Consider the following 144,179-nt stretch of genomic DNA (forward strand, 5'->3'; position numbering starts at 1 on the left):
GCCCAGTTCCGGTTGAATCCCAAGGAATCCCCAGAAATCCACATGATTCCTGGATTTGGTGCATCCCTAGTCATTTATAAACACTGGTAACATTTGCACCTGTGCAGTAACCCATGGCAGCCAATCAGCTACTTCCTTTGAGTTAACTTTTAGTATGATGTAGACAGTGATATTCTGAGACAACTTGCAATTGGTTTTAATTTTTTTAAATGATTTTGTAGTGATGGGCAAATCTGTCCTGTTTCGCAAAAAAAAATGTGAAGCGCATAGAAGTCAATGGGTGTCAAAATTATTTTGACGCGCAGCAATTTTTTCCAAATGCATTAAAGTCAACAAGAGTCCGAATAATTTCAACACGCGTCAATTTTATGTGTGTGACAGCTTTGACTCATGACATCTTTTTTTTTTGCAGCGGATTTTTCACTGGTGAATTTTTGCTACACTTTCGAGAATTAATTAGTGGGTGGCGAAACGCTGATTTTCGCCTCGAATCCATGCCTGGTGAATTTATTTGCCCATCATTTATTTGTATTTTTTTTTCTTCAGCAGCTCAAAATGTCTGGGCCCCGCCCATCACCACAGGCCCCTCTCTAGAAAACCTGCACCACATTAAAAAAGCCACACAAACATGGGTGCTAAAAAAAACCCCTACAAGTTAAAAAAAAAAACAATTGGTGGTCAGGGGCCCCTGATATATTTAGAAAAAAACTTCAATGGTGGCCAGCCCCCCCCACAAGTTAAAAAACCCATTGGTGGCCAGGGTCCAGCTACAAGGTAAAAGAAAAGGACATTGGTGGCCAGCCCCCCTTTACAAACTAAAAAAAAAAACATTGGTGGCAAGAGGCCCCATAGAATATTAAAAAAAAAAACATTGTTGGCCAGGGGACTATAGAGAAATAGGGGTTTAATAAAAAAAAAAAAATAGATGTTCATTGTCTTCAGCGATGGCAGCTTCTTTGGGTTTTCTTCGGCTGGTGATCCTGGGGCTGCTTCCACCTGAGGCACCACCCGATGCCGCCCCCCTCTCTTTCGTTCCATGCTTAAAACATCAGGGTCGGAGCAGGTCAAAACAGGGCCACATCACTAGTGCAAGAGCTTTATAGTAGTGATGGGCGAATTTGCGCCAGCATCTCGTTTTTTATGCCGGCGTCCGTTTTTTGGCATTTTTGGCGAATTTCAGGGTTAAAACTAGGGATGCACCGAATCCTTCGCAAAAGATTTGTCCGAATATCGAACCGAATTTGAACCCTAATTTGCATATGCAAATTAGGGGCGATAAGGGGAAAAATGTTTTTACTCCCTTGTTTTGTGACAAAAAGTCATATGGAAATCAGAATCCTGCTGAAAAAGGCTGAATCCTGGCCGAATCCCGACTTTGGAATCCAGGATTCGGTGCATCCCTAGTTAAAACCCAGAAATTGGGCTCTTAAATTTACCAGAGGCAGCTTTTTGCAACCCCTTGTAACTGGCAACTTGCTGTTGCCTGAGGCAAGGTTCTCACCTTAACCCTATTGACCCATATGTAGGGATGAGAATTCCACCACTCCTTTTATCATCATACATGCAAAACAAAATACACAAATTATAGTGAGCTTGAATACTGATATATCTGCCCCTAAAAGGGCATGTAAAGTGTAAAATAGAATAAGGCTAGAAATGCTGTATTTTGTATACTAAATATAAACATGAACTTACTGCACCACAAGCCTAATCAAACAAATAATTTATGCTTTCAAAGTTGGCTACAGGGGGTCACCATCTTGTAATTTTGTTAAACATCTTTTGCAAGACTAAGACTGTGCACATGCTCAGTGTGGTCTGGGCTGCTTAGGGATCATCATAAACAAAGCTGCTTGAGTTCTGCATGGCTGGGAAGTAAGGCGGGGGCTCCCCCTGCTGTTCATAAGTATGATTGTTTCCCTGCTCAGCAGTTAGGGACCATCTGACAATTCCTATCCACAGCAGTAAATGAAGGGAGAATTTCGCTGCATACAGTCAGGTTTCTTATAAAAACGGTACATATTTTTTAATTAAAGTATATTGGAGATAGGTTTCTTTTTCATTAAAGAAAGTAAAAATGGGATTTTATTTTTTTGCCTTTACATGCCCTTTAAAGGGGATGTTTACAGATTTTAACAGTCTTGGAACATAAATCAATCTTAACATTTTAGCAATATTTACAATTTGGTTTCATTTCCAGGTAGATATATTGAAAATCATTCATTTTTTTTTACTAAACTATACTGCAAATATTTTTAAAATGACAAGATCTAATTCCCCAAAACTATTAATAAAAAAAGTTCAACATTCCCTTTAATACTGTTGATGCACGATGGGGCCCATTTACTTAGCTCGAGTGAAGGAATAGAATAAAAAAAACGTCGAATTTCGAATGTTTTTTTGGCTACTTCAACCATCGAATTGACTACTTCAACCTTCGACTACGACTTCTACTTCGAATCAAACGAATCAAACGAATCAAACTAAAAATTTTTCGAATATTCGACCATTCGATAGTCGAAGTACTGTCTCTTTAAAAAAACTTCGACCCCCTTCTTCGCCTCCTAAAACCTACCGAGGTGCAATGTTAGCCTATGGAGAAGGTCCCCATAGGCTTTCTAATGTTTTTTTGGTCGAAGAAAAATCGTTCGATCGATGGATTAAAATCCTTCGAACCGAACGATTGCTTTAAATCCTTCGATTTCGATATTCAAAGTCGAAGGATTTACATTCGGCAGTCGAATATCGAGGGTTAATTAAGTGTCGATATTCAACCATATGTAAATCTGCCCCTATGTGTCTGTTTTTACTTTGGCAGAAAAAGGCTTGGTTTGAGAAAATCGCTGCAGCTTATGTGTTTCACTCCTTTAAAGGAGAACTACAGCTTAAATAAGAAGTTGACTATAAATGTTATACAATATGTTTTGTCCTTCTGTACCAGCCCAAGGCAACCACAGCCCTTTAGCAGTAAAGATCTGTGTCTCCAAAGATGCCCCAGTAGCTCCCCATCTTCTTTTCTGCTGATTCACTGCACATGCTCTGTGCTGCTGTCACTTACTGAGCTTAGGGACCCACTCACAATATACAGTACACATAGAATAGAAATGTCACAATATAAGGCTGATTAGTAACTAATACAGATAATTACTACATGGCAGCACAGAAACCAGTGCAATCAGCATCAGAATTTAATAATCAGCCTTGTAGTTACAGACAAACCTCATTTTCTGCTGGATAATTAGTGACGACCCCTAAGCTTAGCTTCTCAACAGCTGCTCAGAGCCCACTGAGCATGTGCGTGTCGCAGACACTCCTAACAAAATTCAAGGTGGGAAACTCATGTGACAACTTTAAAAGTCTGGATCATTACAACTATAGTAATGCTGGACCTTTAGGTTGGTTCAATAAGTTCAATATATAAATCTGGCATTTCTAGTCATATTCATTATTAGAGTTTTGTTCTCCTTTAAAAAAACATTCAATTCAGCCACTACCTGGTGTGTAGAATTTTTAAAAAATAATAATTTCACTTTACTAAACTTTTCTGAAACTGTGACAGATAAAAAAAAAATCCACAATGTTTTTCTGGGAGTAGAGGCAATATATCTGTATTCAGTAACTTTAAAGAAAAAAAAAAAAACATACTCCCTGCTTGATCAGGTAGAAAAAGTATCAGTAGAAAGTAAAAGTAGTGACCCTGTTAGTAATACCAGGCCTGATCTGTCTAGTGCCATAAGCAGGTTGTTCATCTCCAGTGTTTTTTTTATTCTGCTGTGTCATTTACTAGAGCCAGATTGAAATGGCCCATAAAAGCGAAAAATCACTAGGTGATCTTCCAGTTGGATTGCTATGGCTTTCCCAATAATATTTCCAGGAAATGAAAGTTGGAAGCCGATCTGTAGATACAATCAAACGTAATGACTTTTTGAAAAGGGCCTGACAAGTGCTCACTGTAATGGCTCTTGAAAATCCTCATTTAGAGGAAGAAATTTTTGAAACTGTGATTGCAATGAGCATACAACCAACAATAGGACCTGTTTACTAATACTGCAATGGCACGTGTGTTATTTAGCCCCTATGTTTGTCAATCAACCAGTTGTAAAGTAGGGATACTATTCCAGTATACAACTGTATATTTATAGACGAAACACAGAAAAAAATCACCAGGGCATCAGTCTAACACTTAGGGGCAGATTTATCAAGGGTCGAATATCGAAGTGATAAATATTTCGAAATTCGACCCTCGAATTGAAATACTTCGACTTTGAATATCGAAGTCGAAGTATTTTTCACCGTTTGGCCATCAAACGATCGAACAATTTTAGCGTACGATCAAACGATTTTACTTCGATGTGTGAAGACTTAGAAAAATGACCTAGAAGGTCCCCATAGGCTAACATAGCACTTCGGCAGGTTTCATTTGGCGAAGTATTGAAGTCGAAGTTTTTTTAAAGAGCCAGTACTTCGATTATCGGATGGTTGAATATTCAAATGATTTTTACTTCGAATCGAAGTCGTAGTATCCTATTCGATGGTCAAAGTATCTAAAAAATGACTTTGAATATGGAATTTTTTTACATCCCTCGAATTCACTTCGACCCTTGATAAATCTGCCCCATTCTGTGGCATTGACCAGCTGCTAGAAATCTGTCCTTTTTCTTGTATTTTTTGTACAAATATTGACTTTCATCATTTATAGCAACTGGTCAACTCCAGATTGTGGGCTAGACCAAGCGCTGGCAATTTTTTTTTGTGTTTTGTGTACAAATTGTAGCCAAATTTTGCCTATAGCTGCCATTCAAAGTCAAAGTAAACTTTATTGTCAGCAGTATACGAATACAGTACATAGTGAGACAAGACGACGTGGCTCCAGCTAGTACATACTTAGAATACACAATAAATATGTAAACATTTGGAATGGCAGAAATTGGATATATACATGTGTAAACCTTTGGCATTGTGCAAATAAATCTTCTTATTCTGCATAATATTTGTTATCATATTGATTTTTATGGCTTATTGTGAAAACCAAATAAAATATTTCAAATAATTTAACAGTTCACAAAGTTACGTTCACAGTTCAGGTGTGTCTGGGATGTAGTGGGAGGATAGGCAGTGAGTTGACGAGTCGCTTGTGGAAAAAAGCTTTCGCGCAGCCTGGTTGTTGCAAAAAGCTGCGAAAGCGCCTGCCAGATGGGAGCAGCGTGAACAGTCCGTGTGAGGGGTGTGTGGAGTCCAGTGCAATGCAGGAGGCCTTTCTTACACAGCGCTTGTAGAAGATGTCCTGCAGTGATGGAAGAGCCGCTCCAATGATGTTGACAGCTGCTCCGCTATAGCAGCGCTGGCACTACTGTACCAGTGGGCTCTGAGCAGCTGTTGAGAAGCTAAGCTTAGGGCTCGTCACTAATTATCCAGCAGAAAATGAGCTTCCCCTGTAATATAAGCTGATGCTACAGGTTTGCTGATTATTAAATTCTGATGCTAATTGCACTGGTTTCTGTGCTGCCATGTAGTAATTATCTGTATTAATTACTAATCAGCCTTATATGGTTACATTTCTATTCTATGTGTACTGTATATTGTGAGTGGGTCCCTAAGCTCAGTAAGTGACAGCAGCACAGAGCATGTGCAGTGAATCAGAATATTGTGCAATTGGAATGCCCCTATAGAACACTGTGTGGGTGGGAGGCGCCCCTGGTAATAGAGACTTATCTTATAAGCTCTGCTGGGACAGGGTGTAAAAGTGTAAAAATGTAGAGCATTCCCCAATAGAAAAAACACAACAAATTGTCCTTATATTTAATAACCTGCTAAATAATGAATACAAATAAAAACAAGCTGTATCTGTTTAATAAACGTTGTAGAAGCATAATAAACGAGACCTTTTCATTCTCCCATAATTAAGCTGCTCTGCGACTGTGACTGATTAATATGGGAATGTAAGTGCTATGGCCCCAGCCAGCTGCACAGCATAGAACTCTGACAAGAAACAAGGGAATAACAATTGCTATGCTGGCCTGGTGCCCAACATCTAAATATCAACTGCGAACACATATTAACCTCATGGGAAATAGTGCCTTTAACATCTAATCTGTGCTCTTTAATTAATAAGAAATTGTATTGTTACACAATCCGTAATAATCACCCATAGTTGCTTGGAAATAAATGTTTATGTTAATAGAGCAATAACAGTGGCAAGGTGCAGGCCTGCTACCGAGAAGCTAAACTATTGGATTTCACTGTTTTCACCTGTGCGGTGTATATTAATATACTGTATTTAACATATTCCATTTATTTTATTCCTATTTCAATGCAAAAGTAAATGTTAAATGTATAATGTTAAAAGTATAAAACATATAAAAGTAAATTTATAGTCACAATTTGGCCTAGATACATTAAAGGGGAAAACGAGAAAATGAAACAAAAAAACAATAGCTCAGTGGCCGTTAAAGAAGAAAGAGATGTCCTAAATTCAAGGATCCTGCAAAGGGGTTTATTAGATTATAATGTCCCTTTAACATATGTCTGCTGTCTGCAGTTAAAGGGATACTGTCATGGGAAAAAAAATGTTTTCAAAACGCATCAGTTAATAGTGCTGCTCCAGCAGAATTCTGCACTGAAATCCATTTCTCAAAAGAGCAAACAGATTTTTTTTATATTCAATTTTGAAATCTGACATGGGGCTAGACATATTGTCAATTTCCCAGCAGCCCCAAGTCATGTAACACAAGATAACAGCTGCCTGGTAGATCTAAGAACAACACTCAATAATAAAAACCCATGTCCCACTGAGACACGTCCAGTTACATTGAGAAGGAAAAACTGTAGCCTGCCAGAAAGCATTTCTCTCTTAAGTGCAGGCACAAGTCACATGACATGGGGCAGCTGGGAAATTGACAAAATTTCAAGCCCCATGTCAGATTTCAAAATTGAATATAAAAAAAATCTGTTTGCTCTTTTGAGAAATGGATTGGTGAGTTTTGAAAAAAAAAACACGTTTTCCGATGACAGTATCCCTTTAACAAAAAGTCAGATAATGCATCTGTGGCCAAGCGCAACAGTGAACCCTCAGTAAGCAAACAGTCACTAGAGGGCACTGTGTCCTCTCCATATACAGGTGACATTGAATACACTTATGTCAGCCCTGATGTGCAATGGAAAGACAGAGAGCTCAATAGCACTCTCTGCACTAGCGAAGCCGAATTTATGTTGTTTAACACTGCCAACACTGATGCTGGAATTCTGGGGAAAAACCATAGCGATTTGGATCCAAGAATGCATTTGCATTCACCAATAAGCTCTAAGATCTAATGAGTCAGACCTGCCAGGCTGTGGGACTATGCAGGTACCTTCTGGTATTTACAATATACAGTCAACCCCTGTGCAAAAAGCCTTACCACTTTTATTACATTACCCCCACTGATCATAAAATGGGGTAGTTAACCTTTCACTTAAATTGAATATGTTATAGAATGTACTCTTCTAACACCTATTCAGCTGGTCTTCATTTTTTGTTTTTCATTGTTTTCAATTATTCTTCTGCCTCTTTCCAGCTGTCACATGGGGGTCATCGACCCCAGCAGCCAAACTCCCCCACCAAAAAAAAGTATTGCTCTGTGAGGATTCAATTTTATTGTTAATGTTGCTTTTTATTACTGTATTCCTATTCAGACCCTCTCCTGTTCATCTTCCAGTCTCTGTAACCTAGCAACTAGAATTGCCACCTCTAGGGCTGGAAAACGGGCGGATGATGTTGGGGGTGGGACTGTTGATGTCAGGGGTAGGACTGATGATGTGGCGATCAGCGATTGGCTGATCACCATGTCATTATTTTCTATGTCCTGTCCGGATTTCCTAATTTGGTGGCAACCCTATGAACAGGAGGGCCCGACAACGGTTCTGCTTCCTCTAAGAAAATCCCTCCCCCCATCCACTCTCTTACCTTTTACGATGCGAGTGGACTGGGCGGGTGGGTGCTGCAAGCGAGTGCCAGGACGGAACTGCAGTACGCCAGGCATATGAAGTCTTTTTGAGGTGGTGCCTGGCATGCAGGGCCGCCATTAGAAATCACGGGGCCCAGTACAACAAAATGTTGTGGGGCCCCCTGGGCCCGCCTACCCTGGCCCCCAAGCCCCACCCCAGGTCCCGCCCACTCCACACTGCAGTTAAAAGACCACATAGACCTCAGTGCTGAAAAAGGTAACCCCCCCACATACACGTAATAAAAAGCTATTGATGGTCAGCCCCCCTTATAAGTTAAAAAAAAACTGTGGTGCCAGGGCCCCCCATAATTTTTTTTAAAAAAAATTGGTGGTCAGGGCCCCCCTACAAGTTAAAAAAAAGTAATTGGTGACCATGGCCCCCCTATAAGTTAAAAAAAAACACAGGGCCCCCATAAAAGTTTTTTTTAAAAAGAAACACAGGGCCCCCATAAAAGTTTTTTTTAAAAAAAACATTGGTGATCAGGGCCCCCCCTGCAAGTAAAAAAAAAAAATTGGCCAGATCCCCCCCATATTTAAAAAAAAATTGCTTGCCAGGGTTTAGTGTCTAAGGGCAGGGTTGGCCATGCTTCACTTACTTGATTAGCCGGGCCCCCTGGTTTCAACGTGCTGCACAGCAGCCCTGTGCATGGAAGATTTTCTCCTATTAAGATTTCCTGTCCCCCTCGTGGTCCTTTAAAATTAAAGCTGTACAGGGATTGGATAAGGGGGATCCAATCCCAATGCAGATTTACCGGGACTTATTCTTAAAGGACCAATGAGGTTACAGCAAATCTTAATAGGAGAAAATCTTCTGTGCACGCTGAAAGCACAGGGGCCCAGCTAATCAAGTAAGTGAAGCATGGCCGGGCCCCCGCCTTAGACATAAAATCCTGCGGGCCCAGGACAACTGTCCCCCCCTGTGACCCCCTGATGGCGGCCCTGCTGGCACGATTTTGGTATGCCATTAACTGTTTAAGAAATAACAAAAGTATTTTTAAACCAAAAAATATAAAAAATTAAAGCCAACAGCAAATTGTCTCAGGACAGAACTGTGTAAACCATACTAAAAGTTAATTTAAAGCTGAACTACCCTGAAAATTAGTGATGTGCGGGCTGGCCGGATACCTGCAGGCAGGTTCGGGTCAACCTCGCACTCCTCTTCGCAGGTGACGGGCAGGTGCGGGTTGAGCTCTTCTCCTGCTCTCCCCGCTCTCCACCTTCAAATGCCGGCTTCCGACTTCCGGCTTCATAGCCGCTCGCCTGCTCGCCCCGCCACTTTTTATAAAAGGAACCCGAAAGCTGGGTGCGCGTGGGCAGAGGGAGGGTGGGTTAAGGTCGGGTGCAGGTCGGGAAAAACCCGACCCGCACAGCACTACTGAAAATGTTCCTGATTTGCTCTTATTTAATAACATGATCATGGGGTGGGATTTCTGGTAGTGGGTGGGACAAGAACCCTGTCATGGCAGCTTGCAGAGGCTCTTTATCCATTGCATTTATTTAAAACAAAAGGGGAAAAAGAGAGCTCAGGAATCTACCTTGCAGTGTGCAATACACAAATAGTATTTAAAGTGAATGTCACCCTAAAGAATAATGTTTTGCCTAATAAAAGAAAACATAACTCTAAGCAACTTTGCAGTATATGTTCTTTACACATTTCTATGGTGTTTATTATTTGTATGTGTCTTGCTATTGAAAACCGTGTCTGTCTCTTTCTATTCTCTGCATAGATGGCTCAGACTGTTGATACCATGTAAGACAAGGCAGCTGATTAACAGACCTGACTTTGCTGCTGGGGAACTAAGACTTTTGCAACATTGTTTAAAAAGTAACAACCAAGAGGTAAACCAGTGCTGCTTTCAATAGCAATTGTTTTTACAAATAAGGCATTTTTTAGGGTTGACTTTAAGGAAAAAAACATCACAAGGGCAACAGTATGAGGTTGTCCAGTTATTTACACTGCCTCTTATGTTATAGTTATGTTTTTGCCGAGGTATGAATATATTATTTTCGAAAACAAGACCTGGAGGGGCCGGACAGTGAGAATGAGAGAAGGATGGCAGTGAGCAGTTCATGGAGAGGCTGCTGGAATACTTGAGAAGTCACTTGTAAGGGAAGAGTTTACTTGTTTGTCTCATGTTTCCTCACCAGCTTCCATTCCAAGAACTTGTGCAGGTAAAATTAGCAGGCAAACATGATCAGCGTAAATAGATTTTCCACGGATCTTCATTGTCCAAAATCGCTCTCTTCGTGGCAGAATGGCAGCTGACGGTGACCATCTGGGGGGCTTGTAGGCATCTTTCAGCAATGGATGTAACTTCTGCTGCAGCAAATCTATCCGGGAACTTCTTACGGGGAGTCAAGCTGGGCCGGTCGGGAGACGATCCTTCGGAAGATCGCAGGCTGACAGTTGCAGGAATCTCCCTGGGTCTGGATTCGAACTGGTCGTGGGTAAATACTTCATTTTTCTCTTAATCAACTCAAGGTATTGGTTTGTTAGCCCAAGAATCATTACTTAGTTAAAGTAGAATAATAATACTCACACTATGGGGCAAATTCACTAAGATTCGTAGTTGCGCCAGGCGTAACTTCGCCGCACTTTGCCACACTTCGCCAGGCGTAGTTTCGCCAGCGCTCCGCAAATTCACTAAAATCCGAAGTTGCGCTCAGGGGTAGCGTAAGGTTGCGAAGTTGCGCTAGCGTTGATTCGCTAAGCGAAGCGAAGTTACGTTAGCGATGGTTAATTTGCATACGGCGCCAAATTCAAATTTCAATGGAGGAATACGTACAATCAGTACAAATGCCTGGGAAACCTTCAAAACATCAAATAATTTTTTTTTTTTGCCCTACACATGTGCCCACTATATAGTTAAGTTGCCATGAGTTAGGAAATGTAGGGGGGAAGGAGGGGAGCCCCAAAAATTTTTTCGATCTTTTTCAGCCTATCACCGATAATATAGAAAAAACGCCAGCGTTTTTTGGGACTTAGAAAAAATTTGAACTTTTTTTGAAGAAATCCCTATCTACTCTATTGCGCTTCGCCTGGTCTGAGGTGGCGAAGGAAGTCTAGCGTAAAAGATAGCGTTCAGAACAATGTGCGTGTTAGTGAATTTGCGTGGTTACGTCCATTGCGAAAATTTGCCAGGCGTAAGGGTGCGAAGTAACACTAGCGAATTTACGCCAGCGTTCGTTAGTGAATTTGCGAAGTAACGAAAATGACCAACGATAGCGAATTGACGCTAGCGTTAGGCGCTTCGGCGCTTAGTGAATTTGCCCCTATATGTTTCTGTTTCCTAGATGTTTCCCCTATTATGCAGTCATTAACAACAGTTTCTGAAACCTGGGACTAAACCATTAACCTAATGTAACTGTCACCTGTACAGTGTTCCAAGCTGCCAGCAAGTGGCACTCACAGCTGTACATCTCCTCACAGCACAATATTATTCCTGACCTTGTTTCACATTATAGAATTCCTTATAACGCATACCTCCCAACTGCCCCTTTTTTGAAAGGGACAGTCCCTCTTTTGACAGCTCAACCCGCAGTCCCTCATTTGTACTGGAAAGTCCCTCTTTTCTCTGCACTGATCAGCCAGAAAAAGAAACAAAGTTTTTAACTTAATTGGCTTTTAGCAGAGAGCCCAGAACAGCTAACAGGTGCAAATAAGATACTTTGTAACAATTTTGAGACACAAAAAACAGTTTAGATAAGGAGAAATATTTTCAAACTTTCATAACCTGCCAAATTTTGCAATATGAACATGGTAATTAGGGGGTGTGGCCACAGAAAGGGGTGTGGTCAAAAAAGTTTGCTGCACTACATGCGGAAAAAACATTTTTGTCCCTCTTTTTACTTTCAAAATGTTGGGAGGTATGATAACGTGAATCCGAAGAGGCGGTTAATGCCCCTCGTGCAGCTTAAAGGGATCTCCACTCCGAAACGGCTTTTTGCATAAAGAGATTTTCCATGAACATTTATTAACATTTATTATTTATTAAACCATAGTTCCAATGTTGTTTGTAAACATAATTGCTTAGAGCTGTATTTGTTTATTTTCTATCCACTGCTGGTTCCTGGAACAATGTAGCAAAAGTCAACTGGGTGGAGGAGAACTGATTCTGATTCAATATTTTAAGAGTCAGAACAGAAAAGCGTTTACCAGAGGGAGAGTTTACTCTATTCTTACCCTATGTAAATATGCCCTTAAATAATCCTACATACAGTAAGTGAATACAGAGCGGTAAGATTTCCCTGGCAAACTGTGTGGAGCTCTATGATACTATAAATATGTTCCATGGAGACAGAGAAACGCAGGGATCGAGAGATCAATTTCTTCTTCTTTACTACCTTGTTTACAATGACACACATCAACACGGTGCATTATAAAATCCTATTTATTGACAACATCATTTAACACAGCAGCGAGCTTCTTTATTCTGAGTGTTCAGAAATGCAGGTTCAGAATACAGATGGGAAGTGGGAATATTTTGACTTTCAGCTTGTAGCGTGCAACAGATTTGTTTTTTTTTTTGGCTATATTTATTCAAAATACACACATATAAGGCCACAACAATTATTGATATGGCAGTACTCACTGAAGGGCAGACAGTAAGGGGGTTATTTATCAAAATCCTTAAAATTTTTAAATAAAAAAAAGTCAGACCAAACTAGAATACACGATTTACCCTTATTTATCAATAAAAAAAACCAGATCAACAAAAACAGTGACTTTTTCGGATTGGCACACGAAAACAGCGACTTTTTTGGATTGTCGCGCCAAAAATCCAAATTTTATTTGATTTGATGCCCGAAAAGTGTGAAATTCTCGGATCAATTATCATGCGAAACTCAGCACAGACATCAATATCTTCTGACTTTTTGCAGCCTCGGGGTATATTAAATCTTGAAAAAGGTTTTTTTTCCCACTGAAAATTCTGATTTTATAGTCAAATAAAAAAAACTTGAACTTTTCAAGTTTTTAGTATTCGGACCCCCTTAATGTATCCTATCAGTCATCTCTAACACATTATACCATGCACCCCAAGTACATACTGTGAGAGGCAGTGCTTACGCCCCAAGTACATTTGTGCACTGATATAGTAGCATGATAATTAAGGTTGAAAAAAAGACACATCTATCATTTTTATACCTTTTCTATAAATTAAACTTGCCTGACTGCCTTCCTAACCAACTGATCTAAAGCATCCAGTGAAACGTAGTGGATAGTTTCATAACAGGCATATTCTATATAGCGAGAGGCAGTACCCTCCAGCATAGCGAGTAATGGTACACCAGGCACATTATATAATGGATGGACAAAAAATTAGGGATAGATGAATTCAGGGTAAATGAGTTGCCAGTTTAATTTAAAATGCCCTCCTGAACACTGGGTTAATATAAATGCTGTACAAATTGTATTTATCATGCCACCAGAAAGCAATGTAGGATAAAGGCAATGCTAATACCGTCTGTATGAACTAATAACTTCAGTAAAATCATCATGTTAATTGTAGTGCATTGCAGCGTATTTATAGCTTCTAATATGTATTCAAACCAATGTTTAATCCACATGGGGTGTGTTTTAGTAAAAAAAACCCAGCAGGGTTTGCCATGGCATGAGAAGGGTTAATGTTGGTATGGTGGGAGAAGTTAGAAAGCAGCAAACACATAGGTGCTGGAAAATTTGTCTAAATAATGGTTGTGTTTAGGGAGAGAAAGCAGAGGAAATAGTGGTTTTATGAAAAAGATTTTCAAAGCATTTGCCTTCTTCAGGTCTGAAACTGGCATTATGTATGGCACTAAAAGTGGAGTGGGGTGGAGGGCTGATTACCTCTGTGTCAGCAGCAGAAATGTATTAAATCTAACAGAAATTACAGATCTCTGTGATTCTCCTCTCCATGATGCTGCTTTTGCCCTCAAAGTCTAAAGCTCCCCATAGACACGATGATTCTTCTTGCCGAACGACCCATTTTAGGGAAGTCCAACCAATCCTTGTGGGATTTGAACGATCGTACATCTTACGATTTTTCGGCCGACATCTGTCAGGAAATTGATCGGCCAGGTCAAAAAATCTTTGTCGGCCCCAGTGCAATCTATCTATGTTTGCAGGGCCAAGCAGGCAGCTCCCCTTTGTTTTCCTGGCAAATTGGTCTTTTTAGTTGATGGTAAATTCGTACGATCGTTCCGAGAAAATCGTGGTCTCATGATGAGGATCTGATCTTTTAAAAATCTCAACATCTATGGCCAGCTTTAGTCCCAGTGCAGGAATTGGATTGGTTGGAGGGAGGTTCAAAGCTAACTTTCAAGCCAATCAAATGGCTCAGAATTATTCCCGGGAATTTTACCAATTCAATTATTTTTTCTAAGAGGGGCAGCAGATTTTGAAAGTGCTGTTTTTGTCAGTGTATATCAATCTTAGGTGAATCAGATCTTTTCTTGCTGCTGGACAGCTTGTCTCTGGATCCAATGCCCCATGCAAAACACTATTTTCCCACGTCCATCTGTTCCACAAGGGGGTAGCTTGTTGCATTCGATTAATATTGATTCTGGAGTCTGATGTTTGTGAATGGAAGAATAGAAAATCATCCCTTAATTAAAGTCTGTGGGCAGTGTCTGGGCAGTGAGACATGGAAACAGCGTGCGTCCTTAAACGAGTCACATTTTCTGTTGCCAGGGACAAGCTGATAAAAATCAATGGGACTGAGCCAGCGAGAGTTCAGTATTATTGGAAATATGATCATCATCATCATTTATTTATATAGCGCTGTCAAGATACGCAGTGCTTTAGATCTTAAATGAAGTCCTCAACAGGCTTATAATACTCAGGAAAATCATAAAACAAAAAGATTGTTCTGTTGCGTTGGCATACATGGGAACATGACTACAAAATAATTAGTGATGGGCGAATTTCTCCTGTTTCGCGGAAAAATTCACGAATTTCCAGCGAAATTCGCAAAACTGCAAAAAATTCGCGAAACGCTGTCGCTAGAAAAAATTTGCGAGACGCTGTCGACAATTCTGACGCCCATTACAGTAAATGGGCGCTTAGAATTTTCACTGCAATTTTGCAAATTTATTCGCCAGTGGCGAAACGCGGAGATTCGACGGGAATTTGCTCCTGCCGAATAAATTCGCACTTCACTAAAAATAATCTTTTGAACTCCTGTCCCCGTGTATGCCAACGCAATAGAATAATCTTTTTGTTTTATGGTTTTTTATTATACGAAATAAAAATGGGAGCAATGGGTACACACAAAAAAACCTCACAATAAATAAACCCAAGGGAGAAATACAAATTAAATACAATTTACTGCAGTAACAAAAGAACGGAGGTTCATCGGAGCACTGAAGACTCTTAGAAACACTAAGGGGCAGATTTATTAAGGTTCGAATGGTAAAATTTAATTCACATTTGTAAATTTTTTTTTGTGCAAAACTCGCAAATTAGAATTTTAAATCACCAACTCGAATTTAAATTTGAATGTGAGTTTTATCACACCTCGACCCAGGAAACAGTTCTAATTCGAATATTTGCCACCTAAAACCTGCTGAGCTCGTGTATAAGTCAATGGCAGAGGACCGTTGAACCATTTTGCAAAATGTTAATTGCTTTCCTGATATTCGAGGTTTTTCTCGGAAGAAAACTCGATTCAATTTTGATTAAATCTTTCAGGCTTTCGATTGAATATTAGACATTCGAGTTTTTTCGAGTTCTGAGTACATTCAAATTTGTTAGATAGGATTGCCACCTGTCCGGATTTCTCCTTTTTGGAAGGGCTGCCCAGGTGAAAAGTTCCTGCCCAGATTTCCAAATTAGAAAATCCATATAGGACATTGAAGTGAATGACATGGCAATCAGCCTATCGCTGATCACCACACCATCAGCCATTCCCTGACATCACCGCCCCGCATCTCCATGTCACCCGCCCCCAATGTCACTGGCCCACCCCCTACATCACCACCCTGCCCATTTCCGTCCAAATAAAAAAGGTGGCAACACTGTTGATAGAGTTAAAAAAAAAATCACATCACTTCAAAATTCGACCTTTGATAAATCTGGCCCTAATACTAAAATAGGTCTCCTCTAATTTGCATAGGGACAGCCATGGGCAATGCAATGTTTATACACAGACCTTACACTGAAAGCTGAAGAACATAAAAATGTTGGGTTCTAGAGGTTCATCAACCCAGAACTATTTAATAAATGACATTAGACTTTGAACAAGCAAAACCTGGCACAAATAAAACTAGACTGCACCTATAATAAAGTAGAGGAAACTTGTAACCCATGCAAAGGAGGATTATAAGAAAGAGACCAGCAGCCGGGATGGTCCATTCATGAAGCTTTAGTAACCCCTTTAGTTCATTGGAAGAACTGGTGCTGTGAATGACTAGTAGGCGAGGAAGTAGAAATTAAATTTAGTAGAAAGTGACAAACCTAGGAACCACAGCCGAGCTAAAACTACAGACCACAGACATTAGTTGTAAATTATGACTGATCTTTCCAGCTCCACCACAATCTAATTGACTACAGTTTTTCCCCTTTACCTTACTATCTGCCCGACAGATATGGCAACAGTTAGCAAAAGAAAGAATTAAGCTGGCCATAGACGCAAAGATCCGATTGTACGAATCATTGTGCGATCGGACTTTCCCATCTCCCGATCTGCCACTAACCATTCAGATCAAATAAAGTAGTAAAAGAACAGATGAGCCGATGTTCTGCCCCTGACAGCAATCGTATGATAGACAAAGCTAGTGACAGTCTCCCACTGAAAATCGTACAATCGGAAATACATGCAGAGATATTATCAGCAGCCGACAGAAATCTTTTAACCTGTCCGATTGACCAAATGACCGATCTCTGCCGGAAGAAAAAAGTCGGGACTCTCCACACACGGTCCGAAAAACGCACGAATCCTCGATTTGTACAATCAGATCTTTGCGTCTATGGCCATCTTTATGCAACGTTTGTTAGTCTCACCCCTTTGCGGGGTATTCAAGTGAAGGATTATCTCATTGACTTAATTTACAAGTCAGCTTTTTAAACACTTGTTTTACAGGAAAGTCAGTAGAAAAGTAGGGTCCGCTGGCATTACCGGCTAAGGAAGGTGTAACGGTCATGTGCCAGATTATGGAGTGCTTTTATGGCAAATTTTATTTCTTTTTATACTAAAGTAGTATTGCCTGAATTACGGCTCTACTTTGAAGCAATAGAGATGTCGCGAACTGTTCGCCGGCGAACTTGTTCGCGCGAACATCGGGTGTTCGCGCTCGCCGGAAGTTCGCGAACGTCGCGCGACGTTCGCCATTTTGGGTTCGCCATTGTTGGCGCTTTTTTTTGCCCTCTCACCCCAGACCAGCAGGTACATGGCAGCCAATCAGGAAGCTCTCCCCTGGACCACTCCCCTTCCCTATAAAAACCGAAGCCCTGCAGCGTTTTTTCACTCTGCCTGTGTGTGCTGAAGAGATAGTGTAGGGAGAGAGCTGCTGCCTGTTAGTGATTTCAGGGACAGTTGAAAGTTTGCTGGCTAGTAATCGTTTTGATACTGCTCTGTTATTGGAGGGACAGAAGTCTGCAGGGGTTTGAGGGACATTTTAGCTTAGGTAGCTTTGCTGGCTAGTAATCTACCTTCTACTGCAGTGCTCTGTATGTAGCTGCAGTGGGCAGCTGTCCTGCTTCTGATCTCATCTGCTGACTGCTGCAATAACAGTAGTCCTTGTAAGGACTGCTTTTATTTATTTTTTTGTTGTTTTACTACTACTACTACTACTACTACTATAAGAGCCCAGTGCTATTAGTCTAGCAGTGTTGGGGAGTGGGACTGGTGTGCTAATCTGCTGCTCCTAGTAGTTCAGCAGCACCAACTTTAATTTTTTTTTTTAATATTCATTTTTTTTTTATTTTACTTTTTTTTATTTTACTACCGCTGTAGTAGTGTATAAGTTGACCTTTTAGGCATTATTTGCCCTGTAGGCATTATTTGCACACTGTTTTCTTCAACCCGCCATCGAGCTGTGTGACCTTGTTCCCATTCTGTCTAAATATCCATAATATTACCGTCTCCAGAAAAAACACCGGAGTCACTTTTTTCAAGCAGCATTCATATATTTTACGTAATCCGTATCCACCGCTGTAGTAGTGTATACGTTGGCCTTGTAGGCATTATTTGCACACTGTTTTCTTCAACCCGCCATCGAGCTGTGTGACCTTGTTCCCATTCTGTCTAAATATCCATAATATTACCGTCTCCAGAAAAAAACACCGGAGTCACTTTTTTCAAGCAGCCATAATATATTTTACGTAATCCGTATCCACCGCTGTAGTAGTGTATACGTTGGCCTTGTAGGCATTATTTGCACACTGTTTTCTTCAACCCGCCATCGAGCTGTGTGACCTTGTTCCCATTCTGTCTAAATATCCATAATATTACCGTCTCCAGAAAAAACACCGGAGTCACTTTTTTCAAGCAGCCATAATATATTTTACGTAATCCGTATCCACCGCTGTAGTAGTGTATACGTTGGCCTTGTAGGCATTATTTGCACACTGTTTTCTTCAACCCGCCATCGAGCTGTGTGACCTTGTTCCCATTCTGTCTAAATATCCATAATATTACCGTCTCCAGAAAAAACACCGGAGTCACTTTTTTCAAGCAGCATTCATATATTTTACGTAATCCGTATCCACCGCTGTAGTAGTGTATACGTTGGCCTTGTAGGCATTATTTGCACACTGTTTTCTTCAACCCGCCATCGAGCTGTGTGACCTTGTTCCCATTCTGTCTAAATATCCATAATATTACCGTCTCCAGAAAAAACACCGGAGTCACTTTTTTCAAGCAGCATTCATATATTTTACGTAATCCGTATCCACCGCTGTAGTAGTGTATACGTTGGCCTTGTAGGCATTATTTGCACACTGTTTTCTTCAACCCGCCATCGAGCTGTGTGACCTTGTTCCCATTCTGTCTAAATATCCATAATATTACCGTCTCCAGAAAAAACACCGGAGTCACTTTTTTCAAGCAGCATTCATATATTTTACGTAATCCGTATCCACCGCTGTAGTAGTGTATACGTTGGCCTTGTAGGCATTATTTGCACACTGTTTTCTTCAACCCGCCATCGAGCTGTGTGACCTTGTTCCCATTCTGTCTAAATATCCATAATATTACCGTCTCCAGAAAAAACACCGGAGTCACTTTTTTCAAGCAGCATTCATATATTTTACGTAATCCGTATCCACCGCTGTAGTAGTGTATACGTTGGCCTTGTAGGCATTATTTGCACACTGTTTTCTTCAACCCGCCATCGAGCTGTGTGACCTTGTTCCCATTCTGTCTAAATATCCATAATATTACCGTCTCCAGAAAAAACACCGGAGTCACTTTTTTCAAGCAGCATTCATATATTTTACGTAATCCGTATCCACCGCTGTAGTAGTGTATACGTTGGCCTTGTAGGCATTATTTGCACACTGTTTTCTTCAACCCGCCATCGAGCTGTGTGACCTTGTTCCCATTCTGTCTAAATATCCATAATATTACCGTCTCCAGAAAAAACACCGGAGTCACTTTTTTCAAGCAGCATTCATATATTTTACGTAATCCGTATCCACCGCTGTAGTAGTGTATACGTTGACCTTGTAGGCATTATTTGCACACTGTTTTCTTCAACCCGCCATCGAGCTGTGTGACCTTGTTCACATTTTGTCTAAATATTGATAATATTATCGTCTCTAGAAAAACCACTTGAGTTACTTTTTTTCAAGCAGCATTCATATATTTTACGTAATCCGTATCCACCGCTGTAGTAGTGTATACGTTGACCTTGTAGGCATTATTTGCACACTGTTTTCTTCAACCCGCCATCGAGCTGTGTGACCTTGTTCACATTTTGTCTAAATATTGATAATATTATCGTCTCTAGAAAAACCACTTGAGTTACTTTTTTTCAAGCAGCATTCATATATTTTACGTAATCCGTATCCACCGCTGTAGTAGTGTATACGTTGACTTTGTAGGCATTATTTGCACAGTGTTTTCTTCAACCCGCCATCTAGCTGTGTGTATTATCGTTTCCAGAAAAACCAACTGAGTTTTTGTTGTTGTTGTTGTTTTTTTAAAAATAATGCCAGGCAAAGGCAGGCCGCCACGCAGAGGCCGTGCTAGGGCCGTGCTGCTATGCAATCCTGTGGCCCTAGCAAATTGCCCAGTTTTAAAAAGCCAATGACCCTGAACTCCCAAAATGCTGAAGAGGTAGTTGACTGGCTTACACAGCACACCCCATCCTCTACCGTTTCTAACTTTACCACAACATCCTCCTCATCCTCCACTGCTATGGCCACCCCACGTAACACTTCCTCCACCACCGGTGCCCCTTCTTCACTGGGGTCAGAGGAGTTATTTTCCAATGAGTTTCTTGAACTGAGTAATGCGCAACCATTATTGCCAGAAGAAGATGAAGGAGATGAGGACCTTACACCAGATTTAATTCTGGCAGAGAACACGATAGAGATGGACATAATGAGTGATGAGGAGGAGGTCCCCGCTGCTGCTTCCTTCTGTGATGTGTCAGAAGAAATTGATGCATCTGAGGAGAATGATGATGAGGAGATTGATGTTTTGTGGGTGCCTAGTAGAAGAGAGCAAGAGGAGGGTAGTTCAGATGGAGAGACGGAGAGTCAGAGAGGCAGTAGGAGAATAAGACTTAGAAGAAGCAGGGAGGACAGCCCGCAGGGATCAGTAGGGCAACAACATGTATCGGCACCTGTGTTCAGCCGGCCAACGCACCCGCCATTGCCGCCAATACCGCCAACTCCGCCAACTTCTACTGTTACCGCCAGATCGCACACTTCCAAAAAGTCAGCAGTGTGGGATTTTTTTAATGTGTGTGCCTCTGACAAAAGCATTGTAATTTGCAATGAGTGCAGTCAGAAACTGAGCCTTGGTAAGCCCAACAGCCACATAGGTACAACTTCTATGCGAAGGCACATGAGCGGCAAGCACAAAGCACTTTGGGAGCAACACCTCAAAGGCAACAGGCAAACTAAAAGCCACACTCCTTCTGGTCCAGCATCTTACTGCTCTACCTCTGCTCTCCTTGACCCGTCTGAACCACCCTCCACTCCGCCTTCCACCTTGACCACCTGTTCCCATTCCCAGTCATCTGCCACCAGCCAAGTTTCTGTGAAGGCCATGTTTGAGCGTAAGAAGCCAATGTCTGACTGTCACCCCCTTGCCCGGCGTCTGACAGCTGGCTTGTCTGCACTCTTAGCCCGCCAGCTTTTACCATACCAGCTGGTGGACTCTGAGGCCTTCCGCAAATTTGTAGCAATTGGGACACCGCAGTGGAAGGTACCCAGCCGCAATTTTTTTTCTAAAAAGGGAATACCACACCTGTACCAACATGTGCAGAGCCAAGTTACCGCATCTCTGTCACTTAGTGTTGGGCCAAAGGTCCATATGACTACTGACGCATGGTCCTCCAAGCATGGTCAGGGCAGGTATGTCACCTACACTGCCCACTGGGTGAACTTGGTAATGGCTGGGAAGCAGGGAATGGGTAGCTCAACAACAACAGTGGAGTTGGTGTCACCGCCACGGATTGCACGCGGTTCTGCCACCACCTCTACTCCTCCATCGCTCTCTACCTCGTCTTCTTCTTCTTCTTACTCTGCTGCTGGGTCCTCCTTCTCCTCCTCCACACCTGTGCACCCCCAGCTCCCCCTAGGCTATTCGACGTGCCAGGTACGCCGTTGTCACGCTGTCTTGGGGATGACGTGCCTGGAAAGCAAAAACCATACCGGATCTGTACTCCTGTCATCTCTGCAGTCACAGGCCGATCGGTGGCTGACCCCACACCAACTGCAGATCGGAAAAGTGGTGTGTGACAATGGAAGCAATCTGTTGGCAGCGTTGAGACTAGGCAATTTAACACATGTGCCCTGCATGGCACATGTGTTAAATTTAATAGTCCAACGTTTTGTCTCCAAGTACCCAGGATTCCAGGACGTTCTCACCCAGTCCAGAAAGGTGTCGGCCCATTTCAGACGTTCCTACACAGCCATGGCACGCCTTGCTGACATTCAGCAGCGCTACAACATGCCAGTCAGGCGTTTGATTTCTGACAGCCAGACTCGCTGGAATTCAACGCTCCTTATGTTGGAACGTCTGCTGCAACAACAAAGGGCCGTCAACGAGTACCTTTTTGAACTGGGTGGTAGGACTGGATCTGCACAGCTGGGGATTTTTTTCCCCCGTTACTGGGTGCTTATGCGCGATGCCTGCAGGCTCATGCGACCTTTTGAAGAGGTGACAAATATGGTCAGTCGCACCGAAGGCACCATCAGCGACCTAATACCCTTCGCTTTCTTCCTGGAGCGTGCCGTGCGACGAGTGACAGATGAGGCTGTAGACCAGCGTGACGAGGAGCTGGAAGCGCACGATTTCTGGTCGGAATCACCAGAACGAACCCAGGCACCTGCTGCAACGCAGGGAGAGGTGCCAGAAGTGGAGTCAGAGGAGGAAGGTGGCTTTGTGGAGGAGGAGGAGGAGGACCAACAGGAGCAGGCTTCCCAGGGGGCTAGTGGTGACCTTTTGGGGACCCCTGGTCTTGTACGTGGCTGGGGGGAGGAGACCGTGGATGATGCAGTCCTTGATAATGAGGAAGCGGAGATGGATAGCTCTGCATCCAACCTTGTGAGAATGGGGTCTTTCATGCTGTCATGCCTGTTGAAGGACCCCCGTATCAAGAGGCTTAAGGAGAAGGACCTGTACTGGGTCGCAACGCTACTAGACCCTCGGTACAAGCATAAAGTGTCAGAAATGTTACCAACATACCACAAGTCCGAAAAGATGCGGCATTTACAAACCAGCCTGCAAAACATGTTGTACAATGCTTTTAAGGGTGATGTCACTTCAGGAACTCATCAACATTCCAGGGGCAGAGGTGCCAGTAATCCTGCCACGAGCACACCTGCAAGGACAAAGCCCTTTGGCCAGTCTGTAACGTCAGACATGCAAATGTTTTTCTGTCCAAGGCAGCGCCACAACCCTTCTGGATCCACCCTCAAAGAACGCCTCGACCGGCAGGTAGCGGACTACCTGGCATTAACTGCAGATATCGACACTCTGAGGAGCGATGAACCCCTGGACTACTGGGTGCGCAGGCTTGATCTGTGGCCAGAGCTGTCACAATTTGCCATGAACCTCTTGTCTTGCCCAGCCTCAAGTGTGCTCTCAGAAAGGACCTTCAGTGCAGCAGGAGGGATTGTAACTGAGAAGAGAACTCGCCTAGGTCACAAAAGTGTCGATTACCTGACCTTTATTAAAATGAATGAGGGGTGGATCTCGGAGGGTTACTGCACGCCGGAAGACTTGTTCTGACTTCTATGCAGCTGTCCTTCTCTTCAAGCCTCATGACTCCACACACAGCTGTCCTTTAGCGTCCTCCTCCTCCCTCCGCCACCGTTACAAACTAGGGTGCAAACCCTACTGGTTTAATTTTTTCTGGCCTCTGTGCTTCAGTGGCTGCAACCAAAAAAATGCATATTTTCTGCATTTATATGGCATAATTTTTCTGGCCTCTGTGCTTCAGTGGCTGCAACCAAAAAAATTTATATTTTCAGCATTTATATGGCATAATTTTTCTGTCAACTGTGCTTCAGTGGCTGCGACCAAAAAAATGCATATTTTCTGCATTTATATGGCATAATTTTTCTGGCCTCTGTGCTTCAGTGGCTGCAACCAAAAAAATTTATATTTTCAGCATTTATATGGCATAATTTTTCTGGCAACTGTGCTTCAGTGGCTGCGACCAAAAAAATGACTATTTTCAGCATTTATATGGCATATTTTTTCTGGCCTCTGTGCTTCAGTGGCTGTGGCCAAAAAAACTGGGCAAACAATGCCTACAAGGTCAACGACGTTGACCTTGTAGGCATTGTTTGCCCAGTTTTTTTGGCCACAGCCACTGAAGCACAGAGGCCAGAAAAAATATGCCATATAAATGCTGAAAATAGTCATTTTTTGCCATACGTTGACTCAACGTATATGGCAAAAAATGACTATTTTCAGCATTTACGTGACATATTTTTTCTGGCAACTGTGCTTCAGTGGCTGCAACCAAAAAAACTGGGCAAACAATGTCTACAAGGTCAACGTATGGCGAAAAATTACTATTTTCAGCATTTATATGGCATATTTTTTCTGGCAACTGTGCTTCAGTGGCTGCGTCCAAAAAAACTGGGCAAACAATGTCTACAAGGTCAACGTATGGCGAAAAATGACTATTTTCAGCATTTATATGGCATATTTTTTCTGGCAACTGTGCTTCAGTGGCTGCGTCCAAAAAAACTGGGCAAACAATGCCTACAAGGTCAACGTATGGCAGTTGTTTAAAGAGAACAGTAGATTACTAGCCAGCAAAGCTACCTAAGCTAAAATGTCCCTCAAATCCCTGCAGACTTCTGTCCCTCCAATACAGAGCAGTATCAAGCAGATTACTAGCCAGCAAACTTACTATCATCTGTCCCTGAAATCACTAACAGCTCTCCCCCTACACTATCTCTTCCAAGCACACACAGGCAGATTTTTCAGATACATTTTTGCCCTTGATCCCCCTCTGGCATGCCACTGTCCAGGTCGTTGCACCCTTTAAACAACTTTAAAATCATTTTTCTGGCCAGAAATGTCTTTTCTAGATGTTAAAGTTCGCCTTCCCATTGAAGTCTATGGGGTTCGCGAACCGTTCGCGAACCGCTCGCATTTTTGCGCAAGTTCGCGAATATGTTCGCGAACTTTTTTTCCGACGTTCGCTACATCCCTATGAAGCAATACTGACCTCATGTGGTCACACACACACACATGAAATAAATATTAAATAAACCCAATAGGCTGGTTCTGCTTCCCATAAGGATTAATTATATCTTTGCAATAATAAAAAAATACTTTGAATTTAAACCACTCTGAGAAAAAGGAAATAATTTTTAAACATATAGGGATGCACTAAATCCAGTATTTTAGGATTTGGCCAAATCCTTTAAGAAAAATGTAAATCAGGGAAAGGGGGGAAGAGAACCACATGCTGCAAAAATGTTTTGACTTCCTTTTTTGTGTGAAAAGTCACTTGATTTTTGGATAAATTTTTGGTCCTGCCAGGTACTTGGATTCAGCCAAATCCTGCTGAAAAAGAACGAATCCTGAACCAAATTCTGGATTTGGTGCATCCCTAGTGTGTGTATATACACTTGTGGCGTAAGTAGAGTGCACCGTGCCCCCTGGCAAAAAAATCTTCAGAGGGACCCAGCGCACTCTGATCACCATCTTCCCACCCACTTCCCAACCTGACTCCGACCACTACACCAACTCCCTGCCCAGACTCCACCCCGTGCCTTCCTTGTTCCTTGTTTTGCTGAAAAAAGACGAATCCTGAACCAAATCCTGGATTTGGTGCATCCCAATTGAGTGTGTGTGTGTGTGTATGTATATATATATATATGGGGGACCTGATGTCCATCAGCCAACGAAATACAGATGCACACCTGGTCCCTCTTCAATGTACACGGTGCATGGGGCATAGGAGGACGGCACCTCCAACAAGTGATACGAAATGAAGTACTCAAGCACACGTAATCTGCTCAAGGGTTATTACCCGTGTTTAATGTCAAGCCAAAAAGGTTACAACGTTTCGGGGGCGTACCCTTGATGAAGAGAGAAAATGTGGGGAACTTGGGGAATGTGGGGAGAGCAGTGACATCTAGGAAGTGCTGAATGGAAAGTGAAAGTAATTACATAATGTACACCATTTCTAGGTACTGCTTTAGTTTAACTTTCCTTGTCCTTTAAGAGAGCCCTTTCCTCAGGCAAAATCCAAACAAAGGAGAGCGTAACTGCTCTGAATTACTTAGGTTTCAGCCTTCCACAGTGCTGGCAACGTCTCAAGCAATGAACCAGGCCCTGGATATCATATGCCTAATGTTCTGTATGGACCGGGGAGTAAGGTATTATATTTCTGCAACTATGTACTGTGCTACTCCTCTCACCCAGCGACGAGGTAAATTGACTCCACTTGAGCAGTAATGGAGATCAGAGTTACAGGACATATTTGAGCACCATGTGGGTTTCATTGGCATGTTAAACCTGTTGCCACATTTTCTGTTATCAGCGGCTTGCCTGTACATGAAGAGCAATAAGATCCTTTTCTTCAGAAACAAAGAGTTGGACTGATCATTCATATCACCGTGGGTGAGTAATTATAAGGCTGCCACCCTTAGAGGTACAACTGGGTCCTACCTTGACTCATAACAAGGTTACAGTTGTCACAACATATAGGTGTATCAGTCATTAAGCTATAGGGGCAAATTCCCTAACCGGTGAAAATTCACACAGTGGCGTCTTCACAGCCATCGCAATGCTAATTCACTAAAGTGTGAAGTTGCTTCCAGGGTGCCAAACGCTGGCGAATTTTTGCTAGTGTTACTTCGGCAATCAAAGCGAAAATGCGATGGCGTTGCCTAATTTGCATACGGCGGGAAATGATAAAGTTGCATGGACGTATATGTTGCAGCAAATACATTACATTACACAAGTCCAGGGAAGCTTAATAAATAAAATAGAGTTGTTATATTGCCCTACACATGAGCCCAGTGTATAGTTTATGTTCCATATGGAGGGGGGGAACCCGGCTACCCAAAAAAAATGTTACAGACCTTGGCAGGTTATCAATCAGAAAAAAGGAAAAGACGCCAGCGTTTTTTGGGACTTAGAAAAATTTTGCAATAAAAATTGAGGAAGTCCTATGCACTCCATTGCACTTCGCATGGTCTGAGCTGGCGAAGGCAAGTCTGGCGAATGAGATAACGTTCAGTAAAATCCGCATCTTAGTGAATTTGCGGAGTTACATCTGTTCTCCATGGTGAAAATTCGCCTGGTGTTAGAGTGCAAAGCAACAATAGCGTCTATCTCCTTCTCTAGCAAAGTGACGCCTGCGCCCAAATCGGCAAAGTCCTTGCGGGCGGTAACGCTACCAAATTGACGTTATCGTTAGCCACTTAGGGAATCTGCCCCAAAGTTCCAAGACTATCTAGTAAATCTCAGCCTAATAGACCTTCAAGCTGGGCTATCACCCACTGTAACCTAAATCCCTCCAATCTGTGTCTGTATGTTACCCTCCCATTTAGACTGTAAGCTCTACAGGGCAAGAACCTCCATCCTTTTGTCTCCTTGACAATAAGCACTTAATATGTATTGTAACTACTTTTATTTATGTGTATTGTATTTCTATGTGTACTTATTATTGTGATGACTCCCTGTTTCTTATTCTAATTTATTGTTCTGCTGTACAGTGCTTTGCCCTTAAGGAGTGCTATACAAATAAAAATATACATACAGTACCTGCATACATACATCAGGCAAATCTAGAACAGCTAATAGGCTTACTTAACTTTTAGGCTGAAGTCGGGCGACTTCGGAAAACGAATCGCCGCGTGTGATTAGCGCAGGCGATTTTTCATTTTAGCCAGGCGCAGAGCGAGGGGAGGCATTCGGGGAAGATTGGTCGTGGAAAGTCGCGGCGATTAGTCGCCAGGCGACTAAATCTCCCCAAATCGCCCAGTGTGTCCCAGCCCTTATTATTACAGAGATAAAATAGTTTAAAAAAATTTGGATTATTTAGATAAAATAGAGTCTATGGCAGACGCCCACTCTGTAATTTGGAGCTTTCTGGATAATGGATTTCTGCATAACAGATCCCATACCTGTATGTATGCATATTATTATTTATATAGCGCTACCTGAGAGCAAAGCACTGTACAGCAGAACAATAAATTAGTAGAACAAAGGTGGGGTCCTTACAATAATAAACAGGCTCCCAAATACCAACAAACACAGCCCTTTTCACATTATTGGAATGGCAACATCACCAGTAAAGAAGAACTAGGCGCACCAGCATTTTATGGCAAAACAAAAACTGTGGTACTGTGTCCGCCCATAGCAAAAATAACAAATAAAAAAAAATCAAATACAAAAAGTGATACCTATATTAAAGGACCAGTAACATAATTTTTTAAAAAAAAAAATTCATTAGTGTAGAACGAAAAAAAAAACACAAAGACATATTAAAGGTTTAAATCTCTAAGCCTTTATTAAGAAATAACTTACCGCAATACGGCTTGCGCTCCTCTTCAGTAAAGACGATCCGGAGATCCATCGTGCGGCGCCTTTTCTGAAGAGGAGCGCAAGCGGAGTTTCGGTAAGCTATTTCTTAATAAAGACGTATCGATTTAAAAGTTGAATTTGTCTTTGTGTTTTTTTTTTTTTGTTCCATACTAACGAATTTTTTAATAAAAAAAATTGATGTTGCTGATCCTTTAACAAGCTTAAAAGCTTTTGCCAGGCAAAATCCAAACCAAAGCTTGCTGTAAATAGTCCAGGGGTCTGGATTCAGTCAGGTCACATAGTGGGATATGAAACCTGACCCTAAATTAAGGTCCTGTCTTAATGTGTTAGGGTTATGGCACACCAGACGCCTAAACGCCATCAATAACTCTCTGCTTCTGCGACTAATCTTCTATAAAAGCTTTTCCAAAGCCAATAATGTGAACCACTGGTGGAAAACCCCACCAGTGTCGCTTCAGTCTTCCAAAATCTCTTGAAGTTTCTGGAGATTATTTAAGCACGACTGTAGGCGACAAATCTCCCGAAAGTGCGTCTCCATTGGAAATAATCGCTGGAGGTAACACCAGCATATCGTAAAATTGGCAGATGTTTCCTCCCGAGGCAACTTCAGATGACGGAAGAATGAAGTTGGACTCTGTATGGAGCATGGGTTGCAGCTATCTGGCTATTTATCTAATCATGTTCAGTTGTAGACAGGGTCGGACTGGGCCGGCGGGACACCGGGAAAAAACCCGGTGGGCCCACGGCTCTTGTGGGCCCCCCTGGTCTAGATCCGCGATTTGGAGCCTTCTTGATGCCGCAACCTCCCTTTGTCGGGTGGCCACGGCTAAAACACTACATGCACGCGCACACCCTCGGTGTCCCCCAGTCCGACCCTGGTTGTAGATTGTAGGTAACTACAATAGGTACCTTGTAGTGATGTGCGGGTCAGGTTTTTCCTGACCCGTACCTGACCCTAACCCGCCCTGCTCCAGCCCGCACCCGCCCGCACCCGCACTTCCGGGTTCCTTTTATAGACCCGAGCTGCCCCGCCGATGACATCACAATGATGTCACAAAAGGGGCGGGGCAAGCAGACGTGAGAATATAAAACCGGAACCCGGAAGTCGGAAGGTAGGTGGGGAGAGCAGGAGAAGAGCTCAATCCGCACGCCAACCGCGAGGAGCAGTGCGAGGTCGACCTGAACCCGCGGGTATCCGGTCGGCCCGCACATCACTAGTACCCTGCTGTTTTCTGTCTTTTCTTTGTATTCCATGAGAGTGTCTCTGGGTGCCTGAGTTACTCTGTGGATTTAATCATCAATAACCTGCAGATGGGATCCCTGATTAATAAAAGTGTTTATTTCTGTCATCAAGGTTTGAGCAAATCTGGTTGTATCTCAGATGCTTGAGGTATTGTTGTTTTCAGCATTTTATGGCCCCACCATTTCACATTTCATGACATTTTGTGGCCCTTAGCATTTCATGGCAGCTGCAGCATGTCACCAGTGCAGAGATAGGCTGGCTCAGGAACCTGTTTAGACAGAAACATATGGTAAACAGATGCTAATGATACCGTAATCACATAGCAGTGCGTTTCTAAGGATTGGCAGAAAGCTTTCTGTGAAAGCTGGATTACTTGTCTGAAAGTATTCCCTATGATAAGTGCTGTATTTACACTCCCATGTCTGGAACAGATTTGCCCCCTGCAGGGAAAGATCTCAATTGTTTTTATGATATAAAAGTCATATGTGTGCCTTGTGACCATAATATGATTAAATTCTGTACATATTCTTTTTATGCCCAGGCAGCCTTATTTATGCGCAGAAATACATGGCAGTTGCTAAACCGCTTTATTTTCTGGTGAGGAAATATTTAATCCCATCCACTGAATAAAATGAATCACGGCCCTGTAGTGGCCTAACTCTGCTTATATTACGTATTCTGTTTTCTTTACAAAGAAATAACATATGAACAAAGCATCCTGTTATCCCCATTCACCGGACCTGGGGTTTTCCAGATAAGGGATCCTTCCAGTTACAGGGCCCCACAGCAAATTCATTTTAGGACCCCACAATTTCCAGGGGTTGATCTATTTTACCAATATACATTGAAGTTGCTATACCTCCTGGACCCTCCCTGGGTCTGCTTACTTTATAGTTTCATTCCTGGATTCTTCTGTAATTTAAATCTCCATACCTTAAGGGGCACATTTACTTAGCTCGAGTGAAGTGAAAAATACTTCGAATTTCGAACGTTTTTTTGGCTACTTCGACCATCGAATTGGCTACTTCGACCTTCGACTACGGCTTCGAATCGAATGATTCGAACTAAAAATCGTTTGAATATTCGACCATTCGATAGTCGAAGTACTGTCTCTTTAAAAAAAACTTCGACCCCCTACTTCACCGAGTAAAAACTACCGAAGTGGGGAAGGTCCCCATAGGCTTCCTAACAAATTTTCTGATCGATCGTTCGATCGATGGATTAAAATCATTGGAATCGTTGATTCTAAGGATTTAATCGACTTTTCCTTCGATCGAACGAATTGCGGTAAATCCTTCGACTTCAATATTCGAAGTCGAAGGATTTAACTTCGACAGTCGAATATCGAGGGTTAATTAACCCTCGATATTCGACCCTAAGTAAATGTGCCCCTAAGTCTACGAAAAAATTATTTAAACATGGGGAGGCACATTTATTAAAGGTCGAATTTCGAATTTTTAATCTCTATTAAATTCGACTTTACTCGAAATTCGACTGAGGGGTTATTTATAAAAAAAATCGAATATCTAAAACTTGGACTAATTTTACAGACTCGACAACTCAAATCGAATTCGAATCAAATTTGACTAAACTCGATTCTAGTTTTTTCTTAAAGGGCCAGAGTATGATAAATCTCAAAATTTGAATTTCAAATTAAAACTAAAATCGAGTTTGGATAATTCATAATTCGAATATGAGAGTTTTGACCATAAAAAAAATTCAGTTCAATTCGACCCTTAATAAACCCAATAGGATTGTTTTGCCTCCAATACTGATTAATTATAGCCAAGTTAGGATCAGTTACAAGTTGCTGTTTTAATATTACAGAAGCACACGAAAACTAGATTTATTTGTTTAAAATGGAGTCTATAGGAGATGGTATTCCTGTAATTTGAAGCTTTCAGGATAATGAAACCCATGCCTGTACTACTTATTCTCCATTGGTGTAACCCATTGCACAAGCAAAACTTGGGTTGTTATGTTTTGTTGAACTAGAGCTCCATATTGATCCTAGGGCAGCTCTTGCACCATAACAATGAGAATACACAGACCCCTGGGGTGGGTTTTCATGACCCCTTAATGACATTCCTACTTGGCATTTAGCCAGTATGGGAAGTTTGTGATGCAGAAGCCACAGTATTATAAAAGCAGAGGATGAAATATACACAAATCCTGCTTCTGAATCTTAAACCAGGGCACAATAATAATCTCTGTAAATGCAAAATCCCCAAAGCTTCGTCAAAATCGCCTCATTCTTAATTTTGTTCTTAGGGGATTTAAATGGCATGATACTAAACCTCTGTAAAAAAAAAAGATATATGTGAATCTCTTCGATCATTATTTCTGATCTTCTGAAATAAGAAAACAAGTATTGATTGCCTTCATACAAGAACATAGCGATCATCAACTTGAAAGCAGTCGGCCTCCAACTATAACATGAGACAATAGAGGCAATTGCACATATAACATCTCACATCTCATCTTGTCTTTAGTTGTTTATAAAATATTCCCTGTAAGGAACAAGAGATTCCCCAGCTAAGCCAGCATTAGGGACTCTCCAGTTAATATTTGCTACAGCCTATTGCATTTGTCAATATTATGGAGACATTCTCACCGACTTCCATTGTTCAAAGATGTCAATCTCTATAGAACTGCTTGTGATCATTGATAGGGATGCAATGAATCCCCTATTTTGGATTCGGCCCAACCCCTGAATCCTTCCCGAAAGATTCGCCCGAATACCGAACCAAATCCGAATCCTAATTTGCAAATTAGGGGTGGGAAGGGGAAAACATTTTTTACTTCCTTGTTTTGTGACAAAAAGTCACGTGATTTCCCTCCAGCCCCTAATTAGCATATGCAAATTCAGATTCGGTTCGGCCGAGCAGAAGTATTCGGCCGAATCCGAATCCTGCTGAAAAAGGCAGAATCCTGGCCGAATCCCGAACCGAATCCTGGATTCGGTGCATCCCTAATCATTAATGTATTGAATTCTACTCTACACAATCTCTGGCTTCCACTACAAACAGGAGGGAATGAAATGTTATGGTTCGACCTGGAGCTATAGTTAAAAGTACATGTTGTGAGTAAACTGCTTGTGTGTATGTGTGTGATTACACTCATTTCTTTACCAAGTGACAGATTTATTAAGGGTCTAATTTAAAATTTAAAGTAAAAATGTTTTAATTTCGAGCTATTTTTGTGTACTTTGATTCGATTTGAATTTGAAAAAAATTTGAATATCGAAATTCATCATGTACTGTCTCTTTAAAACATCGCCTTCGATCACTCGGCCGATAAAACCTGCCGAATTGCTGTTTTAGCCTATGGGGGACCTCCTAGAACCGTTTGGAGTCAATTGGTGGATTTTGAAAAAATCAAAGTTTTCTTTTGAAAATACTTTGAATCGAATTCGATCGAATAAAGCCTATTCACCTGCAGAAAATAGCTTTGATTTTTTAAATAAATTTTGGTTGGTCTTTTTTTTTTTTAAAAAAAAACACCCATTACTTCGAAATTCGACCCTTGACATATCTGCCTCTTAGTGTCACAACAATTCTGTGTCACAACAATGCTGTGTCACAATACACCAGAGCTCAGTGACTTCCTAAATAATTCTGCAGTGAGTTTCCATCTTCGGTAAAATGACCTTACAGCAGGTAAGGAATCCCTCATCCAGAAATCCATCGTGCTCCAAATGCTCCAAATGATCTCCCATAAGGTCCATGTTAAGGAAATAATTATCATTCTGAAAAAATAATTTCCTTTCTTTCCTCTGTAATAATAAAACAGTGCCTTTTGCTTTATGGTAGTTATTTGTATAAATCCACATTGGCTGTAAAACAATCCTATTGGGTTTAATGGTTTTTGTTTAAATTATTTTTAGCAGACTTAAAGGGCAAGTCAACCCCCCAAAAATTTGCCTAATAAAAGAAAACATAGTATTAAGCAACTTTCCAATATACATTTATTAGAAATATTTAGTGCTTTTAAAGTTATTTTTGCCATTTGCTTAATACCTGGTTGTTACTTTTTAAACAATGTTGCAACCAGCAGCAAAGTCAGGTCTGTTAATCAGTTGCCTTGTCTGACATTGTATCAACAGTCTGAGCCACCAGGACAGAGAATAAAAAGGTACAGACACTGCTTTCAATAGAAAGACATATAAAAATAACATAACAACCATAAAAATTGTAATGAATGTATATTGCAAAGTTGCTTAGAATTATGTTTTCATTTATTAGGCAGACAGTTATTTTTCTTGGGTTGATATTCCCTTTAAATTATGGTGACCCAAAATATTGAAAGATCCCTAGAAAGAACCCCAGGTTCCGAGAATTCTGGATAACAAATACTATACCTGTACAGTTGCTTAGCATAGTGTCTGATCGTGTAACTGGGCACTCAGTTGTTTGTTTTATCTCCTGATCTGACCCAAATATTTGGCTGTATTTTCTCCCTGTACATGAGTACGTGATTAGTAATGGGCGAATAAATTTACTAGGTGCGAATTCGCAACGAATTTCCTCGTTTCCCCGCTGGCAAATAAATTCGCAAAACTGCAGCAAAAATTTGCCGGCAAAAAGTTTAGGCGTGCGTCAGAATAATCTCGTACATAAACATTGTCGCGCATCAAAATTATTCTGACGCCCATCGACTTTAATACATTTGGCCAAAATAGGCGCATATAACAATTGCCGCGGGAGTCCAAATTGACGCGTGTCAAAATGATTTTGACGCCCATTGACTTCAATGTGTTTCTCCAATTTCTTCGCCGTTTTGTAAATTTCATGGGAAATTCTTGAATTTTTTGATGAAACGGGACAAATTCACCCATCACTATACGTCATCCATCCTGCATACCTAACAGACGTATTCCATAATGCATCTATACTGCACCTCCAAACCATATGCCTACATTTTACAACAAGTCACTGGGGGTCATTTATCAACACTGGGCAAATTTGCCCATGGGCAGTAACCCATGGCAACCAATCAAATTTCTGCATTCATTGTTCTACTTGCAGGTGGCTTCAAAAAGCTAGTTACTGATTGGTTGCTATAGGTAACTGCCCATGGGCAAATTTGCCCAGTGTTGATAAATGAGCCCCAGTCACTGTGTCCCACAAAAGCCAGTGATTACGTAAGAACAATAGCAAATGGCATGTGATCTAAATATGGGACACACATGCAGAAGCAAAAAATACATACAGTATATTGATAGGAATTGCTGTTGGTACTTCAAGAAAGGAGTTAAATAAAAGTCCATTTAGTTCAGACTTTGGGGCAAATCTACTAACACAGGTGCTAAACTGCTACATTGCAGTTACTCATAGTAATCCGTCAGGTCTTTGCTTTAATTTTCTAAACTGAAATAACTAATTGCTGCAATTTTGCAACTATAGGTATGGGATCTGATATCCTGAAACCTATTATCCAGATAGCTCAGAATTACAAGATGGTCATCTCCTATACACTCCATTTTATCCAAATAGTCCAAATTATTAGAAATGATTTCCCTTTTCTCTGTAATAAAACAGTACATTGTACTTGATCCCAACTAAGATATAATTAATCCTAATTGGAATAGAACCAGCCTATTGAGTTTATTTAATGTTTACATGATTTTCTAGTAGACTTAAGGTATGAAGATCCAAATTACAGAAAGATCCATTATCCGGAAAGCCCCAAGTCCTGGGTGTTCTGGATCACATGTCCCATGCCTGTACTGTTTTATTACAAAAGAAAGGGAAATCATTTTTAAAAATTTGAATTGTTTGATGAAAATGGAGCCTACGGGAGATGACCGTCCCCTAATTGGGAACTTTCTAAATAAGGGGTTTTCAAATAATGGATCCCATACCTGTACTGTTTTATTATGACATAGAAAACAATAATCATTTTAAAAATATGAATTATTTGATTAAAATGGAGTTTGCGGAAGATGGACTTCTGGATAATAGTGAACGTATACCCAAAAAACTATTTTTGCATAATGAAGCACAACATTATTCTAAGAAACTTTTCAATATTTATTTTTCGATGGTTATTTGAAACACAACCACAGTATAAAGCAGCATTTGCTCCAGAAGCAAAGGGTTAAGTGAATGAGCCCCAGTGCTGATGCCAAACCTGTGTATTTAGCCAGTAATAAACACTAGGGACTCGCATTCCGCACACAGTAAGTCAAGATAACTTGAAAACAGAAAACAGAGTTCTTTCTTTATAGCATTTGTAAGGAAATTCCAGTTAATGGCTGGCAGAATGCAGAATTCCCACAGCTACTTCTTAGTATAAGTCATTTGTTACACGGGGCCAGGGGTCAACCAATCACTGGGAGGGTTAGGTTCATGCAGTAGAGAGGAAGACTTCTGATTGGACGTTGAGGGCCAACTCCTCTTTTCAAGAACAATATCCTAAGGATAAACAGAGGGTTTTTCTAGGAAACTTGCTGTGCTTTTTGTTTTGTTTTTTTTTTTTTTACAGTTTTGAATGGGGTTTGTACAGAATCTATTTTCAGGACTGTAAATGATAAAGCTCAACTCATGTGACTGTGCAAAGTACAATATTATCTTTGAAAAGTGAAGTGTATTTTTTGCATAGTAGATATGCCAGGCAGTTCAGTATGAGAAAAGCAAATAATGTGGCTCTTGTGTATATACAGCCATGGCGATTTACAGTGAATTCATTGGGGCAAATTCACTAAAGGGCGAAGTTGCCAGAAATCCAATCCGTAGGGACATCGCCAATTTACTAACAGGCATTCGCTAGCGAAAGAGCACATCGCTATCGAAGTTTTGCGCCCTATCGACAGGCTAATTTTAGATCATTCGAACGATTGTTACTATTGTTACGCTAATTCACTAAATTGCAAATTTTCCATTACGTTACCCATTTCACTAGAGTCGGTTAAGATGAATCTACATCCTCCTCAATCTTATGTCAGTGACATCATATCCTGTATGCTGAAAAGTCATAAGAAACGTTAAAACTCTGACCTTTTTTAATATTTAATACAAGTGGGATTATGTGTAAAAGTTATAAATGTTAAATATATATAGTATATAAATTTTAATTTCTTTTTAACCATTTTGAGTTTATGCCACATTTTTTTTAGGGTGGGCTCGTGTCTAGGGCATTAGAGGATCTCTTTTGTCTTTATTTTGCTTCCTTGGACATTTGTAATAATAAGTGGCCACTTCAAGCATTTGCATCTCTAGCAGACCTGCTAGCAGAACACAGATTATCTGATTGGTTAGCAGTTTTAATGTAACTGACATCTGTTACCCCCCCCATTCGCTTCTAATAATGGGCAGGTTTAGCCCTACAGCCAACTGTGATGAATTTGCTGTTTTAAGTGCAAGCCTTTCACTCCACAGACTCTTCTGGAAAATAACTGCAAGAGAGCAAAAACCTATTTAACCTTTCTGCCTTTGTTTCCACTGTGAAATATGTGATGTTCATTTTAAAGGCAAACCATAATGAGAAAAAAAAAAGTTTAAACAAAATGGGACTTGGGAGTTTTGCCATTTTAAAGGCACAGAACTGTATTTTATACTGAAAAATATATTTAATCGTTTAAGTACAGGGTTGCCTTTCACCCACCATCACTGCTCTCTGCCTCTCGCACTAGATATTTAATCCTGCATAAGGTGCAAAATACAAATGTAAAAAGTATTAATGGGAAAAAAATTATGAACGGTAAGCTAAAAAATAAAAATACCCCTAAAACCTCTAAAAATTTGAGTCTTTTTATTCTAATTTGAGAATTTTTGTATTACAGTTTTTTGTGTGATTTTTTTTTTTAGAAATTCATTAAAAAAATTGAAATTCAATTGTTAGTAGATAGGCCCCATAGGGACCCAATTTTCTCTAAGATCCTAAAAACCATGAAAGTTATTAAAAGATCTGAATATAACAAAGTACGAATGTAAGAAAGCGCAGAAAAAGATACGCATATCTCTAAAACCTCTAAAAATTGGGGTATGTCAGATAATAGTGAGAAAATTTTTTGAAAAACTCTAAAAGTCTGAATGGATAAAAAAGGAGTCCAATTGGACCAGAGCAGCTACTATTCACCACAATGGGATCTAGTCTACGAAGATTTTAACTCATCCAGGTCATGATATACAGTACAGTATCTAGTAGAATTAATTCAAAGGCAACTGGATATTTACCCCCATATGTAATACAGTACACTAAGTTAGCCCAGTAGCCGTTACCAATAGCAACCAATAAGATGTTAGCATTAAAACAGATGACCAGTAAATTCTACCTGCTGATTGGTTGCTATGGGTTACTGCTCCTGGGCAAACTTTGTGTCTCATATTACATAACCCCATTAGAGTTTTTCTTGAAAATGTTTCACCACTCATCCAAGTGGCTTCTTCAGTTCAACTGAAATTCCTCTGGCACTTAAACCCTTGAGGGTAGTTAAGTCATCTATATATCCAACCACAGTGGTTCCATTAAACTTCAGTAAGGTGTTGGCTGAAACTCACAGATGTGTGAAATTGTGATCCAGTCACAATGGTACCATGGTTTTCATTGAGGCAGCTGTTAATCTTTCAATGTACATGACTACCCACTGGGGTAAAGATGCCAAAACAGCATTGTATGGTGATGAAAACAGTGTTGCAGGCCCCCTCCTCTGTTCAGGGATGTTTTTTTTTATCACTTTGGCATAAATGGCCTCTTTCACACCTCTTACAAACCATCTGTCCTCTCTATCCAAAAAGGGCACATTGTTTTCCTTAAAGTAATGTTCAATGGAACCTGTCAAGATCGACTTCACGGGAAGTGCGCACCACGTGCACCATAGAGGAACCGGCAATGGAGACAGAAAGAAGCAGGCATCGGTCATCCTGCTGGCCACTAGATCACCAGGGTAAGCGATCCTTACAGAACCATTGTGATTGTATATCGGTGACTTTTATACCCTCAAGGGTTTAAATGCCGGGGAAGTCCCCAACACACAGTTGAACTGGAGAAGCCACTCGGATGAGCGAGATTTATCATACCTCGACCATGGAAACAGTCCTAATTCGAATATTCATTTACAAGTCAATGGCAGAGGTCCGTTGAGCCATTTGGAGATGTTAATTGCCTTCCTGACATTCATTTTTTTTGGGAGAAAAACTTGATTCGTACAAATCAAATACGAATCAAATACAATTTTAATTTTTGGGTCGGAACCATTCGATCGAATATTAGACATTCAATTTTTTTCTTAAATAACCTCCCGGTGGAATTGTGAGTATATTTGAATTAAAAAAATTCACATGAATTCAAAAATTCGACCTTTGATAAATGGGCCTCAAAATGTCCAGTTGCCTTTGAATTAATTATACCAGATACTGTTTACTCAGATACGTTTTGAGTTTTTTACACTTAATACATCTTTAATTTGTAGAGTTTTAGAGACATTTTGAATTTTTTTAGAGAAAAAATATGATTGGTGGAAAAAAAGGAAATCAAAAAGTTAGCCCCGTATTGTGAAATCTGGAGTCTTGGAGTGGAAATATAGAGAAACTACATTCAACAGAAGTTAAATTTACAAAATGAAATTATAGATATGTGTGTGGGGCTATTTGTAACTTTCTGAGTCTGTGGTTTAAGTAGTTGAAAATCATTGCCGTTCAGTTCAGTGATTGCCTACAGCTATTACAAGAACCCAGTAAAACCATACTTTTTTTTCCGACAAATGCTATTTTTACTTGTCATATTAGAATCCTACAGCAACACAAAAACCTTTGCACCGTGTTTAATGCAAAGTGTGGGCCATTATTTTTGCTTCCTGATAAACTGATATTAAATGCAAGAGCTAGAATTACGTTGGCTCCAAGCATGTTCCTAAAATAATTGGTATCAGTGGTTTAGACCTTGTTTTCTTGGTTAATTAACGTCAAATGTCTCAGTAATGAAGGGACTGGCAGCTTCCCAAGATGAGCATGTGAGTTTAAAGTCACCACTGACAGCGTCAGAGGGAGTTGCCTGTTGAACAGTAACATTTCAGTTGCACAACCCAGAGGTACACTGAAAGGGACCTTATTCTGAACACTTATGGCTTTGAAAATAATATCATGTTTCTTGTCGAGTAAAAAAATACACACTCCTATTTCTGTGAGATTTGACCATTTGAAAAAGTCAAAGAGCAGGGATATAACTTTATTCAGCCAGACCGAGTGCAAAAAAAAATATTTCCGAGTTTGAGTGCCGCACCGAAAACTGCAGCATATGGTAATGGACAGGGGGGCTCCCCTCTTCCTTGTTTGTATGTCTGCTGTATGATCGTTATTTCACTACCACAAAGGCATTGGGTCATATTGAGATTTTTCTGCTGTAAGGCAGGCAATATTTTGCATTTCGTCATATTATTATTAATATACTGCACACTGTCAGACTGGTGTGTCTGGAGCCCACCGGTGATGCCACTTCAGGACCCTCCCCATCCTAGTCATGAACTCGTCCACTGCATATTGCATACCTTTTATCTCCTTGAACCCCAGATCGGTGATGGGGGTGAGAGCTGAAAGTTCCTGCCCTGCATCAGGCCTGGGTCAACAGGGCTCCTGGGTTTTTCCTAATGTTCTGCTGGCCTAGTCTGACCTTGAATCTTCATGTATACGGCACCAATATACAGGTACAGGATCTGTTATCTGGAAACCCTTATCCAGAAAGCTCTGGATTACAGAAAGGCCATCTCCCATAGACTCCCTTTTATCCAAATAATCCAAATTTTTAAAAAATGATTTCCTTTTTTCCCCCTTTGTAATAATAAAACAGTGCCTTGTACTTGATCCAAACTAAGATATAAAGAATCTTTATTGGAGGGAAAACCAACCTTTTGGGTTTATTTAATGTTTACATGATTTTCTAGTAGACTTTAGGTATGAAGTACCAAATAACAGAAAGATCTGTTATCTGGAAAACCCCAGGTCCAGAGCATTCTGAATAACAGGTCCCATACCTGTAGTACAGTCCTTATAAAGAAAAATTCTAATCAGTCCATGCAGAGTGTACAGTCTATGTTCGATAAGGGCTCTTACACAGATGTTCCTTCTGTGTTCTTCTAAAAATGCGTGCTAAATACATCAAAAAGCATATATTGGGTTTGTGGTTTTTTTTAATGCCACTTAGTGTATTTTTGTGAGATATTTAAAAAAAAAAAAGAAGATCATATCCATTCTTTCACCAGTATGTTTCTAATCATTTGGAAGAAATCCAAGCACTGAGAGTGGAACCCCCATGAAAACATGGAAATGACAAACACACAGTGGCGTGTTGAACAGAAGACTCATGATATTCTGTTCTACTCTGTATAGATGCCTTTAAAGGATAGGTGATTTGATAATGAGAACTTTCAACCTTACAAGACTGAGAACCTATAATTAGGGATGAAAACTGGATGTTTCATACGTTTGAAAAGGAAGCTTCTTAATGGGGCTTCAGCTGCCCAAGAAGACTGCCTTGGAGCTTATACCCCTTGCGTGGCTAAAAGCAACCCTCGGTGGAGCAAAAGGATCAATCCAGTCAAGATATTAATATACTAATTATCATTTTATCTAATAATAATATAAACAATTATTATGATTTAATATTGTATTTTATAATGTTTGAAAATCTCTGCACTAGATCTTCTCACACATATCGCTAGATTTACACTAAAATGTATTCACATAGGTTCTACACTAGGTTCCTAAGGTCAGGAAAACCTCGCTGCTCTTTTGTGGAACAAGGGATGCACCAAACCTAATTTTAGCAGGATTTGGCCCATTGTGGCATGTGCTTCTTGCGCGCATTGGGTTTTTCCACCTGTGAGCCTGGAAGGATTCAGATTCGGTTTGGTATTTGCCCAAATCCATACCCCTGGATTTGGCGAAATCCTGAAAATCTGGGTTCAGTGCATTTCTACATGAAACCAACTCCCCTGCTCTATCTTTCTATACTAGGTGGTTATTCAGTAGAACCAACTGCATCTTGAGGGCTTGAAGATCCTCACAGATAACTACATGCACTCAGAACTATACAAATCAGAAAGTTGCAGTGTCGGACTGGGTCCCAGTCCTCATGGGCCCCCACCGGCCCAGACCTGCTACCCTGGCTTCGACTGGCGAATAAAGTAATGCAGTGTGGTACCGGTGCGGTACATTCGCACAAGCGTGCAGTGCACCATGATCGCTCATGCACGCAGCTATATGGGCAGTCGGGCAGGGAATTGGAGGTTGAGAGGGGGCCCCGGGGACTGCCAGAAGGGCCCTTCATTTGCAGCCCCGGTGGGACCCCAAGGCTCCAGTTTGACCCTGGAAAGTAACATATACAATGGAACAAATGTAGAAAAAAGACGCACACTTACAACTTGGTGTGATGTACAAAGTGGCCACCTGCCCAGTGTGAGTGTACTACATCACTGATGAAGGGGCAGGTGGCCCCTGAAAGGTTTGATTTTGTAGTCTGCACAAATAAATACTTGTAGGTACTTCTTTGTACACCACATCAAGTTGTAAGTGTGCATTTTTTGTCTACATTTGTTCCGGATAACGTTCATGCCTTAGTGAGTCACGTGCCTTAAAGAAATTTTTCACGGACCAAAAATTCCAGGAAGTGTTTCATCTAAATTGTGATTGTATTGAATCCTTGTATTTTGTACATATACAATGGAAGCAATTATACATTGCAAAACTTTATTCACCATGTAATTCACTACTCCCTTTTATTTTGTTTTGCAAAATTTCAGTTACATAAGCTGCTCTGACTGGGTAAGGGCAGGTGGCAAGAATCAGCAGTCAATTTAGCACTGAATTCATTTCCTTAATTACAGTATAAATGCTGTGTTGCTTGGCAAAACCAGATTAACATGAAGTGATTTATGATTCACCCAGTCACAGTGTGTCACTGGGTCACGTTAATTACCAACAACTGCAAATGATAATTAGCAGTTTTACTCTTTTAGATTGCTCTATATTGTCCAGGAAACATTCACTGATCATTGTTTATTGTTGGACTGTATCTAGCGTTATCTCTTTGTGATGGAATAACCACATGTACTCAGGGAAAACTGTCAGTCGATGAAAAGATGTGGGCACTAGTAGATGACTATACAGGATGAAGTCAGCTGGACAGCCTTGTTCCTAAATTTGCATTAAATGTAATTTCCTCAAAATACAGTCATTGTGTCACATGGTAAAAGAAGTAGCTTCACGTGTGAAAACCTACCTGCTAACTGGTAAAACATGAGTCTCACCTGGAGCCTTACTGTATGTGTTGTATGTGTCATGTATTTTATTAAGGTATATAAAATATAATACAGTACCTCTAGGAAGGAAGTGACATTTCTGCCAAATTACCTTGGGCTAGGAAGCCTTTCAATAGGCGCCGCCTTAAAGTGTATTGTCAAGTCAGATTAAAGTGCAGTATATGAGATTAGCCCCAGAAGTGAGGGATTGAGGTCACACTCTTGGTGATGCCTATTTTGAAATGCCCCATTGTCAAACAGAATTGTCATTAGAGAATTAGATCACAGTTTCTTAAAGGAGAAGGAAAGGTTAAAACTAAGTAAGCCTTATCAGAAAGGTCCATCTAAATATACCAGTAAACCCCCAAAGTAGTGCTGCTCTGAGTCCCCTGTCAAAAGAAACACTGCATTTCTTACCTTCTATTGTGTACTCATGGGCTTCTGTATCAGACTTCCTGCCTTCAACTTATACCTCATTGCCCTGGGCAAGAGCATGCTCAGTTTGCTCCTCTTCCCCCACCCCCTCCCTTCTCTTCTGTAATCTGAGCCCAGAGCAGGGAGAGACTCAGGCAGGAAGTGATGTCACACCACGTTAATACTGCAGCTCCTATCCTAAACAAACAGAGAGTTTCTAGAGCTTTTTACTCAGGTATGGAAAAGCATTCTACAGAATAAATATAGCATTCTATCTTGCACTATTGTGGCTAATCTATTGGCAATAAAATGCCTCCGTAGCTTTCCTTCTCCTTTAAAGGGATACTCTCAAAACGTTAATAGTGCTGCTCCAGTTCTGCACTGAAACCCGTTTCTCAAAAGAGCAAACATATTTTTTTTATATTTAATTTTGAAATATGACATAGGGCTAGACATATTGTCAGTTTCCCATCTGCCCCCAGTCATGTGACTTGTGCTCTGATAGACTTCAGTCACTCTTTACTGCTGTATTGTAAGTTGGAGTGATATCACCCCTTCCTTCCCCCCAGCAGCCTAACAACAGAACAATGGGAAGGTAACCAGATATCAGCTCCCTTACACAAGATAACAGCTGCCTGGTAGATCTAAGAACAACACTCAATAGTTAAATCCAGGTCCCACTGAGACACATTCAATTACATTGAGTAGGAGAAACTACAACTTGTCAGAAAAGCAGTTTCATCCTAAAGTGCTGGCTCTTTCTGAAAGCACATGACCAGGCAAAATTACATGAGCTGGCTGCCTACACACCCAATAGTACAACTAAAAAAATACTCTTGTTGGTTCAGGAATGAAAATGTTATATTGTAGAGTGAATTATTTACAGTAAAATACCATACAAATCATGACAGACTCCTTTAAATTTTTTCATCCACTGACCTAAATTAGATTGTCAAAACAGCTCTGTCACCCAAAAATTGTTTTAGAACCAGTTAGGTGCTTTGCTTTATAAAAGGGGGACTATTGAAAATTAACATTTTAAATCATGGATATAAGAAACTTTTTAAATATAATCAATAAAAGGAGACATATAAGATCGGTGAAATCCCACCTAATATTGTAGGCGAAATTGAATAATATATGGTGCTGGTTTTACTTTTGGTTTTAATATAATCTTTAAAAATGGTCCCTTTATTGGAGCTCCCTATAAATCTGCTATGGACCTTGCCCATATTTCAAATGAAGGGAGGTTGTTTCCTAATGGTCCCTGCCAGTAGCACAGTTGGAGGGGAAGAGCCAATCAAAGCGCTGCAGTCACACAAGAAAAGACACAATTCAGCCCCCTATCAGGTCCACCTTGTTTCTTATCCTACAGTGAAACAGATTGAGTGTCCTTGACTACCCTGCACAGCTAGAGAATTCAGCGGGCACGGAATAGTAGAGTTTTTGCTGAACTTTTCAATAAATCAACCAGAAACACTATATTGTTAAGCACATTCCTTCTATATTTAAGTATATAAAGCACTTACAGATCTTGTTTTTACACAATATGTCTCATATAAAGATGATAACCTGTTAATGAACTAGTTATTATTATTATTCTTCAGTGATCTGTCTCTCTGCATGCAGAAGTTGGAGTCGGTTTTTGATTGATATTTAGGTCAAATACATTGTTATGTGTTCCCTGTAATGTATTACAGCTGTCTGTAAAGACTCAGATTGCTAATATTTTTTATTTCACAGAAACAGTACAGAATCTGTAATTGAATATATTTCTAAAGTTTGTTCCATGAAATGAAGTATGTCTTATATTTTTATTTTCCCCTTTGATTTCTTCTATTGCAGGGAGAAATGAACCTTATAAAAGGGAAATTGGAGATCCTTAACAGCACAGTGATCCAATTTTGTTAAGAATCAGCTCAAAGGACTATCCACATGGAGGGGTTAGGCGGTATAATGAAACTAAATCCTTCTTTGTTATTCGAATGATGATTCTGTGAGCAGTTAATGTTCTTCTAAATAGTGGACATTAACTTTTATTTGGCTTGCCTGCTGGTGTTATAGCAGGGTCACTAGAGGTTTCTGGGATTTGTAGTTCTACATAAGGTAGTAGGCTGTAGGTTGAACTATCCTAGACCTCAGCAGTCAGATGTCCTCTCTTTTATCTGACCACTGCTACTATTGAACTGCTTTCATCAACTGAGGAACAGGCCCTGTGAAAATGATTAGTGTGCACCACACATAACTGGAAAGTACCACTCGGCTACATGACAATGAACCCCCTGTGTATGTGACTATGCTGGCAGCTCGACTATAGCAGACTCCCAGGTTCTGCATACAGGTCCTGCAGCCATGGGATGAACAGGGGAATGTTCCAATGAGCCAGATGGGGGACCTTCTCTGGGCAAGGAAGGCTGGCAGCATGGGCAGAGTGAAGCAAATTCTACACTCCTTGAAGTACAGCATCTTTGTGCCAGACTCACAGGTTAATAAAAAAACGGTTTGTAGCATATTATTATTGCACATTTCTATTTTGCTGTTTACAGTTACAAATTGCCTATATTGAGGAGCAGATGGGTACCCTGAAATATATTAATCATCCTCCTGGATTTGCTGAGGTCAACAAATCAGAGTTTTGTTGGTTTACTGTCATGATTGGTTGTTCATTATTATAGTTGGCACTATCCAATTCAATCTGATTTGCTTTCATTCAAGGGGTGGTTCACGTTTAAGTTAACTTTTAGGATATTATAGAATGGTCAATTCAATAAACTTTTCAATTGGCCTTAATTATTTATTATCCTTTTTTGAATTATTTGCCTATTACTTCTGAAAAAAAAAAAAAATGCTCTGTAAAGCTACAAATTATTTGTTATTGCTACTTTTTGTTACTCATATTTCTATTCAGGCCTCTCCTATTCATATTCCAGTCTCTAATTCAAATCAATGCATGGTTGCTAGGGTAAGTTGGACCCTAGCAACCAGAAATTGCAAACGGAAGACCTGTTGAATAAAAAGCTAAGTAAACCACAAATAAAAATCAGTTGGTCTCAGAATATCACTCTCTACATTATATTAAAGCTTAACGCAAAGGCCAGCAACCCCTTTAACTCACTATTAAGAGTAAAAGAACTGTGCATTGTACCCATTTTATCCAAATAATCAAAATGTTTAAAAATGATTTCCTTTGTCTCTGTAATAATAAAACAGTAGCTTGTACTTGATACCAACTAAGATATAATTAATCCTTATTGGAAGCAAAACCAGCCTATTGGGTTTATTTAATGTTTACATGATTTTCTAGTAGACTAGTACATACAATTGGGAACTTGACTAAGCACAACTTTTCACCATCTTGGCTGAATGGTGTTGCTGGAGCTGTGGTTTTAGGCCATTTTGAGACGTTGGAGGCCCTAACTGGGATGCAAGACAAAAAACCTATTGCTCTGTGTGGCTACAAATGTAATATTATTGTTACCTTTTATTACCTATATTTCTGTTGATACCCTCTCCTAGGGTTGTCACCTATCCAGTTTTCACCCAGACAGCCTGTTTTTTGGAAGTTAAGGGAATGGCAATCAGCCAACAATTATGATTGTCACATAATAACCTCACCCCCAGGCCTGAATTTGTGGTGAGGTCACAAAGGCTCGGGCCTTGGGCGGCAAAATTTTAGGGCACACCGCTCCCCAGTGCTCCAGCGCATGCACTTGCAAGGGAGGGGTGCTAAGGCAAATGCTAGGAACATGCAGCCTAGGGGCAAATTTAAAGGTAAACTAGCCTTTTAATATATACATTTCTATGAAAAATGACAGGCTTCAGTCCTATATATGATATTTTTCTGTATATAATTATGAGGATGCAATGGTCACTTTGCTGTGTTTTGGTGTCCCTGTTAAACAATGTCAAAATGGAGAAATATTTGCTCCCCACCAAGAGTAAATAAAGGTTCAGCCCTGAGATCACCTTGGTAAGAGATCACTATATACTACTCCTCTTCTCCATTGTGAATATGCTCGTTTGACCTGGGGCTTTTAACAGATCTCATTGCATTGTCAGTGCATTTAAAGGTCTCCATGTGGATGTTTCCTAAAGATAACGCTGATCTAATGAGAATGCAAGTTCATTGTCAGGTCTCCTGGTTTCTTACATTACTCCATGATGTCTGATGTACTAGTGACAAAATAATTCTCACGTTGCACTTGCCAACTGCCTGGCATTATAGGAATGATATGACTGGGCTGGGTGCCACGGGCCCCCTTTTCTGCACAGGTCCCAAGGGCATTCTCAGAAACTCTTCTGGGTTAGGGCAAAGTGATAAATTATAAACTGTTTATACAAGATGTTTTTCTAAAAATAAGCCTGTATAGAATAACTAGGGGTACAGGTAGGGTTGCCACCCGGCCGGTATTTTACAATGTAAATGCAATGTAGCTGCCGGTAAATTTGTAATACGATTAGAAGGAGCCCTCGGCCTGCCCCCAATCCCCTGGAACTTACCTTTTCTTTTACTTCTTCTAGTGTCCGTGGCGCAGCCCCGCCCCTTTTGACATCATGGCCCACCCCTTTTGACGTCAAGGCCCGACCCTTTGTGTCCCCGCCCCCCAGCAGCCAGTAAAACATTTTAAAAAAGATGGCAACTCTAGGTACAGGTAATGCCAAATTTGTTGGAAATCAGTTTACTGGCAAAGCCCAGAGTATCACTAACATCAGTGTCGGACTGGGACACCAGGGGCCCACCAACAACCCTTAGGCCAGGGGCCCACCCAAAAACCTTTAGACCAGGGGCCCACTCTAAGTGTTAATTTCTTCCTCTGCTCACTCAACCTCTATTCTCCTATTCTATTTTCTTTACATACTATAACCTATTATTCTATCTATTTAGCCTCTTTATAATCATAGAAATAGGGAATGGCCATGAAATAGGCCAAATGTTTAGAAGCAGGAGGGCCCCCTGACACCTGGGCCCACCGGGAGTTTTCCTGGTATCCCATGGGCCAGTCCGGCACTGACTAACATACAGTAATTATGCAACTAGTAGTTCTGTTTAAGTAGAGAGTGAATAAGCTGAGAATGGGCTGCACTATATGTAACACAACAGTACGTAAACATTTAAGCAGAAGCAGTCACTTATGTGTCTATCCAGCTGGGACTTATAAAGGCCAACAAGCCCACTATATGGATTATATGAGAGAAGTTATATAGAAGGCTGGCCAGACATTATTATATTACAAATATATCAGATGGTTTACAAATGTATACAGAGCCGGGCCAACCCGGCCAGGCACCCTAGGCAACCTGGCCGGCCATGGCGCCAGCTGATATCGCATTCGATTGCGCATGCGTGAAACTGCACGCAAGTGCGCATGCGCGTAGGGTACGCATGTGCAGAAGCGCATTTACTCACAGTAATTTCAGCAGCAGCTGGGGAGAGACTGAAACTGTGCTCGTGCGCACATGCACAGAGGCGCATTTACACTCATAAATTACAGCAGCGGCCGTGGGAGAGATGGGACCGGACATGGGATAGGCGACAGAGCAGGTACGTGCCTGGCGCCCCCCCAGCTTTGCGCCCTAGACACGTGCCTACTCTGCCTACCCCTAGTTCCGGCCCTGAATGTATTTGCTGACAGGTGTATTGGGATAGTTTAGAAGCAGGATGGGCAAACAGGAAGTCGGAGGAGCCAGAACAAACCCCCCATATGTAATATTAGTTTGCCCAGGAGCAGAAACCCATAGCAGCCAATACAATGTTTGCATCTGAACAAGTAACCAGTAAATTCTACCTGATGATTGGTTGCTATGGGTTACTGCACCTGGGCAAAGTGAGTGCCTTTTATTACATAACCCTATTTACGGGAAGTAAGCTACCACAGAATCAGAGCTGTTAACATACACGGCTGAGGTGCAGGGGATAATGCAGAATATCATTCACTACATCATACTAAAAATTTACTCAAAGGTGAACAACCCCATTAAGCTTCCACGTCTTTGTTTTGGCGGGAAACTGGGGAATACTGGATACCATGACAGCAGTGGCACTACTCATTGGTATATGACTGTCATCTGGTAGTAATAAGGACTAGTAGACATGCTTGTTATGTGACTGTCTCTGGATTCATGTAGTTCTGCTTCTTGGTAACTTAGTGGAGAGATGTCTCATAAGCTACAGGCTTGTCGTGTCACTCAGCCTCTGTGGGAGTGTCGTCTGAGACATAAACAAAGATGAGCATGGCAGCCAGCCACTTCCCTCCAGTAATCCTATTATACAAGTCTGACGGATCAGGTAATCAGGAGAACTGGTGTGACCTGGTATACGTTCATTCGTCTTATGTCAACTCCTAATGGCCTTATGTAAGTCAGGTAACTTCCTGCCCCAAAGACATAAACAAGTCATTTTGTACAGACAAAGGTCTCTAGTGAGCAAATCTAGAGATAAACATCTAATGACTTGATTATCAGTCATGGAACTCAATTTCTTTCAGTTCCAGATGAACACAGACCAATGAGCTGACATTTCATTCAAAAGAGGGCCAAAGATGGCAGCCATTATTGCCCAATGTATGATGTGCTTGGATTGTACACGTTCTGCAGTGGAAATTTCCACAAATGTACTAGAAAAAAACCCAGGAGTTAGAAAGACAAATGGTTAAAAGACCAATAATCAGTGGCGCTGCGACAATGAGACGAGTTGAGAAACTGGCCTCAGGCGGTGGCATCCCACTAGTTACCGGGGGAGGCAAAATGCGCTCCTGAGAGATTCATCGCATATGCAAATTAGGGGTGGGGAGGGAAATCCCATGATTTCCTTTACAAGGACGTAAACATTTTCCCCTTCCCACCCCTCATTTGCATATGCAAATTAGGGTTTGGATTAAGTTGAATCTTTCGTGAAGGATTTGGGGGTTAGGCCGAATCCAAAATAGTGGATTTGGCACATCCACAGTTTTTAAACAGCTGATCAGTAAATGCTACCTGCTGATTGGTTGCTTAACAGACAAGTAGCAAACTTTAAAGAAACAGTAACACCAACAAATTAAAGTGTTTTAAAGTAATTAAAATATAATGCAATGTTGCTCTGCACTGGTAAAACTGGTGTTTGCTTCAGAAACTCTACTACAGTTTATATAAATAAGCTGCTGTGTAAACAATGGGGGCAGCCATTCGAGGCACATGTTACATTACGGTTGCCATCTTTTAGCCTGGTGAAGACCGGACAGGGCAGGGTTTCCAGATTGGCTGGTTTCCAGCCAAATTGGGCTATTAATTTAAAGTCCAGGCCAGTTTTGAATACAAGCTAGCCAAGGTACAGTTTTGGGCTACTTTTTGGGCCTTTGGCTGGTTTTAACTTTGGAAACCAGCCAAAGTTTTTTCTTGCCCTAATGTGCCAAGCCTGCGTCTCCCAATGCATGTTGGGTAATGCAGTTTTTGTTTAATAATTTGCAGACTGCCAAGTTTTATGTAAGACTAAAATATCCAGCATGCAATAGGACTGACTTGTGTAGAAGCTGGGAATTACTAGATTTTGGGCGGTCACTTTCCTCTATTTCAGACAAATTTGGGGGAAAAATCTGCTGTCTAGAGGTTGAATTGTTTTACCAATATTTATTGAAATTTTATATGCATTCGGGCCTCGTGTGGCCCCTATACTTCCTGAGCCCCCCTCTGTAGTTACCCCCCTGGTGACTGGTGAATCTTTCCCACTTTGCTTTATAGAAAAATTTGCAAATCAGTGAAAATTGAAAATGCTTATTTTCACATATATTTATTTATTTTTTAGACTTTGTTTTTTTCACTGCACATGTGTTATTTTGGCCTACTTTTGAAGTGCCTCTTGGCTAGTTTTGGGTTGGTTTTGAAGATTAGACCTGGCAACCCTGGGGCAGGGGGCAGGCAGTGACATTGGGGGCGGGGCTATGACACTGCAATCGCCATGTGAATCACAGGGTGTCCTGCCCGGTTTTCCTAATTTGGGAAACAGGGCAGGCAGTTTTGACGCAGGCAGCCCTTCAAAATACCGGGCTGTCTGGGTCAAAACCAGACAGGTGGCAACCCTGCGTTACATAATAGATAACAGATGCACTCTACAAAATACCATTGTATTCCATTACAAAGCTCATCTGTCATCTAATAACCTGTGACTTTTCTCCTTTTTCAGCTAGAATGGCTGCCCCCATGGCTACACAGCAGCTTGTTTATATAAACTATAGTATTACTTATCTGTTATCTACTGTGTATCCTGTGCTTGAATGGCTGCCCCCATGGCTACACAGCAGCTTGTTTATATAAACTATAGTAGTACTTATCTGTTGTCTACTGTGTATCCTGTGCTTGAATGGCTGCCCCATGGCTACACAGCAGCTTGTTTATATAAACTATAGTAGTACTTATCTGTTATCTACTGTGTATCCTGTGCTTGAATGGCTGCCCCCATGGCTACACAGCAGCTTGTTTATATAAACTATAGTAGTACTTATCTGTTATCTACTGTGTATCCTGTGCTTGAATGGCTGCCCCCATGGCTACACAGCAGCTTGTTTATATAAACTATAGTAGTACTTATCTGTTATCTACTGTATATCCTGTGCTTGAATGGTTGCCCCCATGGCTACACAGCAGCTTACCAGTATTGTGCTCTATTTCTGTAGCACATTCCCCCCAATCCTACCAGTATTGTGCACTATTTATTACCAGAAGAATCACACTCACATCACACACTCAAGAATCACACCAGCTCCACCAGTGTAATCTAGCGTTGGGCTGAGAAAATGCAGCACGCTGATTGGCTAGCCTGATCACCTCAGCCTCCTCCCTAAGACTAAATCACTAATAAGCATGGGTGCAGAAGGGACAGGCTCATTTACTTCCTTACGCAAAAAGGGGCACTGCCGGGGGAAGGCGGTTACTATGTGCGAGTGAGGCTGCTGGGTGGTAGGGGCCGCTACTAATTCAAAGCTGGGGATACAGGAGGACTGACGGAACGCTCCCGCTCAGAAGGGGGTGTGCATAGATATGAGGAGCTGCTGATGTGTCCGCTGCTGTATGTCACTGTGTGTGTCACTCCCCCTCTCCGCACCGCCACTTTGGACTGTTCCTTCAGCTGTCTCACCAACACTCTAGGGATCCGCTGCTGTCGCCGCTTAGGAACCCGTGCGGTCTCTTCTCTCCACCAACACTGAGTAAGGAAGGGTCTCACTGGGTGTGCAGGGATGTTATTTATTTACACACATATACTGTCCCTTGCCTGCATTCCCTTCATTCAGTTTGTCTTCATTCCCTGGCTAATGTATCAATGGCTTTTCATGTGATATTAGTACCAAACCACATCCTCTTTCAGGGCCATCCGAATATCTTCACAACTGTCAGCCGAATGTATTTGTGTCGGTTTAGCAGAGGGCTCCCCAGCTGTTAGGGGATTCTGGGATTTGTAGTTCAACGACAAGCCCATTGTCTGTCAATGGATAGCATGTGGGTTTGGCAGATCTATATCTCTCCATGTCATCTACTTCTCATCTATTATCTCTATATCATCTGTTTTTAGTTTAGAGGTGTTTGTGGCCCCCCTGGGAGATTAGCTGATGGAGAATGCTGGGAATTGTAGTGTGGTAGCATAATACCTAAAAATATGTATGGCATATTCATGTTTATGTGTGTGTGCTGTATCTTTATGGCAATAAGTTCACTTTCTTGGCAGGAACAAGCATATTATTTAAATGCAGTCAGGACAAACAGAACTAGGAGTAGTAGTACATACTAACCCTCTAGCTATTGGATTTGTGTCATGTATACGGGAACAGTCAGATGCTGTTGGAGGATTCTGGGGGTTGTAGGCCCTGAACTAGATTGCCTATATGGATGTTTTGCTATCTGTTCATTTTCCAGTTTTAATATTAGGCATCAAAAAACCATGTTTGTCACTAAGTAGACCCCACTGATGCTTATGGAAATTATCTGACTTGTAGGTGTGTGGGTGGAAGAATAGTGCCTAGACTACACTGCAGGTAGGTAGGAGGCTGGCCAATGCACTTTAATTATGTAGGTGGCTGGCCGGTGCTAAGTTTGGACTCTAGTTATGTAGGTGGCGTCAGGTCCGGACTGGGTATTAAAAAAGGCCCTGCCATTTCTGGTACACAGAGGCCCAATCAGCCCACACAGATGCCCAAACTGCCCCCACCAGCCCACTAAATACTGACTTTCTATAATACCTTATAGCAGCCCCTCTGGCATTTGCCAGAACCCACAGATTGCCAGTCCGGGCCAGGTGGCTGGCCAGTGCTAAGTATGCACTCTAGTTATGTAGGTGGCTGGTTGGTGCTAAGTATGCACTCTAGTTATGTATGTGGCTGGCCAGTGCTAAGTATGCACTCTAGTTATGTATGTGGCTGGCCAGTGATAGGGCTGCACTGCTTATACTACACTGTAGGTGGGTAGATTGTTGGGCAGTTCTAACACAGTACTGTTGGTAGGTAGTTGACTAGGCATTGCTAAATCTTATCTGTAGATAGATAATTGGCGGGCCAATGCTAAGGCTGTACTGTTGAAGGGTAGATGGCTGAGCAGCACTAAGCTTGGTGGTTAGGTAGGTGGCTGTGGAATGCTAAATTTGCATTGTTGGTAGGTAGATAGTTGGCCAGTGTTATGTATGCACTATAGGAAGGTTGGTGGCTGTCCAATGCTAAGTGTGCAGGTAGGTGGCTTCCCTGTAGGTAGGTAGGTGGCTGGTGTGCCCTGTAGAAAGGTAGGTGGCTGGCCAGTGCTTAGTATACACTGTGGATAGGTAGGTGGCTACTCAATGGTAAGTGTGCACTGTAGGTAGGTATGTGGCTGGCCAGTGCTGTACTGTAGATAGGTAGGTGGCCAGCCGATGCTAAGGCCGCACTGTAGATAAGTGGGTGGGTAGGTTGGCGACTGACAAATGCTAAGTATACATTTTAGGTGGGTAGGTGACTGGGCAGTGCATGGTGGGAAAGCAGCACAAAGACTCTGTGATTGCAGTGGAACCGTTTCCCAAACCACTTGCCCTTTAAATGTCTATGGTGACACAGTGAGAGGGAACTTGCGGCTGTGTTACTATTTCCTCCAGACGAGGAGGAGGAGCTGCAGCTTCTTAATTACACTCAAGTGTTTTCTTTTAAATGCAGGATACGTGCTGTGAGGGCAATTGCGTCGGATGCCTGAATGGGGAAGGTGAAGGACAGAGAGGCGTTTGCCTTATTACACACAGGCAGTGACTCTGGTTCAGTAGCAGCCAGGAATAGAGGGGAATAGAGGTGAGAGGAGCAGAACTAGCCCCTCAAACAAAACTCCCTGCCTAACTCCCTGCCTCCTTATCCATTTACTGCATCTGCAACACAAATTCCCTAGGGACCCTCTGTATCAGCCCCTGTTTATGGAGGTTTCATTTGTCTACTGGGGAGAGAAATTCATAATAATCCCAGATCCATTTATAGTAAGTGCAGTGATACCTTGTATTTAGTGCCGCCTTGCAAGGCTGGTGGTTTCAAGGGACCCTGGCTAAAGGGGAAGTAAACTCAAATTTATATTTTTGCCTAAGGCTATTGAACCTGGAGGCGTGGGCTAGTCCATGCATGCAGGTGTGATTTGACTGAGCCGCTCATGTAATAGTCCAGGTCTACCTACAGAAGTGTGGGTTCATGCAGTTGGGGATCATTATAGGTGGAATGAAGGTTTATGTGACAGCAATGTGCCCCCTGCCTACTCGCTTGGGTCTGACTTAGGTTATACAATGTATCAGCAGCCATCTGTCGGTGTTTTTATGTTTCATGACTATCCCTAAATAGAAACTGGTGAGCAGATTACCCGGCTGCACAGATTTATCATTTAGACAGATGATGCCAAACTCATAAACCTCTGTGTCACTTTGGAGGGGGGGGGGTCATATACATTGAATATATTATGATATAATATGTAATAACTGCAACTGTCACTTAGGATGTGTTTCCAAACGCATTATTTTAGTTCTGTTGTTTTCAGTTTGTTCACCATTAACAAATACTTTTTTTTAATTGCTTTCCATCTTTTATTTTTTACAGTTTTCCCAAGATTGAAGTTTAATGTTTGTGTCTTTAGTGTCTCAGTCTGGCAGCTCAGTGATCCAGAAAGAGATTCTGAACTGTTACAATTTGCTCCATTTAGTTGATACAATTAGTTGATATATTTCTCAGTAGCATCTGTGGGAATATTAGCAACTATTGTATCAATTCTAACATGCAACTTTTTTTTGGTTTTCCGGAATGGTGCCTGCTCGTTATTCAAGGTGTTTGCATGTAGCTCCCCTTTGCTGAGGGTTTTGAGCATGAGCACCTGGACCCATTATGGAAAGCAGTAAACTTGTCCTTATATCTAAAATCCTTATATCTAAAATGTCCATGCTTTTTATGGTTTTCAATTGTATCCGCCACCTTTAATTAAATTCAGGGATTTTGCTCAGCGTGGACAAAGATAACAAATGTATCAACTCAATGTATCAATTTAAAATACTGTATATACTCGAGTATAAGCCGAGTTTTTCAGCATCCAAAATGTGCTGAAAAAGTCTACCTCGGCTTATACTCGAGTCAGCGGGCAGTAGCTGAGATTGCAGTCACTTTTAATCATTCCTATACCAACAGTTCGCTTGGGGAGAGACTGCAATATCACACAGCGCCCTCTGTTGGTTGTATGAAAGAATAACAGTGACTGCAATATCACACAGCACCCTCTGTTGGTTATATGACGGATTAACAGTGATGGCAATATCACACAGCGCCCTCTGTTGGTTATACGAAAGATTAACAGTGACTGCAATATCACACAGTGCCATCTGTTGGTTATATGAAAGAATAACAGTGATGGCAATATCACACAGCACCCTCTGCACATGGTAGTGGGACAGTGGGACAACGCACACAGTAATCCGTTTGGCAATTCTCTGTCACCATCAACTTTGCAAAGAAGTCTGGTTGATCGCTGTGGGGGTCGCTTTGGCGGAATGTGAGCTGCTGGGAGACAGGGCTGTAGTTGTGTCTAGGCTTATACTAGAGTCAATAAGTTTATACTCAGGTCGGCTTATACTTGAGTATATACGGTACTTCAAGTCGGCGACCCCCCCTCCTTGCCAGAGCTGCTTTAGAAAGTGAAAAATTAAACTTTACACTTCAATATTAGCAAAAAAAATCGCAAATAGAAAATAGAATGTATTTGGTCTTTATTTCTGGTGAACAATCTGAAACAAACTGAACTGAAAAAAAACTGTTTGAAGATGAACATTCCCTTTAACTGCACAAATGTAACCTTAGGGGAGCCCAAAGAGGATTAGTTTGGGGAGAATGCCCAGTTACTCTCCTATATATCCCTGAAAGCCCAGCCTTAGGGCAATGGCAACAGTCAAAAGGTGGAAATTGCCTTCTTGGATTCTATGCAGCTCATTATGCTGGGTGTCTAGGGTCGGAGATAAAACATGCAGACCATAGATCTAAGAACAGCACTCAATAGTAAAATCCAGGTCCCACTGCGACACATTCAGTTACATTGAGTAGAAGAAACAACAGCCTGCCAAAAAGCAGTTCCATTCTAAAGTGCTGGCTCTTTCTGAAAGCACATGCCCAGGCAAAATGACCTGAGATGGCTGTCTATACACCAATATTATAAATAAAAAAAAAAAATACTCTTGCTGGTGCAGGGATAGAATTTTATATTGTAGAGTGAATTATTTGCAGTGTAAACAGTGTAATTTAGAAATAAAAACTACACCATAAAAATCGTGACAAAATCCCTTTAAATATTGCCATCCCCTAGGCCATCCTATATGTTTGGAAGCAATATTATGGTAGGCCGCTAGGCGCCAGTGCTACTGAAAAGGTTAGCCCAAGTGCCAGGAGCTGGATGTATTGCACTTTGTTTTAGGCCTGCAAATTCCTGTACCTTTGCCAGAATAATCTCAGCTTCAGTAGCCTGGAACTCATCCAAGGGCAATAAATCTACGTAAGGAGCAGTGAGACTCTTTACATGTACAGTATGTTATGCTCACGCCAACCATGGCACAAAGCAATGTGTGTATTCCAGCCATTTAAACCTTTTAAATCAACGTCACTTTTTTTGTGATGGTTTCTTCTTTACGTGCGGCCTCAGGAACCCAGCTTAAAGGGCTGCAGAGGGTTGCTGTTTAGAAGAAACTTCTAGGAGAACATTAAACAGGTCTATAAAGAGGACCATATGGGAGTTGTGATGTGTGTGTGGTTTTATCCAGCTTAAAGGAGACATATACGATCATTGGCAATAATATATTAATATATGGTGCTGGTTTTACTGTTGGCTTTAATAAGATATGCTGTTTATAAGAAACTTCTAGGAGAACATTAAACAGGTCTATAAAGAGGACCATATGGGAGTCGTGATGTGTGTGTGGTTTTATCCAGCTTAAAGGAGACATATAGGATCATTGAAAAAGCCTTTATTTTGTTGGCAATAATGTATAATATATGTTGCTGGTTTTACTTTTGGCTGTAAATTAATATTGTCTTCAAAAATGGCCCCTTTATTGGAGCTCCCCATAATTGTTCTCTGTTCACTGTCCATGTTTCAAATGAGGGGTGGGCATGTCCTAATGGTCCCTGCCAGAAGCACAGTAGGAGGGGACAGCCAATCACAGCCCTGCAGTCATACAAGCAAAGACAGGCTTCAGTTCCCTATTAGGTCAGCTTAGCTGCTGATTGGTTTCTATCCTAGTGTAGTAAGCTGAGTGCCTCTGCCCCCCCCCGCACAGCCAGAGAATTCAGGGAGCAGGAAGTGGAAGAGCAGGGAGGTATTAGGGTTTTTGCAGAAATATTCAATAAATCTGCCTGACCCATGACTTTTGTAAGCATAATTCCTCTATATTTAAAAGAGTATAATGCACTGGTGCATTCTAGTTTTTCACACAAAAATGTCTCCTTTAATAGAATCTAAAATAGAATATATGCTGAAGGTACCCCAAGACCAAAGGAGCAAAGTTTACAAAGGTTACATGCCTGTGGCTCTTACCTGGTGTTTAATTACAGTGTAATATTGGCAAGCTAAAATTACTCATCAGTATGCTGATGTTATATGAATGTACGATTGATAAAAATAATAAAAACAAAAGCTCTGGTGATTCTCATTGGCTACTTCTCTTCCATCTGTAATGAAGTCTGGCATGCCTAGTATTTTGGAGAACAAAAGTTGGCCATACACAGGGCGTTCATAACTGCCGACTTCATTAAAGGGGTTGCTCAAATTAATTTTGATGTAGAGAGTGATATTCCGAGACAATTTGCAATTGGTTTTCATTTTCTATTATTTGTGTTTTTTATTAGAGTTATTAACTTTTTATTCAGCAGCTCTTCAGTTTGTAATTTTGGCAGCTATTTGTTTGCTAGGTTCCAAATCATCCTAGCAACCATGCATTGATTTGTTTAAGAGACTGCACTATGAACAGGAGAGGCCTGAATAGAAAGAGGAGTATTATAAAGTAGCAATAACAATAAGGGATGCATCAAATCTACTATTTAAGGATTTGGTAGAATCCTGAATCCTTTATTAAAAGATTCGGCCGAATACCGAATCAAATCTGAACAGTGGGCACAATGAGCGGTTAAACATTTTTTTGACTTCCTTGTTTGTGTGATGAAAAGCCACATGGTTTTTTGGACTCGGTTTGGCCAGGCACTTGGATTCAGACAAATTTGAATCCTGCTGAAAAAGGCAGAATCCTGTACCGAATTCTGGATTCGATGCATCCTGAATAACAATTCATTTGTATTTCGTATTTGTCAGAAGAAGAAAATAAATAATTCAAAAACTATAAAATAGAAATAATTGAAGTCCAATAGAAAAGTTGCTTAGAATTAGCCATTCTATAACATACTAAAAGTTAACTTTAAGGTAAACCACCCCTTTAAGCTTTGGACCAACAAGCGGATCTCAGCCTGTATGGCCATGAAATGCCATTGGGTGGTTTGATTCTTAGGCTTGTGTTGCGGTGCTGCCATATCAGTTCTGTACAGTTCTGCCCATGTGTACTCTAGTGATAGCCAACCTTATGGGGAGCAAACGACACACTGCCAGACTTGTTCCCAGTTTGCTTGGATGTTCCCTCTTTCTGTTTTTCTCTCTCATACCTCTTCTAACTTGCCTTCTAATTCTCTTATTCTTTCATGTACCCTTGCTGGACCCACTAGGTAATTTGGCCTGTGAATATTTGTTTAACTTAAACACATACAATGCATATTTTTACCTTTGACTTCATTTCATTCTCAGTGCTCAGGCCCCAAGGACCCCACCCCTCGGCATACCTCCTAAATCATCCTCTGATCTTTTGCCCTCACTGCTGCTGACATCACACTTTATCCTGTACTTCAGGACTTCTGCCTGCTTGTCATGGTCTGCTTGCACCAATCGGATATTAGTATTTATGACATACTTTCAAACAGGGAATTAGTAAATGCTACTTTTTGATTGGTTGCTTTGGTTTACTAGGTCAGGTGCAACATTTATTTTTTACAGTACATTGCAGAAATTGTCAAGATCTCAAACTGGTGTTTTTTGTTCATAGTAGTTATTGGCTCTTTGGACTCTTGTTACATCCCTGATGTTTAAAGGGGAAGGAAACCTAGTTGGCGCAAAAACTCTCCCCCCCCTCCCGTGTGTTGCCCACCCTCCCTCCTCCCCCCTGGCCTACCCGTCCCGCTGGGCAAATGCCCCTTACTTGTTACTTAACCTTCTGCGCAGGTCCAGTCCAGGGAGTTCACAGACGACATCTTCTTCCACGCGATCTTCTTCCTGCTTTGACCGGCTCATGCTCAGTAGGAGCATTTCGCCAGTACGATCTACTGCGCATGCGCCAAAAGTCACGAAGAAAACTTTGTGACTTTTGGCGCGTGCGCAGTAGATCTGTATCGGTGAAATGCTCCTACTGCGCATGCGCCAAAACGCCATTCAAAGCAGGAAGAAGATCGCGTGGAAGAAGATGGGACGGGTAGGCCAGGGGGGAGGAGGGAGGGTGGGCAACACACGGGAGGGGGGGAGGGTTTTTGCGCCAACTAGGTTTCCTTTCCGCTTTAAAGGAAAACTTTACCCCCCAAATGAATATTTAAGCAACGGTTAGTTTATATCATATTAAGGGGCATATTAAATGGGGATGCACCGAATCCACTATTTTGAATTTGGCTGAACCCCCGAATCCTTCGTGAAAGATTAGGCCTAATACCGAACCAAATCCGGGGAGGGATGGGCAAAACATTTTTTACTTCCTTGTTTTGTGACAAAAAGTCACGCAATATCCCTTCCCGCCACTAATTTGCATATGCAAATAAGCATTTGGTTCGGCCGGGCAGAAGGATTCTGCCGAATCTGAATCCTGTTGAAAAAGGCCGAATCCTGGCAGAATCCCGATTGAATTCTTGATTCGGTGCATCCCTAATATTAAATATATATGCCAGTTTGGTAAGAATTTTTAAGTAAATATTGCCCTTTTACATCTCCTGCCTTGCCTTGTGTGCTGCCTCAGAGATCACCTGACCAGAAATACTAAACTCTAACTGTAAAAGTGTGGAAGCAACAGACCGAACTCTGTCTGTTAATTGGCTAATGTGACCTAACATTTATGGTTTGTTTGGTTAGTTTGCGTGCACCGTGAATCCTACGATCCCAGGGGGCTGTCCTTATTTTTTTAAAATGGCAATTTTCTATTTATGATTACCCAATGGCACATACAACTAAAAAAGTATATTATTATGAATTTGTTTATTTACATAGAGCAGGGTTTTACTTTATGAGCTGTTTTATGCAATATCTTTTTATAGAGACCTACATTGTTTGGGGGGTACAGTTTTCCTTTAACCGTGGACAGTGTTTTGATGTTCCCACTAAAATCTATTTTCCCCATGTTTTCTTGTAAATATAATGCTATTTATTTGTGACACATTCATTTAGGGAATAATGGACCCCCAGTTGCAAAACTGGAATATGAATAGGTGAGGTTGTAAATAAAAAAGCAAGCAATAAAAAGGAACACTAACAATAAAATTGCAGCCTCACAGAGCTATAGTTTTTTGGCTGCTGGGGTCAGTGACCCCCTTTTGAAAGCTGCAAAGAGGCAAAAGAAAGCAAGTAATACAAAAACTATAAAAAATGAAGACAGATAAAATAGTTGCTTAGAATAAGCCATTCTATAACATACTAAAAGTGAACTTGAAGGTAAACTACCCCCTTAATATTTGACTTTTGTGCAAGGAGATGCAGTAGGGCGTTTCACAGCAAATGCATGGCTATAGATGCTGAGCACAGGTTACCACTTACCTGCACCAGGCAATCAGCTGACTTTCCAGGGATGTGGTGATGGATCACTAATTCAACTGATTCAACAGAAGCAGTGGAAAGTACGGCCCGAGTACGCAGGCATTTGCTTTTCCATGATGTTCTTAAAAGCCTTCGAGCAGCCTCTGTAAAGTGGCCACTGGAATGAGTTTATGGACCGACTTGTGCTCTCACTTATTGTGCTGGCTCTGTTTTATATATATATATATATATATATATATATATATATATATATATATATATATATATATATATATATATATATATATATATATATATATGTGTTAATTGGATCGTTCCAAGGCAACGGACTGCAACTCGTTTGGCCCAATGCCTCGGTTCATATGATTGTAATTAGCTTGAAAGGGAATTTGTAGGAAAATCTTTGCCAAAATGTAATTTATAATTATTTTGCAACCAAAATCTTTGCTGATAGGCTGATTGTACAGGTATGGGATCCATTATCTGGAAACCCATTTTCCAGACAGTTCTGAATTATGGAAAGGCTGTCTCCCATTTTATCAAAATATTCCAAATTATTATTTTTCTGTGTTGTATTAAAAACAGTACCTTGTGCTTGATCCAAACGAAGATATAATCAATCCTTATTAGGAATGCACCAAATCCGCTATTTGGGATTCGGCGAATCCCCGAATCCTTCGTGAAAGATTCGGCCGAATACCGAACCGAATCTGAACCCTAATTTGCGTATGCAAATTAGGGGTAGGAAAGTTAAAAAGTGGAAAAAATCCTTCTTTTGTGACTAAATGTCACGTTATTTCCCTACCTGCCCCTAATTGACAGATGCATATTACTATTCGGATTTGGTTCGACCTGACACAAGGATTCTGCCGATCCGAATCCTGCTGAAAAAGGCCAAATCCTGGAGTCGGTGTATCCCTAATCCTTATTGAAAGCAAAACCAGCCTATTGGGTTTATTTCATGTTTAAATAATTTTCTAGTAGACTTAAGGTATGAAGATCCAAATCGCAGATAGATCTGTTATCAGGAAAAGGAAAACCTCAGGTCCTGTGCATTCTGGATAACTGGTCCCATACCTGTACAAAATGTTTAAATGTGGACTAATTTAAGTGACCTTGGAAGGTATCGATCTTTCCACCTGTCTGTGTTTTTGTAGTCTTTGGTTCTTGATGCATTTTGAGCAAGGGCCAGTAAAGTGGTGCACGTTCTTTATAGCAAGGTAGAGGAAGATCGCTGAAAAACATTTGGTCAATATGTGAAACCAGAACCTGGTTGACTACCAGTCCACGTGTTCCAGCTCAGCCCTTACCACCAGGGAACCTGAGAGCCAGATGTAATGTGCCCTGACATGGAGATGCCAACTCCTCTAGGTCACCATTGTGGGGCAGAACCAGGCTTGCCATGAGGTACAGAGGAGAAAGGAGATTTTGGAAGCCTTGTTGAGACCGTCAGGGGGGCAGAGGGACTTAATACAAAAGGGGTTCTGCTTAGATAGCAGTCAGACTCATCTCTTTAGGGTTGGGGCACACAGGGAGATTAGTCGGCCAGAATTTTTAAAAAGGAAGTCGCTGCGATAATTCGATCATCTTTGTGCAGGAAAAATTTCACGCGACTTTTGATTCCAAGTGGTTTATATCCCATAGTGCTTTGCGCTACGTTCTCCTCCCATGCAAAAGCCGGGAGTCGACTCGTCGTTCATTCCCTCGGCGTGTTGTCTCCACGTCATTTCGCCAGAGCAAGAATTTATATACTATTGCGGCTACTAATCTGTGTGTGTAGGAGATTTCAGTACTTCTCTATGTACATGCTATTTCTGACAAATCGCTCCAAAAAGAGTTTCTGTGTGTTTTGGAGCTACAGGCGATCTCAAATCGCGCTATGTGCATAATAGCTGGCGATTTGCATGTAGCTGCATGCAAAGACAAAAGAAGACTTGTCGCCAGAACACGCTTTTAAAAATCGCGGGCGACTAATCTCCCCATGTGCCCCTACCCTTAAATGCATATCTTTTTACATTTTGTGGTGACTACGGGAATTTCAGGACTTTATTGTGTGCAGTGGTTTAATAACAAATATATGTACGTATGTGAAATAACTGGACCCAGAGGACATTTGTAGGCCTCTTATGCATTCTGACACTTTCCCAATAATCAATAGACGAGAAACGTGTTTATTTTTAGAAGCTGCTGCTCATACAAACCTGCCACCTCTACTGGCTGGACAGAACCTCGTGTCAGCCTTTTATATATCTTCTTGGTCAATATTGACGTCTCTTGAGGGGTGCAGATCTTCATGCAAGGCCCTCATCTCCCAGAGGAAGGCAGTTGCTTCAAAAATGATTTCAATAGTGAATGGAGTTTTAAAAAGGATCCAGACATCTTGAAATATAATCTCCCCCTCCCCCACTTCATAGTTAATGGGTTATGAAATAAAATGTTTCAGGAAAGATACACTGGCACACAAGGTAAATTGCAGTGCAGGGTGACCCCTTGCTGTTTATTTGTGCGGATGTGCAAAGTTTTGGGGCGAGCCCCTTTCTCAAGCATACAAAAGTGACCATGTGCATACAATATAAAATAGAAACAATTAAGATAATTAACATACAAAATAGAGAGTGACACCCTCCAACCTTCCCATCCACTGAGTGATCCAATCCCACCATGATATGGTAATCTTTAAAAGTTAAAAACCAATCACAAGCTTAAAGTCCAATAGTTTTTTCGAACACGTTTTTTTCCCAATACATTCAGGCCTATATGCGCTATGTCGATGACATGTTTTTCTTGTGGACTGGGTCTAGAGAAGCCTTGGAGGAGTTCCTCTTATATTTGAATAGCATTCATTCAACCATTAAATTCACAATGGAGATGAATGCTACTGAAATACACTTTTTGGATGTAAGGGTTATGCATATTGATGGTAAATTTGTAACCACGGTTTACACTAAACCAACTGATCGGAACAACCTGTTGAAATCCACATCCTACCATCCACCAGGGCTCATTAAAGGTTTGCCCAAAAGTAAATTTTTGAGGGTTAAACGCATTACATCCAGTGATGAGCTTTATGAAGCCGAGTCCAGTAAAATGTTAAGTAAATTTGTGGAAAAAGGTTACAAAAGGGTTAATCTGGAAGCATATAGAGAAGAGGTTAAAAAGATGCCCAGAAAACAGTTACTTTCTAAAAAAAGCATATCTCCCAGTAAATCAACGAGATTGCCATATATCTCGATGTATGATAGCAATGCCAAGATATATCGGAAGATAATTTTAAAGTATTGGGGCATTGCAATTTACCTTGTGTGCCAGTGTATCTTTCCTGGAAGTATTCGTTTGGGGATTGCCGTACCCTTTACTCTGTGCACCGGGTTATCTTCTAACAGAAGTGAGGAGTGTGCTCCGCTTCATCCTTGTTCCAGTTATGAAAAAAAAAGGACATGCATAACAGATTTTTGAAAATCTGGACACCATGGTTAATATATTGATATGGGAACGATAACCCTATTGTGCTCCTTAGTATTTAATGTATACTGTAACCATTCTAGATAGCTCCCATAGCAGACTATAGACAGGTCTGTCTCATAAAGTTATTGTTTCATTTGTTTAAAACGTTTGTTAAATGTGTATTTAGTAGACTTAGATGGTTGTCATAACGTTAAAAAATAACAACGTGACACTTGATATAGATTTATTAGACGGTGTACAGAAATGTGAAGACGGAGAAGTAAATTATAATTGACTTGAGCTGCTATGTCATACATATTATTCCGATTTGTATCCTCCTTCTGATGACGACCATTATGTATCTTTAAAATGCAAATAAAAATATTGAAATATAAAACAACCAAAGGCATCTCGCTTCCACTGCAGGAGAGCTGCAGCCTTGGAGTTGGCCATTCTTCACATTCACTAAGATCGGAGTTGAAGAGCAACAGAGAGGCATGTGCCTGGAATCCCCCTTATATAACAGCAGTGCTTGTCCATCTCCTGTCAATACCTCTCTGATATTTGAAGCTACAGAGCTATGGCCATGACGTACAAAGTGTAATATAAGGTGTAGAACTAATTATTATAGAGCGCTACCAATATACATGGAGGGTGTTAGAAAGAAACACTAATTTTGCACAGCATGCTGCCTTTAGGGCCCTTACACAGGCGTTTTCTTAAATGCACGCTGAGCATGAAAAAACCCATATATTGTGTTTGATGTTTTTTTTCCCCGTTCCAAACTCAACCCTCTGTTCTATTGATAGCTGAACGCTCGTCAAGCGCAAGAAAACGAGGCATCTAAACAAATGCACTGAAATACAAGTGCAGTAAAACACAACTCAGAACGCTTATGAGTACAGCCAGGCAGAATATAATGAAATCAATTGGCGAATGGGTTTATTTGCTCTCAAACCTGTGTTTAAACTCAGGAAAAACACAGAAAAAAATGCATGTGCGTAAGACTTAAAGGTACAGTAACACCAGAAAATGTAAGTGTCTTAAAGTAACGAAAATATAATGTACTGTTGTGCTGCACTGGTAAAACTAGCTTCAGAAACACAACTATAGTTTATATAACCAAACTGGTGTAGCCATGGGGGCATCCATTCAAAGCTGAAAAAGGAGAAAATACAGATAACAGATAAGCTCTGTAGTATACAATGGGATTCTTCAGAACTTATCTGTTATCTACTGTGTATCCTGTGCTTGAATAGCTGTCATCATGGCTACACAGCAGCTTGTTTATATAAACTATAGTAGTACTTATCTGTTACCTACTGTGTATCTTGTGCTTGAATGGCTGCCCCCATGACTACACAGCAGCTTGTTTATTTAAACTATAGTAGTCTTTGTGAACAAACACACCGTTTTGTACCAGTTCAGAGCAACAGTACATTGTATTGTCATTCCTTTAAAACACTTTAACTTTTTGGTGTTACTGTTCCTTTAAGAGTGTATGCTTAATATTGGGTATGGAGAATGGTAATATTGTAAACTACTGCAAAACACAGAATTAAAAAGAAAATACATTTTGTAAATTTTATGTTCTGTCACATCCCTCCCTTTCCCATTCCCACGGTGGCAACCATTAAGGCTACGAGTCAAGCAGTCTCACCGAGTTATATAAATATTGTCTCATCGTATGGTGTTGTTTATGCTGCTCATCTCCTTGCAAATACATTATCAGTCTCTACTAAGGGGTCAGACCCTTTAAACTGCCTTTGCCATTTTTTTTTATTTGTGACTTGCTGAATAAGGGCCTTTATAAACCCCCCCACACTCACATGCTCTGAAGTCAAACCAGATAAACAAGTGGTCCAATTCATAGCCTGCGGTAAACAAGCTGATTGTGTGCGGCGTGGGAATAACACGAGTGGGGGCCAATGTGACGCACGCTGTACCACGTGGGGTCTGGCAGCTGAAATACTGCGTTACACTTACGGCTGTTTTATAGAGCATGAAGCAATAGAGGTGAATGTTGGGGATCCTGTGTCTTAAGCTCAGGGTCCCAAAATGTTGCTAGACTACAGCATGCTGTAATTGTAACATTTAACTATACAATGAAGCATGATGGGATATGTAGTCCTGCTTAATTTGAAGGGATGTTGGCAATGTAAGGAAATACATCATTAGAGAGGGACAACTATGGGAATGTGAGATCCCTGTGTATAATCGCTGCTTTATCTTTCAGGCACAAACCATGAACTACGTGGGGCAGTTAGCCGGCCAAGTATTTGTCACTGTGAAAGAACTGTACAGAGGACTTAACCCTGCCACGCTGTCTGGATGTATAGATGTGATCGTCGTACGCCAACCCAATGGCAACCTGCAGTGCTCCCCCTTCCACGTGCGCTTTGGGAAAATGGGGGTCCTGCGGTCTGGGGAGAAAGTGGTAAGGAACGAAATTACAAGGCAATTTTGTTTTGCACCTAAGGGTATATAACACTCGCCTTCTGTTAGCAGGAGCAAAAACCCATGCTAGTGTGCATGCTCCAAAGCTCCATACATAGTGATAATGTAGTGCATCAGTTGCAGCTTTTAGAGTGACTTAGGTGCAAGGTGCAGCTTAAAGCATTCTAAAGTGCAAGAGAGCCCTGTGTTTTAGGCATGCCACGATTGGCATGCCAAATATTGTGAAGAGTGAAGTTAGAGATCACCACGATCTCCACGATCTCTTACTTCACTCTTTGATAAATATACCCCAACGAATGCAAAGGGTGTTAAGTGAACATGTCAATTCCCATAATACTCTACATTATACTAAGTTAATAAAAAGTTGAACAACTCCTTTAAAGGGCATGTAAAGTTTAAAATAGAATAAGGCTAGAAATGCTGTATTTTGTATACTAAATATAAACATGAACTTACTGCACCACAAGCCTAATCAAACAAATAATTTATGCTTTCAAAGTTGGCTACATGGGGTCACCATCTTGTAACTTTGTTAAACATCTTTGCAAGACTAAGACTGTGCATCATAAACAAAGCTGCTTGAGTTCTGCATGGCTGGGAAGTAAGGCGGGGGCTCCCCCTGCTGTTCATAAGTATGATTGTTTCCCTGCTCAGCAGTTAGGGACCGTCTGACAATTCCTATCCACAGCAGTAAATGAAGGGAGAATTTCACTGCATACAGTCAGGTTTCTTATAAAATCGGTACACATTTTTTAATTTAAGTATATTGGAGATAGGTTTCTTTTTCATTAAAGAAAGTAAAAAAAAAAAAGATAGTAAAAATTGGTTTTTATTTTTTTGCCTTTACATGCCCTTTAAGTGAAAAATGGGTACACGTTTTTGCAGTAATATGGCAGCTTAGCGCATCTAGTGGAACCGGCTTTGGTAGGTGCAATGACACTTTGCTTTGTTGGAGAAGGAAGACAATGGCGGACTTTTGTACTTGACCCCATTAATGAATCTTTGTGTTCTTTCTCCAGGTGGATATTGAAATAAATGGGGAAGCTGTGGATTTACACATGAAACTGGGAGACAACGGGGAAGCGTTTTTTGTTACAGAACAAGAGGAAAATGAGGTAATGAGATGTCTCAAAGAAGCTTTTTTTACCATCTCTATAGGCAAAAAGGATTTAACTCTTAGTTAATTGGCCTATCAAGTAATTTACTCAATGTTTAATGTCAACATAATTAGATGAATGTGTTTATATATATATATATATATATATATATATATATATATATATATATATATATATATATATATATATATATATATATAATTTTTTTTTTATTAGTTGGCAAAGGGAATATATTTATCTTGCATCTATCCAATCAGAGTGTTGTACAACAAACACTACACAAACCGCTCAGGACTGAGTAATTATTGTCATGTAGTTACAGCTCAAAATATCAGAAATCTTCCCAAACGTTTGGAGGTCATTAGATGTTCCCAGTAACTTATAAATTCACCATTGTGACGTTCCCAAATACATTTTTCACCCCCTTGACAAATGTTTGTCAGAGTAATTGGTTAACACAATAAAAGTAGGGAAGATATACTATATAAATATATAATATTATAATATAAAATACTATATCACATGCTTAAATTACACCTTTATCCATTGTTATATTGCCAGCCTTTAAAGGAGAACTAAACCATAAAAATGAATATGGCTAAAGATGCCATATTTTATATAGTGAACTTATTGCACGAGGCTAAAGTTTCAGCTTGTCAATAGCAGCAATGATCCAGGACTTTAAACTTGTCACAGGGGGTCACCATCTTGGAAAGTGTCTGTGACACTCACATGCTCAGTGGGCTCTGAGCAGCTGTTGAGAAGCTAAGCTTAGGGGTCGTCACTAATTATCCAGCAGAAAATGAGCTTCCCCTGTAATATAAGCTGATGCTACAGGGCTGATTATTTAAATTCTGATGCTAATTGCACTGGTTTCTGTGCTGCCATGTAGTAATTATCTGTATTAATTACTAATCAGCCTTATATTGTGACATTTCTATTCTATGTGTACTGTATATTGTGAGTGGGTCCCTAAGCTCAGTAAGTGACAGCAGCACAGAGCATGTGCAGTGAATCAGCAGAAAAGAAGATGGGGAGCTACTGGGGCATCTTTGGAGACACAGATCTTTACTGCTAAAGGGCTGTGGTTGCCTTGGGCTGGTACAGAAGCACAAAACACAACATTTCTAGCTACTTCTTTAGTTAGGCTTTAGTTCTCCTTTAAGGTGGCAATCCATGCTACACAATCTTGATCATGAACATTGGCGGACCACATCAGTAAAGTGTGGGTTCCATAGGCACTCATCCTTGTTCATGTCAATGGCATTTGCTGTTCTATATCCCCAGATAAACCTCCCCCACTCTCTTAGTTGGCTTAGTGACTGTGTTTGAACTTTGGGGCAGAGTTTGATGGGTATTGAATGAGGATGTGCCACTAACAAGAGCCAGGAGATGGCTCAGATGGACATCTATAGAAGTCAGAAAAATTTTACGAAATACAGAATTTTAGGGAGCACAGGAGCTTAAATCATCCAGGTGGGTACAGTCTCCCACCGACAAACTGCCCAATGCACTGACTGGTATCATAAACATAGGGGAACGGTCTAGGATTAGATGACATAGCTCAAGACAAAGCCTTGCTTTAAAGTGTTAATCACCTTTTAAATGCTGCCCCCCCATTTTGTATTATTTTATCTCAATGATGCCCAATCTACAGTGATGGATTCTGGAACTAGTAGCTCAACATCTAGACCAAACTGAGAAGGTTGTCCATTTCTTCTTTAATCAGTTTGCTTTTGTTTGTTAGGAGGACATCCCATCTCACCTGGCCACCTCACCCATCTTGCTTGAAGGAGCTGCGCTGATGGAGTCTCAACTGAGGAGGAACTCTAAAGACTGGCCAAGGTCTATGGACTCTTCCGGCCCCTCGCAACCCTCTAGCAACATGCACTTGGCCTCTTCAGGAGCAGAGAACCCTACCAACGTGTCTGTGAAGAAGAGAAGGAAAAGGAGGAGAAAGTCAAAGGTGGATAATCTGAAGAGAGAGGACAACTGTGATACCACTGAAGATGAAGATATGTTTACCATAGACATGAGTTCTGATGAGGAATGTGAGCCAGTGGAAATGTCCAAGTGCGTATATAAATCCTGTATGATTCTCTCTCCGTTATATTCATAGAGCATATTGATATTAAATTCTAATGTAGAATAGTTCAAATTAGTACCAACGACATTCTGGGAACGATGCTCTGCAAATAATGCATTCCAGCTGCCTCAAGCCATTTCAAAATTAAAGGAGGTCCGTCTTATTGACATGCCAAGTTGGTGGCCCTCATGCTACTGACAAGTACAGCTCATAGAATGGCAGCAACTGGAGGGTCAGGAGTGGGGCGTTTCTATGCTAATGCCTTTTTAACATTGGCAGGATCTGCAGAACATTTCACTATATTAGCTTGCCGTTTGTTGCAGCCATGTCATTTTACGCCATAAAGCCCACTCACTAATAAACCCCAAGGCTGCTTTATTCCAAGTACCTACAAATTGCGCTCATGTAGACCCAAATATGTCTGTTTCAACGCTCTGATATTCAATATTCTATCTGTCTGTCTGGTAAAAACAGCGCTCTTCCTTTCTTCTTTGTTACTCCTTTTAGATTGATCAAAATTAACATCCCTGTAGTATCATAGTGACATCTAGTAGTGAGACCTGGTATTGCAAAGTAAAGGGCACACAACAAATACAAGTATGGGACCTGTTATCCAGAATTCTCGGGACCTGGGGATTTCTGCATAATGGATCTTTCTGTAGTTTGGATCTTCAGAAAATCATGTAAACATGAAATAAATCCAATAGGCTGGTTTTGCTTCCAGTAAGGATGAATTATATCTTAGTTGGGATCAAAAAAAGGATATCATTTTTAAAAATTTGGATTATTTGGATAAAATGGGAAATGGGAGACGCCCATTTCGTAATTCAGAGCTTTCTGGATAACGGGTCCCATACCTGTGCTCAAATAGTAGTTTCTGCTGGCGTACATAGGTTTTTTTCAACTATTTTCAATTTCTGGATTGTACAGAAAATTAGGAATGTTAGAACAAAAAGATTTTAAGTTATCCAGTAACTAAAATAAGGATGAGTAACTAATATTATTTCTTTTCTCTCAAACGTCCCTGTAACTAATCTGACTGTCATGAGGGGACCAACCAATCAATAGCTTCTCTAATGTGTTCATTGATGCCACTGAATGGAGGAAGAGTGGAAGGCAGGGGCTCTTAAAAAAAAGATGGTTCACCTTTAAGTTAACTTATAGTATTTTATAGAATGGCTAATTCTAAGCAGCTTTTCTATTGGATTTCATGTTTTATTTTTTTTTTACAGTTTTTGAATAATTTTCCCTCTTCTTCTGACTCTTTCCAGCTTTCAAATGACCCCATCTAAATCAAATATGACCTAAATATATAGGGCATGCTCTGCCACCCTATTACTCTTTATAGAACAACACTCCTTTTATGGACATTAAATGCATCCTCCTCTGTACATTAGATGCATTCTGCATGGCTACCCACAAACAGTACAGTCTGCATCATGCCCCTAAATGAATGCCATACTGAATGTGTTCAGTAACATCAATGAGAAACATTGTATTGTTTATAGGTCTATGGCTCCAAGCAGCTACAGTGACATGAACCCAGCTCAGGGCAGCCCATTTGGCAAAGCAGAAGCACATCCTCACTCAGATAGCGAGTGGTCACATTTGCAAAGGTAAGTGGCAAATACTGGCCTACACAAACTGGCGTATATAGAGCACAATGCAATAACTTTAGTCGGGATTGGCCCACTAGCAGACAGGCTAAACAGTGTTTGGGCAAATTGCTGGCTTTTAAGGGAGAGTGGGAGGTGAAGTGCTCACTACCCTGCATTGACTCTGCCTGGCAGCTTCTATTGATCCTGGCGCAGCTGCTATTTCCAGGAGAGTGATGCTACAATAGGCACTGAGCAACTGGGTTATTTTGCCAACAACGGTGTCTGAACAATTACTTAGATGACGTCACAATCTAGATTGTGGGAATAATACAAAGGCAATATAAACAGTTGTGTGTGTGTGTGTGTGTATATAAATGGTGTGCAGGTTCAGTACAAGATGGGGCATTCATACTGAACCCTATGGTGTGATGGGAAGTCAGTAGAAACATCCATGTGGTGCTTGTGTGTGTGTATAGTGGAATGCCAATGTGATAATCTCATATGCACATACGTAATCTTCCAAATCAGAACCTGTATGCGCACTGCTGCTGCTTTATCACATGAGTTATTTGCGTGTCTCTGTAGATGCCTGGTTTGCGCGCCTAATCCTGTGCATCTGTTCTTTTTTTTGTTGTTTTGTAAATGTTGATACAATACCTGTGGTTTTGTATGAGGTAAAGTCAATTCTATCTAAATGTACCTGATGCATGGGAAAATCCATACGAGTAGAATGGCAGGCATACATTGGCAGAAAGTAACTGCCTTCTTAGGCAAAGCTATGACTTGTTTATGACAAATTTATGACCATTCCCCTTTAAAGGTGAAAAGCGTTTGAGACTATACAATATTAAGGTAGAACAAGTGGAGCAAGGCCATATAGTACATCAAGTTGAACAACATGATATGTGATGGTAGATCAAGTGCAACAGGGAGGTGGAGCAGGATGATAGACAAAAGAAGAGAAAGTATAGCGGCAGTATGGACAACGGTCATGCAAGTGGAATGCAGAATGATAGAGGATGATAGAACAAGTGGAGGAGGACCAGTGTTGGACTGGCCCACCAGGATACCAGGAAAACTCCCAGTGGGCCAAGGTGTCACTGGGCCTTCCTACTTCTAAACATTTGGCCTATTTAATGGTCATTCCCTATTTCTATGAGTACAAAGAGGATAAATAAATGGATTAATAGATTATAATATTTAAAGAGAAGAGAATAGGATAATAGAGGTTGAGTGAGGAGAGGAAGAATAATATTACTGAGAGTGGGCCCCTGGTCTTTGGGTGGGCCCCTGGTATCCCAGTCCGAGGCTGTGTGGGGGCCCCTAAGATAACAGTCCCTGTGGGCCCAGGACCCCCAGTCCGACACTGAGGAGGACTATAGATGATGGTATAACAAGTGGAAGAGGATGATACATGATGGTAGAACAAGTAGAGGAGGATCATACATGACATTAGAGATAATGGTAGAAAAAGTTGATCGGAGTGAAACGTGTAGACAAAACTTTTTGTAAGGCACATTTGTGAATTTTATGCAGTTGCAGTGCTTTCAACTCCTTGCATGCTAGATTGGATGAAAGTGTTCAATAGGTCACAGAGAACTTACATCCACTGACTTGACTTAAGGTGGCCATAGACACACAGATAATATTGTACAAAACTAATTTTCGTACGATATTCGGTGCGTGTATGGTGGGAAAAGAGCCGACTGATAATGGCAGAAGACTTGAATATCGGTCTACTTGTTGATCGGGCTGGAAGGAAAATTTTGATCAGGTGCCTTTGAAGGGACCCAAACATCGTCCATTGTTAGTGCTGAATCGTCCGATACAGGTAGAATTCTATTGTTTCTACCTGTATATCTGATGATCTTCTATGGCCACCTTTAGTCACATGGAGTATTCTAATTGTTGTTGTAAGAGTGGAAACCTGCCAGTTCGATTATAATACTGACCATACATAGCCTGAAATTAGCTACCAGCTTTCCCACTCCAGAACAAGTCTATATCTGCTGAGCAAGGCTACTTATCATACTGACAAGGGTAATTGGCTTGGTCCTCTGCCATATAGGTCCTTGTTCTGATCCAATCATTGATCCAGTTCAGCACCTCACCAAACAAGTGGATTTTTTGTGTATACCCAGCTTCACTGGGGCTGCATGGCCGGTCAATAGATCAAGGGTCTTTAAGCGCTCACTCCTGATCTGATATCCAAGCAGAACAATTGCAGTTGCTTATAAAGTGTAAATGTGTGCAAGGTAGTAGTGCACAACTGGGAGGTCAATCAGAAGAGGACGTGTGGACCCAGTTGTGCTCTGATGTTGTTACTCTACCAGAAGGGCAATCAGAAGGAAAAAATTGAATTCCCCATTGCATATGACACTCTGTCTCAATTATGTGACCCTCTTTATTCTTGTTTCTACATTTGCATCATGTTTAGTAACTCAAAAGAGCACAAAGGGTCGTCTGCTCTTCTACATGGTCCACCAGGAGGAGGTCTGTCTAGCTCCTGTCCCCCGCAGCCTTGTATCCTGCATGATTCTGACAGGTAGCCGACTATCGACTTTCCCAATCTGAGATTGAACTAATCCACTGGTAACCCATGGCATGTCTCTTCCAAACCTAATTAAAATAATGATCGCTTCTTTCTGGCTAAGGATGCTGGGAGTTGTACCTTACAATAGCTGGCAGGCCTTGATGTTGACTCAATGTCATTATTATATTGCTATTGTGTGATTTTATCTTGACAAAGTGCTTGATTATAACCCATTTATAAACCATAAAAAAAACAAATAAATAATAGATTGTAAGGTCTTTGGGACAGGGACCACGCTCCTTTTTATTTTTTAAAACAACTAATATCATGAATTTGAAACAACAGTGCCACCTGCTGTTCATTTCAGCCAGCACTGAGACAAGGGGGCCATCATTTATGGCAGCAAGTGCAGTGAGAAAAGTTTCCATTTTTAAAAATTTAATTTTTTTGCCATTTACCACAATGCAGTATTTTCCCCCCATAATTTCAGTGTCATTGCAGTCACCATGGAAAGATGCACCCAAAGCAGTTAAACCCAGTGCACCCTATTGTGACACTAATACACTGCAGCCATTGGTACAGGACGATGGAGCTACCATCTTTGTAGGTGGCAGTTGCTCCTGGGTTCCCGTGCATCAATAGGTGCAACTGCACTCAGTCTGGAACAGGAGACATGAAGGACTGAGTGCAACTATACAGTAACGCATGGCACTTTCATTGGGTAATATAAACATAACCCCCATGGCCACTGGACACAGCAGAGTGGCAGGAGGAGAGTGGAAATTCGCCAACACCCATTAAAGTCTAAAGTCATTTTTTTTTATTACTCAAATCTATGAGCGTAATTACTGTGGCGAAACAAGGTGAAAAAATTCACATTGAAAGGCATTATAAATTGGTGGGACCACAAATAAAAAATGTAAAATGCAGGAAAACTTAAAATCAGGGGACTTAAAATCGAGGTTTCACTAGTATATCGGAACATTGCTTAGCACTACACTTTCTTTTAGTAGGCACAGTTGTACTGTTTGGGTTTACATCCCCTTTAAAGGGTTGTTCACCATCAACTTTAGTATGATGTAGAGAGTGAGGCTTAAAATTAGCCATTCTATAATACTTATAGTTAACATAAAGATGAACCACTCTTTTTTTAAGCAAAACCGTGTGACTACAGCACTGTACTGTCACCTTATAACATCATTTACATCCAATAGAATGGTTTTCCTACTGTGGTCGCAAACACAGGGTTACGGAGACAGACCGTTGCCACTTGGGTGCTATTTAGTTGGGCCAGGCTGATAAAACATAATTTCTTTTGATGCATAGTCTCGCTGCACCATTCAGTCCAGAGTGAAGTTCCGCAGGGTCATCATCCTGGGTTCTCATCTCTTGCAGATTTAATGCAGAAGCATTTATGGCATGTTTCTGTGTATATAGGGCCATCTAGTGTTGGATATGTGAAGAACAGCTGTACGTTTCTGAAGCTGGAAACATATTTGCACGTTACTTACATTTTTGTGTAATGTGTGTCATTGCCTTTCTTTATAAGGAGAGATGAACTGTAACCCTGCCATTTGTCATTTGCCCTGCGTCACCCTTATTCTGCCCTACCTGTATGCATTGCTGCTTGGCCAATATTTATGTGCCTGCCCTGTGTCCCAACCTAGAACTGAAAATGACACAGGTACAAAGGCCTTTAACTCAGGGGTCCCCAACCACCAGGCTGCGGCACAGTACCGGTCCGTGGACAGTGTTGAACTGGGCTGCCGAGCCTAGGGGACAATCAACTGGGCATGCCGAATTGGACGCCGGCGCGCCTAATTGTATGCCGGCGCACCAGAATTGGACGCCAACCCCTCCCGACCCCTGCCCCCGGTCCTTGCAAAAAAATTTGGCTCTACACCGGTCCCGGGCCAAGAAAGGTTGGGGACTGCTGCTTTAACTGATAGCAATTTGCTTCAGTTGTCTGACAAGTAGGGATGCACCAAATCCAGGATTCGGTTCGGGATTTGGCCAGGATTCTGCCTTTTTCAGCACGATTCGGCTGAATCCTTCTGCCCGCCGAACTGGAACCGAATCCTAATTTGCATATGGAAATTAGGGGTGAGGAGGGAAATTGCGTGACTTTTGTCATTCAAAAACATTTTCCCCTTCCCACCCCTAATTTGCATAATCAAATTTGGATTCGGTTCGGTATTCTGCCGAATCTTTTGCGAAGGATTGGGGGGATCGGCCGAATCCAAAATCGTGGATTCGGTGCATCCCTACTGACAAGACAGATCAAACTCAATTTCCTACTGAGTTTTGAGGCCAGTTCATTTTATATTGGGTCACACATATATTTTCAAAAGGCCAGATGCAAAATTCAAGGCCCTTCAGCTGCTACCGACCTCATCTCCCATCATTCTCTCCTGGTGCAGATATTTGTTCCACACCAAGAAGCAAAACCCGTAGTCCTTAGTCTTTATTATGCTGAAAGGCTGCTACATAATCTGAGTGATACAATATTTTTCCAATTCTATTCATCCTCGAGCTGTTCATGTCTCCATGTTCCTCTCTGTCTAATCTGCTCCTCCATTCTGATAATGGGACTTATAGCAAGGGGTGCTTATATGTAAGGAGCTATATCTGTATCTGAATTTACTAGCAGGGTGACGGAGAAACTTGGGAAGCGGTTGGTGGACTAAACAACCTTCCAATTTACATTAATTAACAATGTAACTTATTCCCAGTTAATTGTCATTTCTATCTTAAAGGAGAACTAAACCCTAAAAATGAATGTGGCTAAAAATGCCATATTTTACATACTGAATTTATTGCACCAGCCTAAAGTTTCAACTTGTCAATAGCAGCAATGATCCAGGACTTCAAACTTGTCACAGGGGGTTACCATCTTGGAAAGTGTCTGTGACACTCACATGCTCAGTGGGCTCTGATTGGCTGTTGAGAAGCTAAGCTTAGGGCTCGTCACTAATTATCCAGCAGAAAATGAGCTTCCCTGGCTGTAATATAAGCTGATGCTACAGGTTTGCTGATTATTAAACTCTGATGCTAATTGCACTGGTTTATGTTCTGCCATGTAGTAATTATCTGTATTAATTACTAATCAGCCTTATATTGTGACATTTCTATTCTATGTGTACTGTATATTGTGAGTGGGTCCCTAAACTCAGTAAGTGACAGCAGCACAGAGTAGAGTCCTGCGCTGAACCAATTTCTAAGACCCGGACCTAACCAGAACCCACAGCCCGCGACCCGAACTGCAACCCGCATATTTATCCACATAGATCCGCTACCGGACACAGACCCACAACTGCCTTATCCACAACCCGCCGACCATGATCAAGCAAGAAGTGATGGTGACGTCATCAAAAGTGGTCAGGGACAAAAACATGTTTTGTAAAACTTTAAAAGGAGTAAAATATAGACAATAATACACGAGATAAGACATTTAAATGAGATCCGCAACTGACCTGTGACCCACAGATCCGCGGCTATACCCGCACCTGAAAATCCTCCCCTCATTCCGAAGGGTGCCCTCTTTTTTTGCGGGTATCCGACCGGCTGCAGGACTCCAGCACAGAGCATGTGCAATGAATCAGGAGAAAAGAAGATGGGGAGCTACTGGGGCATCTTTGGAGACACAGATCTTTACTGCTAAATGTCTGAGGTTGCCTTGGGCTGGTACAGAAGCACAAAACATAATGTACAACATTTCTAGCTACTTCTTTACTTAGGCTTTAGTTCTCCTTTAAGCAGTGTGTGTCTGTCCTTGATTATCTACTGCAGTGCTGGGTCTAACTACTAAAACAATGTAGCAAATCCATCAGGTTAACAGACTTGTGAAGAAGAATACAAGACATGGTAGAAGCAGTAGTCCCATACTAGGGCATGTCTATTGTTGTCATGGACTTGTGCTCATGAGGTTTGTGTTGCTCAGTCCTCCAGGTTCTCGACCTGCAACCCCTAAAAGTGATTCTGAGTTGGTGAGCAAACCAGTGGAGAGAGGGTTATCCGCTAGCGAGATTCCAATGCACTGGGCCTGGGGGGAGCTTCCCCAAGCAACAAAGGTATGGGCAACATTAAAGTGGCTAGTAGGTGCTGTTCTGGGGTTCCTGCGGCAATCTAACTATTTATGTGGTTTTACTGTTCAAGTGCTTTTGTTTATAACCGAGCACATTCCAGGGATGTTACACAGCAGTATGAGCCTCTCCCTCTACATTCTTCACACAGTCGGTACCCACCCATTGAAATATCACTTCCGATATTACAGATATTCTATAGAGTGCCCAACATTGTTTCTGTATAAATTCTTCCTTTCCCTGCACCAATTAAACAGTAATTTCTTGAGAATCCCTGCACTACGGGATGTGGTTAGGATGACACAGATAAACATGTCCATTCTGTATGTTGGTAGCTTTTGGTGAGACACAACAAAGGATTTTGGGAGTAGATAAAGGAACAGTAACACCAAAAAATCCAAGGGGGTTATTTATTAAAGTCCAAATGGCAAAAAAATGGAAAAATTCAAATCCTAATTTTTAGCGAAAAAAAAAAAAATTTGGGATTTATTATACACTGTGGGTGGAAAATCTGAATCCATAAATCCGGCAGATCAGACCTGCCAATGTTAGTATATAAGTCAATTGGAGAAGTCCCGAAGATATCCTGATCTGCGTTTAGTTTTGAACAATAATCCGGAAATTTCATGGTTTTCGGGCAAAAATCTGAAAAATTCGTACGACCGAATTTAGTTTGATTTTCAAGAGTTTTTTCTTGCACTGGAATTTTTCTGGAAAATGTATTGATAAATAAGGGGAAATAACCCGTGCAGATTTGGTCAGAGTATACAGTAGAATCCCCATTTTACATCCCCGTTTTAGTTTGTTTTACATTGTTGTTTTGTGGTCCCACCTATATATTATGCCTAATACATTTCCCTGATTTTACATTTCCCTTCATTCTGGATTTTACACCATTTTTTCTGGTCCCCTGAAAAATTAAAAATGGGGGTTCTACTGTATTTCAGAAAATAATGACATTTCAGATTTTAATAAATAACCCCCAAATAATTCAAATATAATGTACTGGTGCTCTGCATTGGTAAAACTGGTGTGTTTGCTTCAGAAACACTACTATAGTTTATATAAACAAGCTTCTGTGTAGCCATCGAGGCAGCCATTCGAGCACAGGATACACAGTAGATAACAGATAAGTACTACTATAGTTAATATAAACAAGCTGCTGTGTAGCCATGGGGGCAGCCATTCAAGCACAGGATACACAGTAGATAACAGATAAGTACTACTATAGTTTATATAAACCAGCTTCTGTGTAGCCATGGGGGCAGCCATTCAAGCACAGGATACACAGTAGATAACAGATAAGTACTACTATAGTTTATGTAAACCAGCTGCTGTGTAGCCATGGGGGCAGCCCTTCAAGCACAGGATACACAGCAGATAACAGATAAGCTCTGTAGTATACAATAAAAATCTTCAGAACGTATCTGTTATCTACTGTGTATCCTGTGCTTGAATGGCTGCCCCCATGGCTACACATCAACTTGTTTATATAAACTATAGTTGTGTTTCTGAAGCAAACACACCAGTTGTATTAGTGCAGGGCAATACTACCTTATATTGTCATTGGTTTAAAACACTTTCATATTGTGCTGTTACTGTTCCTTTAATTTGTTATAATTGGCCATCTTAGCTCCTCCAGACCAAGCTGGCAGCTTACTCACTCAGCTCCTTGATTCCAGATACTTATTTTATTGCATACTTAATTAAACACTATAAAATGTAACCTTTAATGGTCTGTATTAAAAACAGCTATTTAGCCCAAAGGGCCAGCAGCAAACAGAAATCCCATCAATTAAAATCCCTGCTCCAGGACACCAGTAAAACACTATTCTCCCCTGGTGTTCTTCTTGCGTTGCTGGCTCTGTATTGTACAGTTGCTCGCAACTCCATGGCTTCCACCAACTGTAAGTATAATTTAGTTTTCAAGTGGTCACCTTAGATTAAAAAGAGAATAAAGGAGAACTTCACTTCTGTGATTATCAGCTTGCAGAAATACGCACAGATGGAGCACAGAAGCAGCTATGTGGGGTTCACAGTTTGCATAGTCCTCTACATGAGTCCACTATCGGTGCTCCAACCAAACATGTCCCAGCTACATGTCTTCTTCTGTTCTGCTGATGGTTTCTGAAATGTGTTCTTGAATCTTTTCCAGGCTCCTCTGCACAAAACTAAGGAATCCAGCACTGTGAGCATAAACATGAAAGAAAGCACACATTTTAGGATCATCCCACGAGCCACGAATGTGGGGGCAAGTTCATCCCTAGAACTTGAAGAGAACCAGACCATTTCTTTGGTTCTAGATGATGCCAGACTCAATCCTCCTTCTCAACTTATCGGTGAGCCTGATATTGAAACTCTAGGAGCTGCTGCACCTCCTCTTCCCTTTGAAGAAGAACCCTGTCCCGGACCCCCTGGTTCGATTCCGCCAGCCAGCAAGACAGATTCTCCTTCTAAAAAGAAAGGCAAGTTTGTTAAATGTCAGGTCCACCTCAGTGTATGTGAATGTGTTGCTGATATTGTAAAACTGAGGCAATGGGGTTTTACAAAGGGCAAAATTAGGTGCAAAGCCCCATGTTTTTTTCTCATAATGCACCTCCTCTTTCTTTCATGCTTTCTAACATAACAAGAGCTCCTGTCTCCCCCATTCAGTCCTCTGGACTGCCTGAAACAGACATATGATAGTGGGGAGTGTTGACAAGATCCATCAGCCTCCTCAAGTAAAACATTTGGTCTAGTTTGCCCCTAATTGTAGTTTATATTTTAGCTGCACCTACATAAATGAGCCAATGGGATGATGTGAATTCTCCTTTCTGAGACATATGGCTATTTCCCTTTGGTTCTGTTTGTTATATGATTGGGAAAAAATGTCCAGCCATATTCAATGATTCAATCCATACCTGCACCTTTAAAGGCATGTAAAGGCAAAAACATAAAATCCCATTTTACTTTGTTTAATGAAAAAGAAACCTATCTCCAATACACTTTAATTAAAAAATGTGTACTTGTGTGTTTTTATAAGAAACCTGACTGTATGCAGTGAAATTCTCCCTTCATTTACTGTTGTGGATAGAAATTGTCAGATGGTCCCTAACTGCTGAGCAGGGAAACAATCATACTTATGAACAGCAGGGGGAGCCCCCGCCTTACTTCCCAGCCATGCAGAACTCAAGCAACTTTGTTTATGACGATCCCTAAGCAGCCCAGACCACACTGAGCATGTGCACAGTCTTAGTCTTGCAAAGATGTTTAACAAAGTTACAAGATGGTGACCCCCTGTAGCCAGCTTTGAAAGCATAAATTATTTGTTTGATTAGGCTTGTGGTGCAGTAAGTTCATGTTTATATTTAGTATACAAAATACAGCATTTCTAGCCTTATTCTATTTTAGACTTTACATGCCCTTTAAAGGGCATTATAATTGTAGGCAATATGGATGCACCCAATTTACTTTTCTTGGATTTGCGATTCGGTGTATCCCTATTAGGCAAACATGCTATCATGGGTCTCCAAAGTTTGTATGTAGATCAGTGCTTATGGTAACAGAGAAAAAACAAAAAATAGTGCAATATGTTTCATAGATTGTCAAATAGATAGAGCCGCTCCAAACTCACCCCTCGCCGGCGTTCCTCCCCCACTTAATGCCACTCCAATACCGGGTGCTCAGCCACCAGGGCCTCAGCTGTGCCTTGTTTCATAGATCGCCTAGAGAGTTTTTTCCTAAAAGTTTTGAAATTTTTTTATGCTATCATGGGTGTAGGACCCAAACATGAAGCACCTTTAGCACTGGAAGGTGCCTTCTGCACTCTTGTTGCACCTTGTGCAAGAATGAATACTAGAGGAATTAATACTTGGCAGTTTACTAAAAGGCATAGTGGACAATTCGCTAGCGAAAGAGCTCAGCAGTAACGAAGTTTTGCGCCCTTTCGCAAATTTTTGCTCAGTCGGACGATCGTTACTCCACAAATTTATTAAAGTGCAAATTTTCCATGACGTTACACTTTTCGTTTATACTTGACAAACTGATAAGATGAAGCTTCATCCTCAACAATCTTTTTTTTCATATTTTAAAGTGGGATTATGTTTAGAAGTTGTAAGTGTTAAATATATTAAAAAAAAAATAAATGTTTTAACCTTTCAAGGGGCATGGCACCTTTTGTTTTTAGGGTGGGCTCATGTCTAGGACATTAGAGGATCTCTTATCTTTATTTTTCTTCCTTGGACATTTGTAATAATAAGTGGCCACTTCAAGTAATTTCATCAACATCTCTAATAAAGACATATATATGACCTATATGTGTCGGCCCAATTCAAATTCTATGAAGAAAGTAGCGCTAGCGAAAGCTCAATTGTAAAGCCCACATTGACTAATTTTTTGCTGGCTGGCGAAACGTAACTTTGCATTTTGATAAATAAGTGTATGCGCTGCAAATTAATGTCTAATGAAGTTGCACGAAGTGTGATGGAGCCTTCCGAAGCAAAAATTTACCCTTTAGTAAATTTGCCCCGCGGAGAGAGGTGAAACTCTTTGGGAAACGGGGAGGCACAGTAATCAAGGGTTGAATTTCAAATTGATGTGAGTTTATTTTAAACTCCTCTAAACTCCCATAAATTTGAGTAGTCAAAATATATTAATGTAAATAGAATTTTGTAAAATAGAACGAAGTTAAACGACCCAAAAAACTCTAATCGCATTTGATTTGAATTATAAAAACTCGATTCGAATTTTAAAAACTTTTTAAAAATCTCAGGAAGGCTGCAAACATCACAAAATTGATCCCTGGACCTCTCCCGTTGACTTATACAGTGATTCGGCGGGTTTTAGGTGGCGAATAGTTTAATTCGAGTTCTTAAAGGCCCTGAGTATGATAAATCTCAAAATTTGAATTCTAGTTAAAACTCGAATCGAGTTTGGATAATTCACGATTCAAATATGAGAGTTTTGACCAACAAAAAATTTTTGGAAATTCGAATTTTTACTTTGATCCTTAATAAATCTGCCCGTAGTGTCGGCCGGCAATGATTTGAGTATTCCCGACAGCATTATTTGTGTTTCTTGATAATGGGACAACTGTCCAGATACTTTTCAGCGTCCTGCTGGGACTTGTATTTCGGTTTTAGCCAGAGATTTGGTTAGTTAGTTTAGCTTCTGTCTCTTTTCTGTTGTTTGTAAGTACAAATAAGATACAAACATGTTGTGCTCTCTGAGCGGAAATAACATGCCCTCAGGCCAGCGAGCAACATTGCCTTCCTTAATTAGTCCACAAAATCCTCGAAGGCTGTAGAATAAGAATATTTAATCCATCTGCTCATTTCAATTAAACCCATATTAGGGCTCAGGACATCTCAGTCCTCAAGCTTGGTACATAGAAATGCATTATATGGCATAAAATTATTAAATGTATATATGTGACCCAAATGATAACATAATAGAAAAACTAGAATGGGAGAACATAGTTTACATGGCATTTATTTCTCTATCTCAAACATAGAAAAATATATACAGGTATGGGATCCGTTCTCCAGAAACCTGTTATCCAGAATCACGTAATTGCTGTCTCTCATAGACTCCATTATAATGACATAATTCAAATTTTTAAGAATGATTATCCTTTTCTTTGTAATAATAAATCAGTATCTTGTACTTGATCTAAACTAAGATATAATTAATCCTTATTGGAGGCAAAACCAGCCTATTGGGTTTATTTAATGGTTACATGAATGTAAACTTAAGGTATGAAGATCCAAATTACGGAAAGATCTGTTATCTGGAAAGCCCCAGGTCTTGAGCATTCTGGATAACAGGTCCCATACCTGTATATAAGTGTAGGACTACATGGACGTTTTCGGCGCAATCCGACACACTGCGACAAAACGCCTGTGACAAGTCGCATGCGACAGAAATAAGGTAAGAGATAGAAATGTCGGATGAAGTCGCATCATTTATCCGCCGCGACATGACTGTCGTATGCAGCGTCTGCATCCGACATCGGATCAACGATGCGACTTCATCCGACAATGCATTCACTTACCTTATTTCTGTCGTATGCGACTTATTGCAGGCATTTTGTCGCAGCACACCGGATTGTGCCGAAAACGTCCATGTAGTCCTACCCTAAAATACAGATGGCATTATAATTAGTATAAAACTCATAGGCCCTTCTATTTTACAGTGTATTCAGTTCCTGCTCAACTCCAGTCACCGAAGGTGTATTACTATAACCAGTAGTTGGTGGGGAATGTGGGAAGATTTCATTACCACTTGGAGCTCATTGGAGTAGGCTAAATCTGGTGTAAGAGTTTGAATTCTCAGTAAACTCACATGCATTTATTTTTCTTAAACTATAGATAAGCGGAGCCGACACCTTGGAGCTGATGGTGTTTATTTGGATGATATCACGTGCATGGATCCTGAGGTTGCAGCTTTGTATTTTCCAAAAAGGTACCAAAGTTTACTTTTTATATTTCTATGGAGGGTCACGGGTGTCTGCACGGGTGTCCTGTAAAGTAGAGAAAAGGGGGTGAATACCCCCTGCAACGCATGGGAAGGTGGGAGTTATAGGGATTTGTTCCCCCCTGATGCTGCTGACAGCTAATAAGGCTCTGCAGCCAGTGTCGGACTGACCCACCAGGATACCAGAAAAACTCCCGGTGGGCCCAGGTGTCATTGGGCCTCTTGCTTCTAACCATTTGGCCTATTTCATGGTCATTCCCTATTTCTTTATGAGAGCAAAGAGGCTTAATAATGGAAGAATAGAGTATATTATGTAGAGACCAGGAGAATAAAGATGTTGAGTGAGGAGAGGAGGTATAATAGATTGAAAAGTGGGCCCTCAACCTAAGGGTTTCTGGTGGGCCCCTGGCATCCCAGTCCGACACTGTCTGCAGCCATTGGTGGAATGGGTAGTACAGCAGCTGTAGGGTTAATAGTTAATTGGGAATAGGAGAGGGTCTCTGTGGGGGGGGGGAAATAAAAGGTGAGCTAGGTGAGTCGCTTATCTCTTATAAAACGGCTCCTGCAAAGGATCCCACCCCTCCCTCTTGGGGTTAGTCCGCACGAGCAGATTCGGGGAGATTTAGTTGCCTGGTGACTAATTGCCTTTTCTTCTAGGCGACAATCTCCCCGAACTGCCTTAGCGTGTCTTCCCGTCCGCTATTATTAAAAGTTGCCTGCGTTAAAGCACACGCGTCGCTTTGTTTTCTAAAGTCGCCCAAAGTTGCCTCACGAGGAAACTGCGGGTGACTTCAGAAAACGAAACACCAATATAGCAGACGGGGAGACACGTGAAGGCAGTTCGGGGAGATTGTCGCCCAGAAGAAGAGGCAATTAGTCGCCAGGCGACTAAATCTCCCCGAATCTGCTCGTGTGGACTAACCCTTATAGGAATTTATATTATGGTATATAAAAAACAAAAATTTGTTCAACTTGTAGAGTGTTGGAGGAATGGTAAATGAATGGTTTTGGTAAAAAGACCCTGACTGTTGTAAGGCAGTGATTAGGCAAAATTCATATGATGGTGGCCTGCTGGGAAAGCTGGCTCTCGATCTGAAAGAAACTTGTCTTTGTTTTTATTCTTGAATTCAGTTCATGTAAATGGTTAAATGACTAATAAACTAGTTTCAGCCTTGCACCACCATACAACGTGTGTGTGTAACTTCTGAAATTGTGGATTCAGCACCAAAGGTGCGCGCAGGGTTTGTAATTGTGGCTGTGCTCAGTTAACAGGCAAATATATCATAGCAGATAACGCACATGTTAATGACTGACTCCTCTTTATTATTGTATCTTCAGTGGAGATACAACAGCACCAGGCAAGAGCTCAAGTGAAAACGGGGCCCGCTCTGCAAATCAGTCCCCGCAGTCTGTGGGAAGCTCAGGGATCGACAGCGGAGTAGAAAGCATTTCAGATGGCTTAAGGGATCTGCCTTCCATTTCGATATCACTTTGTGGGGGCCTTACTGACAACAAAGAGATTACAAGAGGTAAGACCGATGCCAGTAAATATCCCAAGGTGCTTTTCTTTATGTTTTATGGCCTGGAAAGTTTCAGGGACTGTTGGTCCTAGAAGCTGGTCCCATAGAGTGACTTGCTTGGTCATATGTTGCTCATTTATCTGTGGGGTTATTACAGGTGATAGCCATAAGAACATAGTGTTTTCCAGTGGGCTCTGAGCAGCTGTTGAGAAGCTAAGCTTAGGGCTCGTCACTATTTATCAGGCAGAAAATTTGATTAGCCTGTATGAGATGATGCTACAAGGCTATTAAATTCTGATGCTAGTTGCACTGGTTTCTATGCTACCATGTACTAATTACCTGTATTAATTACTAATCAGTCTTATACTGTGACGAGGGAATTTGTCCCGTTTAGCTTTGCCACGGAATTCGCCAATTTCCCGTGAAATTCGCGAAATGGACAAAATAATTGCGAAACAGGATTTATGAAGCCGGCGACAATGCGATGGCGTTAAAATTTAGACGCCGGCAACAACTGATGCACATTAAAGTGAATGGGGGTCCGTTTAATTGTCACTGGCATCTAAATTGTTGCCACCGATTTTTCTCAGCAAATTTATTCGCCAGTGGTGAAACGCGCAAAATTGTGACATTTCTATTCTATATGTACTGTTTATTGTGAGTGGTTCCCTAAGCTCAGTAAGTGACAGCAGCACAGAGCATGTGCAGTGAATCAGCAGAAAAGAAGATGGGGAGCTACTGGGGCATCTTTGGAGACACAGAACTTTACTGGTAAAGGGCAACCAGCCTTGGAAGAAGCACAAAACATAATGCACAGCATTTGTAGCCTACTTCTTTAGTTAAGCTTTAGTTCTCCTTTAATAGCACTCGAGGATGTACTTGTGCATCAAGCAATTCATATACACAGATTCATGCATATCTGAGCAACAAACACCTGACCTGTGGCTGCACATATATCCAGACAATTGACACTGAAATGACTGAGGGCCAACTCCAGGCTCTGTCTGCCTGCAAAGCCATTAAAATGTTTGCCAGCAAAACACCCAGAATTGTAATGGGATGTGTGATATTTTTCTTGGCCCTTGGCAGTTTTTGGGGCCAGACACCTAGAGGCACCTGATACCAAACAGGTAACACTGGAAGCAGCAGGGGGTTTCCTTCTCCTTTAATGTATCAAATGTATCCAAATTATGGAAAAATAACTGTGCTTGAATATAAACTGAAGATATTCAACCAACCCAAGGTAAATGTATTTATCTGACCCTGTTTGGCATAAAAGAACCAAATTTGTTTTCAAATTCCAGTCGCCACTTACTGGCATACTTTTCTGCCGGCTTTCCTTATCCTCTACGGATTCATGTCTTCGATGTTCTGTAAATGCAGCTCAATGAAATGACTTCTTGCACATAATTCGGATGCATGATATTGTCATAAGGATTATTAGAATCCATTTGAGTAGAAGTGATTTATTATTCTAACCTGCAACCAACCACTGTAACACCCGGCTGCAAATTCTCCTGAACTTTAAAGTTCACCATGAAATGGCAGTAAATGGGGCATGACCCAGAGACGGTGCAACTACCAAAGCTGATTTATAGGCTCATCAGGATGCTGGCTGCTTTTGTGTAACCTTTTGAAGGATATTTATGTTGTTTTAAAAATGATGGATATTTGTTAAGTATAAGGAGTTTCACCCTCGTTAGAGGATGATGTTTCCTGCTCAAGTCTTTGGTCTTCACTATAAATGGTGGAACATAAAGGAAAAGCACAAGCTAAAATGTAAGCTACATATTTACAAGTAGGGCCTTCCGTACTCTTAAATATACCTATTATTATGAGGCTGTTGTATGTGCTCATTATATGTAATTAGGGGCATCTTTATTACCTCCCTTAGATAAGTCATTCTTCCTAGACCTCTTTAGAACTTCTATTACCGGATCATTCATTTTGACCATCAGTTTTTTACATTGAATTACTGCTAGAATCTTTCCAATGTGTTTCCTCTACATTATGTATCCAACATTAGGAGCTGTTAAGTGTTGTAGGAAACTGAAGAACTTGCAGAAGACCCACGCAGACACAAGGCGAATATAAGAACAATTGCAGATAGTGCCCAGGCTGAACTAGTTCAGCCAAATGGGTTGACAGAATAAAATTAGCAGTTATTAAACTAATTTTCTATGGCAAGATCTGTTCTCCAGAGTGTTGGGTGGGACCTCCTCTGGTGCTTGGAAACCAATAAGGGAATCTTTTTCTTTAACCCCCTCGGCTGATTTGTGTAATTGTCTTCTTCTTTCCCAGAGCATTTTATAGAGCAAGCGGTGACCTATCAGCAGTTTGTGGACAATCCTGCCATCATCGACGACCCCAATCTCGTTGTGAAAATTGGAAACAAGTAGGTGTCCAAGTCTTCATCAATATTTCACAGCATATTAATACTTTATTATATGCAGCCGAAGGAAGAGGCGGACTAAGATGGGCTGGAGAGGAAATGTATCTTGAGCGGAAATTGTTCAGATTAATGAATAATGTATTAATTTATCTATCTATATACAGGACATACACAGTATGGTGGCAAAGCCTTTCCTCATATGCCAATCTACCCTACACTAGCCAACATAGTGCAGGGGCAGATGAAACGACAAACCAGCAGACATCCATGGTATATAGTTATTTATAGTCTAATTGTTCAGCCAGAGTATTTATACTAAAAAAAAAGACCAAACACCATGACCCAACTTGGAAGTACAGCCTTTCATCTGTGACTTGGTCTGACTTGAAGGGGTTGTTCACCTTTAAATTAACTTTCGGTATGATGCAGAGAGTGATATTCTGAATTTGTATTTGGTTTTGATTTTTTATTATTTGTGGTTTTTGAGTTATTTAGCTTTTTATTCAGCAGCTCTCCTGTTTGGAATTTTAGCAACTAGGGAAGCACAGAATCCACTATTTTGGATTCGGCCGAACCCACGAATCGTTCGAGAAAGATTCGGCCGAATACTGAATCCAAATCCTAATTTGCATATGCAAATTAGGGGTGGGAAGGGGAAAGCAGTTTTTTTACTTCCTTGTTTTGTGACAAAAGTCACAAGATTTTCCTCTCCGCCCATAATTTGCATATGCAAATTTGGTACAGCCAGGCGGAAGGATTCAGCCGAAATCCGAACCTACTAGTAACCGTGTATTAATCTGAACCCTAGCCACCATATTGCTGAAATGGCAAACTGGAGAGCTGCCAAACAAAAAGCTAAATAACTCAAAAAACACAAATAATAAAAAATGCAATTGCAAATTCTCTCAGACGATCTCTCTCTACATGATACTAAAAGTAAATTTAAAGGTGAAAAAACCCTCTTTTAAGGCTAGAAATGCTGTATTTTGTATACTAAACATAAATATGAACTTACTGCACCACAAGCCTAATCAAACAAATAATTTATGCTTTCAAAGTTGGCCACAGGGGGTCACCATCTTGTAACTTTGTTAAACATCTTTGCAAGACTAAGACTGTGCACATGCTCAGTGTGGTCTGGGCTGCTTAGGGATCGTCATAAACAAAGCTGCTTGAGTTCTGCATGGCTGGGAAGTAAGGCGGGGGCTCCCCCTGCTGTTCATAAGTATGATTGTTTCCCTGCCCAGCAGTTAGGGACCATCTGACAATTCCTATCCACAGCAGTAAATGAAGGGAGAATTTCACTGCATACAGTCAGGTTTCCTATAAAAACGGTACATATTTTTTAATTAAAGTATATTGGAGATAGGTTTCTTTTTCATTAAAGAAAGTAAAAATGGGGTTTTATTTTTTTGGTTTACATGCCCTTTAATCAATATGCCTGCAGAGTTACTATCACAAAGTATCCTCTATACAGCTACTACATGAGGCTGTTATATTTTTATCTAAATGTGCCCAATATGATCTTTGGTTTTTGCATTGTGTTATCCTTCATACCAAAACCACATATTTCTTTCATGGAACTGGTTTCCAATTAACAGGTCCTTGGTTTTTTTGATTCTGCACTTTTGCTCTCTGCTCGCATGGCTTGATTATAATTATCGATAGGCTGTTGTTTCCATAGTTACAGAGCCGCTAAATTAGCAAAGAAGCCAATAAAAAGCAGCATGAGTGCACACATTGCCTCCAGGTTTGTCCTTTGTTTGTTGTTGTTTCACTTGCCCACGGCTATAAAGGATATTTTTATATTAAAACTGGTAGACTGTGCATGCTCCATATCTACGTTACTGGGAAATCCTTGCAACTGTGTTGTAATTGAAGGTTTGTTTTAAGGTCAATTATCCCTTATAATATTTTAGTACAGCACTTATTACCCTGCCACTACAAAGCTGCCTGAACTCTGCAGGGCTTGTGAGCTGACTGGTAATTAACCTTGCAAGGAGTATTATGCATGAGGAATCATAATAGAAATACATTTTTTTCATGCCAGAAAGGTGGTGGTGGTGACAGGAGATCATCATAATTTTTAAGGAATGGTTGTGATGTTAGAAAGTGTAGTAGAAGACAGGAGGATTGGCAACAAGATATCTTAATTAAACGTACGAGTAAACATTCCATGTAAATGAATGTAAAATTCAAGAGAGTCCTATTCTAAGCACTTTTGTAATTCACATTCATTATTTATTTTTTATTCCATGATATTAAAGGATACATGTGCTGCTAATATTAGTGAATTTGGTCACAACAGCACCACCTGCTGGTCAGTTTCCAACTAGTCTGACCACCAAGTAGCAGTAATGTGACTAAGCAGGGTCAGCCTGAGTGCAACCGAGCCCCCCCCCCCCAACCCCTACAGACGCAGTTTTCCTTGTGACTCAGCATCAGTGCGGGCTTCCAGAGGGCCCCAAGGAGGTGCGGCCCGGATGTGATCGAACCCCCGGTAGTTACGCCCCCTGCCAAGTAGTCAAGGAAGTTGTCAGGAGAAAAAAAAGGGGTGCTCTGATATTAGAAACCTTTCTCAAATCTTTCCTAAGCAGAAGAACATCAGAGCAGCCTCTTTCTTTCTCCTGACAACTTCCTTGACTACTTGGTGGTCTGAAACTGACCAGAAGGTGGTGCTGTTGGAACAAAGTTAATTCCTATTAACAGCTCATGTATCCTTTAATATCTTGGAATAGAAAAAAAAATAAAGAATGTAAATTTTAAATAGCACTCCCATCAATTTTACATTCACTTATTTTAAAGGTTTACTTATCCTTTAAGAAAATTACTACAAGGAATCATAATAGAAGGAAAGGCTTGCCATGTCAGAAAGTGAGTATGACCAAGTAATACATGAATTTAGGATTGGCTACAAGGTGCCTTAATATAAGGAAAAGATTGTCATTTCAGAAAGTGAGTATAGCCAAGTGGGGACTGGCTTAGTTATGTTTGACTGTCACTAAGGGAAAATAATTGAATCCCTCCAGCATTGAATACACCATCAGAAAAAAAGCAAGGGGAAGTACATACCAAGCAAAGAGGTTTCTCATTAAATTGCCCTATTTCCTTGTTATATAAACCCTTTGTCATTGGCTCTGCAGATCTCAGGGGACAGTGAGCTCCAAGAAAATCATTTGTGGATCAGAACTTCTGAGGGTTCATGGAACTTTGGTTGTTTCACTAAGGTCTGGTGACATGGTCATGCAACATTGCACAGGGAGAGGCACTGCAGTTACAGCTGTGCTAGTATTTCATTTGGGAGCCTTATTGCTGTGTATATTTCACTAGTATTCACTCATACTTTGTAGCAGAATGCTTGCCAACAAATAAATGTGTATTTCTTCTTTATTTAGGTACTACAACTGGCCAACGGCAGCCCCTCTTCTCCTGGCCGTGCAGGCTTTCCAGAAGCCGCTGCCTAAGGTAGGCCACAGTGCCATTGTACCCGTGATTGCTCAACTCCCCGTTTGTGATAATTATGTAATTACAACCCTGCAGCATGTTGTTGCTCCTCGGAGCATTTCTCTTAATTGCATCACAATGTATTATATATTTACTGCACACACTGACATGCTTATTACTCTGCTTGTCTTCTGCCCTTGCCAGTACATGGGGTGCCACCATTGTGGGAATCCTTGGTACAGCCAGCTCCAGTACCAATACATTATGGCAAACTGATCATCAGTATAGGTTTTAAGCTGTCTTGTGGCTAAATGTCTTAAACCTGATAAAAGTGTTTATAAAAGCATAGGGCTGCCCAACTGGGGCCCTGCAGCAGGCTGGATGTGGCCCTCCAAGGACACCAAAGCTTCAGGAAGGGTTGCATCTTTATTAACAAAGCAAAGAGGGCTCATTCTTCTTAACCCATCAAACACCATGGGGCAAATTCACTAAAGGGCAAATTTTCACCTGTGCAGGCTTTGCCACACTTCGTCAGGTGATAATTCAGTAGCACTACGCTAATTCACTAAAATGCGAAGTTTTGTCTTGGCAGCCGCGACCATTTCATAGCAAACTTTTATTAACTTACATTTCTGCCTAAAGAAACTTCGTTAGTACACTTACACTTAGGTCAATTTGAAAAGGGCGGGTGCATACAGATTATATATATATATATTTATATATTGAAGTGGTCACTTATTATAACAAATCTCAAAGGAAGCAAAATAAAGACAAAGCAGATCCTCTAATGCCCTAGACATGAGCCCATCCTAAAACAAATGTGGCATGCTCCTCAATTGATTAAAAAAATTAAAACAAAAACAATCCTAACTTTTAAATACAATCCCACTTTAAAAACGACAGTCTTTTTTATAATTTATATAACTTTTCAGCATACAGGATATGATGTCACTGACATAAGATTGAGGAGGATGTAGCTTCATCTTAACAGTTCGCCAGGTCTAAGCTGGCGAAGGAAACTCTGTCGAAAGGGGTAACGCAATGGGAAATTTGCACTGTAGTGAAATTGCGAAGTAACGATCGTTCGCCTGAGCAAAAATTTGCCTGGTGATAAGGGCACAAAACTTCGATATCGATGCTCTCTTTCGCTAGCGTCCTCTACGCCTGTTAGTTAATTGGCAATGTCCCTGCGGATTGGATCTCTAGCGAATTTTCTCTAGCGACGGCCACCTTGTCCTTTAGTGAATTTGCCCCCATGCCTTTTAGCCTGAAATTGCTTCTCTTTGTTTGTGTGTGTGTCATCCAGCTTGTGTTAAGGCTGAATTATAACTCTCACAGCTGTCATTATGAATATTATGCAGGATGGCATCAGGGGAAAAAGTTACAACTGTGTGCTAATGTGTATGGTAAGCAAGATGGTATAAAGGAAAGAGGGTGAAATTCTCATAGTATATAGAGTGAGGCTAAGTTCTGGCTGTAACACATTTTTAGTGCTCAAGCTCTTGCTTGACAACATCTCCCAGAATCCCCAACAGCCAAAGATCTGCTCTCCAGACAAATGTTCTTAATGTGCCAGCGATTTAGCACTCAGGGCAAAAGAGATAATTTTCTAATGCCAGGAACAAAAGAACTTGTGCCATAAAGTAAAGCATTTTGCTTCCTATACCAGTTTGGTTGCCAGGGGCTACACATTGTTGCTCTATGAACGTAACTGAGGGCTCCCATTGTCTGATTCCTTTTCATCTTGACTCGTTGGTCACGCAGCAGTGTTTTTCCATTGGAACATGTTTTGTTTATTTCCGACAATAACATTGTGTGAATCGTGTAATTACCCCATTATTGCTCTGCCCTGCTCCAGGAGGTGGGATGAAAGTGAATTCAACGTGCAATTTTTCATTTCTATAAGCACAAAGGGAGCATTTAGCATGATTATTGAGGACATAATTTCATCCATAAATGTTATTTAATATATAATAACCTCAGGCAGAGATAAGTGTGAGGTTGCAATTGCCATCCAGTGCCACCTACTCAAGTTGGGCTATCGTGACCCACCGATTCCATCTTGCTGTTCTATATCTGCTATCCAGGGACAGTCTGCTTTTGGTTTGCAAAGCTCGATTGGCCAAAATCCAGTTCCTACTTACTTTACCTGCTCTGAGATGCCACCCAAGCTGCATACCATTGACTTAAATGGCACCTAGTAGTTACCATGCGTGCAAGCAGAGTTGGGCCAGAAAATGCTCACTTGAGCATCTTCAGACCAAAATCCTATTGTTCAGCTTATAACTGGCAGATACCATGAACGTTAAGTCAATGGCTTTGGGTATGGGTGGTCACCATTGATTCTTTGACAGCAGTAATATTCTGGCCTAACAGAATAGTAGAGGATCTCCTAGTGGGCCACAGCCATGGACAATTTCAGTCAGCCCTTCCTTATTGCTTCAATAGCTCTATCTGACACCTATTATATTTAGCACTGCCTACATGTATTAGTTGAGTTTGGGGGGCCCTAGGAATCCCATTCTGACGCTGTGCTTGGTATTGTAGTTTAGCAACTAGGCAGCCTTGACTGCAGGTTCTCTTGCATTCCGTTCCACTGCAGTGCATGACTATAGGAGCCTTAGAATGTATGTCTAGCCATTCCCAAGTAACCCTGTCTGCGTCCCAATGTATTAACACTCTTACATTTTCTCTCCTTTGTTCTCTCTCTTTCTCTTTATAAACGTCTCAAGTGTTCTTGCTTTGATTACTTGTGCGCAGTGGTAGATTCCATTCGATTTTGTTTTTCTAGTCTCTGTGGCCAACAGACAGTATGTACTGTATGTTTCCCATTCTCATGCTTGCTTGCCATTGTTCTGTTTACCTCTTTTTTTCTTTTCACCTGTTCATTTCGTTCTCATTCTACTTTTTCATTTTCCAGTTTTTCGATTCATTCTTTCTTTTTTTTCTTTTTTTTTTTCTCCGTTGTTCTCGTCACTGTCCCTCTGTCACAGGTAACCATTGACACTCTGATGAGAGACAAGATGACCAAGAAAGGGGGGCGGTGGTGGTTTTCCTGGAAGGGGAGAAACACAAATATAAAATCGGTAAGTTCAAACACCCCTCAGTCTCTCAATAACCTGTCTGTTTAAGGTAGGCCCTCATACTGGTCCAGTGCAATTAGAATAGTATAAATAAACATCTAATTGGTTCACTGTGAGTAACTGGACTGGACCAAGGTCCACCCTTGTTGAACCAATGTTTGATGGTTGAACTGCTGTAACATTATGTTACCAGCTTAGAAGATGGCGGGTTTAGAACCCACCTGCTGCCATTTAAAGTTGCCTGTAGCCAGTAAGAATCTGAGACCAACTGCCAATCAATCAGAGTATTGAGTTATCACAAACAGAATAAACTGTACCCTTTGAGAATGTTGGACTATTCACCAACCCATGCCAACCAGTTAGCATTTGCAGTTAAATGTTTCTGTTCATACATTCTGCTGTGTAACATGTGAGTCTACTTTAATAGGAAGCAAAGCCAGATCAAGGAAATGGGCCTTACAATGGTGGACAACCAGCTGGCACCAGCTTGGAAAATAGGTAAGGGTGTAAATTATTATCATTTCTTGATATTCTGTAATATATATAGTGAATAAAGTACCCCCTCTTGTAAAATATAAGGATATTATAAGTTACCGAGGAGTTTCATGACCATATAAAAACACGAGGCCGAAGGCCGAGTGTTTTTATACAGGTCATGGAACTCCGAGGTAACTTATAATATCCTCATATTTTACAACTGGGGGTACTTTATTTATTATAATACACAAATGTTAGTGAGTCATGTGATAGAAATTACATCACTACTCACCGTTTATAACTGATGACATCACTACTCACCGTTTATAAGGATATAATTTACAAGATATTCATGGCTTTTGTGTATTATAGATAAATATAGATTTTTTTTTAGTATTTTCCATTAGGGATGTCCAACCTGAGGGATTGAAGCTTCCTGAATTGCCCTGGATCTCTCCTTAATTTGTGCACTATATGGTCAAAAGTATGTGGACACCTGCCAGTCCAACATGTAATTTTAAGACCAAGGATAAAGTTTGGTCTGTTCTTTGCTGCTGAAATGGCCCTTTACCCTCTACTCTTCTGGGAAGGCTTTCCTCAAGACTTTTGAACATTGTTGGTGGAATTTGCTTCTCACTCATATGTACGAGGCTGGAAATTGATGTTGGCTTGATCAGGCCTGACTCACATCAGTGTTGCAGTTCATCTCACTGGTGTTCAGTTGGGGGTGAGGTCAGGGCTATGTGCAGTCAAGATCTTCCACTCCCATCTCAGCAAACCTTTTCTTCATGGACCTCCCTTTGTGCATGGGGACAGTATTGTGCTGAAACAGGAAGAACCTGCCCCAAACTGTTGCCACAAATTAGGAAGCATGGAATTGAGAAGAATATAATAATTATATGATGTGATGGCACAGGTGTTGGCAATGGTATGGGTAACTTAGATAACCAATTCCAAATGTTAACAGGTTGTCCTCATACTTATGGTCATATCGTTTAACTAATCTGTTGGAAATCCTTGCCTTCTAGTGATATAATGTAGCCCTACTGCATTGTTCTATGTTGCTTTAAAACAAATTGCTCTTTGAAAGACACACTTGCTAGCTATATGTCCTGTATGTATATATAAAACCCACAGTGACCACATTTTTTAAATTTGCAGTAGTCAAATACACAAATATTGAGGTCAACTGGGAAAAAGCACAACTTTGTGTGAAATCTGCTTTTCCTTCTGATGTTTTTACTCTTTGGTCACTTTCATGGACAAATTGCTGTGGGTGGTTATGTACCAATTTAAGTACAAAGAGGCACTTGTGCACTATTAATGCCAATCACAAGCGACGCAATGTCTGCTAATTCTGTATTTAGTGCATTTTCCCCCGCAGGGGGACATGACATGGGCATGGCAGGGAGCAAAGTGCAAAAGCAGATGTAAGAAATGGCAAGGTTCTAAAGATGTGAAACCAGGCCAGTATTGGTGCACCTAGACTTCAAAGAATTTATGATAATCCACACCAAATACACAATGAGCAGCCTTCACACTGGGTTTCTAGGGCTACATGGAAAGAAAAGAATCTGTTGCCCTCACTGGCCTTCAGGCTGGACCTCCAATTCCAATCACTCCTCCAACTCAGCAGTGCGAGAAGCTCTTGAGTCAGAAATAAAAGTAAACATTATGGTGGACAATCAAAATCGAAACTCCTTTCTCTTTATGCAAAAGGAATCGTAAAGAGGGACACAGGGTTTCGCCCGTTTACTGATTAACAAAACTAAGAACAATAGCACACTACACTCTATTATTCTGCAAAAGAACTTACATTTTTCCATTGAGGTGAGATCTCATCATGCTAGAAAAATTAAAGAAGAACTGAAGTTCTTGCGCGGAAGCATTGAGTGGGGTGTGCTTTTGTTCTATTTTTTGTTGATCATTATGGTGGACAATAATGTACAAATATCATTACAACGATTATACTGCTGGGTTCTCCCTTGACCTGGGTCATGACCTGTGTCTACTATTTAGACATAGGACAGTTGGATCAATGGAACCTAGCACAGCGTGGGTTAAGCAAGGGCAAATGTGCTATAGAATTTACTTTTAACTGCCAAGGGTCAGCTATGTTTCATTAACATAATGATAGAGTGGGTCTTATCACTGTGGAGCCATTGGCCGGTTGGAATGATTTTATCTGCTGCAATGCAGTGCTGCAGTACTACTTTCTCAATCTGTGCCTGTCTGGGGAAAACACATCTTTCAGCTACCTGTGTAAGTTATCTCCCTTATCCGGATGGGGTTGCCTCTCCTTGCTTCATATAACAGGCCCATCAATGAGACAGTGACTGCTCCTGCAATTACCCTTTAATTGAATTACACTGTTAAGATTGTCTGCATTTTAATAGGAAGAACTGGGAGAATCTCCTGCAGTTCATTACCTGCTAGAAGTCATGTGTAAAGAAAGTGATGTGCGTCCCGTTGCTTTTTAGCCTTTCCCTTCTCCGAGAGGCTTCTCAATAGTGGCTCCCTCTCATCTGTTATTTATAAAGCAACAACACTCCTAAGTGTTTCCAGCCAGGGTTGTATCAAATGGCTGTACCCTATGGCTGTAAATAATAAAAATCTCAATGGAGGGACCCCGGCATGAATGAAACATTAAGCACAGACAGCTCATTGATAGCTTCTTGTGTCTTCCCGTGAGACAAAGCTTTCCGGATACAATCAATTGCAGCCGAGTGAATCAGTGGAAATGTATTTTTAATGCATGTGGCTAAATGCTTCTTCCTGATGATCACGTGCTCTCCCCCTGTTGTTGTTTCAGAATCAAAGATGAATCATCATCGAGCGATGAAGACCCTCGGGGTGCTAAGCAGAGCATTGGCTCCCTGCAGTCAAACCAGACTCGCATTTCATCGTCCGGCATGACCTATAAAAAGACATTGAGGCTGACCTCTGACCAGCTTGTGAGTTCTAATACATGTTCTTGTGTTATGAAAGGCAAGCTTTAAGTTCATTAAGTGGCTGTGGCCTTTATCCCCTGCAGATAATATGTGTTGGAATTGTTCTTGATTCCCCTCTCATCTCCGCTGTGTGCTGCCACCTAAGAACTTACCTTGTCTACTTGCATTCATTCCAACATGGGTTATTATAGGGTTACTTTATGAGCACCATGTTTTATATTCCCATAGAAGACAAGGCTTTGTCCTCCAGAATGCTGTACATTCATGAGGGGTGCACTGGAGCTGGTACTTGGGTCTCCCCTTGGATTCTCTAACACAGTGATCCCCAACCAGAAAGCTCGTTAGCAACATGTTGCTCTCCAACCCCTTGGATACTGCTCGCAGGGTCCTCAAAGCTGGGGCTTATTTTTGAATTCCAAGCTTGAAAGCAAGTTTTAATTGCATAAAAACTAAGTATAGTGCCAAGTATAGACTCTTGAAGGCTGTCAGTCCACATAGGGGCTACCAGGTAGCCAATCACAGCCCTTATTTGGCATCTCCAGGGACTTTTTCATGCTTGTGTTGCTCCCCAACTCTTTTTTTACATTTGAATGTGGCTCACATGTAAAAAAGGTTGGAGATCCCTGCTTTAACATTTCAACCTAATACATGTACCCTTACTGTATGTCTCAATGCCTATATTCCCTGTATGTAGACCCCTCCAGGGATCCTTTGTGCCACATAAAATCTCCTTAAAGGGATACTGTCATGGGAAAAAATGTGTTTTTTTTTCCAAAATGCATCCGTTAACAGTGCTGCTCCAGCAGAATTCTGCACTGAAATCTGTTTCTCAAAAGAGCAAACATATTTTTTAATTTTGAAATCTGATATAGGGATAGACATATTGTCAGTTTCCAAGCTGCCCCCAGTTATGTGACTTGATGTGCTCTGATAAACTTCAGTCACTCTTTATTGCTGTAATACAAGTTGGAGTGATATAACCCCCTCCCTTCCGCCAAGCAGCCTAACAACAAAACAATGGGAATGTAACCAGAGAGCAGCACAATATAACAGCTGCCTGGTAGATCTAAGAACAGCACTCAATAGTAAAATGCATGTCCCACTGCGACACAATCAGTTACATTGAGTAGGAGAAACAACAGCCTGCCAGAAAGCAGTTCCATCACAAAGTGCTGGCTCTTTGTGAAAGCACATGACCAGGCAAAATGACCTGAGATGGCGCCTACACACCAGTATTACAACTAAAAAAAAAAAAATACACTTGCTGATTCAGGAATAAAATTTTATATGGTAGAGTGAATTATTTGCAGTGTAAACCGTGTAATTTATAAATAAAAACTACATCATAAAAATCATAATCATAAAAATCATAAATTTGGGCATCTTCCTGTTTTAACCTATGATCTATTTACCCTTCCTATGTCTGCATGTGGGTCGAACCACGATCCCCTCCTGCCCTAGAGAAAAGATATTTGCTAATGGGCTATACCAGGGCCAACCAACCAAAATCCTGCAAGCTAGATTTGGTCCAAGGGATTTTTATGGCCCTAGACTGGTCAGGTGTTCCATAGACTTTTTTTTAATGACACCTTCCTTAATTAATATAATCCTTGAATGTGTGGTTTGAAATATAATCAGCCCTCTACATGTAAAAAGTTGAAAAGCACTGGGTTATACCATCTGCCCAATTGTGCCTAATGCCTACTATATCTGCTTTTTAACTGTTTTATGGATGCAGCCTGCCTTAGCCCCCACTGCCTAGGCTTGTGAGCTATTCCATGCTTCTACTACACTTTCAGGAAAGCCAGGGTGTTGATAATGAAGTAGCCTTTAACTGTGAATAAAACAAATCATTTAGCAGTTTAATTATATGGGAAATGAATGTATTTAGGCACATCTATAGCATGTCAGTTCTCTGGTGGGTTAAGAATAATTTGTTCTGTTATTTGGTTTGACACGGAGCTATTTCTATGGCCGCACATTCGCATTAAAGCAGACTGCGGGTAAATAACCATTAGGCAAACGTAATTCTGTTTGCAATGCCATTAATATATGTATGTTATCCTAAGCCCTTTTATCCACAGAAAAACACAAAGTTCTCAGGCTGTTTCATTCTGCTGCAGTACATACATGTTAACAGTGGGAGACAGTGATCCCAGCTTTAAGGGCTTGTGAAATCAAAATTTAATTGGTGTCATTTGATATGGAAATTCAGAAGGGTAAAGCCATTAGACATATCACCGTGCAGGAGGGAGGGTAAATGAGCGTGTCTGGAGAAAGGAAGCTGTAGTCGGTAATGATTCCAAATCAAATGAAATACTGTGTGTGTCTCTAATACAGAAAGATTTAAGAGATGGGTCTGGGTAGAAAAAACACTAATAGGCTGCCATGTAAAGGATCAGCTGAGGAATAATAAGACAGAACAATGAGGAAAACATTACTTTTTGTTGGAGAAAATTTAGTTTTCAAGTACAGGGAAAGTGCAAATAGGTAATTATAGTATTCTGCACATGCCAACTGTACTTAAAGGAGAAGGAAAGGTTAGAACTAAGTAAGATTTATCAGAAAGGTCTATATAAATACACCAGCAAACACTCAAAGTAATGCTGCTCTGAGTCCTCTATTAAAAGAAACAGCACATTTCTTTCCTTCTATTGTGTACTCATGGGCTTCTGTATCAGACTTCCTGTTTTCAGCTTAAACCTCCAGGGTTAGGGCTTGAGCATGCTCAGTTTGCTCCTCTCCCCCTCCCTCCTGTAATCTGAGCTCAGAGCTATAAGGGAGCAGGGTGATATCACAGCAAGCTAATATGGCAGCTGCTATCCTAAACAAACAGAGACAGTGTCCAGAACTGTTTACTTAGGTATGGAAAAGCATTCTAAAGAATTAAAATGGCATTCTAGCATGCACTGTTGTGGGTATTGGAAATAAATTGCCTTGGTAGCTTTCCTTCTACTTTAACAGCCCTTTAACAGCCGCAAGGGACCCATGGGAAATCCTTTAACAATGCGCCCGCACTGGGTGCAACGTTAGCAATTATATTCACTGTAGGGTGTCTAGCAAATTGTTACACCCCCACCCCAACGAATAGCATTTTCCTGGTCCATTAAACATAAGTGCAGGCTAAAAAATGCCCACGTTGTTAGTGTGCTGTTTCCATATATAAAACAAATAGCAAACACAAATTATTCAACCTGCCCTAACGTGAGCATTGGATCAACCCTCAAAGATTCCAAAAAAAATCTTGTATTGCAAGGGTCACTGTTAATACAGTTTGGACTAAAATGTTTATGTTCTACAATGTTCACCTTGAATTGGTGGCTCTTGTAGTGCACAGCAGTAGAACTGTATCTAATTACCACCATTCCCATCATCCCCAAGATGAGCCGGAGGGCTCCATATAACAAATGCAAGCACTTTGTCCAGCAATACTAGTAAACATGTTAAATGTCAACGTGTTCCCAGGGAAACATCATCTCCAGGCATTGTATTTCTTTCCCCTCTTTATCAGTTTATTTCATCCAGCACAGGCTGATGTAATTATCTTGTTCTTTTAGAAAAGTCTCAAGCTGAAAAATGGTCCCAATGATGTTGTATTCAGCGTCACCACTCAATATCAGGGCACAAGTCGATGCGAAGGTACCATTTACCTCTGGAACTGGGACGATAAAATCATCATTTCTGATATTGATGGAACTATCACACGGTGAGTTTGTTGCGGCTGGGAACCATAGCTCATTACTTCTGACTGATGTATGTTCTGCTCTTCAACAAGATCCCTACCTTCTCAGTTTCCAGCTTGTTATCCTGTAAATCCTCTTACATAGCACTTTTGTATCATTATAGTTATCATTCAGGGAAAACTGCTGATTTATATTTTCAAATGGGGGAAAAAAGTCCTTTGAAGGATAATCTTAAAGTCCGCTGTTATGGTTTATAATACAGTATGTAGAGGAGAAAAAAAACAAATTGTAAAAATTAAAAAGAGCTGGACAAGTCATCAATGGTGTCTAGAACGAGTAATAATGAGAAAATGAATTGCATCCCATGAAGCTAGAGTTGCTGCAACAGAACCAGATCAAGTCCAGACAGAAAAGATCTTTGAACTTAGATCAATACATGACTCCTACAGCTTCTCCTTATGGGTCAGATATTATTGGCCAGATTTAGATGATCTGCATTTCATTCATTTGTTTCTGGTAGTTTTATAGTAACATAACTGAGCTTCGATATTACCATTGACCCTCGAGTCAATGGTGGACTTGGGCTGTAGACGCGTTTCAACGTTAAAGTGTAACATGATTTGGGCTACAAACTTGGATTTTCATAAAGCATTTTTGAGGCACCAACAATGTTCATTCACCCACATTTGTCCACCTTTATAGTTTTACAGTAGGGGGGCAGATTTATCAAGGGTCGAATTCAAAATTCTTAATTCAAATTTTTGAAATTTCTTTATGGTCAAAACTGTCAAATTTGACTAGGGAGTTATTCAAATTTGATTCGAGTTTTTTAAATATATTCTAATTAGATTTTGATATTTATCATACTCTGGCCCTTTAAGAACTCAAAATCAACTATTCGCCGCCTAAAACCTGCCGAATTGCTGTTTAATGTAATGGGAGACATGCAGGGATCAATTTGTAGTTGTTTGCTGCCTTCCTGACATTCACAATTTTTTTCAGTGAAGGAAAACTGGAATCAGGTTTTAAAATTGTAATCGAATTCGATTAGAATTCGATTTGAGTTTTCGAGTCTAAAAAATTTGATTATATTAATACATTTAGGGGCAAATTCACTAAGATTCGTAGTTGCGCCAGGCTTAACTTCGCCGCACTTCGCCACACTTCGCCAGGCGTAGTTTCGCCAGCGCTTCGCAAATTCACTAAAATCCGAAGTTGCGCTCAGGGGTAGCGTAAGGTTGCGAAGTTGCGCTAGTGTTGATTCGCTAAGTAAAGCGAAGTTACGCTAGCGAAGGCTAATTTGCATACGGTGCCAAATTCAAATTTCAATGGAGGAATACGTATCAGCACTACAAATACCTAGAAAACCTTCAAAACATCAAATTTTATTTTGCCCTACACATGTGCCCACTGTCTAGGTAAGTTGCCATGAGTCAGGGGAAGTAGGGGGAAGGAGGGGAGCCCCAAAAAATTTTTCGATCTTTTTCAGCCTATCACCCATAATGTAGAAAACACGCGAGCGTTTTTTGGGACTTAGAAAAAATTTTGACTTTTTTTTTAAGCAATCCCTATCTACTCTATTGCGCTTCGCCTGGTCTGAGGTGGCGAAGGAAGTCTAGCGTAAAAGGTAGCGTTCAGTACACTGCGTGCGTTAGTGAATTTGCGTAGTTACGTCGCTAGCGAAACTTCGCCAGGCGTAAGGGTGCGAAGTAACACTAGCGAAACTACGCCAGCGCTCGTTAGTGAATTTGCGCAGTAACGAAAATGCCAAACGCTAGCGAAGTAACGCTAGCGTTCGGTGCTTCGGCGCTTAGTGAATTTGCCCCTTAGAATCTTGAATTTATGGGAGTTTATTGGAGTTTTTAAAAACTCACATGAATTTAAAATTGGACCTTTGATAAATGTGTCTCTTGGTCTCAGAGTAAAGAGTGTAAAGGGGAGTACAGGTATTGGACCTGTTATCCAGAATGCTCGGGACCTGGGGATTTCTGGGTAATGGATATTTCTTTAATTTGGATCTTCATACCTTAAGTCTACTAGATAAACAGATAAACATTAAATAAATCCAATAGGAGGATTCTGCTTCAAATAAGGATTAATTATATCTTAGTTTGGACCATGTACAAGGTACTGTTTTATTATGACAGAGAAAAAGGAAATCATTTTACATTTTTTTTTATTTTTTTTGGTTAAAAAGGAGTTTATGGGTGACAGCTATTGACAATACAAATCCCATACCTGTACTAGGAATAACACAGTGAACGAATCAATCCCACTCCAGCTCCAGCAGACAGGAGCTCTTGGTTGACCAATATGTCTCGTACAGGACCACAGAGCAATATAGCCGTTATTATCTCGTTAATTAATAAAACCATCTCATTCAATAAAATACAGATATTGGCATTAAGTTCTGTTCAACTGCAAGAAATAAGCATCACAAATAATGCAGAATAATAATGCGAGTCAGAAATAATTCTTCCAGACAATTAAAGTATATCTGATTTATGAAGTAGGTATGACCCTTACTTAGTAGTCTCAACCCACCATTGAAACCATCCGCTTTGACAATTCTAGGCAATCGGTATTGGATTTAACTTTTAGACAATACACAATCAAGTTCCATTACATAGCATTATTGTGTCTAGTTTAACAAAATCAACAAATGGGACAAACTGGGCTTTCTACATCTAATTATAATTTGTCGTGCCTTTCCCTCTTTTTTAGGTGGATTGTTTCCAGATTGTTGGCTAAAGGTCAGGGTACATACACAGATTTGGGGAGATTAGTCGCCCGGTGACAAATCTCCTCTTCTTTGGGGAGACTAATCTCCCCGAACTGCCGCCCCTGCCTTCCGAAGTTTCCTCGTTAGGCAACTTCGGAAAACAAATCGCTCCGAGTGCCATCCCGCCGGCAATTTACATTTCAGCTGGTGGGAAGGCAGAGGAGGCATTTCAGGCAGATTAGTTGCCCCGAAGAAGAGATTTGTCACCGTGCGACTAATCTCCCCAAATTTGCCTGTGTGCCCTGACCCTTATTGTTAAATTAATGTATTCCTTGTTTTATGTTCTTAAATCAGGCTTGCCCATTTACACATAATTCCCCCATATGTAATAAAAGGCACTAATGTTGCCCAGGAGCAGTAACACATAGCAACCAATAAGATGCTTCTTTTAAACAGGTGACCATTTAATGCTTCCTGCTGATTGGTTACTATGGGTTACTGCTCCTGGGCAAATTTAGGGCCTTTTTTTTTAAATAAACCCCATTATGTTTAAATGTGCTCCATGAGGCCCATTCTATAGCTTAGAAACTCCTTGCAAATCTTGTTTTGTTTTCTAACTGTGGCTGTTCCTTCTCCTTTCCTAATTATATTAGTGCCCCTTCTCAACACTTGTACATTTCCCTTTGCATCTTCCACTTACAGATAATTAACTGACTCCTTATTAAACAAGGGTTGACGGTAATAGAAGGTAAAGTCAACTATGGATATAAATACAGCCTATAGAATAGATTGTCAAAACAATTTGTTGTTCGCCTGAAGATGGCAAAAAAAATTCTGTTGGAAAGTAGCGGACGGCTACAGATAAGGAGGGTAAACAAAAATGTTCCTTGCATTTCATATATGAGTCCTGGATGCAGCTCAGATATCTGCCCTTGGCTCTGTCTATGGAAAAGGTTTGCAAAACTGGCAAGATGTAGTATTACAATAAACTCAAAACAATTGATAATCCTATAAATTGTAGTACTTTTTGAATTAAGTATCACCAATGAATAGTAGACCTCCCACCTTAATTAGCTGGAAGACTTTGACTTGTGTTTACCTGTTAATGCCATTCGAAGAAATACCTCCTTCTATACTTATTGATTTCTTAGGGTTTCCATATCTCCTGTCCTTCTTCAACTGACTCCCCAGGACCTGCTGACCACAATAACGTCTTTTGGTTTTTGCTGTTTGCCTTATAAATATGTCAATGAATGCCCAACATAAACAGTAGACTTCCCAAAACATTACTGTAAAGAATACAACCAAACTATTTATAATTTGTGGCATATTGAATAAAAATGGTGGTCTTTTCTTTCAGATCGGACACCCTGGGTCATATTCTGCCAACACTGGGTAAAGACTGGACTCACCAAGGGATAGCAAGGCTCTATCACAAAGTGAGCCAGTGAGTATCTCCAAATGACGTTGGGATCAGAGGGGTTTTGGAATAACTAAATGTTACTGGGATTTATGGCAAAATGTTTTTAGGATTTTGGGTAGTACATAAGTTGTAACCTGGTAGATCCTCTGTGCTACTGGCCCTCCAATTTGGCGCTGGATATCTGTAGACCTCTCTGTTGTCAAAGGGGAACTATCATAAAAATGAAAATTTAATATAAGCTTCCTCATACTGAAGTAAGAAACTTTCTAAATACAATCAATTAAATATTCTGCATCGTTTCTGAAATAATCTGATTCTTCACTATCCCTCTCTCAGCATCTGTTTCTCTTCTTTCTGTCTTCATGCAACAGTTGGGTGTCAGATGAATGATCCAATATATCTTATAGGGGGGCTTCCTTTCCTAGCAGATGTATTAGAGCTCACTCAAATAACTGATTCTAGTACAAACCAAATCTAACAAAATAACTGCATTTTTGCACAAATTCTGCATGTAGAGAGACATGTCTGGTGATTTTAATAGAGTGAGCTCTAATACATCTTCTAGGCAAAAGGAGCCCCCTATAAGATATATTGGATCTAACTGTCAATGAATATCTGACACCCAACTGCTGCATGAAGAAAGAATGAAGAGAAACAGATGCTGAGAGAGGGATAGTGAAGATAAACTTGATTATTTCAGAAACAGTACAGACTATTTAATTGATTGTATTTAGAAAGTTTCTTATATCAGTAAGATGAAGCTTATGTTAAATTTTCATTTTTGCAATATTTGCCTTTAAACCAAGCTTTTAATGGAGTTTTGTGAGATGGTGTTTTTATTCAGCATCTGTATTATACGGTGAAACCTGGGATATCCATCTGCTGCTGAACCTCTACAAGTCTATGTATTAGAATGATTTAGATTATGGTATAATACATCCTACAGATAACTCAGGCTACATAAAGCAGTGCAGGAGGTTAGCCTTCCTACTTTTATTCTTAGGAATAATTATGTGTCATTTTGATTCCATTTGCATTTTAGGAATGGCTATAAGTTTCTCTACTGCTCAGCCCGGGCCATTGGTATGGCTGATATGACTAGAGGCTACCTCCACTGGGTGAATGAACGTGGGACAGTACTACCTCAGGGACCCGTTCTCTTAAGTCCTAGCAGTTTGTTCTCTGCCTTACACAGGTATAGTATATCACTAGTTTCTGATATAATCAAAATCCTACGCAGTGTGTTTGCTGTTACTATTATGCAAATATAAGTATTCAATTCTATTAATTTTCAATGATTTCTTCTGCCTCTTGCCAGCTTTCAAAAAACCCCAGCAGGAAAAAGATATATTTTGCTTTGTGAGATTACAATTTTATTGTTATTTTGTATTACTTATCTTTCTGTTCAGGGCCTCTCCTATTCATATTCCTGCCTCTCATTCAAACTGCCACCTGGTTGCTATGGTATCTTGTCCCCTTGCAACCAGATAGCTGCTGAGATTCCAAACTGGAGAGCAAGAAGCTAAACCAGCTTGGAGTATATCCCAGACCCTTCCACTTTTCAGTGAAGAGGAGCTCTGGCCAAGGGAACAAGTTAAGGGGGGTGACTGACAAATTGGTCCACACCAATAATTTTTACTTTACTTTAGGGCTGCACCAAATCTACTATTTTGGATTCGGCCGAATCCTTCGTGGAAGATTAGGCTGAATCCACGAATCCTTCGTGGAAGATTTGGCCGAATACCGAACTTAATCCGAATCCTCATTTGTTTATGTATAGGGGCGGGAAAGGAAAAAGTGGAAAAAAATTGGTTTACTTCCTTGTTCTGTGACGAAAAGTCACGTGGAATCCCACCCTGCCCACAATTTGCATATGCAAATTAGGATTTGGTTTCGGCCAGGAACAACGATACGGCCGAATCCTGCTGAAAAAGGCTGAATCCTGGCCGAATCCCGAACCGAATCCTGGATTCGGTACATCCCTACATTACTTGTCCTTTAATGTAAATGCATCACCACTCGATAACAGATTCTGTTTGAGCTATTAGCCTAATATCTTTACTTTTAGATGATAAAATAAAGGATTTACTTAAAAGTTACCACTTTATATTTCTAAACAGGGAAGTGATTGAAAAAAAGCCGGAAAAATTTAAGATTGAGTGCCTGACGGACATCAAAACTTTATTTCAGCCCAATGAAGAACCATTTTATGCTGCTTTTGGAAACCGCTCCACTGTAAGTAGCGAAGCATTACACCCCAGAAAATGTATGAGACATGTTATCCAGAATGTTCGCGACAAGGAATTTTCCGGATAATGGATCTTTCCAAAATTCTGCTTCCAATAAGGATTAATAATATCTTAGTTTGGATCAAGCACAAACTACTGTTTTATTATTACAGAGAAAAAAGAAATCATTATCAGATTATTTGGATAAAATGGAGTCTATGGAAGATGGCCTTTCCGTAATTCGGAGCTTTCTCGATAACAGGTTTCCGGATAACGGATCTTATACCTCTACCAAAAAATTCAACTGACATGGGCAAGTGACAGAGTGGTACCTAAAAAATAAAGCAGGGGACCATCCCATTTAATACAAAATATTCTCCACTATTTGAACTGTTATTAAAACGATCCTTATTTGTTGATGAACAATTAAGCAGAATAACTGATACAGATATGGCATCTGTTATGCAGAAACCTGTTATCCAGAAAGCTCAGAATTACGGGAATCTCCCATAGAGAAATAATTACATTAAAAAAAAAATCCTTTATCTCAGGATGGTCGTCTCCCATAGACTCCATTTTATCCAAATAATCCAAATTTTTAAAAATGATTTCCTTTTTCTCTGTAATAATAGAAATATAAAACAGTAGCTTGTGCTTAATCCAAACTAAAATATAATTAATCCTTATTGGAGGTAGAACAATCATATTGGGTTTACTTAATAGTTAAATGGCTTTTTAGTAGCCTTAAGGTATGGAGATTCAAATTATGGAAAGACCCCTTGTCTGGGAAAACCCCCAAGTCCCAAGCATTCTAGATAACAGGTCCCATACCCATATAGTCAAAGAAGGGAGAGTTTCCATAAAATACAATAGTTTTTTTCCGGTATATTACATGAATATAGTTTTTATATAGGCTTCAGTGAGTGATGTCATACAGCTGACATCACAAACTAATGATTAGAAGTGATGATATCAGAAAGCACTGTATATATTTTACAGATCATTTATGGCTCTTCTGTATAATAAATACATAAAAGAGCTCTTTTATAACAGAACGAGCATGGTGGTGTTCCTTTATCAACAGTGGACAGTAACCGATTGCAGCCAATCAAATTTGCCAGCACTGTATTGCTCCTGCCGCAGTACATTGGTGGTGCCTATTCTGTCCAAGCTTTTTATGGTGAGCGATGGAGGGACCCCATAGTCCTTTAGCTGCGCAGCGAAGATGGGGGGTCTTATTTATCAAAATCCAAATTTTTTTATGATTATTTTAATAAAAAAAAAAGTCAGACCAAACTAGAATACATGATTGGACCTTATTTATTTTTAAAAAAGCACAATTTAATCGGATCGGGGACAAATACAAAAAAAATCTAGCGAAATCCAATTTTTGTTATGATTATTTTAATAAAAAAAAAGTCAGACCAAAATAGAATCCACTATTTGACCTTATTTATTATTTAAAAAGCAGGATTTAATCAGAACAGGGACAAATACAAAAAAATCAAGCGGAAATCCTAATTATATGAATTTTTTCCCGAATCGCTTGTTTTTTTTCAGACTTTTTCCCAAAAAGCCTGAATTTTTCAGATTTGTTGCTGAAAAGTCTGATATAGACAGATTTTCAGGCTAATTCTAGCGCAAACCACAGAATCTTCCAAATAGGATAAGGACCTCTCCCATTGACTTATAAGTAGGGATGGGCGAATTTGACCCATTTCGTTTCGCCAAAAATTCGCTGCCAGTGAAATGTCGCTGACGCCCATTAAAGTCTATGGGTGTCAAATATAATTTTGCAGCACGGCCATACAAGTCTAAGGGCGTCTTTTTTTTCGGTGAAACAAGGCGAAAAAATTCAGACTTTTTCCATGCTCAGAGTATAACAAATCACGACAGATTCAAGTTTTTTATTCCACTAAAAATTCAGATTTTATACTAAATAAAACTTGAATTTTTCACATTCCCCCCAAAAATTCCCCCAAAATATCCCATGTAGTTATCCAAGTCTACATATTTATGAGAGCATCAAACTGAAATCAGATCATACTCAAAGTATTCAAAGTATATTTATAGTCTAATAGCCGAAAATTTATACTTTACATATCCACTTCTTCGTCTTTTTTTATCTTTTTTATCCGGTTACACAGAGAACTCGGCTTTGCTGCTCCATTAATCTTTCTTACACAATGTGAATTTGCATCGTGTGACATTATTACCCTGTTAAACTGTCCCTACCGTAACAAATGCCGAATTTCTGATTCCCGCAGGACGTGTATTCATACAAAGAAGTCGGCGTTTCGCTAAACCGGATATTTACAGTCAATCCCAAAGGGGAGCTGATTCAGGAGCACGCGAAGACCAACATATCGTCGTAAGTAATGTTTTATTATGATATTGATTGATTGCCAGACTTTTAGCCCCCCATCCTGCCCTTCTATATGTGAGATCATCATTTTTATATTATTATATAAAATTTTGATTAACTGCCCCAACTAATTGGAAGCTTCGGAAGGAGCCGGTGTTAAGGAAGGCACAAACGGTTACAAAAATTCTATTGTGTTTTCATATAAAATATATAACTAAAAAAATATATAAAATATATAAAATAACAGGATCGACCACAATAGGAAAAACACTGCGTATAAATGTCTTATTTGTATTTAAGGTCAGAATTGTAATTTATTTAACTGTTGATTTATAATGAGTATATATACAATATATATCTCTGCTGTTTGGGCTGAAGCACACACAATCAAGGGATCACAACTGCCTGGGTGCCAGTTATAAATTAATGTAAAGTTACAAAAAAATCTGTGGTTTATTTCAAGGTTTCGGCTCAGGAAGACGGCTCAAGTTTAGAAGCCGAAACGTTGAAATAAACCACAGAATTTTTCATGAAACACCTTTGAGTGCGGATCATTCCTTTTTTGTACATATATATATAATTTGCATTACCCAAATGCTGTACTGGAAGCAGATACAGAATATTCACTTTTGGATAGTGCACCAGGCTATGATTCATTTAAAGCGCACATATTTAATGTTTAATTTTTAATATGTAATTTAAAGGGGTGTTTGTTTCACCTTTAAGTTAAGTTGCTTAGAATGGCTAACTCTAAGCAACTTTTCAAATGGGTTTTCTTTATTACAGTTTTTTAAAATATTTGCCTTCTTTTTACGCTTGTCAGACAGGAGTCACTGACCCCATCTTAAAAAAAACAAATGCTCTGTAAGGCTACAAATGTATTGTTATTGCTGCTTTTCATTACTCATCTTTCTAGTCAGGCCTCTCCTATTCATATTCCAGTCTCCTATTCAAATCAGTGCATGGTTGCTAGGGGAATTTGAACCCTAGCAATTGTTGAAACTGCAAACTGTAGAGGTGATAAATAAAAAGCTAAATAACAAAAAAAAATGAAAACTAATTGCAGATTGTCTCAGAATATCACTCTCTACATCAATGATCCCCAACCAGTGGCTCACAAGCAACATGTTACTCACCAACCACTTGGATGTTGCGCCCAGTGGCTCCAGGCTTGGAGGGACATTTTGGTTGCAAAAACCAGGTTTACGGCCAAACCGAACCTCCTGTAGGCTGCCATTCCACATAGGTGCTACCTAATAGCCAGTCACATTCCTTATTTGGCACCCCAGGAACTTTCTTTCATGCTTGTGTTGCTCCCCATCTCTTTTTGCATTTGAATGTGGCTTATGTGTAAAAAAGTGGGAACCCCTACTCTACATCATAATAATTTCTCAAATTATATTATATATATTATATTTTTCATTGATAATGCACCAGACTATTTGCTATTTCTCTAGTTGTTTCCACTGAATATTTTGCACATTGTTCCAGGTACGTCAGACTCTGCGAGGTGGTGGATCACATATTCCCTTTGTTAAAAAGGAGCAACTCATCCGATTTTCCCTGCTCGGATACATACAGTCATTTCACGTTCTGGAGGGAACCTTTACCTCCAGTTGAAAATCAAGACATTCATCCATCAGCATCTTAAATATCCTGCAGCATTTCGGTGAAAGAAGACCCTAAACCTAAATATTTGAGAGCTTTGCAACTTTTTGGACTTTTCCTAAACTTTCAATCTAACGGAACCCTTGCAAGATTCTTTGATCGACGTGAAAATATTGTTGGTTTTTTTTTCAACATATTATGCCAAAGGTTTGGAAAGTACTAGATGAGTATGATATAGGAACCATAGCCGTGAAACGGTGTCTGAAGCAACCTGCATGTGGTGTGCTCAGTTCAGTTTACTGGGAAAATTTTTTTTCTCATTTAAAGGAGAAGGAAAGGTTCAAACTAAGTAAGCTTTATCAGAAAGGTCTATATAAATACACCAGTAAACCCTCAAAGTAAAGCTGGCCATAGACGCAAAGATTCGATCCTACGAATGCACGATTTAAACGATTTTCAGACCGCGTGTGGAGAGTCGTTTGGTCGATCGGCCAGGTTAAAAGATTTCTGTCGGCTGCCGATAATATCTCTGCATGTATTGCTGATTGTACGATTTTCAGTGGGAGACTGTCACTAGCTTTGTCGGACATAACTTTCGTACGATTGCTGTCAGGGGCAGAACATCGGCTGATCTGTTCTTTTACTACTTTATTTGATCTGAATGGTTAGTGACAGGTCGGGAGATGGGGAAGTCCGATCATATCCTCGAATGATCGGATCTTTGCATCTATGGCCAGCTTAATGCTGCTCTGAGTCCTCTGTCAAAAGAAACGCAGCATTTCTTTCCTACTGTTGTGTATGATAAATACGCCTTTCAAAATCCTATAGAAATGAATGGAGAGAGGCAGAATTTCACTCTAGAAGACTGTGGCAACCTCTAACTTCACAGCTTAAACCTCCAGGGCTTGGGCTTGAGCATGCTCAGTTTGCTCCTCTCCCCTTCCCCTCCCTTCTGTAATCTGAGCTCAGAGCTATGAGCGAGCAGGGTGAGACTCAGGCAGGAAGTGATTTCACAGCAAGCTAATATGGCAGCTGCTATCCTAAACAATCAGAGTGTCAAACAGTGTCTAGAGCTGTTTACTGAGGTATGGAAAAGCATTCTAATGGTGTTCTAGCGTGCAGTGTTGTCGCTAATCTATTGGCAATAAACTACCTTGGTAGCTTTCCTTCTCCTTTAAAATGTATTCAGCATTGCATTGAAGAAATCAGGAGATAGCCAACTTTAACATGTTTGGAGGCAAAATAGACCTTTGACTGGGCTTGACTATAGAGTAACAAAGTACATCTTATGGTCCTCGGGTTTTGTTGGCTGCTGATAGTTCTATCACCATCTTGTCCAATATCCACCATCTTGCCTTACTATACATGGTATATCACATCCTCTGCTGCTCTGTAGGACTCTAACCCCTGTTTAGGCTCCCGGGTGAATACCCTATATTTTCACCAGCCTAATAAATTAGACATAGGAGCATTCTTGAAAGTGCAGTGTTGATTCCTGATAAAATAGAATTCTTTTTGCACTGAATAGGCCGAACCAATAGTAAATTGCACTGTATGGGCAAACTGTGACTCTAAACGTTGGCTGGAACTCAGTAGAGAAATCTCTGCATCTCAGCTCCTGTGTACGGAAGTACAAAAGTATTTGATGCAGAAATATTTATCAGCTAATGAGTACTTTTTGCATGATTTTTGGCTTTAGCATCAAACGGTACATTATTATTTACTGCAGGCAGCAGTCTCTAGGCCAGGGATCCCCACAACCTTTTGAACCTGTGAGCAACATTCAGAAGCAAAAGGAGTTGGGGAGCAACACTAGCATGAAAATGTTCTTGGGGTGCCAAATAAGGGCTTTGATTGGGTATTTGGTAGCCCCTATGTGGATTGTCAACCTACATTAAGGCTCTATTTGGCAGTACACCTGGTTTTTATACAACCAAAACTTGCCTCCAAGCCTGGAATTCGGTGAAGCCACTGGGAGCAACATCCAAGGGGTTGGAGAGCAACGTGTTGCTCAAGAGCTTCAGGTTGGGGATCACTGCTCTAGGCAATATACCAAAGACATGGCAGCTTTTCCATTTCTGACTACATCTGGGCCATCGTGGTTGCAGAAATGGCCTCGGTTACTTTGGTCACATAACTGCGCTCCACAAACACAACCAGAAGAGGTTGGCGTGAGTATGACAGGGCTAGTAAAATGTCCAAGTATCGGAACTGACCTGATTCATTCCAGGTGTAAAGAATGGAATCTCATATGGACTACTTACTCTTTCTGTGAAAGAATTGGATGCTTACATAGTAATGCTGGGTTCTCTTACTGCTATAGACAAATATTTTTTTATGAAGCGATAGTTATGCATTGAGGTGCAAACATTATTTGTGCTTCTTCTTTCTTTTTTTTATTGCCTTGTGTCTTTACCTTGAATACACTGAGCTAATAACTGGGCTAATGTGAGGATTATGATATTACTGTAAAAATGATTGTAAAATTCAATTCAATTTGTGTTAATGGTGCACACTGTGCAAAGTAGCATGCTGCAATGCAATGGTGCCCAAGTTGAGCCCATGGAGTCTACCGCAAAATGAATTTATCCATTTAGAACCGTTTCAAGGAATGGAAAAATACTGGTTAATTATGTAGGGAATGCTTCATAAATTCAGGGACGGATTTACATAGTGGGCACTGCCGTCGCCCCTGTCCCCTCCCCTTTATTTGTGCAAATTTTCATCATCTGGACCGGAGCAATGGGGATTGGTGTATGGGTAATTTAAAAAATTATTGTATCATCCCGAGTGTTTTTCAACCAATGTGGGTGTGGTAGGTATATTCATATTCATTCTAGGAAAGGAAGCCCCCCTATAACATATAACTGTCCATGAATATCTGACACCCAACTCCTGAATGAAGAGAGAATGAAGAGAAACAGATGCTGAGAGAGGAATAGTGAAGATGAACTTGATTATTTCAGAAACGATGCAGAATATTTAATTGATTGTATTTATGAAGTTTATTATTTCAGTATGAGGAAGCTTATATAAAATTTTTATTTTTGAGATAGTTCCCCTTTAAGCACTCCAGTTAAATTCACGGATTTATGTGCTACCTTATGTGACAAAACCAGTGGGGTCTAGAGAGCCATCGCCCCCTCCGGATTCTTATGTGGGCAGGAGGCAAGAAATTTTCTGTGCATCTAAATTATCTTCCCTCTCTATTTACTGCCTAGGTGCTCCATTTCATTAAACAAAGGCATTCCAGAGACAATGGAATTAAATTAAAGAGCAGCATAGACAAAGTACCTGGCCAATGCATTTTCTGATGAGGAGGAGGAGAGCCAGCACAGGGTAGGAAGTAAGTGTCTAGAGCAGAGATTTTTTTTTTTTTACCTGTGAGCCATATTTAATTGTTAAAAGAGTTGGGGAGCATGTAAAAAAGTTCTTCGGGTGCCAACTAAGGGCTGTGGTTGGCTATTAGTAGCCCCTACGTGGACTGACAGCCTCTAGGAAGCTCTGTTTGGCAGTCCACTTGGTTTTAAAACTTGCCTCCAATCCTGGAATTCATAAATAAGAACCTGCTTTGAGGCCACTGGGAGCAACATCCATGGGGTTGGTGAGAAACATGTTGCTGGGGATCAGTGATCTAGAGCCACTAGGGGGTGCTCTGTTATTCTACCTTTCCTTCTCCTGTAAACCAGAGATTTAGTATGAGCTAAACTAAAATCCTGTCATGGAAGCATCATAAAAAAGCAATATAGTGCTAGAGCATTAAAACACCAGCTTCACCGATACGCTGCCTCGGTCCTATTACAGGGGATTTATTGACACAGATCTCTTTTAAGAAACAGATACTTTTTATACTCTTTATGCACTGAGCTTTCCAATTGGTGGATCTCTAGAGCTCAGTCTGGGCACCAGGGTCACACATGATCATCAGGATTTATTTGGGGTGTGTGTTGTAGATACTTAGCAAAATATATGCACATGTTATATTTGATAATGGAAGCTAATTCAATAGCATAATAGCATTATTCTAGTGGATTATAAAAAGATTAGAGTATTCAGTATATGAGTTATTTTTATAGGTAGCCCAGTAGAAAGCAACCTCAGCTGATCTCAAGTTATTCCTGTAGGCTTTGGGTGAAGGTAATGCATCTATAACTGGCGGTGGTCTAACCAGTGGGCTGATCCCACTAACAGATCCCATAGATTTAATATGTTCCATAACTTATATACCGTATATACTTGAGTATAAACCGAGGTACCTAATTTTACCTCCAAAAACTGGGAAAGCTTATTGACTCGAGTATAAGCCTAGGGTGAGAAATGCAGCAGCTTCTGGTAAGTTTCAATCAAAAAAATTGAGGGTTTCTGCTCCCATTGGAGGTGCCAGCGTCTCGTTTTTGGATGCCGGCGAATATTCTTGGAGACTATTCTTGGACGCTGGCGAATATTCTTGGACGCCGTTTTTGCGCTTGACCCGAGTATAAGCCGAGGTAGAGTTTTTCAGCATATTTTGGGGGCTGAAAAACTCGGCTTATACTCGAGTATATACGGTAGTTTCTTTTTGGTTTCTTTTTTTTTTAAGCTTTCCAGGCACTTAGATATTGCTTACCCTTTCAATTGGAAAAAGCAATGCTCACCATATCTTCAGTTTAGGATACGCTATACTCCATATTGGTTGCTATCGCTGTATTACAATGTCAGTATTTCTATCCTGTATCCAGTCTAGCACTGTTTGATGCATTTGAGTTCCAAGCTGTATACACTACAGGTTATTGTATTAAGCACATACACACACGTAGCCGCAGCTAACAAGCTCGGGGGCAGATCCAACTCAAACAATTGGCACTTATCTCTGCTCCTTGTTCCCTATGTGCACACGTGCCCCGTTCTTAATTGTGTTTGTACTTTATGAAAGAAATGACTGAAAGCAAGTAATAGTGATGTATCTGATCTGTAAGACTAACTACTCAATAAAGAACAACGGGTTGCAAACCTCTTTGTTTCCTTAATTCCCATGGCTGTGACGTCTGGGAAACTTCCATCAGACTAAACCAATCGTTTTAACTTCAGGCCAACCATAGGATCATAATGGGGACCTACAGAGACCCATCAGGAGACAACGATATCAACATGCCAAAGTGGTTCACGTTTGAGGGCATTTTAAAGCCTACCTAATGAATATTTGGCTAATTGTTGGCCTAATGTTGATCGGCCAGGTTAAAGTTCCCATACATGGACTGATAAGCTGCTGACTATCCAGGTCCATGTATGGCCAGTTCTAGTTTTGTATGACATTTGGTACCATAGATATAGGTTGATTCCTTGACTGAGCAAATCTGAAAATGTTTTAATTTCCTACTGTTAGTACAGGTTTGGGACCCATTATCCAGAACCCACAGGACCTGGTTCTTTCCGGATAATGGACCTTTCCATAATTATGATCTTCATAACTTAAAGGGCATGTAAAGGCAAAAAAATAAAATCCCATTTTTACTTTCTTTAATGAAAAAGAAACCTATCTCCAATATACTTTTATTAATAAATATGTACCGTTTTTATAAGAAACCTGACTGTATGCAGTGAAATTCTCCCTTCATTTAGTGCTGTGGATAGGAATTGTCAGATGGTCCCTAACTGCTCTGCAGGGAAACAATCATACTTATGAACAGCAGGGGGAGCCCCGCCTTACTTCCCAGCCATGCAGAACTCAAGCAGCTTTATGACGATCCCTAAGCAGCCCAGACCACACTGAGCATGTGCACAGTCTTAGTCTTGCAAAGATGTTTAACAAAGTTACAAGATGGTGACCCTCTGTGGCCAACTTTGAAAGCATAAATTATTTGTTTGATTAGGCTTGTGGTGCAGTAAGTTCATGTTTATGTTTAGTATACAAAATACAGCATTTCTCGCCTTATTCTATTTTATACTTTACATGCCCTTTAAGTCTACTAGAAAATCATGTAAACATTAAATAAACCCAATAGGCTGGTTTTGCCTCCAGTAAGGATTAATTATATCTTAGTTTGGATCAAGTACAAGGTACTGGGGGTCATTTATAAAGTTAGCGCAGCGCATATTTATTCGCAAATGGTTGTATTTCCCATGTTTTTCCTGAAAGCTAATATATTGCACCGCTCTGCCCGTCTTTACGTTTTTTTTACAAATTCACATTGTGAATACATTTTTGCAAATGGCTCACGAATGAGACGATTGTGTGAGTGCGCCCACTGTGCGAGGTCGTTGTGCATGAAAATAGCGTTGACAGTAACTTAAATTCGCAATTTGCAAAACTGTTTTGCGAATATTTTTTCCCCCACCAAATTTGTGGCGTCATTCAGACACAGAGTGTGCACATAAATATTCGCAATTTGCGTTTTTTGACATGTTTAAAAATCTCTTATAGACATTTGCATTGTGAAAAAGAATTCACAATTCTGTTCTTATTCAGCTTTAAAAATATAACCTTGCGCAGGGCAAATATATTCACTGTGCGAATCAATCTGCCCTGCGCGAACTTTATAAATGAGCCCCACTGTTTTATTATTACAGAGAAAAAGGAAATCCTTTTTAAAAATTTAGATAATTCGGATAAAATTGAGTCAATGGGAGATGGCCTTCCGTAATTTGGAGCTTTCTGGATAACAGGTTTTTGGATAATTGATCCCACTGCTCCTGCATGTGCATCGGTGTTGTTTGCAGCAGGAAAAAAATATAAAAAAAATTCTCAAAACTATTTAAAACTTTAAAAATATTATACTTTGCTGACACATTCAGTACAATGTAAAGGACTTATTTATAGCAATGACTTCCCCTTTACCTTGTTTTATGGGTTAAATTTCAAGCTTGTGCCTTTATTTTAGCCTTTTTGAGCCCTAGATACAGTTATAATGCAGAGGATGAATCATCAGTCTTTGGCAAGCGTTAGCAGCAGTGACATTATTCATATCATTTCCATTCAGTTGATAAAGAGTCAACATGCAGACAGTGCCTCCGAGCAAATGTTTGCTACAAACAGACAAACTGTCGCTTGCAAGTGCCATCAGTTTCTCTGCCAGGTTTGTACTAGGCCTCTCTCCTGCATATTTGTCATAAATTAAAAAAGGGAACGCGGTGTATTTCATGTTAAATCAACATAAAATTGCATAGCTGGTGTCCTCAAGGTTGTAAATATTTAGCATATGCTTGAAACGGAGAATTTATGTTTAAATAATATTTTTCTGGAAAAGTATTTTGGGAAAAAAAGGGAAATTTCAGTTGATTTCACAGCCTATGTGGTCAGTGTTAGATACACCTTCATTATGAGTCATTGGGGCACCAACAACTCCTCAGCCTGAGATTCACGTGTGGTCAGGACATTGTTCATGAAACCTTCAGAGAATGCACACATGACTTCTACATGTATGTGGTGTGTAAGGCAGGTGCCCTACATGTACCAATAAGATCAAACGCAGTTCCTCTTCACTGCCTCCTAGTATGATCCTTCATGGAGTGGACAGAGCATTAGGAAGGAGGCCAGACCATGTGTAGCCTCCCATACGCTCCCCCATCATCTGGTTGATCGGGCAGAGAGTGTAACCAGTCGGTTCATTCATTACAGGACAATCTCTTAAAGGGGAACTCAAGTCTAAAATAGAATAATGCTAGAAATGCTGTATTTTGTATATTAAATATAAACATGAACTTTCTGCACCAGAAGCCTAATTAAACAAACGATTTATGTTTTCAGAGTTGGCCGCAGGGGGCTGCCATCTTGTAACTATGTTAAAGGGGACCCGTCACCCAAAAAAATGATTCATAATCCTATTTTATCACATTAGTCAAGCAAAATGAACTTTAATTACACTATATAAATTATTTGAATCTTGTTTCCTTCAGTCTGGGAATTCATAATTATAGCAAGCAGGCAGGAGCCATTTTGTGGACACTGTTATTAAGACAAGTCTTGTATCATCTCAGAATCTTGTTTGTGCACCAGAATGGGGGACCTGATGTTCATCCCCATGCCCTGGTTACACAATTAAATGGTAAAAAGAACGGAGGGAATGTGGGGAGAGCAGTGACATCTAGGAAGTGCTGAATGGAAAGTGAAAGTAATTGTCTGCCCCACCTCTCTGCATTTGGCATAGAGGTGGGGCAGACAGTATTTGATTTACAGCTTATATTTTTCAATGACCTTACAACAGCTATGAATGTTTTAATAAAAAATAGAAGTTGCATTTCATGTTTAATTTGAAAAGGACTTTTATTAAACAGCTTTTCTGTCTGATTGACAGGTCCCCTTTAAACATTTGCAAGACCAAGACTGTGCACATGCTCAGTGTGGTCTGGGCTTCAGTCGGGAGGTTAAGCTTAGGGATCGTCATAAATTATCAAAACAGCACAAGTCAAATAATATCTGCCATAGAAGCCAATACATCAAGACTTATTAATAATCAGAATATACAGACTGCACTGGGTCCTGTGTTGTCATTTAATCTAATGTGGATTTTATAGTTTTTGTATTGTTTAATATAAACTTTCTCCAACTCTACAGAACCAGTGGCTGCAGCATAAAAATCCTTCAATGAGAATCCCATTTTATCTGTTTAAATCTGGTTTCATGATCTTTGTTCCTGCAGCTGGAGTTGGAAACATTAAAGGGGATGTAAAGGCAAAAATAAAAACCAATACGCAGTCGCCAGCTGCTCTACAGGGAAACAAACAAAGCTGCTCAAGTTCTGGGAAGTAAGTTGGGAGGGGGGTTGCCACATGCTATTTGAAAGTATGATCCTTTCCCTGCAGAGCAGTTTGGGACTGTCTGCAGTTTCCTATCCACAGAAATCAGAGGCTCAGCACAACTAAATGAAGGGATAATTTCACTGAATACAGTCAGTTTTATTATACAAACGGTACACATTTTCTAATTAAAGTATATTGGAGATAGAAATGGGATTTTATTTTTTTGCCTTTATATCCCCTTTGAATTCAAATGATGCTGCTGATGTTTTGTATTGCATTCATTATCTGGAAACCCATTATCCAGGAAGCTAGGAATTAGGGGAAGGTCATCTCCCATAGACTCCATTTTAAGCAAATAATTCTAATTTTTAAAAACGATTTCCCTTTTCTCTGTAATCATAAAACAGTAGCTTGTACTTTATCCCAACTAAAATTTAAATTTAATTCATTCTTATTGGACGCAAAACCAGCCTATTAGGTTTTTTTAATGTTAAATTATATTTAGCAGACTAAGGGGGTTTTTTTTTATCAAAATCCGAGTTTTAAGTAAAAAAAAATGCGACGAAACTAGAATCCACGATTTTATCTCATTTCTGGTTGGAAAAAACTCAATAAAATCAGTTCTGAAAAAGACTTGAAGACTTCGGGTTTTTGCAAAAAACCCATAATTTTTTTGGTTTTTATGTCCGAAACGCTCAAATTTTTTGTGAAAATTTAAGAAACCCCTGATATTTTTTTGGCTGAAACGCAGCACTGACCATTTGAAATTGGACCTTTGCCATTTACGTCTACAGGACCCCGACAGCTTGGATTACTTTCAGATTCTGACAGATCAGCCTCACAGTATAATAAATCACAAAAAAAAATCAAGTTTTTTTTCCACTAAAAATTCCGATTTTATAGTTAAAAAAAACTCATTTTTTTTTTTGGCATTCTGACTTTAATAAATAACCGCCTAAAACTATTGTGATCTAAATTACAGAAAGATCCCTTATCCAGAAAACCCCAGGTCCATAGCATTCTGGATACCCAGTCCCATACCTGTATTGGGGATCAAATACTATTCCCAGGCAAAAGTGAAAGAGTACTAAGGGTCACACGATGACACCTTTAAGTATTAATCCTAGCCAGCCAAGGCCGGGGTCAGTATTACAAATTTATTGGCGATGTACTTGCTGGTACCTTGTAATAACCAATAGAGGTGAAATATTTAGACTCAATTCGTGAGAAAAAAAAGCCCATAGACTATAATGGAAAGGAAAAAAAATGTTGTTTGAAGCCCATTGACAGGCTGGTTTGACACATTTTTAGGTAAGTGAAATGGGTCAGGTTCATCCATCACTAATAACTAGTCCTCTGGCCAATTTTTGAGAAAGCAAAATGGGTCAGATTCACCCATCACTAATAACTAGTCCTCTGCAGTTGGCACACGTCCAATCCACCCCAGAACCCCTCTCCTAGCTCACACTCTCCCTATGTTACCCAAGTTCCTTTCCAATGTCCAATTTCCAATTGCCCCATTTGTGTCGCCATTTCGCCCCTTATATCATAGACAGGCCCTGGCCGATATTATATGAGCCAACATCAGTGACACAGGCAGTAAGAACAGGGTCCTGTTATAGCCTGAAGCGCCTCCTGCTCCCCAACTTGCTCTCATTTCTAGGGGAAGCAGCTCTGAAACCCAGAGACCTAAACAGTTCAAAGGAAGGCTGTATCTTTCCAAAAGGAAATTGCTCTCAGTGTAACCTAAAACACAAAATGGCTTCCTTTTCTTGTTCATCCCCATTCATTGGACCCACATAGTATGGGGCTCAACCATTTTTGTTGTCGGGACCGTTGCTGATATAGCATATACCTAACGAGTGCATAGAATTATTTAAAGGAGAAGGAAAGTCTTGGTGCACTTGGGGGTGCCAAATGTTAGGCACCCCCAAGTGATTGTATTGACTTACCTGAAACCCCAGGCCGGTGCTCCTATCAGTAGTGATGGGCGAACTTATTCGCCAGACACGAATTTGCGTCGAGAAAAAATTGGATGGCGGCGTCCAAAACGGAAGCCAGTGTCAAAAACGAGACGCTGGCTCTGTTTCGCGAATGTTTCGTTGTTTCGCAAAATTCATGAATTCGATTCGCCCATCATTACCTATCAGCAAAAAACTGCACCGGCCCGGGGTTATACCAGTGAGCACCATGGAGCACTTCTCTTCCAACTTCTTCTTTCTTCAAATTTCCTGGGGCGGACGCATGCGCAGTAGAACGAAATAGCCGACTTTTTAGTTAAAGTTCGGCTTTTCGTTCTACTGCGTATGCACAGCCGTGCGAAGGAAAGAAGGAGCCGTAAGAGGACACTCTGTGGTGCTCACTGGTATAACCCCAGTTTTCTGCTGATAGGAGCACCGGCCCAGGTTTCAGGTAAGTAAATACAATCACTTGGGGGTGCCTAACATTTGGCAACCCCAAGTGCACAAACCTTTCCCTTCTCCTTTAAAGGGGAAGGAAACCTAGTCGGCGCAAACCCCCCACCCCCCACCCGTTTGTTGCCCACCTGTCCCGCTGGGCAAATGCCCCTAACTTGTTACTTACCCTTCTGCGCAGGTCCAGTCCAGGGAGTTCACAGACGACATCTTCTTCCACGCGATCTTCTTCCTGCTGTGAACGGCGTTTTGGCGCATGCGCAGTAGGATAATTTCGCCGGTACGGATCTACTGCGCATGCACCAAAAGTCACGCGCATGCGCAGTAGATCGTACGGGCAAAATGATCCTACTGCGCATGCGCCGTTCAAAGCAGGAAGAAGATCGGGTGGAAGAAGATGTCGTCTGTGAACTCCCTGGACTGGACCTGCGCAGAAGGGTAAGTAACAAGTTAGGGACATTTGCCCAGCGGGACGGGTAGGCCAGGGGGGAGGAGGGAGGGGGGGCAATACACGGGTGGGGGGTTTGCACCGACCAGGTTTCCTTCCCCTTTAAAGTGTTTGCTATAATCTGGTAAGTTATATTGTCTGATTTCATGAATTTAAAACATCGGTCTTTTTTTTTTATTCTCTTTTATTCTTGAAGCATAAGTAGCTTTGCTCTACCCTGTCACTGAGCTGACGCTGAATAAACCAAGTCGCTCCATAATGTAGAAATAAAAACAATATATTTTTCATACACAGGACACCAGCCTCTCTTTTTTTTTTTTTGTCTCTGACAAATTACTTAATAGACCGACATGGCAATGGCCATAAATAATTTATAAGAAAAAATTAAAGCCTCTTGCTGTGAATAGCCCGGTATAAATATTGCAAAAACGGCATTTCTTTTCCTACTGACTTGCAGCGTCATGGAAAACAGATCCATTTATTATCATAAACAGACGCGTATCCCCTGCCTTCAACTGTCACCGGCGCAAGTCATTTTCGAGTAATAAGCCACAAAGGTTGTCATCATTCAGTATAATATTCGATGGTTTCACAGAGAGACGTGAGGCTTCCAGCTCCGTGCCAGAAATCTATTTATTGATACAGGAAATCCATTTTTGCCTCGAGTCGCCTTTAATGAGTTTTACAAGCAAGTGGCCTCTTCCTGTGACTCACACTGTGGATTCCGAGCCGGAGATTGCGGTTTTAGGTTTCGCACTGGAAAACAACCAATATGCCTACAAGATGTTGTCTCCGTGGTTATTCAGCCGGAGGGAACCAAATATAATAATAACTCGGGGTTTGCCTGCTGTAAAATAAACAGAATATTGTTTCTTATTAGCTGAATGCAGTCGCTCGCTTTCCAACTGGATCTCAAAGAAGAGGATGAGCTGTGAAGCAGGTCTCACCGCCTCCCATGTGTATGCGCAACAGTGTAACACAATTAGGGATGCACCGAATCCAGGATTCGGTTCGGGATTCAGGCAGGATTCGGCCTATTTCGGCCTTTTTCAGAAGGATTCGGCTGAATCCAAACCTTAATTTTCATATGCAAATTAGGGGCAGGGAGGGAAATCGCGTGATTTTTGTCACAATACAAGGAAGTAAAAAATGTTTTCCCCTTCCCACCCCTAATTTACATATGCAAATTAGGGTTCGGATTCGGTTCGGTATTCGGCGAATCCTTCGAATTTGCTAGCGAAAGAGACCGTCACTAGCGAAGTTTCGATCCCTATAGCCAGGCGAATTTTCACTCAGGCTGATGATTGTTAATCTGTGAATTCACTAAAGTGCGAATCTTCCATTACGTTACCTCTTTCACCGGAGTTTCCTTCGCCACCTTGGACCTGGCGAACTGATAAAATGAAACTACATCCCCCTCAATCTTATGTCAGTGACCTCATATCCTGTATGCCGGAAAGTCTTAAATTTTTTTTAAAACACTGGTGTTTTTTCATATTTTAAAGTGGGTTTCTTGGGTTTATTTGAATCTTGTTTCCGTCAGTTTGGGAATTCATAATTATAACAAGCAGGCAGCAGCCATATTGTGGACACTGTTATTAAGACAAGTCTTGTATCATCTCAGAATCTTGTTTGTCAGAATGGGGGACCTGATGTCCATCCCCATGTACTGGCTACACAATTAAATGGTAAAGAGAACGAGGGGAATGTGGGGAGAGCAGTGACATCTAGGAAGTGCTGAATGGAAAGTGAAAGTAATTGCTTGCCTCCCGCATAGAGGAGGGGCAGACAATATTTGATTGACAGCTGAGATTTTTAAATGAGTTTACAACAGCTATGAATGCTTTAATTGTTTAATTTTTGAAAAGGACTTTTATTATACAGATTTTTGTGTCTGGGTGACAGGTCCACTTCAAGGGGCAGATTTACTAAGGGTCGAATTTCTAAGTTAAAAAAACTTCGAAATTCGACCCTCGACTTGAAATCCTTCAACTTCGAATATCAAAGTCGAGGGATTTTTACCGTGTTCAATCGAATATAAATAGTTCGAACCGAGCGATTCGAACTATTTTTAGCGATCGTTCGAAGGATTTTTATTCGACCAAAAAAAACTTAGAAAAGTGCTCTGGAAGGTCCCCATAGGCTAACATTGCACTTCGGTAGCTTTAATTTGGCAAAGTATGAAGTTGAAGTTTTTTTTAAAGAGACAGTACTTTGATTATCGAATTGTCGAACGATTTTTACTTCGAATCGTTCGAATTGAAGTCGAATATAGCCTATTCGATGGTCGAAGTACCCAAAAATTTACTTTGCAATTCAAACTTTTTTAAATTCGATCCATCACTCGAGCTTAGTAAATCTGCCCCTAAGTGTTTTAAAGGAATGACAATATAATGCTGCAGTGGTAAAAATGGTGTGTTTGTTTCAGAAACTCTACAATTGTTTATATAATTAAGAAATGGGGGCAGCCATTCAAAGGAGAAAAGGCTCAGGTTACACAGCAGATAAGATCTGTAGAACATAATGGTGTTATCTGTTATCCACTATTTAACCTGTACCATATAGACTTTTTTTCAATTTCTTGCATTGCTACACAGCAGCTTGTTTATATGAACTATAGTAATGTTTCTGAATCCAACACACCATTTTTACCAGTGCAGGGCAACACTACATGATATTTTCATTACTTTAAAACACTTTCTTTTTTTGGTTTAACTGTTTCTGTTACCAGAAAATCAGTTAAACATTAATAAAGCCCAGCAGGATTGTTTTGCCTCCAATAACAATGAATTCGATCTTCGGATCAATTACGAAGTATTTTTATTACAAAGAAAAAGGATAACGGATTCCATAACTGTATTGCAAAAATAAAAAATCACCCAGCAAGCATTCTGTTATATATTCGGTCTATTCTGAAGAAATGTGTTAGAGCCGCACATATTCATTTCATGGCTTTTTATGGCTAAATGAAAGAATGTAGGTTTTGCACCTGGAGCTAATTTGCACATCTCTGTTAACAGCTTGTTTTCTTTTTGTGCTGACTTTATTTTCTGTTCAAGCCAGGCCCATAGCGTGAGAAATATATGAGGAACATACTTTTATATCCATGAGACACGTTTGGAGCAATAATTCTTTCCTTGCAGTATATAAATTGTTATGACCTGGTTTTTTTATTCTGCATTTTTATAGTGATTATTGATTAACAGGAGGCAACATGGAGGTTAAATATACATTTTCAATATTGTTCCTTAGTTTTCGAGCTCCAGCAAATGACCGAGACTGGTCATATACAGCTTCATTCATTGGCGACTTCTGGATCATTGTTCCGGGGATGCTGTAACTATAAACACCCAAACAAATGAATGTGGAATTTCCTGAATTGCTCTCATGATTCATTTTGCATTTTACATGATTTATTTTCTTTTAGTTTTCATGATAGCAGCAGTTTGGCACTGCTCATATCATATATTTGCAACAGGAACACCCGTGACTGCTCCGTCCGACCGGAGGTTCAAGCTACTGATGCAGTAAAAGTCTCCTGATACAGGTATGGGATCCATTATTCAGAAACCATTTATTGATGCCCGAAACCTGCGGGATCCGCGGGTTTACCCACAAGTCCACTGGGTTCGACCCAACTCCTGCACAAAATCTTCAGCTTAGCACTTCCGGCGCCAAAATGTATAAACTTGCTCCTCGCCAAGGGCCGACCGGACTCCCTGTGCTAACACGTGACCGCGCCTCCGGAACCACGCAAACTTGTATATCAACTTGTAAATTTTCACTGAGCACCAGGCAGCTTCGGGTCATAAAATCTTCACTTTATTAGATGCATTAAAACCAATCAATCATCCGCAGTCGTGTAACATACCCCACGCTTATTCAAATCAATGCATGGTTGCTAGGGGAATTTGGACCCTAGCAGCCAGATTGCTGAAATTGCAAACTAGTGAGCTGCTGCATAAAAAGATAAATAACCACAAAAAATTTACAAATTTAAAACAATTGAATATTGTCTCAAAATATCACTCATTACATCATACTAAAAGTGAATTTAATGGTAAACAAAACCCTTTAATAGTTAATTGGTATTTATTGTACTATTGTTTTATGTTTTTGTACTGAATTCCCTATTAAGAACTTTGTGCAGCCTCTATCATTATTTTAAACTATACACACCCAGAAAAATCAATGTCCCTCTATGCCCCTCTATTTATAGACCTGCTCCGGCCCTGCAGTGACGTCACAAAAGGGGCGGGGCAGGCGCGGGTTGATTTGAATAAGAGACTGGAATATGAATAGGAGAGGCCTGAATAGAAAGATGAGAAATAAAAAGTACCAATAAGAATACATTTGTTGCCTTACAGAGCATTTGTTTTTTAGTTGGGGTCAGCGACCCCAATTTGAAAGCTGGAAAGGGTCAGAAGAATGAAGTCCAACTGAAAAGTTGCTTAAAATTCTATACTAAATACTAAAAGTTATCTGAAAGGTGAACCTCCCCTTAAAGTCACTGCTTAATGGGCCTGTGGCATGATGTTCGATCATCAAGGGCCTTTGAATCTCAGTTTGGACCCTCCAGGAGTTATAAAAGGTGGTGGTACCTCTATGGTTCCAATAATTGTCCATGTCAGTTGACACAGAGTAACTGCTCCTAAATAATTGGTTGCAGACGTGACACAATCACAGATCGGCATATTTTTTTTTTTTTTTGAAACTAAGATTTTATTGAGTTTCACAATAAACTTACATAGTCAACAACAAAAGACTCATGTCATCATCTATAACAATCAGTTCCGTTCCATGCAAAGGTATCTAAATTACAGTACAGACTGAAGTTTGAATTACAGAAAAGTATCAAAACAGCACAACCGTAATGGAAAAGCAACAGTCAAAATAATAAAAAAAAAAAAAAAAGTTTGGAAAGTAAGAAGAGGGAGAGAAGAAAGCAACCAACACAAGAGATATCATAGGAAGGGGAAGAAGCAGCCAATAGAGACATTACGAATTCCGAGCTGTGTTGAAAGCAATAGGGAAATCAGGATCGGTCATCTCTAGAAGTTAGATAATAATCCCAGTTGCCCCAAATATTATTATGTAATTGCAAGGAATTGTTAATACGGGCAGTCATTTCCTCAAATCGTTTGTTATTTTCAAGCCTAAGGATTATTTCCTGTGCGGAAGGGATGGCGGAGGATTTCCATTTGGAAGTTATTGCCAATCTGGCCAGAGTAGTTACCTGGTTGACCCACTTTTGAGACGCACCTTTCAAACCCGAAATCGGGAGGGCTAAAAGTAAGTGGGGCATGTCGATATTCAAAGGAGTTCTGAGGACTGCTGTTATTAAATTAACAATCTCCTGCCAGAACTCAGTCAGTTTAGGACAGGCTCATAAAATATGATGAAGCGTGCCCTTATGGTGACACCCCCTCCAACATAGAGGGCTGCTCTGTGGAAACATCTTGGAAAGCCTATCTGGGGTGAGGTACCATTTCATCAGTGTTTTATAAATACTCTCTTTTTGTTGAACACAAGTCGTCATTTTGCGGGCATTTTCCCATATTTTGCCCCATTGGGCGAGGGTTATGCCTGGTTCCCACACAGATTCCCAGTACAGCATGTAGGAGTGTTTAGGGAAGGGGTCTTCTGGGAGGGCGTTCAAAGAGCTGTATAAACGTGAGATTAGACCCTTAAACGGGAACAGGCTACCTAAAATTTGCTCAACGGGGGATGATCGGCATATTTTTTGTATATGTTCTTATCTTTGAAGTGCGTGCTTTGTTGTGTGTGTTTCGCTGCATCCCCTGCAATTGTGACCGATGAATCTTCCCCTCTAGGCTGCAGTTACCCTGGAATTATGGGGAATGACCCTGCATTGTGCGTACAAAACATTGAGGTTGGATCCCATATTATATTATTGCACTTGCATAAATGACCCCCAAGTACCTGTAATGAATGTTGTCAAGCTGAAACTAAACGTTGTGATATTACTGGAACTGAGCTCACTGGTGGTCTGCCTGCTGGTAACTCCTGTATGTGCAAATGGGAAACATTGTTTTCCTAACCCCCAGGTTATATGTGTAGCCAGCTGGTCTGATCCGCTAGCTATGATTTAAGCTTCCAGCCCAGCACAGAAAGTCCCCTGATGACATGATGTATAACGGGAAACTAAAGAAGCACCGCTGGATGTCATCTACTCCAACTGTCATCTTTGTAAGCAGTCTTGAAAATAGCAATAAAATCAGTTTTTCCTGAGACAAGATGCTCCAAATCATTCCATGTACAATTACCCTATGAGAAATGTGGATGTCTCCTTGGACAGGGACATTTTTCAACATCTCTCTCAGATAAATGCAGGTTATGCACTTTTGCAAATAGAATATAAATGCAAGTTATACACTAAATGGCAGTGAGTTGGGAGTTTCCTTAACTGAGAAGGATCTTGGAGTTTTTTTGTGGAAAACAAGTTGTCTGATTCCAGGCACTGTCATTCTGTGGCTACTAAAGCAAATAAAGTTCTGTCTTGCATAAAAAAGGGCATTAACTCAAGGGATGAAAACATAATTATGTCTCTTTATAGGTCCCTGGTGAGGCCTCATCTGGAGTATGGGGGCAGTTTTGGACTCCAGTCCTTAAGAGGGATATAAATGAGCTGGAGAGAGTGCAGAGACTAAGTGCAACTAAATTGGTTAGAGGGACGGAAGACTGTCAAGGTTGGGGTTGTTTTCTCTGGAAAAAAGGCGCTTGTGAGAGGACATGATTACACTTTACAAGTACATTAGAGGACATTATAGACAAATAGCAGGGGACCTTTTTACCCATAAAGTGGATCACCGTACCAGAGGCCTCCCCTTTAGACTAGAAGAAAAGAACTTTCATTTGAAGCAACGTAGGGGGTTCTTCACAGTCAGGACAGTGAGGTTGTGGAATGCACTGCCGGGTGATGTTGTGATGCTGATTCAGTTAATGACTATAAGAATGGCTTGGATGGTTTCTTGAACAGACATAATATCAAAGGCTGTTGTGATACTAAGCTCTATAGTTAGTGTATGAGTACCGTATATAGAGTTTATGTGAAGGGTCAGTGTGTGTGTGTATGGATACTGGGTTTCATTTGGAGGGGTTGAACTTGATGGACTTTGGTCTTTTTTCAACCCGATTTAATTATGTAACTATATATAGCTTTGTTCATATGTGAAGGTTAAGGACATAGATAGAGGCTTAGAGTCACCATCAGCAGAGCAGTGGGGATGTATTTGCCTCCTGTGGGTTGGGTAATGCACATAAGGGTTAACCTTGACGAGCAGGTGTTTAGGTATTGAGCCATCAGAAACCCTCGTGGAGGACTTGAGCACAGATCATAAACCAGTCAAGCAGTCAGGGCAGGCAGCATAACAGGATCATCAGTAAAACTGGTACAGGTCAGGGAAAGCAGTGATCCAGCTGTGGTCTAGGGTCAAGCTGAAATCTCCAACCAGAAGTCCTTTGCAGAGAAAAACACAGGAACTCATTGAATGGGCAATGGAACAATGCAGGTCGCTTGTGATGACGGACGCACTGTGTTTGTTGCAACAAAAGCAAAAATGGCACCGTATGCAACGGCCTCCAGATAACCATGAAGCTTCAGATGATCAGCCCAAAAGCTTGAGCAGTCTTACATAAGACCCTCATTTCAAAATGATAAATAAACACAGATGTTTGCTCTACAGTTGGCACTCTACTAAAACTAAAAAACGGAAAAAAACTAAAAATAGTCAGTACAGCCGCAAAAAACAAAGTATCCATGTCAATATTTTTTGGTTGTAAATTACTATATTAGACTGGCCTAATGTTGTCTGCTGTGGGCTGACTATTACCCTGTAATCAGATCAGGAGATCTAGATCATACAGATTCCTGCCAGACATGTTACAAAATCTGTGCGTCAGCCTGTGACTCATTTAGGGCTCATTGAACATTGCTGTGGGCACAATGCATTAACTGCATTAATGGTGCAAAATGTATGAAAAGGCAAAAGATTTTAGGTGCACTGGTGCCCTGGTAGGAATTAAATACAGGTCTCTACTTGCCTTGTGACCACCTTTGCTGCCAGGCCTGTATATCTGCTTTGCACCAGTTATTTGTACATGATGCTTCCATAATAAATGAGACCTATTGTGCTTAATATAGGTTGGCATAAGACTTTTTTTTATATAGATATACACAGGTTAAAAAAAGTAATTGAGAAAGCTCCAAATTATGGGATAGCCATTAGTGATGGGCGAATTTATTCGCCAGGCGCGAATTCGCGGCGAATTTGCGCGATTCGCGTCCAGCGAATAAATTCGCGAAACGCCCGCGAAAATTCGCCGAAAAAATTCGCCGTCAAAAACGGGCGCTGGCGTCAAAAACGGGTGCCGGCGTCAAAAAACGGGCGCCGGCGCCGTTTCGCGAATTTTTCGCCGTTTCGCGAATTTCGCAAACGGCGCAAATTCGCCCATCACTAATAGCCATCTCTCATAGGGGCAAATTCACTAACCTCCGAAAATTTGCCAGCGACGGCTTCACTCACAGCGCCAGGCGTAGAGTCGCCAGGACAACGTTAATTCACTAAAATCCGAAGTTGCGTCCAGGGCACCAAACACTGGTGAATATGCACTAACGTTACTGCGCCAAATGAAGCAAAGTTGCGCAAGCGTTGAATAATTTGTATACAGCGGGAAGTGAAAGTTGAATGGACGTATATGTTGCAGCAAATACATTACATTACACAAGTCCAGGGAACCTTAATAAAAGAAAAAAGAGTTGTTATATTGCCCTACACATGAGTCCAGTGTATAATTTATGTGGCATGTGTAGGGGGGAAGCCGGTTACCCCAAAAAAATCTTACGCTATTTTTCACCCTATCACCCTGAAAAAGGAAAAGTCGCCAGAGTTTTTTGGGAAAAATGTTCAACTATTTTTTGAGGAAGTCCTATCTACTCTATTACACTTCACCTGGTCTGAGGTGGTGAAGGCAAGTCTGGCGCAAGAGGTAACGTTCAGTAAAATCCGCATCTTAGTGAATTTGCGCAGTTACACCCATTCGCCAGAGCGCAAATTCACCAGGCGTTAGGAAGTGAAGTACCGCTAGAGTCTATCTCCTTTGCTAGCAATGTTATGCCAGCGCCCGTTAGTAAATCGCGAATTTTTGCCTGCGTTAGTCACTTCGCCCTTTAGTAAATTTGCCCCATAGTCTCCATTATAATCAAATATTTATTTTCTCTGTAATAAATAAACATTACCTTGTACTTGATCCCTACCAATATATAATTAATCCTTTTTGGAAGCAAGGTAGTCCTATTGCATTCTATCAATGTTTAAATTATTTTTAAATAGACTAAGGGCAGGACTACACGGCCGATTTCGCCGCGATCCGACGCGCTGCGCAAAATCACAGGCATCACGTCGGATGCGACGGAAACAAGGTAAGTAATTTAATTGTCGCATCGTGCCGCATTGTTGATGCGACGCGTAGCGTCTGCATCCGACAGTCGCGTCGCATCAACAATGCGACACGATCCGACACTGCCATTACTTACCTTGTTTCCATCGCATCCGACGTGACGCCTGTGATTTTGCGCAGTGCGTCGGATCGCGTAGAAATCGGCCGTGTAGTCCTGCCCTTAAGGTATGGCGACCCAAATTATGGAAAAACCCATTATCCAGAAAGCCCCAGGTCTTGAGCATTCTGGATAATAGATCCCATATCTGAATATAAAGGTATGGGACCTGTCAGCCAGAATGCTTGGGACCTGGGGTTTTTCAGATAAAAGATCTTTCTGTCATTTGGAGCTTCATACCTTGTCTATTAGAAACTCATGTAAACATTAAATAAACCCAATAGGTTGGTTTTGCTTAAAATAAAGGTTTATTAAATCTTAGTTGGGATCGAGTACAAGCTACTGTTTTATTATTACAGAAAAAAAGGAAATCATTTTTATAGATTTGGATTATTTGGATAAAATGGAGTCTATGGGAGACAGCCATTCCGTAATACAGAGCTTTCTGGATAACGGGTTTCCGGATAGCACTAAACGGTTATAGAAAAACAAGTGCAACAACATTGACATTGCCTTGAAATTAAAGAATAACTCAGCACAAAGCAGGGGCCCAGATAAAAGCTTCTTTCCTCCAGGAGAATTTTCCGCTGCATGCGCTTGTCCGTGCTCCAGTGAACACATTGGTAAAATATTCCTAAATAATTTGTGAGCACTAAGAGCAGACAGATTCTAATTGCCAAAAACATTATCATCCCAACTGAAGGCCGGACGTGCACATAGAGCTGCGAATGTGCCGAAGGATTGTTAATGTTGTATACTGACATATGTCATAGGAGCCAGATCCGTGGGACTGAGAAGTTAAGTGCAGGAAGGCTGCTCCGTTCAAAACAATGTGGATCAGAGAACCAATGAGCCAAGGAACAGACAGCCGTCCTATTGGGCTAAGTGCTTTAGTTACATGGCCATTAGCGTGGGCGAACAAGGTTCCATTTCTGTTTAAATACAGAGCTGCACAATATGTTGGAGCTCTATAAATACATGTTAATAAATAATAATAATAATATTAATCCTGCTTTGTTTTTTATAGGTGTTAGAATTCAGCTGTAAACAAGCTGACACTAGGAAATGAGTTAAAATTCCCCCATCCTTAGCCAGTCTATAGAAATTGCCCAATGTTTTTTTTTTCAACTTTTTTCAACATAAGCTCAAGAATGATAATGTCTCAAAGGAGTGGTTCGCCTTTAAAGGAGAAGGAAAGCTACTGAAGCAGTTTATTGCCAATAGATTAGCCACAATAGTGCATTCTATAACACTATATTTATTGTGCAGAATGCTTTACTATACCTGAGTAAACAGCTCTAGAAGCTCTCTGTTTGTTTAGGATAGCAGCTGCCATTTTCGCTTGGTGTGACATCACTTCCTGCCTGAGTCTCTCCCTGCTCACTCATAGCTCTGGGCTCAGATTACAGCAGAGAGAGGGAGAAAGGAGCAAACTGAGCATGCTCAAGCCCAAGCCCTGGAGGTTTAAGATGAAAACAGGAAGTCTGATACAGAAGCCCATGAGTACACAATAGAAGGAAAGAAATGTTGTGTTTCTTTTGACAGAGGACTCAGAGCAGCATTACTTTAAGGGTTTACTGGTGTATTTATATAGACCTTCCTGATAAAGCTTACTTAGTTTTTCCTTCTCCTTTAAGTTGTTTTAGTATGTTATAAAATGGTAATTTCTAATCAGTGTTTCAATTGTTCTTCATTATTTTTTTAAATTGGTTTTAATTATTTTTTATTTCCAAGCTCTCAAATGGAGGTCACTGACCCCATCTAATAAAAAAATGCTCTGTACGGCGACAAATCTATTCATGTACCAGTCTCCTATTCAGATCAATTAATGGTTGCTAGGGTAATTTGGACCTGAGCAACCACACTGATGAAATTGCAAACCGGAAAGCTGCTGAATAAAATAATGTATGAAACCCTCTACATCATACTAAAAGTTAATTTAAAGGTAACCAACCCCTTTAAAACAAGGGCTGCCCAAAAAGAGACCGTGGGACTGATTGGGGACCTCCAAGAAATGTAATAACCTCACTCTGCTCATGTGCTGCATAGAACTACATTGATACAATTTGGCTTCAAGCATGTTATTTTGGCTTCAAGCAGGGGCACTACAGAGGAAGCAGACCCTGCAGCCGCAGGGGGCCCAGGAGGTATATGGGGCCCCATGAGGACAACCTATGGGTATGTTGGGGTGCCCTAAATTTAGTTGCTTTGGGGCCCAGTAACATCACTGTTACATCACAGCATGTTATCATTTGTTTAAAACATAAACCATAGCCTGGCGCATTTCATGCCCTTGATGGGCGCTTCATCATAGGATTTGCCTTAGAGAGCATTGACCCCCGTATTGTGGGGAAAAAATGCTGCATTGTAGTTAAATAATATGGTGATTAGCTTTAAGAGAGTGAAATTTCGCTTTGCATACTGCTCGACAGTCCATAAATGCATGTGTTTTGAATCACAAGTGTGAACTACCATAGTAGGAACAATTAAATATTATTGAACAATTCGTTAATGAATAGTGATGGACGAATTTGTCCAGTTTTGCTGTAAAATTTGCATATCTCCTGCGATATTCACAAAATGGGGAAAAATTTGCGAAATGCATTGAAGTCAATGGGCGTCAAAATGATTCTGCACGCGTCAATTTCGACACCCGCGTCAAATGTTTTTGACGCGGCAAATGCATTAAAGTCAATGGGCGTCTGAATAATTTTGATGCACGACAATGCGACTATTCTGACGCGAGCCCAAATTAGTTCAACACGGCAGATTTTTCTCTTGCGAATTCTTGCTGCCATTCCGCGATTTTATTCGCCGGCGGCGAAAAGTGAATATTCACTGTGAATTTGCATCTGCCAAATTTATACAGCCATCCCACCATTAACCAAGTGATCATAAATATAATGAAAAGCCTGTCTGTCTGAATATTCTTGTTTTACTGAGCAAGAGAAGCCATACATCATTCCTATGGGGGGAGGGGTTTAAAATCCACTGCCCCTTTAAATAAAGTTTGCTAAAGAACGACTTCAAATCTAATTACATTTGTTTGATTTAATATGTCTATAGGATAAATAAATCGAATCACAAACCCCAGTCAGAGGAATGTGAGGCTGTGTCTACCAATTTTCCTTCATATCGGGAGCAGATGTTTAGTATTTAAGGCAGGAATGAGTCACGACAAGCAGCGCTTGCCAAAAAGAATTTGTTTTGCATTCTTATCTTGTATTTTTATATTGCCAATTTACTCTGCGCTCGCATGTGTACGCGTTATCTTATTTGCATCAAAAGCTTGTAGGTTTGGTCCCAGGTTGCCTGTGCTCGCTCTCTGTTGTTTGGGGATTAGATCTGCGGCAAATAAACGGCACCCTGATGTAAGATCCAGCAATTTAACTTTAAATAGGCCGTGATTAAAATCTGAGATGAACTGAGACAAAGGACAAGTCCTGGCTTGGTAAAATGTATTTGTGCATATTCCTTAAATCTGCTGGAAAAATATCATTCATTCTTAGATAAAATATAATTGACTTTTTGGGTTCAAACCCCTTTGAGATTAAAGTTTTATTTAAAGGGGTTGATCCCCTTTAAATTAACCTTTAAATAGTTTGAGACAATTGGCATTTTTTAGTATTAAGGTCCCCATGGACTCAAAGTGGGACATTCACTAAGATTTGTTTTTGCGCCAGCATCCGCTTCGCCGCGCTTTGCTGCACTTTTCGCCAGCGCTACGCAAATTCACTAAAATCCGAAGTTGCGGTCAGGGGAAGCGTAAGGTTGCGAAGTTGCGCTAGAGTTAATTCGCCAAGCAAAGCAAAGTTACGTTAGCGATGGTTAATTTGCATACGGCGCCAAATTGAAGTTACAATGGAGGTATATGTAGCAGCACTACACAAGCCTGGGAAACCTTCAAAACAGCAAATAAAAATTTTATTTTGCCCTACACATGTGCCCACTGTATAGTTAAGGTGCCATGAGTTAGGAAATGTAGGGGGGAAGGAGGGTAGCCCCCAAAAATTTTTTTGATATTTTTCAGCCCATCACCCATAAAAAATGAAAAAACGCCAGCTTTTTGGGACTTAGAAAAATTTGTAACTTTTTTTGAAGCAATCCCTATCTACTCTATTGCACTTCGCCTTTTCTGAGGTGGCGAAGGAAGTCTGGCGTAAAAGGTAGCGTTCAGAATAATTCGCGTGTCAGTGAATTTGCGTAGTTACGTCCGTTGCGCAAATTTGTCATGGCGTAAGGGTGCGAAGTAACACTAGCGAATTTACACCAGCGTCCGTTAGGGAATCTGCGAATTAACGAAAATGCGCTACGCTGGCGCATTCACGCTAGCGTTAGGCGCTTCGTCGTTAGTAGTAGTGAATTTGCCCCAAAGAGTTTCTTTGGTGAACGACTTATTTCAGTGCAATCCGTCCAATCCATCAGATTATCGTGAGGTTAGTGGGAATCGAATAATCGTCCATCTAGACAACATCGCTTGAAATGGTCTTTTTAGTTGATGTACAAATCGTACAATTGAAACGATCATTTCAAGATAAGCTTGGTCTTACGATAACGAAAAGATCTTTTAAAAATCTTTACATCTATGGTCAGCTTTAGTGGTTTTTGTGTTATTTACCCTTTTATTTGGCAGCTCTCCAGTTTGCAGGAGTTCAGCAATTTGGTTGCCAGGGTCCAAATTTGAATAAGAGACTGGAATATGAATAGGAGAGGACAGGAATAGAAAGATGAGGGTCAGAAATTAAAAAAAAAAAATTGAAAAAGTTGCTTAGAATTGGCCATTCTATGACATACTAAGACTCTAGCCAAATGTCAATGAGTGTATAAATATACTGAAATAGCTTCCTAAATCAGGCCACAGTAACTGAGAGGGACCTTAATAGAAACATTGTATAATCTTCTTAGTGTACATGATGGAAGTCTGCCTAGGAATAACATTACATCTGAACAAATTCCTTCCTTTAAGCTCCCCATAGACCCGACGATTCTTCTTGCCGAACAACCGATTTTAGCGAAGTCCGACCAATCCTTCGAAATTATCGTGCGGTTAGTGGGATTCGAACGATCGTACATCTTACGATTTTTCGGCCGACATCTGTCAGGAAATTGATCGGCCAGGTTAAAAAATCTTTGTCGGCCCCAGTGCAATCTATCTATGTTTGCAGGGCCAAGCAGGCAGCTCCCCTTTGTTTTCCTGGCAAATTGGTCTTTTTAGTTGATGGTCAATTCGTACGATCGTTCCGAGAAAATCGTTGTCTCACGATGAGGATCGGATCTTTTAAAAATCTCAACATCTATGGCCAGCTTTAGATCTCATGTTGCTTAGAATTGTCTCATTGCAAAAATATTGTACACATTAAGGGGCATATGTATCACGGGTCAAATATCAAGGGTTAATTAACCCTCGATATTCGACTGGGGAATTAAAATCCTTCGACTTTGAATATCGAAGTTGAAGGATTTTGCGCAAATAGTTCGATTGAACGATCGAATGATTTTAATCCATCTTTTGAAGGATTATCCTTCGACCAAAAAAAGTTAGCCAAGTCAAAACATTGACTTCGAAGTTTTTTCTTAACCCTTTAAGTGCCACCCCACGTAGAATCTACGTTCTGTGGGGATGGCACTTGAAATGCCACAGAACGTAGATTCTACGTTCTGCAGCATTTCAGGGTTAGGGAACGGAGGAGCGGCTTTTCAAGCCGCTTGCTCCGTTCCTCTTCGTTCCCCAGCCCCCAGGCAACGAGCAGGGGCCGGGAACGAGTGGCCCCTGAGGCGCGATCGCCCAGGGGCCCCAAATGCAGCAGCAGACACGTGCACACTGCGTGTCCTGCTGCTGCTTTCACTTCCTGAGCCGAAGCTCCGCCCCCTCACAACGGATCTTCCTGGGTGATGCAGCATTTTCTTCCTCCAGCCCTGCACAACGATCTGGACCTGCTTCCCCCAGGTTAGTGCCCATCCACACACAGAAACACACACAAACACACACTTATTTTCCCATTACACACTTACATTCACACTTACACACAATCACATACATTTTTGGGGGATCAGGGGGGTCACACACATTCACAGCACCCCCACACGCTTGCACACACACACAACATGCAATTGGTCAGTTGTACACACACACATACACACTTGCACTGTTGTGTATTTTTTTTTTTTTTTTTCTTATCGCATCGTCTGTTTTTTTTGCTGAAAAAACTGTTTTATTGCCATTGCGAATAGCGTATTCGCTAATTGCACTGCGCAATACCTTTTGTATGTTATTTTGGTGATTATACTGCAATTTGGGTGATTTTGGTGCATTTTTAGACATTTTATTGCATGTTTTGCCATTTTATTACATTTTCAGCTTTGCAAAGGTGTTGTTCCCCTTTTTCTGTCTGTAAAACCTATTTGGCCATGCTAAAATTATCAAAAATTGATTCTGACTGCTGATTACAGTAGGCGAAAAAAAAAAAAAGCATTGATTTTTGCGGTTTTGTTGGATTTTAGGGATTTTTGTTACTTCATTTTGACCTTGGAAATTTTGTCTGCTATATAACCATTTGGAGGTCTCTGTGTACAAAGTAGTTTGGTAAATCTTTTCATATCAGGCATCAAACTGTTCAGTACACTCCTTGCTTTCATATTTAGGATGACTTTTGCTGGTACGTTACAAAATGTGGGGTATATAATGGGGTAAAATGCAAGCTTTGTGACTATTTTCAGAATTTCCATAAAAAGCGTTATGTTTAGCATTGCTTTGCGGTTTTGTAGTTTGCAGTAGAAAATTGTAATTACCTGCTTTAGATTCGTCTGAATGTGTACTTTCAGAAAATATATGGGTTTCTAGGGTCTCCATACTGTTAGGGGGTCTTATGGTGCATAATGCACATACCAGGTGTTGTATTGTAGCAGTCAGAGTGTCATATGTGAAAATTCATATGTACTATTTTCATTTGGGCGTCTCTGTATGCCACCTAGTTTGGTAAATCTTTTCATATCAGGCATCACACTGTTCAGTACACTCCTGGCTTTCATATTGAGGATGACTTTTGCTGGTACGTTACAAAATGTGGGGTATATAATGGGGTAAAATGCAAGCTTTGTGACTATTTTCAGAAATTCCATAAAAAGCGTTATGTTTAGCATTGCTTTGTGGTTTTGTAGTTTGCAGTAGAAAGATGTAATTACTTGCTTTAGATTCGTCTGAATGTGTGCTTTCAGAAAATATATGGTTTTCTAGGGTCTCTATACTGTTAGGGGGTCTTATGGTGCATAATGCACATACCAGGTGCTTGTATTGTAGCAGTCAGAGTGTCATATGTGAAAATTCATATGTACTATTTTCATTTGGGCGTCTCTGTATGCCACCTAGTTTGGTAAATCTTTTCATATCAGGCATCACACTGTTCAGTACACTCCTGGCTTTCATATTGAGGATGACTTTTGCTGGTACGTTACAAAATGTGGGGTATATAATGGGGTAAAATGCAAGCTTTGTGACTATTTTCAGAAATTCCATAAAAAGCGTTATGTTTAGCATTGCTTTGCGGTTTTGTAGTTTGCAGTAGAAAGATGTAATTACTTGCTTTAGATTCGTCTGAATGTGTGCTTTCAGAAAATATATGGTTTTCTAGGGTCTCTATACTGTTAGGGGGTCTTATGGTGCATAATGCACATACCAGGTGCTTGTATTGTAGCAGTCAGAGTGTCATATGTGAAAATTCATATGTACTATTTTCATTTGGGAGATTTTTGTGGGGTAAAAACACAGAAATATATATTTACCCCCCAAAACCATATATTTTTTGGAAAGTACACATTCTACCGAATCTAAAATGAGTACCCATGCCTTTCTGCTCCAAACTACTGAGTCGCAAGGCCTTCCCAAAATTGACGGTTTTGGTGAAATATCTGAAAATTGCCTCAAAGCTTCGACTTCCCAGCACCATATTACCCATGTATCATTACGTACCAAGAAAAAGCACCCTAAATATGATTGCCAGGGTTCCTCCAAACAGTTTGGTGGCCATTGTTCATAGGTTTACCAAAGTATCTTGCATTTAGAGGCCCCAAAATGAAGTTAGCGCATATAAATAGTCCTGTAGGTAACAAAATCAACACATTGACTGCATTTTTTGTGGGGTAAAAACACAGAAATATATGTTTACCCCCCAAAACCATATATTTTTGGAAAGTACACATCCTACCGAATCTAAAATGGGTACCCATGCCTTTCTGCTCCAAACTACTGAGTCGCAAGGCCTTCCCAAAATTGTCGGTTTTGGTGAAATATCTAAAAATTGCCTCAAAGCTTCAAATTCCCAGCACCATATCACCCATGTATCATTACGTACCAAGAAAAAGCACCCTAAATATGATTGCCAGGGTTCCTCCAAACAGTTTGGTGGCCATTGTTCATAGGTTTACCAAAGAATCTGGCATTTAGAGGCCCCAAAATGAAGTTAGTGCATATAAATAGTCCTGTGGGTAACTTCAGCTAATAACTTCATTTCGGGGACTCTAAATGCCAGATTCTTTGGTAAACCTATGAACAATGGCCACCAAACTGTTTGGAGGAACCCTGGCAATCATATTTAGGGTGCTTTTTCTTGGTACGTAATGATACATGGCTGATATGGTGCTGGGAAGTTGAAGCTTTGAGACAATTTTCAGATATTTCACCAAAACCGTCGATTTTGGGAAGGCCTTGCGACTCAGTAGTTTGGAGCAGAAAGGCATGGGTACTCATTTTAGATTCGGTAGAATGTGTACTTTCCAAAAATATATGGTTTTGGGGGGTAAACATATATTTCTGTGTTTTTACCCCACAAAAAAATGCAGTCAATGTGTTGATTTTTCATTAGCTGAAGTTACATACAGGACTATTTATATGCGCTAACTTCATTTTGGGGCCTCTAAATGCAAGATACTTTGGTGAACCTATGAACAATGGCCACCAAACTGTTTGGAGGAACACTGGCAATCATATTTAGGGTGCTTTTTCTTGGTACGTAATGATACATGGGTGATATGGTGCTGGGAAGTTGAAGCTTTGAGACAATTTTCAGATATTTCACCAAAACCGTCGATTTTGGGAAGGCCTTGCAACTCAGTAGTTTGGAGCAGAAAGGCATGGGTACTCATTTTAGATTCGGTAGAATGTGTACTTTCCAAAAATATATGGTTTTGGGGGGTAAACATATATTTCTGTGTTTTTACCCCACAAAAAATGCAGTCAATGTGTTGATTTTTCATTAGCTGAAGTTACATACAGGACTATTTATATGTGCTAACTTCATTTTGGGGCCTCTAAATGCCAGATACTTTGGTAAACCTATGAACAATGGCCACCAAACTGTTTGGAGGAACCCTGGCAATCATATTTAGGGTGTTTTTTCTTGGTACGTAATGATACATGGGTGATATGGTGCTGGGAAGTTGAAGCTTTGAGGCAATTTTCAGATATTTCACCAAAACCATCGATTTTGGGAAGGCCTTGCGACTCAGTAGTTTGGAGCAGAAAGGCATGGGTACTCATTTTAGATTCGGTAGAATGTGTACTTTCCAAAAATATATGGTTTTGGGGGGTAAACATATATTTCTGTGTTTTTACCCCACAAAAATGTGGTCAATGTGTTGATTTTTCATTAGCTGAAGTTACCTACAGGACTATTTGTATGCACTAACTTGATTTTGGGGCCTCTAAATGCCAGATACTTTGGTAAACCTATGAACAATGGACACCAAACTGTTTGGAGGAACCCTGACAATCATATTTAGGGTGCTTTTTCTTGATACGTAATGATACATGGGTGATATGGTGCTAGGAAGTTGAAGCTTTGAGGCAATTTTCAGATATTTCACCAAAACCGACAATTTTGGGAAGGTCTTGCGACTCAGTAGTTTGGAGCAGAAAGGCATGGGTACCCATTTTAGATTCGGTAGAATGTGTCCTTTCCAAAAATATATGGTTTTGGGGGGTAAACATATATTTCAGTG

The 144,179-nt window shown here is 40.5% G+C and overlaps 1 protein-coding gene across 7 annotated transcripts; it reads left to right on the forward strand.

Moving 5' to 3' along the window:
- The first annotated feature begins 51,891 nt into the window (after positions 1 to 51,891).
- Positions 51,892 to 113,592, forward strand: lpin1.S (lipin 1 S homeolog). Of its 7 annotated transcripts, none has more exons than XM_041565057.1 (22): positions 51,893 to 52,229; positions 67,046 to 67,246; positions 68,286 to 68,381; positions 70,132 to 70,457; positions 71,979 to 72,086; positions 74,506 to 74,613; positions 78,542 to 78,671; positions 80,839 to 81,148; positions 85,031 to 85,124; positions 86,475 to 86,665; positions 88,958 to 89,051; positions 92,444 to 92,513; positions 95,225 to 95,302; positions 95,486 to 95,578; positions 96,003 to 96,073; positions 98,865 to 99,006; positions 102,561 to 102,709; positions 106,769 to 106,855; positions 107,874 to 108,026; positions 108,952 to 109,066; positions 111,327 to 111,430; positions 112,916 to 113,592. In XM_041565057.1, exons 2-22 carry the CDS (start codon positions 67,055 to 67,057, stop codon positions 113,073 to 113,075), a joined length of 2,871 nt encoding a protein of 956 aa, XP_041420991.1. In that variant the 5' UTR covers positions 51,893 to 52,229; positions 67,046 to 67,054; the 3' UTR covers positions 113,076 to 113,592. The 7 variants fall into 7 exon arrangements, with proteins under 7 accessions (XP_041420994.1, XP_041420991.1, XP_018121437.1 ...); XM_041565058.1 differs by lacking the exon at positions 51,893 to 52,229 and adding an exon at positions 53,272 to 54,320; XM_018265948.2 differs by lacking the exon at positions 95,225 to 95,302 and having other exon boundaries at positions 51,894 to 52,229.
- Positions 113,593 to 144,179: the final 30,587 nt, after the last annotated feature.

Source organism: Xenopus laevis, chromosome 5S, assembly GCF_017654675.1.
Source record: "Xenopus laevis strain J_2021 chromosome 5S, Xenopus_laevis_v10.1, whole genome shotgun sequence".
NCBI lineage: Eukaryota > Metazoa > Chordata > Amphibia > Anura > Pipidae > Xenopus > Xenopus laevis.

What these genes read in the sequence shown, in the direction of transcription:
- lpin1.S (XM_041565057.1), top strand. Translation starts at nt 67,055, where the DNA reads ATGAACTACGTGGGGCAGTTAGCCGGCCAAGTATTTGTCACTGTGAAA. An exon ending in CAGAACAAGAGGAAAATGAG is followed by an intron (nt 68,382 to 70,131) that starts GTAATGAGATGT and finishes TTTGTTTGTTAG; the next exon opens with GAGGACATCCCATCTCACCT. An exon ending in GGCTGACCTCTGACCAGCTT is followed by an intron (nt 99,007 to 102,560) that starts GTGAGTTCTAAT and finishes TTGTTCTTTTAG; the next exon opens with AAAAGTCTCAAGCTGAAAAA.